This window comes from Haliotis rubra, unplaced genomic scaffold (genome assembly GCF_003918875.1).
Source record: "Haliotis rubra isolate DU_JTF1 unplaced genomic scaffold, ASM391887v1 Scf410, whole genome shotgun sequence".
Lineage (NCBI taxonomy): Eukaryota > Metazoa > Mollusca > Gastropoda > Lepetellida > Haliotidae > Haliotis > Haliotis rubra.
The window spans coordinates 853,132-997,310 of record NW_025767092.1 but is presented as its reverse complement, the minus strand read 5'-3'; the positions used below and the strand labels follow the sequence as shown (position 1 = coordinate 997,310).

The 144,179-nt window shown below is 40.9% G+C and overlaps 4 protein-coding genes and 2 long non-coding RNA genes across 6 annotated transcripts; 5 read left to right on the top strand and 1 right to left on the bottom strand.

Annotated features, from left to right (window-relative positions):
- Nucleotides 1-38,216: 38,216 nt before the first annotated feature.
- LOC124288066 (actin-5-like) lies at nt 38,217-42,408 on the top strand. The gene is made up of 7 exons (XM_046724635.1): nt 38,217-38,375; nt 38,907-39,146; nt 39,589-39,727; nt 39,863-39,970; nt 40,525-40,716; nt 40,913-41,032; nt 41,206-42,408. Exons 1-7 carry the CDS (start codon nt 38,244-38,246, stop codon nt 41,409-41,411), a joined length of 1,137 nt encoding a protein of 378 aa, XP_046580591.1. The 5' UTR covers nt 38,217-38,243; the 3' UTR covers nt 41,412-42,408.
- Nucleotides 42,409-46,208: 3,800 nt separating this feature from the next.
- LOC124288052 (actin-1-like) lies at nt 46,209-79,258 on the top strand. The gene is made up of 12 exons (XM_046724622.1): nt 46,209-46,291; nt 48,158-48,314; nt 50,032-50,268; nt 50,365-50,503; nt 50,925-51,035; nt 52,052-52,243; nt 53,526-53,588; nt 67,308-67,421; nt 68,060-68,170; nt 75,440-75,631; nt 76,600-76,719; nt 77,583-79,258. The coding sequence occupies exons 2-12, from the start codon at nt 48,192-48,194 to the stop codon at nt 77,786-77,788; spliced, it is 1,608 nt and encodes a 535-aa protein (XP_046580578.1). The 5' UTR covers nt 46,209-46,291; nt 48,158-48,191; the 3' UTR covers nt 77,789-79,258.
- Nucleotides 79,259-84,619: 5,361 nt separating this feature from the next.
- Nucleotides 84,620-89,173, top strand: LOC124288069. Its single transcript, XR_006901366.1, has 3 exons — nt 84,620-84,718; nt 86,128-86,409; nt 89,091-89,173. It is a non-coding gene; the product is annotated as an uncharacterized LOC124288069 (long non-coding RNA).
- On the bottom strand, nt 84,657-87,587 carry LOC124288070. The gene is made up of 3 exons (XR_006901367.1): nt 87,494-87,587; nt 85,593-85,603; nt 84,657-84,669 (listed from the first exon to the last, which is right to left on the bottom strand). It is a non-coding gene; the product is annotated as an uncharacterized LOC124288070 (long non-coding RNA).
- Nucleotides 89,174-94,549: 5,376 nt separating the features above from the next.
- LOC124288062 (actinia tenebrosa protease inhibitors-like) lies at nt 94,550-110,817 on the top strand. Its single transcript, XM_046724631.1, has 14 exons — nt 94,550-94,622; nt 95,227-95,372; nt 96,543-96,664; nt 97,074-97,149; nt 97,842-98,026; nt 102,575-102,704; nt 104,218-104,312; nt 104,923-104,995; nt 105,644-105,796; nt 107,554-107,611; nt 108,273-108,400; nt 109,530-109,642; nt 109,791-109,863; nt 110,552-110,817. Exons 2-14 carry the CDS (start codon nt 95,234-95,236, stop codon nt 110,734-110,736), a joined length of 1,530 nt encoding a protein of 509 aa, XP_046580587.1. The 5' UTR covers nt 94,550-94,622; nt 95,227-95,233; the 3' UTR covers nt 110,737-110,817.
- A 5,311-nt stretch (nt 110,818-116,128) lies between these two features.
- LOC124288071 (eppin-like) lies at nt 116,129-121,824 on the top strand. Its single transcript, XM_046724637.1, has 5 exons — nt 116,129-116,221; nt 117,967-118,100; nt 118,696-118,814; nt 119,386-119,458; nt 119,717-121,824. The coding sequence occupies exons 2-5, from the start codon at nt 118,010-118,012 to the stop codon at nt 119,887-119,889; spliced, it is 456 nt and encodes a 151-aa protein (XP_046580593.1). The 5' UTR covers nt 116,129-116,221; nt 117,967-118,009; the 3' UTR covers nt 119,890-121,824.
- The last annotated feature ends 22,355 nt before the right edge of the window (nt 121,825-144,179 follow it).

Sequence of the window (144,179 nt, the reverse complement as noted above, 5' to 3'; positions counted from 1 at the left end):
AGTTGCCTATGGAATATCTTCTTGGCAGTCTACCTGCTTCTGAGGGATTTCATGGTCCTCTTCTGTGTCCATTACATCGTCTTATTAGCTGATTGTCTTCTTGGCAGTCGGCAAGCCTCCAGAAGAGTACTTGGTCCAGATCTGCCTGAGGAATATCTTCGTGGCAGCCATTCAGAATGAGAGGGATCTCAAGGACCACTTCTGCCTCCAGGACATCTTCTTGAAAGTAAAATGCATTCTGTTGAGGAGAAGTGTTCTTGGCAGTCGGCAAGCCTCCAGAAGAGTACTTGGTCCAGATCTACCTGAGGAATATCTTCTTGGCAGTCTACCTGCCTCTGAGGGACTTCAAGGTCCACTTCTGCCCCCAGGACGTCTTCTTGAAAGTAAAATGCATTCTGTTGAGGATAAGTCTTCTTGGCAGTCGGCAAGCCTCCAGAAGAGTACTTGGTCCAGATCTGCCTGAGGAATATCTTCTTGGCAGTCTACCTGCCTCTGAGGGATTTCACGGTCCTCTTCTGTGTCCATTACATCGTCTTATTAGCTGATTGTCTCCTAAGCAGTCGGGAGCCTCCAGAAGAGTACTTGGTCCAGATCTGAATGAGGAATATCTTCATGGCAGCCGTTCAGAATGAGAGGGTTTCCAAGGTCCACTTCTGCCCCCAGGACGTCTTCTTAGTAGTAAAATGCCCCTCTGTTTACGAGAAGTCTTCTTGGCAGTCGGCAAGCCTCCAGAAGAGTACTTGGTCCAGATCGGCCTGAGGAATATCTTCATCGCAGCCGTTCAGAAAGAAAAGGATTTCTAGGTCCACTTCTGCCCCATGACGTCTTCTTGAAAGTAAAATGCATTATGTTGAGGAGAAGTGTTCTTGGCAGTCGGCAAGCCTCCAGAAGAGTACTTGGTCCAGATCTGCCTGAGGAATATCTTCATGGCAGCCGTTCAGAAACAAAAGGATTTCTACGTCCACTTCTGCCCCATGACGTCTTCTTGAGTAGTAAAATGCCATTCTGTTTACGAGAAGTCTTCTTGGCAGTCGGCAAGCCTCCAGAAGAAGTACTTCCAGATCTGCCTGAGGAATATCTTCATGGCAGCCGTTCAGAATGAGAGGGATTTCAAGGTCCACTTCTGCCCCATGACGTCTTCTTGAAAGTAAAATGCATTCTGTTGAGGAGAAGTCTTCTTGGCAGTCGGCAAGCCTCCAGAAGAGTACTTGGTCCAGATCTACCTGAGGAATATCTTCTTGGCAGTCTACCTGCCTCTGAGGGACTTCAAGGTCCACTTCTGCCCCCAGGACGTCTTCTTGAAAGTAAAATGCATTCTGTTGAGTCGAGAAGTCTTCTTGGCAGTCTTGCAAGCCTCAGAAGAGTACTTGGTCCAGATCTGCCTGAGGAATATCTTCTTGGCAGTCTACCTGCTTCTGAGGGATTTCATGGTCCTCTTCTGTGTCCATTACATCGTCTTATTAGTTGACGAGAAGTCTTCTTGGCAGTCGGCAAGCCTCCAGAAGAGTACTTGGTCCAGATCTGCCTGAGGAATATCTTCATGGCAGTCTACCTGCCTCTGAGGGATTTCACGGTCCTCTTCTGTGTCCATTACATCGTCTTATTAGCTGATTGTCTTCTTGGCAGTCGGCAAGCCTCCAGAAGAGTACTTGGTCCACATCTGAATGAGGAATATCTTCATGGCAGCCGTTCAGAATGAGAGGGTTTCCAAGGTCCACTTCTGCCCCCAGGACGTCTTCTTAGTAGTAAAATGCCCCTCTGTTTACGAGAAGTCTTCTTGGCAGTCGGCAAGCCTCCAGAAGAGTACTTGGTCCAGATCGGCCTGAGGAATATCTTCATCGCAGCCGTTCAGAAAGAAAAGGATTTCTAGGTCCACTTCTGCCCCATGACGTCTTCTTGAAAGTAAAATGCATTATGTTGAGGAGAAGTCTTCTTGGCAGTCGGCAAGCCTCCAGAAGAGTACTTGGTCCAGATCTGCCTGAGGAATATCTTCATGGCAGCCGTTCAGAAACAAAAGGATTTCTACGTCCACTTCTGCCCCATGACGTCTTTTTGAATGTAAAATGTATTCTTTTTATGAGAAGTCTTCTTGGCAGTCGGCAAGCCTCCAGAAGAGTACTTGGTCCAGATCTGCCTTAGGAATATCTTCTTGGCAGCCATTCAGAATGAGAGGGATCTCAAGGTCCACTTCTGCCTCCAGGACATCTTCTTGAAAGTAAAATGCATTCTGTTGACGAGAAGTGTTCTTGGCAGTCGGCAAGCCTCCAGAAGAGTACTTGGTCCAGATCTGCCTGAGGAATATCTTCTTGGCAGTCTACCTGCCTCTGAGGGACTTCAAGGTCCACTTCTGCCCCAGGACGTCTTCTTGAAAGTAAAATGCATTCTGTTGAGGAGAAGTCTTCTTGGCAGTTCCAGAAGAGACTTGGAATGTCTTCTTGGCAGTCAGTCGGCAAGCCTCCAGAAGAGTACTTGGTCCAGATCTGCCTGAGGAATATCTTCGTGGCAGCCATTCAGAATGAGAGGGATCTCAAGGTCCACTTCTGCCTCCAGGACATCTTCTTGAAAGTAAAATGCATTCTGTTGAGGAGAAGTGTTCTTGGCAGTCGGCAAGCCTCCAGAAGAGTACTTGGTCCAGATCTACCTGAGGAATATCTTCTTGGCAGTCTACCTGCCTCTGAGGGACTTCAAGGTCCACTTCTGCCCCCAGGACGTCTTCTTGAAAGTAAAATGCATTCTGTTGACGAGAAGTCTTCTTGGCAGTCGGCAAGCCTCCAGAAGAGTACTTGGTCCAGATCTGCCTGAGGAATATCTTCTTGGCAGTCTACCTGCCTCTGAGGGATTTCAGAGTACTTTGGTCCTCTTCTGTGTCCATTACATCGTCTTATTAGCTGATTGTCTTCTTGGCAGTCGGCAAGCCTCCAGAAGAGTACTTGGTCCACATCTGCCTGAGGAATATCTTCATGGCAGCCGTTCAGAATGAGAGGGTTTCCAAGGTCCACTTCTGCCCCCAGGACGTCTTCTTAGTAGTAAAATGCCCCTCTGTTTACGAGAAGTCTTCTTGGCAGTCGGCAAGCCTCCAGAAGAGTACTTGGTCCAGATCGGCCTGAGGAATATCTTCATGGCAGCCGTTCAGCCTCGTTCAGCCTCTGAAAGGATTTCTAGGTCCACTTCTGCCCCATGACGTCTTCTTGAAAGTAAAATGCATTATGTTGAGGAGAAGTGTTCTTGGCAGTCGGCAAGCCTCCAGAAGAGTACTTGGTCCAGATCTGCCTGAGGAATATCTTCATGGCAGCCGTTCAGAAACAAAAGGATTTCTACGTCCACTTCTGCCCCATGACGTCTTTTTGAATGTAAAATGTATTCTTTTTATGAGAAGTCTTCTTGGCAGTCGGCAAGCCTCCAGAAGAGTACTTGGTCCAGATCTACCTGAGGAATATCTTCTTGGCAGTCTACCTGCCTCTGAGGGACTTCAAGGTCCACTTCTGCCCCCAGGACGTCTTCTTGAAAGTAAAATGCATTCTGTTGAGGCGAGAAGTCTTCTTGGCAGTCGGCAAGCCTCCAGAAGAGTACTTGGTCCAGATCTGCCTATGGAATATCTTCTTGGCAGTCTACCTGCCTCTGAGGGATTTCACGGTCCTCTTCTGTGTCCATTACATCGTCTTATTAGCTGATTGTCTTCTTGGCAGTCGGCAAGCCTCCAGAAGAGTACTTGGTCCAGATCTGCGTGAGGAATATCTTCATGGCAGCCGTTCAGAATGAGAGGGTTTCAAGGTCCACTTCTGCCCCAGGACGTCTTCTTAGTAGTAAAATGCCCTCTGTTTACGAGAAGTCTTCTTGGCAGTCGGCAAGCCTCCAGAAGAGTACTTGGTCCAGATCTGCCTGAGGAATATCTTCATGGCAGCCGTTCAGCCTCTGAAAGGATTTCAAGGTCCACTTCTGCCCCAGGACGTCTTCTTGAAAGTAAAATGCATTCTGTTGAGGAGAAGTCTTCTTGGCAGTCGGCAAGCCTCCAGAAGAGTACTTGGTCCAGATCTGCCTGAGGAATATCTTCATGGCAGCCGTTCAGAATGAAAGGATTTCAAGGTCCACTTCTGCCCCAGGACGTCTTCTTGAAAGTAAAATGCATTCTGTTTACGAGAAGTCTTCTTGGCAGTCGGCAAGCCTCCAGAAGAGTACTTGGTCCAGATCTGCCTGAGGAATATCTTCTTGGCAGTCCGTTCAGCCTCTGAGGGACTTCAAGGTCCACTTCTGCCCCCAGGACGTCTTCTTGAAAGTAAAATGCATTCTGTTGACGAGAAGTCTTCTTGGCAGTCGGCAAGCCTCCAGAAGAGTACTTGGTCCAGATCTGCCTGAGGAATATCTTCTTGGCAGTCTACCTGCCTCTGAGGGACTTCAAGGTCCACTTCTGCCCCCAGGACGTCTTCTTGAAAGTAAAATGTAAAATCATTCTGTTGACGAGAAGTCTTCTTGGCAGTCGGCAAGCCTCCAGAAGAGTACTTGGTCCAGATCTGCCTGAGGAATATCTTCATGGCAGCCGTTCAGAATGAGGGTTTCAAGGTCCACTTCTGCCCCAGGACGTCTTCTTAGTAGTAAAATGCCCTCTGTTTTGAGAAGTCTTCTTGGCAGTCGGCAAGCCTCCAGAAGAGTACTTGGTCCAGATCTGCCTGAGGAATATCTTCTTGGCAGTCTACCTGCCTCTGAGGGACTTCAAGGTCCACTTCTGCCCCAGGACGTCTTTTTGAAAGTAAAATGCATTCTGTTGAGGAGAAGTCTTCTTGGCAGTCGGCAAGCCTCCAGAAGAGTACTTGGTCCAGATCTGCCTGAGGAATATCTTCTTGGCAGTCTACCTGCCTCTGAGAGACTTCAAGCTCCACTTCTGCCCCAGGACGTCTTCTTGAAAGTAAAATGCATTCTGTTTAAGAGAAGTCTTCTTGGCAGTCGGCAAGCCTCCAGAAGAGTACTTGGTCCAGATTTGCCTATGGAATATCTTCTTGGCAGTCGCCCTGCTTCTGAGGGATTTCATGGTCCTCCTCTGTGTCCATTACATCGTCTTATTAGTTGATTGTCTTCTTGGCAGTCAGCAAGCCTCCAGAAGAGTACTTGGTCCAGATCTGCGTTAGGAATATCTTCATGGCAGCCGTTCAGAATGAGAGGGATCTCAAGGTCCACTTCTGCCTCCAGGACATCTTCTTGAAAGCAAAATGCAATCTGTTGACGAGAAGTCTTCTTGGCAGTCGGCAAGCCTCCAGAAGAGTACTTGGTCCAGATCTGCCTGAGGAATATCTTCATGGCAGCCGTTCTGCCTCTGAAGGACTTCAAGGTCCACTTCTGCCCCAGGACGTCTTCTTGAAAGTAAAATGCATTCTTTTACGAGAAGTCTTCTTGGCAGTCGGCAAGCCTCCAGAAGAGTACTTGGTCCAGATCTGCCTGAGGAATATCTTCTTGGCAGCCATTGCCTCTGAGGGATTTCAAGGTCCACTTCTGCCCCCAGGACGTCTTCTTGAAAGTAAAATGCATTCTGTTGACGAGAAGTGTTCTTGGCAGTCGGCAAGCCTCCAGAAGAGTACTTGGTCCAGATCTACCTGAGGAATATCTTCTTGGCAGTCTACCTGCCTCTGAGGGACTTCAAGGTCCACTTCTGCCCCAGGACGTCTTCTTGAAAGTAAAATGCATTCTGTTGAGGAGAAGTCTTCTTGGCAGTCGGCAAGCCTCCAGAAGAGTACTTGGTCCAGATCTGCCTGAGGAATATCTTCATGGCAGTCTACCTGCTTCTGAGGGATTTCATGGTCCTCTTCTGTGTCCATTACATCGTCTTATTAGCTGATTGTCTTCTAGGCAGTCGGGCAAGCCTCCAGAAGAGTACTTGGTCCAGATCTGCCTGAGGAATATCTTCATGGCAGCCGTTCAGAATGAGAGGGTTTCAAGGTCCACTTCTGCCCCAGGACGTCTTCTTAGTAGTAAAATGCATTATGTTGACGAGAAGTCTTCTTGGCAGTCGGCAAGCCTCCAGAAGAGTACTTGGTCCAGATCTGCCTGAGGAATATCTTCATGGCAGCCGTTCAGAAACAAAAGGATTTCTACGTCCACTTCTGCCCCATGACGTCTTTTTGAATGTAAAATGTATTCTTTTTATGAGAAGTCTTCTTGGCAGTCGGCAAGCCTCCAGAAGAGTACTTGGTCCAGATCTGCCTTAGGAATATCTTCTTGGCAGCCATTCAGAATGAGAGGGATCTCAAGGTCCACTTCTGCCTCCAGGACATCTTCTTGAAAGTAAAATGCATTCTGTTGAGGAGAAGTGTTCTTGGCAGTCGGCAAGCCTCCAGAAGAGTACTTGGTCCAGATCTACCTGAGGAATATCTTCTTGGCAGTCTACCTGCCTCTGAGGGACTTCAAGGTCCACTTCTGCCCCCAGGACGTCTTCTTGAAAGTAAAATGCATTCTGTTGACGAGAAGTCTTCTTGGCAGTCGGCAAGCCTCCAGAAGAGTACTTGGTCCTGAGTTGCCTATGGAATATCTTCTTGGCAGTCTACCTGCTTCTGAGGGATTTCATGGTCCTCTTCTGTGTCCATTACATCGTCTTATTAGCTGATTGTCTTCTTGGCAGTCGGCAAGCCTCCAGAAGAGTACTTGGTCCAGATCTGCCTGAGGAATATCTTCGTGGCAGCCATTCAGAATGAGAGGGATCTCAAGGTCCACTTCTGCCTCCAGGACATCTTCTTGAAAGTAAAATGCATTCTGTTGAGGAGAAGTGTTCTTGGCAGTCGGCAAGCCTCCAGAAGAGTACTTGGTCCAGATCTACCTGAGGAATATCTTCTTGGCAGTCTACCTGCCTCTGAGGGACTTCAAGGTCCACTTCTGCCCCCAGGACGTCTTCTTGAAAGTAAAATGCATTCTGTTGAGGAGAAGTCTTCTTGGCAGTCGGCAAGCCTCCAGAAGAGTACTTGGTCCAGATCTGCCTGAGGAATATCTTCTTGGCAGTCTACCTGCCTCTGAGGGATTTCACGGTCCTCTTCTGTGTCCATTACATCGTCTTATTAGCTGATTGTCTCCTAGGCAGTCGGGAAGCCTCCAGAAGAGTACTTGGTCCACATCTGAATGAGGAATATCTTCATGGCAGCCGTTCAGAATGAGAGGGTTTCCAAGGTCCACTTCTGCCCCCAGGACGTCTTCTTAGTAGTAAAATGCCCCTCTGTTTACGAGAAGTCTTCTTGGCAGTCGGCAAGCCTCCAGAAGAGTACTTGGTCCAGATCTGCCTGAGGAATATCTTCATGGCAGCCGTTCAGCCTCTGAAAGGGATTTCTAGGTCCACTTCTGCCCCATGACGTCTTCTTGAAAGTAAAATGCATTCTGTTGAGGAGAAGTCTTCTTGGCAGTCGGCAAGCCTCCAGAAGAGTACTTGGTCCAGATCTGCCTGAGGAATATCTTCATGGCAGCCGTTCAGAAAGAAAAGGATTTCTAGGTCCACTTCTGCCCCATGACGTCTTCTTGAAAGTAAAATGCATTATGTTGAGGAGAAGTCTTCTTGGCAGTCGGCAAGCCTCCAGAAGAGTACTTGGTCCAGATCTGCCTGAGGAATATCTTCTTGGCAGTCTACCTGCCTCTGAGGGACTTCAAGGTCCACTTCTGCCCCCAGGACGTCTTCTTGAAAGTAAAATGCATTCTGTTTAGGAGAAGTCTTCTTGGCAGTCGGCAAGCCTCCAGAAGAGTACTTGGTCCAGATCTGCCTGAGGAATATCTTCATGGCAGCCGTTCAGAATGAGAGGGTTTCCAAGGTCCACTTCTGCCCCCAGGACGTCTTCTTAGTAGTAAAATGCCCCTCTGTTTACGAGAAGTCTTCTTGGCAGTCGGCAAGCCTCCAGAAGAGTACTTGGTCCAGATCTGCCTGAGGAATATCTTCATGGCAGCCGTTCAGAATGAGAGAGGATTTCAAGGTCCACTTCTGCCCCAGGACGTCTTCTTGAAAGTAAAATGCATTCTGTTGAGGAGAAGTCTTCTTGGCAGTCGGCAAGCCTCCAGAAGAGTACTTGGTCCAGATCTGCCTGAGGAATATCTTCTTGGCAGTCTACCTGCCTCTGAGGGACTTCAAGGTCCACTTCTGCCCCAGGACGTCTTCTTGAAAGTAAAATGCATTCTGTTGAGGAGAAGTGTTCTTGGCAGTCGGCAAGCCTCCAGAAGAGTACTTGGTCCAGATCTGCCTATGGAATATCTTCTTGGCAGTCTACCTGCTTCTGAGGGATTTCATGGTCCTCTTCTGTGTCCATTACATCGTCTTATTAGCTGATTGTCTTCTTGGCAGTCGGCAAGCCTCCAGAAGAGTACTTGGTCCAGATCTGCCTGAGGAATATCTTCATGGCAGCCGTTCAGAATGAGAGGGATTTCAAGGTCCACTTCTGCCCCAGGACATCTTCTTGAAAGTAAAATGCATTCTGTTGAGGAGAAGTCTTCTTGGCAGTCGGCAAGCCTCCAGAAGAGTACTTGGTCCAGATCTGCCTGAGGAATATCTTCTTGGCAGTCTACCTGCCTCTGAGGGACTTCAAGGTCCACTTCTGCCTCCAGGATGTCTTCTTGAAAGTAAAATGCATTCTGCTTAGGAGAAGTCTTCTTGGCAGTCGGCAAGCCTCCAGAAGAGTACTTGGTCCAGATCTGCCTGAGGAATATCTTCATGGCAGCCGTTCAGAATGAGAGGGTTTCCAAGGTCCACTTCTGCCCCCAGGACGTCTTCTTAGTAGTAAAATGCCCCTCTGTTTACGAGAAGTCTTCTTGGCAGTCGGCAAGCCTCCAGAAGAGTACTTGGTCCAGATCTGCCTGAGGAATATCTTCTTGGCAGTCTACCTGCCTCTGAGGGACTTCAAGGTCCACTTCTGCCCCAGGACGTCTTCTTGAAAGTAAAATGCATTCTGTTGAGGAGAAGTCTTCTTGGCAGTCGGCAAGCCTCCAGAAGAGTACTTGGTCCAGATCTGCCTGAGGAATATCTTCTTGGCAGTCTACCTGCCTCTGAGGGACTTCAAGGTCCACTTCTGCCCCCAGGACGTCTTCTTGAAAGTAAAATGCATTCTGTTTACGAGAAGTGTTCTTGGCAGTCGGCAAGCCTCCAGAAGAGTACTTGGTCCAGAGTTGCCTATGGAATATCTTCTTGGCAGTCTACCTGCTTCTGAGGGATTTCATGGTCCTCTTCTGCCCCCAGGTCTTCATTACATCGTCTTATTAGCTGATTGTCTTCTTGGCAGTCGGCAAGCCTCCAGAAGAGTACTTGGTCCAGATCTGCCTGAGGAATATCTTCATGGCAGCCGTTCAGAATGAGAGGGTTCTCAAGGTCCACTTCTGCCTCCAGGACATCTTCTTGAAAGTAAAATGCATTCTGTTGAGGAGAAGTCTTCTTGGCAGTCGGCAAGCCTCCAGAAGAGTACTTGGTCCAGATCTGCCCTGAGGAATATCTTCTTGGCAGTCTACCTCAGAATGAGAGGGACTTCAAGGTCCACTTCTGCCCCCAGGACGTCTTCTTGAAAGTAAAATGCATTCTGTTGAGGAGAAGTGTTCTTGGCAGTCGGCAAGCCTCCAGAAGAGTACTTGGTCCAGATCTGCCTGAGGAATATCTTCTTGGCAGTCTACCTGCCTCTGAGGGATTTCAAGGTCCTCTTCTGTGTCCATTACATCGTCTTATTAGCTGATTGTCTTCTTGGCAGTCGGCAAGCCTCCAGAAGAGTACTTGGTCCAGATCTGCCTGAGGAATATCTTCATGGCAGCCGTTCAGAATGAGAGGGATTTCAAGGTCCACTTCTGCCCCAGGACGTCTTCTTGAAAGTAAAATGCATTCTGTTGACGAGAAGTCTTCTTGGCAGTCGGCAAGCCTCCAGAAGAGTACTTGGTCCAGATCTGCCTGAGGAATATCTTCATGGCAGCCGTTCAGAAAGAAAAGGATTTCTAGGTCCACTTCTGCCCCATGACGTCTTTTTGAATGTAAAATGTATTCTGTTTACGAGAAGTCTTCTTGGCAGTCGGCAAGCCTCCAGAAGAGTACTTGGTCCAGATCTGCCTGAGGAATATCTTCTTGGCAGTCTACCTGCCTCTGAGGGACTTCAAGGTCCACTTCTGCCCCAGGACGTCTTCTTGAAAGTAAAATGCATTCTGTTTACGAGAAGTGTTCTTGGCAGTCGGCAAGCCTCCAGAAGAGTACTTGGTCCAGATTTGCCTATGGAATATCTTCTTGGCAGTCGCCCTGCTTCTGAGGGATTTCATGGTCCTCCTCTGTGTCCATTACATCGTCTTATTAGCTGATTGTCTTCTTGGCAGTCGGCAAGCCTCCAGAAGAGTACTTGGTCCAGATCTGCCTGAGGAATATCTTCTTGGCAGCCGTTCAGAATGAAAAGGATTTCTAGGTCCACTTCTGCCCCATGACGTCTTTTTGAATGTAAAATGTATTCTTTTTACGAGAAGTCTTGTTGGCAGTCGGCAAGCCTCCAGAAGAGTACTTGGTCCAGATCTGCCTGAGGAATATCTTCTTGGCAGTCTACCTTCACTCTGAGGGACTTCAAGGTCCACTTCTGCCTCCAGGACATCTTCTTGAAAGTAAAATGCATTCTGTTGACGAGAAGTCTTCTTGGCAGTCGGCAAGCCTCCAGAAGAGTACTTGGTCCAGATCTGCCTGAGGAATATCTTCATGGCAGCCGTTCAGAATGAGAGGGTTTCCAAGGTCCACTTCTGCCCCCAGGACGTCTTCTTAGTAGTAAAATGCCCCTCTGTTTACGAGAAGTCTTCTTGGCAGTCGGCAAGCCTCCAGAAGAGTACTTGGTCCAGATCTGCCTGAGGAATATCTTCTTGGCAGTCTATCTGCCTCTGAGGGACTTCAAGGTCCACTTCTGCCCCAGGACGTCTTCTTGAAAGTAAAATGCATTCTGTTGAGGAGAAGTGTTCTTGGCAGTCGGCAAGCCTCCAGAAGAGTACTTGGTCCAGATCTGCCTGAGGAATATCTTCTTGGCAGTCTACCTGCCTCTGAGGGACTTCAAGGTCCACTTCTGCCCCCGGGACGTCTTCTTGAAAGTAAAATGCCCCTCTGTTTACGAGAAGTGTTCTTGGCAGTCGGCAAGCCTCCAGAAGAGTACTTGGTCCTGAGTTGCCTATGGAATATCTTCTTGGCAGTCTACCTGCTTCTGAGGGATTTCATGGTCCTCTTCTGTGTCCATTACATCGTCTTATTAGCTGATTGTCTTCTTGGCAGTCGGCAAGCCTCCAGAAGAGTACTTGGTCCAGATCTGCCTTAGGAATATCTTCATGGCAGCCGTTCAGAATGAGAGGGATCTCAAGGTCCACTTCTGCCTCCAGGACATCTTCTTGAAAGTAAAATGCATTCTGTTGAGGAGAAGTGTTCTTGGCAGTCGGCAAGCCTCCAGAAGAGTACTTGGTCCAGATCTGCCTTAGGAATATCTTCGTGGCAGCCGTTCAGAATGAGAGGGATCTCAAGGTCCACTTCTGCCTCCAGGACATCTTCTTGAAAGTAAAATGCATTCTGTTGAGGAGAAGTGTTCTTGGCAGTCGGCAAGCCTCCAGAAGAGTACTTGGTCCAGATCTACCTGAGGAATATCTTCTTGGCAGTCTACCTGCCTCTGAGGGACTTCAAGGTCCACTTCTGCCCCAGGACGTCTTCTTGAAAGTAAAATGCATTCTGTTGAGGAGAAGTCTTCTTGGCAGTCGGCAAGCCTCCAGAAGAGTACTTGGTCCAGATCTGCCTGAGGAATATCTTCTTGGCAGTCTACCTGCCTCTGAGGGATTTCACGGTCCTCTTCTGTGTCCATTACATCGTCTTATTAGCTGATTGTCTTCTTGGCAGTCGGCAAGCCTCCAGAAGAGTACTTGGTCCAGATCTGCCTGAGGAATATCTTCTCGGCAGTCGCCCTGCTTCTGAGGGATTTCATGGTCCTCTTCTTATTGTAAGCAATGATGTTGTCGGTGATATTTTTTAAATTATTGTTTGTAAATCTTGCCTCCATGGTCCTCTGTCCTCTGTTTGGCAGTCCTCCGATGTCTTGGGGGCTTGAAGGTCCACTTCTGCCCCAGACCCGATGGCGTCCTTGGTGCTGAAAGTAAAAGTAAATAATAGTTGAGATTGTTGATGCTTACTACACATATAAAGTATGAGATAGGTATATGTTGGAACGGGAAAAACATATAGCCTAATAGACAAGTTATAACTGAACACATTACAAGATCGTGAACGAGCAAGTTTTTGTTTTCTTCTTTAAAAGATTGTCTGCAAATGCTTGCCTCCATCGTCCTCTGTCATCATTTTGGCAGTAATCTGGTGTCTTGGGGACTTCAAGGTCCACTTCTGCCCCAAACCGATGGCGTCCTTGGTCCTGAAAGTAAAAGTACATAATAGTTGAGATTGTTGGTGCTTACTACACGTTATGAATGCAGAAAACATGTGATGATTCATATAAAAATGTTGTAAACTCAAGTTGGAACTGAAATATTGCAATAGTTTTTACCAGCATGCGGTCGCAGTCGGCTAGTACACTGCCCCGAAAGTGGCCAGAAGGGATTTGTTCTGTCTTGGAACTACCTACTGAAGGAATAAATGGTGGGTAAGCACTAAGTTATGCCATCTTTGACAGCATCCTGCAGGGCATGCGTGAGGGGTCCCTATCTATCCTAACCCCTAAAATCTACCAGTCAAGTGCAGTCAGCATTTGGCCTACTGGGGAATGCTGAGAAAGACTGGGAGCCACCGAGTGTAGCAGCCCTAAGTAGCTGGTATGTTGCTGCAACATCCTGACGGGACAGCCAGGCCCTATCACCGAACCTCCCCTACAGTGCAATCGGCAGGACCTAAGGGGAAGCCGAGAGACTGGGGCCACCATTAGACAAAAACTCATCCCATCGGTCTCCCAGAAAAGCAGTGTACTAAAGTCCGAGTAGAAGGCGGATGGAGGGACGCAACTCCAAAATCCAGAATGTACCAGGGTTCCTGCATGTGAAAGAAATGAGTCATGGATAAGCATCATAACTGACAGTTCTCACTTATGTTGATTTCTTAAAATAGAATGAGTAAGAATAGCCTTACGTAGTTTCAGCGATATTCCAGGAGTAGCAGTGTCAAGACGATGTATAACAGAAATGGGCTTCACACAAAGTACCTATCTGATGAATGAACCCAGGCCCTTGGCATGACGAGCCAACACTTTAACCAACAGCACAAGGCTAAACCACCGGCCGAGTTTTTTCCAGCAAAAAAGTAACCATAATAGTTATCTCTTTTTCGTTTAAAAGATTGTTCATAAAATTTGCCTCCATGGTCCTCTGTCGTATTCTTGGCAGTCGTCTGGTGTCTTGGGGACTTCAAGGTCCACTTCTCCCCAGACCGATGGCGTCCTTGGTCCTGAGAGTAAAAGTAAATGATATTTCAAATTATGGATACTTTCGTTAAAGGTTATGAATAATACGGGTATATGCTTGGTCGTGAAAAACAAGTAAACTAAAAGACAAGTTATAACTGTACACAAGACATTATCATGAACGAGCACGGTTTCATTTTTTCATTATTTCATTAAAAGATTCAGTGTTAAACTTGCCTCAATCGTCCTCTGTCGTCATTTTGGCAGTCGTCCGGTGCTTTGGGGACTTCCAGGTCCACTTCTGCCCTAGACCGATGGCGTCCTTGGTCCTGAAAGTAAAAGAAGATAATAGTTGAGATTGTTGGTGCTTACCACACATGTTATGAATGAGACAGGTATATGCTGGAACGTGAAAAACATGTAACCTAAAAGACAAGTTATAACTGTATAAAAGACATTATCGTGAACTAGCATGTTTTCGTGTTTTTCTTTAAAAGATCGCTTGTAAATGCTTGCCTCCATCGTCCTCTGTCGTCATTTTGGCAGTCGTCCGCCGCTTGCAGACTTCAAGGTCCACTTCTGCCCCAGACCGATGGCGTCCTTGGTCCTGAAAGTAAAATAAATAATATTTAATATTATTGATACTTTCCTTATAAGTTATGAATGAGACAGTTATATGTTTGGTCGTGAAAAGAATGTAACCTTAAGTACAAGTTATAACTGTAAACAAGGCATTATCGTGAACGAGCATTTTTTCGATTTTTTTTCAGATGATTGTTTTTAAATCTTGCCTCCATGGTCCTCTGCCATCATTTTGGCAGTTGTCTGGTGTCTTGGGCCCTTTTAGGACCACTTCCGCCCCAGACCGATGGCGTCCTTGGTCCTGAAAGTAAAAGGAAATAATAGTTGAGATTGTTGGTGCTTACGACACATGTTATGAATTGAATGAGACAGGTATATGAGAACATGTATGTATCCTAAAGACAAGTTATAACTGTACACAAGGCATTATTGTAAACGAGCATGTTGTCGGTGATATTTTTAAATCATTGTTTGTAAATCTTGCCTCCATGGTCCTCTGCAATCATTTTGGCAGTCGTCCGGTGTCTTGGGACTTCAAGGTCCACTTCTGCCCCAGACCGATGGCGTCCTTGGTCCTGAAAGTAAAAGGAAATAATAGTTGAAATTGTTGGTGGCTTTCTCGACACAGGTTTTGAATTAAATGAGACAGGTATATGCTAGAATATGAAAAATATGTAACCTAAAAGACAAGTTCTAACTGTATACAAGGCATTAACATGAACGAGCATGTTTTCGTTTTTTTCTATAAATTATTGTTTGTAAATCTTGCCTCCATGGTCCTCTGTCGTCTTTTTGGCAGTCGTCCGGTGTCTTGGGGACTTCCAGGTCCACTTCTGCCCCAGACCGATGGCGTCCTTGGTCCTGAAAGTAAAAGGAAATAATAGTTGAGATTGTTGGTGCTTACGACACATGTTATGAATTGAATGAGACAGGTATATGCTAGAACATGAAAAATATGTATCCTAAAAGACAAATTATAACTGTACACAAGGCATTATAGTAAACGAGCATGTTTTCGATTTTTCTTGAGAAGATTGTTTGCAAATCTTGCCTCTATGGTCCTCTGTCGTCTGTTTTGCAGTCGCCCAGTTTCTTGGGGACTTCAAGGTCCACTTCTGCCCCAGACCGATGGCGTCATCGGTCCTGAAAGTAAAAGGAAATAATAGTTGAGATTGTTGGTGCTTACGACACATGTTATGAATTGAATGAGACAGGTATATGCTGGAATATGAAAAATATGTAACCTAAAAGACAAGTTATAACTGTACACAAGGCATTATTGTAAACGAGGTTGTTGTCGGTGATATTTTTTAAATTATTGTTTGTAAATCTTGCCTCCATGGTCCTCTGTCGTCTTTTTGGCAGTCGTCCGGTGTCTTGGGGACTTCCAGGTCCACTTCTGACCCGGACCGATGGCGTCCTTGGTCCTAGAGTAAAAGGAAATAATAGTTGATATTGTTGGTGGTCTCGACACACGTTTTGAATTAAATGAGACAGGTATATGCTGGAATATGAAAAACATGTAACCTTAAAAGACAAGTTCTAACTGTATACAAGGCATTAACGTGAACGAGCATGTTTTCCTTTTTTCCTATTCATTATTGTTTGTAAATGTTTGCCTCCATGGTCCTCTGTCGTCATTTTGGCAGTCGTCCGATGTCTTGGGGACTTCAAGGTCCACTTCTGCCCCTGACCAATGGCGTCCTTGGTCCTAGAAAGTAAAAGGAAATAATAGTTGATATTGTTGGTGGTCTCGACAACGTTTTGAATTAAATGAGACAGGTATATGCTGGAATATGAAAAACATGTAACCTAAAAAGACAAGTTCTAACTGTATACAAGGCATTAACGTGAACGAGCATGTTTTCGTTTTTTTAGTTATTGTTTGTAAATCTTGCCTCCATGGTCCTCTGTCGTCATTTTGGCAGTCGTCCGTCGCTTGCAGACTTCAAGGTCCACTTCTGCCCCAGACCGATGGCGTCCTTGGTCCTGAAAGTAAAATAAATAATATTTAATATTATTGATACTTTCCTTAAACGTTATGAATGAGACAGTTATATGTTTGGTCGTGAAAAGAATGTAACCTTAAGTACAAGTTATAACTGTAAACAAGGCATTATCGTGAACGAGCATGTTTTCGTTTTTTTCTATAAACTATTGTTTGTAAATCTTGCCTCCTCGGTCCTCTGTCATCATTTTGGTAGTCGTCCGGTGTCTTGGGGACTTCCAGGTCCACTTCCGCCCCAGACCGATGGCGTCCTTGGTCCTGAGAGTAAAAGTAAATAATTATTCAAATTATTGATAATTTTGTTAAAGGTTATGAATGGGTCGTGATTCACCATGTAGCCTAATAGACAAGTTATAACTGTACACAAGGTAATATCGAGAACGAGCATGTTTTCGATTTTTTTTCAGATGATTGTTTGTAAATCTTGCCTCCATGGTCCTCTGCCATCTTTTTGGCAGTCGTCCGGTGTCTTGGGGACTTCAAGGACCACTTCCGCCCCAGACAGATGGCGTCCTTGGTCCTGAAAGTAAAAGGAAATAATAGTTAAGATTGTTGGTTCTTACGACACATGTTATGAATTAAATGAGACAGGTATATGCTAGAACATGAAAAATATGTATCCTAAAAGACAAATTATAACTGTACACAAAGCATTATAGTAAACGAGCATGTTTTCGATTTTTCTTGAGAAGATTGTTTGCAAATCTTGCCTCTATGGTCCTCTGTCGTCTGTTTTGCAGTCGCCCAGTTTCTTGGGGACTTCAAGGTCCACTTCTGCCCCAGACCGATGGCGTCATCGGTCCTGAAAGTAAAAGTAAATAATAGTTGAGATTGTTGGTGCTTACGACACATGTTATGAATTGAATGAGACAGGTATATGCTGGAATATGAAAAATATGTAACCTAAAAGACAAGTTCTAACTGTATACAAGGCATAAACGTGAACGAGCATGTTTTCTTTTTTTCCTATTCATTATTGTTTGTAAATGCTTGCCTCCATGGTCCTCTGTCGACTTTTTGGCAGTCGTCCGGTGTCTTGGGGACTTCCAGGTCCACTTCTGCCCCAGATCGATGGGGTCCTGGGTCCTGAAAGTAAAAGTAGATAATAGTTGAGATTGTTGGTGGTTGCTACACATGTTATGAATGAGACAGGTATATGCTGGAGAGTGAAAAACATGTAACCTAAAAGACAAGTTATAATTGTACACAAGACATTGTCGTGAACGAGCATGTTTTCGTGTTTTTCTTTAAAAGGTCGTCCATAAATGCTTGCCTCCATGGTCCTCTGTCGACTTTTTGGAAGTCGTCCGGTTTCTTGGGGACTTCCAGGTCCACTTCTGCCCCAGATCGATGGGGTCCTGGGTCCTGAAAGTTACAGTCAATAATAGTTGAGATTGTTGGTGCTTACTACACATGTTATGAATGAGACAGGTATATGCTGGAGAGTGAAAAACATGTAACCTAAAAGACAAGTTATAACTGTATAGAAGGCATTACCGTGAACGAGCATGTTTTCGTTTTGTTCTATAAATAATTGTTTGCAAATGCTTGCCTCTATGGTCCTCTGTCGTCTTTTTGGCAGTCGTCCGGTGTCTTGGGGACTTCCAGGTCCACTTCTGCCCCAGACAGATGGCGTCCTTGGTCCTGAAAGTAAAAGGAAATAATAGTTGAGATTGTTGGTGGTCTCGACAGACGTTTTGAATTAAATGAGACATGTATATGCTGGAATATGAAAAACATGTAACCTAAAAGACAAATTATAACTGTACACAAGGCATTATCGTAAACGAGCATGTTTTCGTGATTTTTCTTGAGAAGATTGTTTGCAAATCTTGCCTCCATGGTCCTCTGTCGTCTTTTTGGCAGTCGTCCGGTGTCTTGGGGACTTCAAGGTCCACTTCTGCCCCAGATCGATTGGGTCCTGTGTCCTGAAAGTTAAAGTAAATAATAGTTGAGATTGTTGGTGGTTTCTACACATGTTATGAATGAGATAGGTATATATGCTGGAGAGTGAAAAACATGTAACCTAAAACACAGGTTATAACTGTACACAATACATTATCGTGAACAATGTTTTCTGTGTCAGAAATTCGAATGATGTTGATTCCAGTGGTTCATATGCCTCACTTGTGAGGTGTTGGAGCACTACATTTAGATCCCATGCTGGAGCGCGAAATCTCTGTTTCTGATCCTCCAATCGGAATGCACGTAGTAAGGCCAGTAACTCTGGTGTTTTTGTTAGCTTGACACCCGTTCTGATAGTTATCACGGAGCTTAAAGCTGAGAGATATGTTGATAATGTTGAGCCTTTTAGACGTTTAGTCTGTAAGTAACATAGGTAGTCAGCCACTTGTGGATGTGTAGCGTATCTAGCTGTAAATCGCTTTTTTGCAGCGTATGTTTCCAAGCTGTGCAACTTGTCGTCATACAAGTTGCGCGTGGAGTTGCGTAAAGCAAGCGTGACTGCTCTCGCCACTCTGGCTGAAAAACCTCTCTTGTTTAGACACGCCTTAATACAGTCCATACGTGAAGTTGGAATGCTTCTGGCCTTCCGTGCGCTTGTTTGGTGTGAGGATGTACTAGTCGATTCGAGAGCTTTGGAAGTAGTAGTATTGGTTGTCCAATTTCTTGAATAAGAGTTGGAAACCACTTTCTCGCTGGCCAACAGGGCGCGACCAAAATCATTTGGAGGCTCCGAGTTTGCTTGATTTTCTGTAACACCTGTTGGATTAACGCTGGCGGCGGAAACGCGTACGTGTTAAGGCCTTCCCACGATATGCTTAGTGCGTCCGTTGCCCATGCTAGTGGGTCTGGGACTGGTGATACGAATGTTGTTAGCTGATTGTTACAGCGAGTGGCAAATAGGTCTATTAGCGGAGCTCCTATTTTCTTGATAATTTATGCAATTATCTCTGTATGGAGCATCCATTCTGTCGACGATGGTAGGTGTGGCCGAGAGAGCGTCTGCTATAACATTCTTGGCTCCTGGAATGTGACATGCTCTGACATGTATGTTGAGATTGTCGATTAGATCGAACAATTGAAACGTAGAGTCAATAGGTTCAGAGACCTGGTTGAGCCTTGTTTGTTCACATATAACGCCAGTGTTGAGTTGTCTGTGTGAATCATCAGATGCGCATTCTTTTAGAATGTTGCTCCAATGTAGTATGGCGTTTACTACTGCCTGCATTTCTAGCAAGTTTATGTGCAGTTTGCTCTCTTGTTGATTCCATAACCCTGATGTCGTCCGGTTGCGCGAGGTGTACTCCCCAACCTTGGAGCGACGCGTCTACATAGAGATGGGTTTTGCATTCCGGCTCTATTAAATAGATGCCTTCGCAAACATTCGACCTTTAGGTTCACCATAGTAGATGAGGTCTGACGTACTTCGGTAGACTGAATGGTTAAGGGTCCTCGAGATGAGCTGATCACGTAGGTCCCGCCTAACTGGACTATAATTGAGTCCTTCCTCTCTCGCTGACAGGTTGTTGTCACTTGTAGCCCACTTCTTGACCTGTGAACTACGGCCGACCTCTGCGCAGGGCGTTGTCTCTCATGGTCTAATCAAAATAAAGCATTTTGATTCCTTTGGCTTGCTGCGCTGTGACGTCACCCGTGTAACAGGAAAAGATGCTTGTAGAATCAAGTGCCGCCGTTCTTATCTGATCACCTCTCGGTTTTGTCCGTAGCCTTCCGGAGTTACACGAGTGACCACATGTATCGACGGTTGAATGGTAAACGCGCGAATATTTTGGCGCGAAATATTTCGCCGCATAATACCGATGTAGGTAGGCTGTTTTCCTGGCTGCTGTGACTGTTACTTCAGTTCTGCAGATAATGCTGAACCTTTATACAGATGATCATGAAATCTCGTTGTAGTGCTGCTCAATACATCTATCTCAATGAAGCGTCGTAATTGTAGAATTAATGCTGAACTTTGTTGGAAATTCTACTCAGGGAATCGTTGACGAGTATGTAGTTACCTAGCCTTAGCAAGGCTGCTGTTGAACCACGCCAGTAGAATATTTGCAGATCTATACGGAAGTGAAGATCTCTATAAGGCCATGAGTCTTCTAAAGTAGATATATCAATCTATGTGAATCCTTCCTGGATTCAGTGTGAAGATTCGTGCTGGTTATGAATTCGGACAAGAGTATCTCTCTTGAACTTTATGACATGCCCTTTAGTCTGTGTGCCGACGAAGATCTTCTCTTCTAGGGTGATGCTAGGTCCAGTCGTTAAAAACTTGGAGATCTGTGTAGCGATCTGCATGGTGGTCGGCATGGTGTGACTGTATGGCGCCTTGCGTGTAGGTAATCATCTCGTAGTCGGGGATTGCCTACCTGGCAATATATTCCGAAATGGGGATTCCCATGATGATCTGTGAGGCGTCTTTGATGACCTTGATGCAGGTAGTCGGTCTGAAGATTCTTACTAGGCTCATCATCTGTTGACGGTCTCTGAGGATAGCGCCGTCCTTCGCGCAAGTTGTAGACGACATGTAGCGTTCTGTTAAGAAGCTAAGTACTGCGACGTCTCTGCGTTGTAGATGGCCTGTGCGAATGTCTTCGCGCAGGCTCGGTGACGACATGTAGCGTTCTGTTAAGACGCTAAGTACTGCGACGTCTCTGCATTGTAGATGGCCTGTGCGAATGCTTTCGCGCAGGCTCGGTGACGACATGTAGCGTTCTGTTAAGAAGCTAAGTACTGCGACGTCTCTGCATTGAGAATCTATGTACTGCATCGTCTCTGTGTTGTAGATGGCCTGCACGAATGTCTTCGCGCAGGCTTGTTGACGGCATGTAGCATTCAGTTGAGAGACTGAGTACTGCGATGTCTCTGCTTCATTGGGGATCTGCGTGGAGACCTGCGTGACGACCTGCGTGGAGACCTGAGGGAAGGCCTGCGTGGAGACCTGCGTGGAGACCTGTGTGGAGATCGGCGTGGAGATCGGCGTGGCGAGTGGCCCGGCGAACTGCGTCTGTAGGGTGACCTGCGCGGAGATGAGAGACTGTGGGTTCGCGAATGTCTCGGCGCATCCCTCGACGATCGTCGTGATGCAGAAGATGTCTTGGATACTGTATCTAAAGTCCTTCGAGAATGCCTTCGCCAACGCTGATTTTCTGATTCCCGCATCTGGGGAATGGCGACTTGTCCTTCGCGAATGCTAGTCGTCCGATTCTGTATCCAGGGATGGGCGATTCCTCCTTCGCGAACGCCTTCGCAAATGCTGATCATCCGAATCCGTAGCAGGTGATGACCGAGTCGTCCTTCGTGAATGCCTTCGCGAATGCTGATCTTCCGAGTCCGCCGCAAGGGATGGTTGAGTCGACCTTCGCGCAGGCTGGACCTGCAGTGTAGATCTGCTGCCAGATGTCACGATGATGGAGGGTCCCTCAGAGACGACGTCTGCATTGGAGCCTTCGCGAAAGCTCGGGACCTCTTTGTCCAGGCCGTAACGCTTGGTGAACGCTGGTAGCTTCGCGAAGCTCTCGGTGAATCCCTTGATGACCTTTTAGATGAAGATGACTTGGAGCCTGTAGCTGGATCCCTTCGCGACGACCTTCACGAAGCTTCATCTTCACCGGAGTCCGGTCCTGGAGGAGTGACGACTTAACCTTCGTGAAGGCCTTCGTGAAGGTTGAGCATCTGAGTCAGAGTCCTGGGATGAGAGGATCTTGCTTCGCGAACCTCCTCTCAAATGTTGTTCATCAAGGTCCGAGGTAGGTGATCTAGTCGTCCTTCATAAAGCCTTTCGTGAATGCTGAACATCAGGGTCCTTCCTGGAGGTGGGCTGGGACGCCCTTCGTGAAGGTGGCTTATCGACGCTGGCTTCATAGTAGCAGCTTCGCTGATCGGGGGTCCCTCTGAAGTGATGTCTATTTTGAGGTCTTCGCATAGGCTCAGGGGTGGATGCCTCTGTAGACTGATTCTCCATGAACTTCATTATCTGATGCATCAGGTCGTCTGGGACGGTCTGCGCTAAAGTAGTTGCTGCCTTCTCTACGTTGGTAGCGACGGGACCCTCAGGAAGATTCTCTGACATCAGTGTAGGTGCCTCAGACTAGGTGCTGATCTGCGCTGATGTTATAGTTGCCGACACTGGCTGCTTCTTCCGACGTAAATCATGTATGATGATCGGTTGATCATCATACAGGCCCAATTCTGCAACGGGAACAATCTCGGCTGAGAAAGATCTGCTGGACTTCGTTGATTTCCCCTTGGACGTGGATGTAGCCCTGGGGGTGCGGAGTCTGCGTTGAGATGACGTGGAAGCCCTCCTAGTCTTTGGCTGTGTCGACGGGATGTCCGGGGATGCAGGTCGCTTCTTGGAGATAGCGGACTGCGTCCCACGCCTCTCCTCCGAGGGTAACTCTAGCGGAACACCAGATGGGAGGGGGTCGTCCGACAGCAGTTGACAGGCTAGGGGCTCCGGAGTATTAGCCATGGCTAATATCTGTTTACGTGACCTATCTGCTGCGCGTCTCAAGACGCAAAATAAATATTTATCAAAGGCAGAATTGGATAAATTAGTACAATAATTGCAGCGTGAAACAATAAAACATGGCGTAGTACAACTAGGGCATATTAAATGCGGATCAGCAGCAGAAAAACGTAACTTGCAAATAGTGCAGATTTTCATCAACACAATCTACTGAACAAGCACGGCGTCCCGTGAATAAACAGTAGAAACACGAATAAATATCAATGCATAATGTTGAAATGATACTAGCTACACCTCTATAGAAGACTATAAGAGGTAAATAACTAAGAATAAACAAAGGATATAAATTGTAGGGAGACACAGGCGCTCTCACATCCTGCTCACTGGGGTCGAAGAAGGAGAGAGTGGCACATGTGGGAAGAGGTGGCGCCCCCGTTCCCGCGCAAATGGCTGGGAGGGAGGCAACTCTTGGTGAGTACTAATTAGTGATTTTACATTGAAGGGAGCTTCAATTGGGAGATACAAGTGTTCCACTGTGTTCGCAAGAAGAAGACAAGCAAAAATAGCATGAGTCAGGATAAGGAAAAATAATAAATATTACTTTAAATTATTGATACTTTCCTTAAAGGATATGAATGAGACAGGTATATGTTGGTCGTGAAAAACATGTAACCTAAAATTCAAGTTAAAACTGTACACAATTCATCATCGTGAACGAGCATGTTTTAGTTTTTTTCTTTAAATTATTGTTTGTAAATCTTGCCTCCATGGTCCTCTGTCGTCTTTTTGGCAGTCGTCCGGTGTCTTGGGGACTTCCAGGTCCACTTCTGCCCCTGACAGATGGCATCATTGGTCCTGAAAGTAAAAGTAAATAATAGTTGAGATTGTTGGTGCTTACTACACATGTTATGAATTGAATGAGACATGTTATGAATAAAAGAGACAGGTATATGCTGGAACTTGAAAAACATGTAACCTAAAAGACAAGTTAAAACTGTATAGAAGGCAATACCGTGAACGAGCATGTTTTCGTTTTTTTCTACAAATTATTGTTTGCAAATCTTGCCTCTATGGTCCTCTGTCGTCTGTTTGGCAGTCCTCCGATGTCTTGGGGGCTTGAAGGTCCACTTCTGCCCCAGACCCGATGGCGTCCTTGGTGCTGAAAGTAAAAGTAAATAATAGTTGAGATTGTTGATGCTTACTACACATGTTAAGTATGAGATAGGTATATGTTGGAACGGGAAAAACATATAGCCTAATAGACAAGTTATAACTGAACACATTACAAGATCGTGAACGAGCAAGTTTTTGTTTTCTTCTTTAAAAGATTGTCTGCAAATGCTTGCCTCCATGGTCCTCTGTCGTCATTTTGGCAGTAATCTGGTGTCTTGGGGACTTCAAGGTCCACTTCTGCCCCAAACCGATGGCGTCCTTGGTCCTGAAAGTAAAAGTAAATAATAATTCAAATTATTGATAATTTCGGTAAAGGTTATAAATGGGTCGTGAAAAACATGTACCCTAATTGACAAGTTTTTACTGTACACAAGGAAAATATCGTGAACGAGCATGTTTTCGTTTTTTTCTATAAATTATTGTTTGTAAATCTTGCCTCCATGGTCCTCTGTGGTCATTTTGGAAGTCGTCCGGTGTCTTGGGGACTTCTAGGTCCACTTCTGACCCAGACCGGTGGCATCCTGCGTCCTGAAAGTAAAAGTAAGAATTGTTGAGATTGTAGGTGCTTACTACACATGTTAAGAATGAGAGGTATATGTTGGAACGGGGAAAGCATGTAACCTAAAAGACAAGTTATAACTGTACACATTACAAGATCGTGAATGAGCAAGTTTTCGTTTCCTTCTTTAAAAGATTGTTTGTAAATGCTTGCCTCCATGGTCTTCGTCATTTTGGCAGTCGTCCAGTGTCTTGGGACTTCCAGGTCCACTTCTGCCCCAGACTGATGGCGTCCATGGTCCTGAAAGTAAAAGTACATAATAGTTGAGATTGTTGGTGCTTACTACACATGTTATGAATGCGGAAAACATGTGATGATTCATATAAAAATGTTGTAACCTCAAGTTGGAACTGAAATATTGCAATAGTTTTTACCAGCATGTGGTCACAGTCGGCTAGTACACTGCCCCGAAAGTGGCCAGAAGGGATTTGTTCTGTCTTGGAACTACCTACTGAAGGAATAAATGGTGGGTAAGCACTAAGTTATGCCATCTTTGACAGCATCCTGCAGGGCATGCATGAGGGGTCCCTATCTATCCTACCCCCTAAAAACTACCAGTCAAGTGCAGTCAGCGTTTGGCCTACTGGGGAATGCTGAGAAAGACTGGGAGCCACCGAGTGTAGCAGCCCTAAGTAGCTGGTATGTTGCTGCAACATCCTGACGGGACAGCCAGGCCCTATCACCGAACCTCCCCTACAGTGCAATCGGCAGGGACCTAAGGGGAAGCCGAGAGACTGGGGCCACCATTAGACAAAAACTCATCCCATCGGTCTCCCGGAAAAGCAGTGTACTAAAGTCCGAGTAGAAGGCGGATGGAGGGACGCAACTCCAAAATCCAGAATGTACCAGGGTTCCTGCATGTGAAAGAAATGAGTCATGGATAAGCATCATAACTGACAGTTCTCACTTATGTTGATTTCTTAAAATAGAATGAGTAAGAATAGCCTTACGTAGTTTCAGCGATATTCCAGGAGTAGCAGTGTCAAGACGATGTATAACAGAAATGGGCTTCACACAAAGTACCTATCTGATGAATGAACCCAGGCCCTTGGCATGACGAGCCAACACTTTAACCAAAAGCACAAGGCTAAACCACCGGCCGAGTTTTTTCCAGCAAAAAAGTAACCATAATAGTTATCTCTTTTTCGTTTAAAAGATTGTTCATAAAATTTGCCTCCATGGTCCTCTGTCGTATTCTTGGCAGTCGTCTGGTGTCTTGGGGACTTCAAGGTCCACTTCTGCCCAGACCGATGGCGTCCTTGGTCCTGAGAGTAAAAGTAAATGATATTTCAAATTATGGATACTTTCGTTAAAGGTTATGAATAACACGGGTATATGCTTGGTCGTGAAAAACAAGTAAACTAAAAGACAAGTTATAACTGTACACAAGACATTATCGTGAACGAGCACGGTTTCATTTTTTCATTATTTCATTAAAAGATTCAGTGTTAAACTTGCCTCAATCGTCCTCTGTCGTCATTTTGGCAGTCGTCCGGTGCTTTGGGGACTTCCAGGTCCACTTCTGCCCCAGACCGATGGCGTCCTTGGTCCTGAAAGTAAAAGTAGATAATAGTTGAGATTGTTGGTGCTTACTACACGTTATGAATGAGACAGGTATATGCTGGAACGTGAAAAACATGTAACCTAAAAGACAAGTTATAACTGTATAGAAGACATTATCGTGAACTAGCATGTTTTCGTGTTTTTCTTTAAAAGATCACTTGTAAATGCTTGCCTCCATGGTCCTCTGTCGTCATTTTGGCAGTCGTCCGATGTCTTGGGGACTTCAAGGTCCACTTCTGCCCCACACTGATGTTGTCCTTTGTCCTGAAAGTAAAATAAATAATATTTAATATTATTGATACTTTCCTTAAACGTTATGAATGAGACAGTTATATGTTTGGTCGTGAAAAGAATGTAACCTTAAGTACAAGTTATAACTGTAAACAAGGGATTATCGTGAACGAGCATGTTTTCGTTTTTTTCTATAAACTATTGTTTGTAAATCTTGCCTCCTCGGTCCTCTGTGGTCATTTTCGTAGTCGTCCGGTGTCTTGGGGACTTCCAGGACCACTTCCGCCCCAGACAGATGGCGTCCTTGGTCCTGAAAGTAAAAGGAAATAATAGTTAAGATTGTTGGTTCTTACGACACATGTTATGAATTAAATGAGACAGGTATATGCTAGAACATGAAAAATATGTATCCTAAAAGACAAATTATAACTGTACACAAAGCATTATAGTAAACGAGCATGTTTTCGATTTTTCTTGAGAAGATTGTTTGCAAATCTTGCCTCTATGGTCCTCTGTCGTCTGTTTTGCAGTCGCCCAGTTTCTTGGGGACTTCAAGGTCCACTTTGCCCCAGACCGATGGCGTCATCGGTCCTGAAAGTAAAAGGAAATAATAGTTGACAGGTATTGTTGGTGAAAAACATGTAACCTAAAAGACACATACAAGGTTAAACGTGAATTGAATGAGACAGGCCTCCATGGTCCTCTGTATATGCTGGAATATGGTCCAAAACATGTAACCTAAAAAGACAAGTTATAACTGTGAATGAGAAGGTATTATTGTAAACGAGGTTGTTTGTCGTGGTGATTTTTTTAAATTATTGTTTGTAAATGCTTGCCTCCATGGTCCTCTGTCGTCTTTTGGCAGTCGTCCGGTGTCTTGGGACTTCCAGGTCCACTTCTGCCCCTGGACCGATGGCAAGTCCTTGGTCCTAGAAAGTAAAAGGAAATAATAGTTGATATTGTTGGTGGTTCTCTGACTACACATGTTTTGAATTAAATGAGACAGGTATATGCTGGAACATGAAAAATATGTAACCTAAAAGACAAGTTATAACTGTATACAAGGCATTACCGTGAACGAGCATGTTTTCTTTTTTTCTATTCATTATTGTTTGTAAATGCTTGCCTCTATGGTCCTCTGTCGTCTTTTTGGCAGTCGTCCGGTGTCTTGGGGACTTTCAGGTCCACTTCTGCCCCAGACCAATGGCGTCGTTGGTCCTGAAAGTAAAAGGAAATAATAGTTGAGATTGTTGGTGGTCTCGACACATGTTGAATGAATGAGACAGGTATATGCTGGAATATGAAAATAATACACAAGGCATTACCTAAAAAGTCGGTGATATTTTTTAAAGTTATAACTGTACTTCCAGGTACGGAAGGCATTATCGTGAACGAGCATGTTTTCGTTGGTTTTCTATGAATGAGACAGGTATTGTTTGTAAAATCTTGCCTCCGTGAACGGTCCTATCTGTCGTCTTTTTGGCAGTCGTCCGGTGTCTTGGGGACTTCCAGGTCCACTTCTGCCCCAGACCGATGGCGTCTTTGGTCCTGAAAGTAAAAGTAAATAATAGTTGAGATTGTTGGTGGTCTCGACACACGTTTTGAATTATATGAGACATGTATATGCTGGAATATGAAAAACATGTAACCTAAAAGACAAGTTATAACTGTACACAAGGCATTATTGTAAACGAGGTTGTTGTCGGTGATATTTTTTAAATTATTGTTTGCAAATCTTGCCTCCATGGTCCTCTGTCATCTTTTTGGCAGTCGTCCGGTGTCTTGGGGACTTCCAGGTCCACTTCTGACCCAGACCGATGGCGTCCTTGGTCCTGAAAGTTAAAGTCAATAATAGTTGAGATTGTTGGTGCTTACTACACATGTTATGAATGAGACAGGTATCTGCTGGAACATAAAAAACTTGTAACCTAAAAGACAAGTTATAACTGTATAGAAGGCATTACCGTGAACGAGCATGTTTTCGTTTTGTTCTATAAATAATTGTTTGCAAATGCTTGCCTCTATGGTCCTCTGTCGTCTTTTTGGCAGTCGTCCGGTGTCTTTGGGACTTCCAGGTCCACTTCTGCCCCAGACCAATGGCGTCCTTGGTCCTGAAAGTAAAAGGAAATAATAGTTGAGATTGTTGGTGGTCTCGACACACGTTTTGAATTAAATGAGACATGTATATGCTGGAATATGAAAAACATGTAACCTAAAAGACAAATTATAACTGTACACAAGGCATTATCGTAAACGAGCATGTTTTCGATTTTTCTTTAGAAGATTGTTTGCAAATCTTGCCTCCATGGTCCTCTGTCGTCTTTTTGGCAGTCGTCCGGTGTCTTGGGGACTTCCAGGTCCACTTCTGACCCAGACCGATGGCGTCCTTGGTCCTGAAAGTTAAAGTAAATAATAGTTGAAATTAAAAGACAAGTTGTATACAAGGCATTACCGTGAACGACATGTTGTCGTTTTGAATTGCAAATGAGACAGGTATATGTCTGGAATATGAAAAACATGTAACCTAAAAGACAAGTTATAACTGTACACAAGGCATTATTGTAAACGAGGTTGTTGTCGGTGATATTTTTTAAATTATTGTTTGCAAATCTTGCCTCCATGGTCCTCTGTCATCTTTTTGGCAGTCGTCCGGTGTCTTGGGGACTTCCAGGTCCACTTCTGACCCGGACCGATGGCGTCCTTGGTCCTAGAGTAAAAGGAAATAATAGTTGATATTGTTGGTGGTCTCGACACACGTTTTGAATTAAATGAGACAGGTATATGCTGGAACATGAAAAACAAGTAACCTAAAAGACAAGTTAAAACTGTATACAAGGCATTACCGTGAACGAGCATGTTTTCGTTTTTTTCTATTAAATTATTGTTTGTAAATGCTTGCCTCTATGGTCCTCTGTCGTCTTTTTGGCAGTCGTCCGGTGTCTTGGGGACTTCCAGGTCCACTTCTGCCCCAGACCGATGGCGTCGTGGGTCCTGAAAGTAAAAGTAAATAATAGCTGAGATTGTGGGTGCTTACGACACATGTTATGAATGAGAAAGGTGTATGCTGGAACATAAAAAATATGTATCCTAAAAGACAAATTATAACTGTACACAAGGCATTATCGTAAACGAGCATGTTTTCGATTTTTCTTGAGAAGATTGTTTGCAAATCTTGCCTCCATGGTCCCCTGTCGTCTGTTTGGCAGTCGTCTGGTGTCTTGGGGACTTCAGGGTCCACTTCTGCCCCGGACCGATGGCGTCATGGGTCCTGAAAGTAAAAGTAAATAATAGTTGAGATTGTTGGTGGTTTCTACACATGTTATGAATGACATAGGTATATGTTGGAATGTGAAAAACATGTAACCTAAAAGACAAGTTATAACTGTACACAATACATTATCGTGAACGAGGAAGTTTTCTTTTTCTTTTTTAAAAGATTGTTTGTAAATGCATGCCTCCTCGGTCCTCTGTCGTCTTTTTGACAGTCGTCCGGTGACTTGGGGACATCAGGGTCCACTTCCGCAGCAGACTAATGGTATCCTTGGTCCTGAGAGTAAAAGTAAATAATTATTCAAATTATTGATAATTTCGTTAAAGATTGTGATTGGGTCTTGAAAACCATGTAGCTTAAAAGACAAGAGATAACTGTACACAAGGCATTATCGTAAACGAGCATTTTTTCGATTTTTCTTCAGAAGATTGTTTGCAAATCTTGCCTCTGTGGTCCTCTGTCGTCTTTTGGCAGTCGTACGGTGTCTTGGGGACTTCAAGGCCCACGTCTGCCCCAGGCTGACGGTGTCCTGGGCCCTGAAAGTAAAGGTACATAATAGTTCACATCATTGATACTTACTACACAGATTATGAATGCGAAAAGTATGTGATGAGTCTTTTAAAACGGTGTAACCTCAAGTTCGAACTGAAATATTGGAATAGTTTTTACCAGCATGTGGTCGCAGTCGGCTAGTACACTGCCCCGAAAGTGGCCAGAAGGGATTTGTTCTGTCTCGGAACTACCTACTGAAGGAATAAATGGTGGGTAAGCACTAAGTTATGCCATCTTTGACAGCATCCTGCAGGGCATGCATGAGGGGTCCCTATCTATCCTACCCCCTAAAATCTACCAGTCAAGTGCAGTCAGCATTTGGCCTACTGGGGAATGCTGAGAAAGACTGGGAGCCACCGAGTGTAGCAGCCCTAAGTAGCTGGTATGTTGCTGCAACATCCTGACGGGACAGCCAGGCCCTATCACCGAACCTCCCCTACAGTGCAGTCGGCGGGGACCTAAGGGGGAGCCGAGAGACTGTGGGGCCACCATTAGACAAAAACTCATCCCATCGGTCTCTCGGAAATGCAGTGTACTGAAGTCCGAGTAGAAGGCGGATGGGGGGACGCAACTCCAAAATCCAGAATGTGCCAGGGTTCCTGCATCTGAATGAAATGAGTCATGGATAAGCATCATGATTCACGTTTCTCACTATGTCGAGCTATTTAAACACTATAGGTAAGAATGATTTTCCGCCGGTTTTAGCGATATTCCAGCAGCATCGTGACGGGGGTATATCAGAAATGGGCTTCACACACAGTACCCATGTGAGGAATGAAACCAGGCCCTTGGCATGACGAGCCAACACTTTAACCACCAGACTACACCACTGCCTAGTTTATATGCAGGAAAGTAGTGCCCCCATATACTGGGAGAGAATATTGCTGAGTCAGGAATTAAACAACATAAAAGCACTCTGGACCTGTGTCAGGTTTTTATATTTCGCCGTATATTGTATATAAACCTTCACATCTTCGTACACGGTTTGAGTGGGACAAACATTTAGCACAGTACAAAAGTACCGTAGTCACAAAACAATATTTGTACAATGTGTACCCACATAAGCCAAATATTATTTGGTTACGTATATATTGCGTAGTATTCCATCAGGCGAAGGCGCAGTTCTGTTTGATGGAAAGGGGATGATGATTTACACTTTGCAATACGTGATAGTAAAATTGAGGACATAAAAATGTTAAACGTTACGTAAAATGTACCGGGAATAAGCATACACATTATCTTCCAGGTCTGGTAAGAGTTCCGCCCGTAACCCCGCTTGAAATGTCATAATGTACATTGTAATTATAGTGAAAATAAAAATTTAAGGGTTAGGGTTACAAATAAACGCCCCTTTTTGTAAAACAATGACCCAAACCGCTGTATTCAGATAATGGTTATAGCTGTATTCAGATAATGGTTGCTGTAAATAATTGATGAATTGGTGCATTCTGCCAGTCAATTCACATACAGAATTCGACAGAATAAATTTAGATTTCAAGTAATTTCAGTAGGAATATAAGAACCCTATTACAAAATATGCAATGAACACATAGTGTAATAATAGTTTTAACTCGTGACCCCACACACCCAGCCATCTGTCCACGGCTGTATACTGTTGCACTTTACACAAGACATCATCGTGAACAAGCATATTTTCGATGTGTTCTTCAGAAGATTGTTTGTAAAGCTTGCCTGCATGGTCCTCTGTCGTCTTCCTGTCTCTTGAGGACTTGTGAGTCCGGAGGTCTTCGTGGCGTTCCCTCGCCTCGGAATCCTTAACGTAGTCCTTTGTCCCACCTAGTCAGCCTCACCTCAAGGTGACCATGGCTTCCTGGGTCCTAAAAGTGAAGGTAAAGCATATTTCACCTCATTGATACTTAATACACAGATTATGAATGCGAAAAACATATGCCGGATCAAACTTAACACATTTACACAATCCCCTCGTTACCCCGTTTCGAAAATGTTTGCTCCCTAATATTCAACCTTGTTGAGAAAGGAAGTTTATGGTTTGAATAGGACTTGCTGCACAGATCCCAAGCGAGGTTCATTCGCTCGCTTACGATAAAACGTGCTGCTGGAAAAGACAATGAGGAAACCAGACAACTTACATAACATACCCCCAGCCCCGAACCCGAAACAAAAGAACAAAAAACAAACCGAACACCTCAGTGACAGGCGTTTAGACGAAGAAAGTTTCACGAGTTAAAATGAGCCGAGTAAGAGGTGATAATAGTTTCCTTTAGAATAATTGAATTAAACAATATTTTATTTCCATTAATGTTTACATTTTTCATAATACACGACATAACAAAATTGAAATAGGATTAGCAAACAGGCCATATGGCTTATGTCAATGCTTTTCCCCAAATAGTTCGTTATATCTTGAGGGGCGGTGGGGTAGTCTAGTGGTTAAAGCGTTGGCTCGTCACGCCGAAGACCTGGGTTCGAATCCCCACATGGGAACAGTGAGTGAAGCCCATTTCTGGTGTCCCCCGCCGTGATATTGCTGGAATATTGCTAAAAGCGGCGTAAAACCAAACTCAGTCAGTCAGTCAGTCGTTATATCTTGACATAATTCTATGGAGCAGACATTAGGACATAATTACTTATGGTTCATGAATTTTTGTGAAGCGAATATAATTTTTGTTTTATTATTATTATTATTATAATAATCTGTTTACATAGCCTCGAGTTCCAGCTAGGCTGCTCACAGGCGCTTTGATTTTCCCTCGATCATAGGATGTCAGTCTCAACTGCACTTCGTATTATCAATCTCAGCTCTCCCTGGGATCACACAACTCTTGCTGCTCGGTGGCTCCATATTACAGACAGCTGATTAGATACAGGTGTCATGATTTCTAAAATTTAGAATTACACGTTAGACCAATAATGACACAGACGTATTGCTGATTCAATAAAAATGCCAAAAACAAAGACAATTTAGTTCAGCATTCATCCGTGGGTGGGACATTGTATTTTTGTGTGTCCCTCGCCGCTCGTCGTACAATGTAAGTATTCAGACAACTGAGTGAGTTGTATTTGACGCCGCTATTGACAGTTTGTCAGTTGTTCAAGCCATCTCACTGACTGGTGTATTGATGTTTGAGACTGGCATATTAGGTCAAATACAACAATTTGCTCCAATACCTCTATTTCAGATTTGCAAAAATGCTAATAACAAATAACGTTCAAGACTGGGTTTAAATAGTAGGAACGAAGCTGCAATACAATATTTTGACAATAACCAACAGCCAACATTTAAGGAAACAGTGCAACAGACGAATGCAAATAATGTAACTGCATGCTAAGTGCAATAACACGCATCAATACATCGTGGTTTGGTTACGACCACGTCACTTCTTTCGTGCATACCCGTGAAGATCGCTGACTTGGTTGACACATGTAATCGTATCCCAATAGCGTATACCGATGCTCATGCTGTTGATCACTGGATTGTCTGGTTCAATTATTTACAGACTCCCGCCATACAGTTGGTGTTTGCTGAGTTGTGGTTAAACAAAAGGTGAGTGAGTGAGTTTAGTTTTACGCTGCACTCAGCAATATTCCAGCTATATAGTGGCGGTCTTTAAATAATCGATCGAGTCAGGACCAGACAATTCAGTGATCAACAGCATGAGCATCGATCTGCGCAAATGGGGAACCGATGACATGTGTCAACCAAGCCAGCGAGCCTGACCACCCGATCCCGTCAGTCGCCTCTTACGACAAGCATGAGTTACTGAAGGCCAATTCTAACCCGGACCTTCACGGGTAAACAATAGTAGTATAAGCATCTAGCGTCTTAAAAGTAAAGAAGACAAAAAGCCTATGAATAAATAAATAGAGAAGAATGCGAGTTCACTTCACGAGACCCATTCACACCACAACATGCGATAACACCACCACTACTACCTGAGACACCACCACAACCACCATATGGGACACCACCACCACTACACCAGAGGTCTTCTACACCAATACACGGCACAACCACCACCCACCCCGACACATACACGCACACACACGCACGCACACACACACACACTTCCCAACTACCACTTTATACACGACCAAAATAGTCCGGGATAACCAAATCGCACGGGCATGGCCGAAAGGGGTGTGGTTGTACAAAGCATGGTCTGTGAACCAGAGTGCCGTTGTACAAAGCGATCTTAACGCTAAGGTGATCGTAACTCCAATACCTTAACATAACCTTCCGACTGTCGTAACGCTAAGGGTTGTATAACGGCATCCGGCTCGAAGACTTCAATAATGCTTATGTTGTTTCAAAGGCATTACATAGGATTATCAAATGTTTATAGATCAAAATACTTTAAAAGAATAAAAACCATGTCAGATAGCAACTAAAGTGTTAGTCTTTCTATTGTTTCTAATGACATTGTCATAATCATTTAAAATAATCATCGCGTATATTTGTGTCACCATCCTCGGTTACCGAACTTTAAGCCTACACAATACATTCGCTATTTTCGCAAAGGGTTTAAGTGGGTAAACCTATAAAGGGATGCGAATCAACGTTGCTGTTTGTTTCCGTCTACATTGGTGTTTTTCTTAGGCTATGTTGTGAGTGAAGAGGTAAAAGGTTTCACTTTAACGGACCAGTTATCTTTACATGAACACAAATCAATTCAAGATACATCTGTGATGTTTAATTTGTTTTTGACAGCCCGGGCCACGTCGAACCCAACACTTGTGATACGGAGACTATGTAGATAAAATATAGGAAAGAGGGGCTCACATTAAGCATCATGTTTGTCTTCAGATTTTACGCCTTGAGATGCTATAAAATTGTATGGTAATATATATTCTGGGGATTTCAATAACATCAAGGATACATCTTGAGTTTAAGTTGCTTTTGACAGCCTGGCCAAGTCGGACCAAACAGAGCCTATACACTCTTTACTGATGATATACTCGTGGAAACAAATAAGGGGACACATGAAAGCAAACGTGTCCCTATATTCTTTTCCAGGTTTCTTCGCGTGCTTTGTATTCGAGTATCGAATCCGGGTATTCGGCGTGACGAGCGAAAGCTTTAATCACTCGGCTATCCCACCGCCCCTTGCCATGAGTGAGTGAGTATGGTTTTACGCCGCTTTTAGCAATATTCCAGCAATATCACGGCGGGGGACACCAGAAATGGGCTTCACACATTGTACCCATGTGGGCAATCGAACCCTGGTCTTCAGCGTGACGAGCGAACGCTTTAACCACTAGGCTAAACAACCCACACACACACACACACACACACACACACCTGTCATGAACACAGTGAATACACACACACACACCCACACCCACACACACACACATCGCTTGCAGGAGTACAGGCATACCAGATAATGTGGTTCAACCTAATGACGCAAGGTGCTTCACGGATAATGTGAACCCTATCCTTAGGGAGATCACATACAATGTGAATGGAACACGTGACACCCGATGTATCACAATGTGACGTCACTGAGGAAGTCACAGAAAATGTGAATACAGTGATTGTGACTTGGACACATACATGAATACAGTCAGTAAACCAGGCCCTATCACCGATAGCGAGAATACAGTCACTACCAGATATTTACCAGTTAAGTTCCGGGTTAGAATTTGTCCTCAGCAACCCATGATTGTCTTAAGAGGTGACTAATGACACATGTCATCGTACCCCAATTACGGAGATCGATGCTCATGCTGTTGATCACTGGATTGTCTTGTCAAGATTCTATTATTTACCGATCGTCGCCATAGAGCTGGACTATCGCTGAGTGCGGCGTTAAACAACAACAAACAAACAAAGGGACGTCAACTATGCAAATACCTTTAAGTAACAGAATAAGTGTATTTGATGAAGATGTTGAATTCAAATCTGTATGTCAGTTACATTCCACCATGCCTATGATAGTTCGAATCAAGTAGCTATATAGAACATGTATAATATCACAGCAATAATATCATCAAGTGCTGTTCTAAGCAAATGTAGATTAGGTGCACAAGCTTACGTATTTGCCATGCAAAGAAATATCGGATTATTTTGTTCCTTGGCTACAGATGTTTACCCATGCATGGTATGTGTGTTTACAAAATAAATTAATTTGTTTTCGATTTAATTTACGGGAGAAGACTTAATCTCGTTATGGAATACACATGATTTGTTTGAGAATATCAGAGACAATTTACCCACACGCGCGCGCAATATTACCATTTTAATTGATCTGCTTTTCGTGCTAACCTGCTAAATAGAACGCTAACAAGACCACTCATCCCATTCTGTGATATGTTTGGAACACGATAACAATAATAACACGAATATCACATGGATTTTACGTAGCATAATTTTTTTCATCTTTCAGGCACTTAAACATTAATGAAAAAATCGGCTTTCTAAAACTCTTCCAAAATCTTTTACTGTCTGAAAATGAGAGTATGCACATCGTAGATGCATCAAATATTGAAATCTCGCTAAATGCGTACTGTATTTGTGAATAGGTCAAGCATCGATATGTAATCTGTTGTTGTGGCTCACAACAGACTGCTGAGGTTATCCATATTTGGAAATGCTGTCAAATGTAATGTTTTCGTCCATACATGGTAGTTTTGCGATGCTGTATTGATTGCCGACATACGGCTTGCTTACTTCCATATCAAGCAGTGGCTGTCACGCTCCTTATACAGTCAACAACAATATGAGGGGCCATATATCAACTAAAGTAGACTTTATTTACCGTTATACTCAAAGTTGTATTTTCAAAACCTTGCAGCTTCTTAATATTTCTGAAACTATTTATTTTAGAACAAAACAACCTGTGTAATCAATAACGTACATTATCGACAAAGAAAGGCGATACTTGGAAATGCCTTACATTATCGAAAACAAAATCCCATTTGAGGGAGTAGCTGCATTGATCGATTGCCAAGTACCAAGGGAAGTAACTCTGACATTGTTTCACAACCACACTGTGTCAGTTGCTATTTATATGGGTTTGTGTCACAGCCTTCCACCATTACAGTCAGCGCAGAGTATAATATTGAACTTAAGTATTAATGCATCCACTCTACAAAATCTGATTTTTAAAGTTCTATCAATCAGGGCACTCCACTAGGAATGTCTTTAATGCGATTAAACGATCACTTACACATCCAATCAATTGTCCCTTCATACAATATTATATTTGAACATATACATGTATATCGTGTCTGGGATACGTGTTTCCAAATACGATAAAAGAAAACGGGCGTTGTTTTATACCAGTTATGTGATGCAACATACTCATTTACAACAATATCAATTTATAAGAAACATGCAAACAGATTTTACATTTAAATGAAGTGTTCGTCATGTTTTTTGCCAATATCGAAGTGAATCTAATGTATTTCCCATTCATATCACTAACAAAATATTTATAATGATGTCTAAATGAATTCCAATTTATACAAGGTGATGCTCATTTATTGATTCCTGGAAATATTGACAAATTATAACAAAGAAATAATAATATACAGACGATTTTCTGAATATTCCATGTCTACATGTAAACCCTGTAAAGATCTTTCATCGGTTTGAGTGATATAACGTTGTTGTTGTGACCAATATAGATCAGGGTTATGTTTACCTACATATATAGTATCTCACTGTCTACACACTGTCGGCGATATGCGACGCCCTGCTACCTGGGACAGATCATATATATTTTTAGCTCAGGGTTCACCTGTTTTCTTGGAAGCTGGGCGACTTCTATATTTATCGGGGATATCCTTCCATACAAGGAGAAAAATATGAATAATCGATATGAGAATTCCAGGAAACAGGTCAGTACCCGGGTATAAATACCCAGCAGTTTATAGTGGAGGAATCAAAGACATTAAGAACTGGAAACAGTCAAGTTACTACAGGTAGGTGAAATTTAACGTTATTTCTTATACACTGAAATTAGGATTAATGGACTAGGAATATTTGTAGCAAAATAATGCATTTACAGTGTTTAACGGTGATTTGACTTACTGGTTTAATGGTCGAGTGTTGTTTTACGCGGCATCACAACGTTTACAAGCTTTATCACTCGGCGGCGATTTTCTCAAGTCCAGAAAAGAACAATTATGCTCACCGCAGTTTTACTACTCATTCCTATTTTGAGATGTTGATTGAACATTTATCAATTAATTAAATATAATTTGAAATTATTTTGCGCTGCCATAAATATCAGAATATTGGTTTAAAGTGATATATGACAATTATGCATCATAAATATAACACGATATATACTGGTGTCATTTCGTAAATTGGTATTGCATTTACTCTCAGTTTCTAGTGTTAGTAGCGCAGATCGATGCTCATGCTATTGATCACTGGATTGTCTGGTCCAGACTCGATTATTTACAGACCGCCGCCATATAGCTGGAATATTGCTGAGTGCGGCGTAAAACTAACTCACTCACCCACTCACTCTAGCGTTAGTAACTCGATCACTATATTTCAGAAGTTCCACCAAGACAAACAGTACAACCATCTATACATCATGTCTGAGTACGATACAGATATTGCTGCTGTTGTCATTGACAACGGATCTGGGATGTGTAAAGCCGGCTTTGCTGGGGATGACGCCCCACGTGCTGTGTTTCCAGCTGTCATTGGTAGACCCAAGTACGACGTGAGTACACGATGTCTAAATTTAAAGATTGTAGTTTTACCGTATGTTTGTTTGTTTTAATAGAATATAGTTTGACACAATAGTATATGTGAACATTTCCCGATGTAGCATGTATTTTGATAGGCCGTACACATGGCAATAATTATTTGTAATAGATTTAGTATGCTATACTTTCAAAACTAGATATTTAAGCCATATGTTTAAGTTAAAGCCAAACAAAACAACGCCTTACCAACTTACGATGGAACTATGCGCAATACCTAAGATATATCTCAGTGTCATGTTATATAACGTTTATACAGTGAAACCAGTTAAATTAGGTAATACAATTCCCAGATAATCCTCTGGATATTCAGCCAACTGATTATTTTATCCCAGGTAAGGAATGTTGTCCTTTTCAATACATATTAAGTATGCTTTCAATTGCATTCGGCACTGAAAACGTGCTTGTGAAATTACTGTCTGGGGATTGATTGTCATGTGCGCATACTAACAATATGCCTCGAAATTCCACTGCAATCACTCCTACAGGTCTACATGGCCGGGATGGGAACCAAGGACTGCTACATCGGGGACGAGGCACAGAGTAAGAGAGGTATCCTCAGTCTGAAATATCCCGTTGAGAACGGCATCGTCAACAACTGGGACGACATGGAACGTGTGTGGCATCACACCTACTACAACGAGCTGAGAGTAGCACCCGAGGAGCACCCAGTACTTCTGACGGAGGCACCACTCAACCCCAAGTCTAACAGAGAGAAGATGGTGCAGGTAGGGGTCACGTTGTTACAATGACCAGACTATGGGGAGGTCTCACTATTAAACATATAATGTCATCAACCGCAGGTTAACTTTATTGAGATTTCAGGGTATACTTCTAACTTCTAAGTCAAATACTCTAAGATTAATAGAGACTATTCATGATGTTCACGTCGTTACAAAACAGCAGTTACCGCACATCGGCTGCATGAAGTGGTGTTCATGATGTCACCCACAAGTTTGTCAGGTCCAGATAATTCACATATCTCCTTGATGCAGCTTGAAAATTCAATTACAATTGGGGATTGTGAAAATGGTTGTTGGTAAGACAATGAGACCGTTTTCATGACGTAACCTGTTTTCTTAAGGATGCAATAATCGTACACTTTTATGTAACATTTGACATATAACATATCTCAATCGTGTCACTGATAGTATTGTTTCCTTATTACAGATCATGTTTGAGACATTCAACACTCCCGCCTTCTATGTGAGCATCCAGGCGGTGTTGTCGCTGTACGCCTCGGGGAGAACCACTGGCGTCGTCCTCGACTCGGGAGATGGCGTCTCGCACGTCGTGCCCATATATGAAGGTGAGACAAATCCGGGTATTTCAAAATAGACTTCAAAGTGTTATTTCATATTCTCAAGGTTTGAAGTTCCACACAACACGTTCTTCTGTCAGTGACACGATACTTATTGTATAACCTAATTTGTGATTATCTCAGGCTACGCCCTGCCCCACGCTGTCCGGAGAATGGACCTGGCTGGCCGTCACCTGACCTCCTACCTCAGCCGGATTCTTCACGAGAGAGGATACAACTTTACTACATCATGTGAGTGACCATTTATATCTTGTAATGGTCCGCACGTGTCTGCCATCACCTTTTAACCATTTAAACGTATATTTGCCACAGATTGTTCTTGACCTCACCACCACTAAGGTAGAAACGTCACCTTTTGTGTATTGCACTTCTCACATCCACAGGACACGGATTGTCTTCTCAAACGATTTTATTCATCACCGTACACAACGCACGCCGCTCGAGAGAGACGCGGTCACAGGAGCAAGAGTGAACTGAGGGACGTAACTCTATACGTCTCCACAGATGGATAAAGGGACGTAACTCTGTACGTCTTAACTAACAGAATACAATATAGTGCTTTGGCCGCCTTTTAAGCATTACCTGTGAAGGCCGCATAACAACTAAATTTTCTTGGTCAGCCTTGATAAGAGATTTATTTTGGGCATATATTGATTCATCAGTAAGGCCATAAGATCCATATCATCACAGATATTCTATTTTGTTAGTTGTCAATAAATATTATATGATTACAGTCATTTTTTCGTGTATCGTGTTTGTGACAACTTGAAATGTTGTGTTTGCAGCTGAGAAGGAGATAGTGCGAGACATCAAGGAGAAACTCTGCTATGTTCCCCTGGACTTCGAGTCAGAGATGGCGTCAGCTGCACAGTCCAGCGCCATTGAGAAAGGATACGAGCTGCCGGACGGGTCTGTGATAACTATCGGCAATGAGAGGTTCCGAGCTCCGGAGTGTCTGTTCCAGCCGAGCTTCACGGGTAAGTGTTACAGGATGATGGATAATCCAGTTCTAACGGAACTTGTGTTTTTTAAACATTTATCGTCATCAGCACAGACGATGATCGATATTGTTCAGTGATAAACATGTATACTTGACGCTGGTCCTTGATACATATAATAAACAGTAGTATATAATCACAACACCTTCTCTCATACATATGTTCTCCCCTCCAGGTATGGAGAGTACAGGCATCCACGAGATGGTCAACAGCTCGGTGATGAACTGTGACATTGACATCAGGAAGGATCTGTACAGCAACGTGGTTCTGTCAGGAGGATCAACAATGTATCCAGGTGAGCTCTTGCTGTAGCTGCCAAGGCAATGGCCGTGTCTGGGATTAGACATGGTTATTCATGGACAAAATGCACTGTAATCGATTCTGTAGCATTTCACCCCTTTGCATTGTAAATTGTTCTCATTCATGATTGTCACATTTTGTGCAAATAATAACGCTGTTATTTTACAGGTCTGGCAGACCGTATGGTGAAGGAACTGAGTGCCATCGTACCGTCTACAATCAAGGTCAAGGTTATTTCTCCACCTGAGCGGAAGTACTCGGTGTGGATCGGCGGCTCCATCTTGGCCTCGCTTTCAACCTTTCAACAAATGTGGATCTCCAAGCAGGAGTATGATGAATCTGGACCAAGCATTGTTCACAGGAAGTGTTTCTGAGTGTCATGTTGTGACAGGCAGTTGGCATTGACGAAACGTGCTACAAATCTTTGACTGGTGGGGACCAGGGTGGAACAGGCCTTCAAGACGCCCCAAAAGTGCTGAGTTGTGCTGGGAATGAAACTCATGAATTAAGAAATCTCGATTCGCCCGAACTGTGTTTCTTGGATTGTCAGCACCATACCCATACTTGTGGGTTTCACCATCATAGTTGTAAACGTCTTGAAGAATGGAAATGATGCGTTCCTAAATATCTGCAACTGCAACCACAATGACTGGACTGTGATACCGATATAATAGATGATTTGTTTGTTCCGCTGGTTGAGACTACAATGCAATATGAATGTAGATCCTTAATGTGTCACCTTTAGGGTGCCATTTCCAATATAAGCTGATGTTACTGAACATTGTGTATATATACATATTATGTGTATATGTTGACGTACCTGATTCTATCTTAATATAAACTGACCGTAAAATATTCTTCGGTAAAATATTTTCTTAAAAACGGCATTAATATTGAACAAGTGTTTTGATTCTGCCTTGTCACAAACATTGTACAAGTGTTTCCAAAACACTACAGATATCGTACCCAGTTACAACATTGGTTGCAAAATATTTATGTTTTGGGGGTTGAATAGTCCCAAAACACCAAGTGTGTACTTTCTTATGTACATCGGTATATAATTATATTTTTATTACGCCTTGTGTAGAGGATATCACTTCAATCCATGTGTACATATCACAAATCGCTGACTTGGTTAACACATGTCATCGTATCCCAATTGCGCCGATAGATGATCATGCTGTTGATCACTGGATTGTCTGGTCCAGACTCGTTAATTTACAGACCGTCGCCATATAGCTGGAATATTGCTGAGTGCGGCGTAAAATTAAACTCGCATAATTATCACAAATAATCTCATCTGTACATTTGACACATAAACCTATAATGTATACACGCTATGTGACGTAAATAAATGTTCGTCTATGTTCATTGTACATTTCTTTGTTCTTGTCTGAAAAAAACTAATGCACCTCTTTTACAATTTAATAGACCAGTCACCTACAGTCGAATTCCCCATCTCACTTGGGCTCCTTTTCAATCTAGACGGAGCCACTTGTTTCTCTGGGAATGATATATGTTCAGGGACTTAGCAGGGACTGAAGGCAAATACGCATGAGGAAACTGGAATACTATTCAGAGTATCAGTTCACACACAATCCCAGTCTATTATCACTCGACCGCCCGGGATTAACAAACGGTGTCAAATAGACGTCGATGGCTGCACGGTTGCTCATTTCTGACTACACATTTCACTGGTAGGGAACTTGGTTACAGTGAGAATGGAGTCTTTGTGAGTTTAGCGACAGAAACTTTATGATTTGTGAAAGAGTCTTTGTGAAGGCGAGGGTAAGGTGCAATAAATGTCCTGTAGAAGTCCAAAATCAACTTTATAAGGGAATTAATTTCGCGTTTACCTCATTGCTATGTTCCTTCAGGAACGAATATAATTATATTACTCTGAAAACCTTTGATAATCATGTAAAGTCATAAATTGTTCAGATTTTCATACTTCTTTTATAGTGAATTGATACACTTTTGTTTAAAAAAATGATTGAATACATTATTGTAACATGCAAAGTCAGCATTCTGATTGGGCTTATCGCCCATTATAATGAAACATGTGTTGTTTTATCAGCGAGAAGAAGACATATCTAAAAGACTGAATTGCTCTAAGTGACAGAAAATTTGTAATTATGAAATTGCTGGGACAGAAAATTCATTCATGGTCACAGATAATTCACAATCTCAAAACTGGAATTGACGGGACATAATTTGTAAAATCTTGTTCATGAATCGGAATTGTACGTTTCTATTAATGTATTTGTTGTGTCTAAAGATCATCTGAATGATGATGTATAATTCGAGGTGATTTACACTCAATATAAAATTTTCATACTTCGTCTCTCAACTGATCCATGTCAGGATAATAATGACTAGAACATCGCAAAGTGGTATAATGTGATGATGCTTTTAATCGTATGAAGTTTGCGTGAATTATTTATAATACAATCCTGCAGAATTGGTTCACTTTGGTTGAAAATCTCCTGGCATAAATATTGCTGTAAGGCGGACCTGTCATATCTTCCTATTTGGCATAGTTTTCTCTATGCTTAAATTTACTTCAATATTCCGGAAATATATAGTTCAGTAAAAACCAATCTAATAATTCCACTTATAGGTTAAAATAGCCATGAATCGCCACTTGAGCAGGGGTGTAAAACTACAATCTGTTCCTCAAGCCTGTAGTGTTTTATTCACATATTGTGCTACATGAGACAACACTTTATATTTTGAAGTCTATTTGCGATTGACAAATAGTCATTATATACAACAATGTGTAGATCACAATCATCATCAAATTCATCATGAACATTGACTAAATTGTCTTCTTCTGAAAATAATTATTTTTGTACAGACTGTGTGAGTTACATATTGTGAATGGGGTTTTGTACTATCAATTTGTATGTGTTCCATTTCGAGATGTAATAATAACAATAATAATGTGTCTATTTATATAGCGCCAAACTCCACACTAGGTATGCTCATAGCGCTAACAATCAAGGCACAGCACATTATTACCCCGGATAACCCAAGCTGCCTGTTAGGCGCTAGAAGGTTATAGTCATATGACTTTTTTCCACCGGGTACCCATTTTCCTGTTGGGTGAACAGAGACAATTTTGAACAAACTCACTTGCCTAAGGTGAGACCACATGTGTCACATGTGCTTCGTTGTGGGGCAGGACTCAAGTCCTAGAAACTCTCAGGAGTCAAGCTGCCAAACACGGTCACCCATCAATGACTCTCCCGAGCTCGACGCTGCTTAACTTCACCGATTTGTGACCTGAGCTTTGAGCACAGGACCACGCGCCATAAAGTAATGCTGTTAAGACTTACAATCACTTGCAGGCACTCATTCAAATGTATAGACTGGAGAACTGTACATGATGCACACAAAATTTCCCAAGAAATAATAAAGAAATCATCTTATTTCATGACTTGTTCATTTTGGGCGATTTGAAATTACATGATCCACACCATTTATTGGCTAATGATTTGTTTATATACAACAGAACAACTTACTGCCTTATCGTGAATGAACACAAAATAATAGGAATTTTCCGTTACCATCATCTTTCAATCTCAAATTATCCGTTACCACTGTTAAAGACTCTGTGACATTTCTATAATATTATTTTAGTGAAACTGATGTTGAAATATTGATGTATATGACACAATTTCATCTGGAAAATTTGACATAATTCGTTGTGAATATTTAGTTCTTCTAGGGCTGTGAATTTTGATGTTTTACTCATATTTATCATCAAATATGACTTTCACTGCAAATTATGATAAAAATTATATCTATGCTATAAAGTATTAAGTTGCCAGATGATATTGTGATTTGATTAGGAAACTTATAGTCTTTGATACCACAAAGTAAAGCTATAATTACCATTTTATTTTATTATAATGCATATCATTGCAAAGACTCTGTCACAAATCATAAAGTTTCTGTCGCAAAAATCACAAAGACTCCACTCTCACTGTAACCAAGTTCCCTACCAGTGCATTTGTATTTTCTTATGTTTTTCAAAACAACATTTCATTTTTAGGTAGTTATAATTGTATCCTAGACGGTCATTTTCAATCACACTTGTAAAAGCTGCCATATATATCTCATGTGACCATCCGATTCACCATTAGGGCCCTGTACATAGGCCGTACATTGAAAACTGTCGAATACAGCTAATGAACATAACCCATTTAGAAATACAGTAGAATACTTTTATAACGAACACGGATATAACGAACTGACGGCTATAGCAAACTGTTTTAAAAGTCCCGAATAAACCTTATAATATCATATAAAAAAGTGAATAGCGAACTACGGATATAGCGCACTAATTTCAGTGGTCCTTTGGAGTTCGTTATAAAGGTATTTTACTGTATTCGTTTTGCCTATAGAATAATTTTATCAGTACATAAACATTTACCCTACCGATATCCGACAAATTATCAGAAAAGACTTATTTAATTCTATGTATCGTATTAAATTAGTACTTGAGGTATCATAATTTGTACACAACACGGAAATTCCAGATAGTACCAAAGGATATCACACTGCCATAGGCGGATCCAGAGGGGTGGTGCAGGGGTGCGCACCCCTCCCTTTTGTCCTGAAAGTTTATTAAATGAACATTGGAACTCTCGTGAAAACGACGTGTGCACCCCACCTTTCTCAAAGAGCTGTATGCACCACACTCTTATTTCAGTGTTGACACAGTGACACGTACTGCTCCTGTTAGTATATGCTTATGTGCAGTCGGGATTCCATTCTGTTAACTATGCCCATATTTGGAAACGTGGTGGAATAGACGTGTGAATTTGTATATCGCCAAACGTGTACTCATGACTGTATATGGCAATATCACAGTGACACTTTACAAGTAAGTTATAGCTGACTGAGAGTATCGATTTGAACTATCCGCCTTAATTACCGCTTTTTGTCTCGTGTTGTATGTATGGTATGAATCCAACATTAATTTTATGTATTTGTGTATATTAATGTATATGTTGTCATGGTTACATAATATGTATTGATTTATCTGGTCAATTCCGAATAACTTCCAATTTCCAAATGTTATTCTCCCTGCTTCGATTGAATGAATCATTCGAGCAACGAGGTGGAGTGTAATCTAAGGGAGGTAACTCTAATTTCTTCACGCCCTTCCATGTAAACAGAATTTCCGGGTTGGGCAACACACTTGATCTTCTGCACTTCGACAAACGGCCACAGAGCCCCATGTACCGTAAGAGTTATTATATAGTACATCCATAACAATCTAATCATAAACACCAGTAGCGTACTTGTCTTGTGAACACAGGAACCCGTTATCGCCATGTAGGTAACACATGGACTATGTGTGTAGATCTATGGTCTATGTTTCCGCTATATAGCGATAACGTATTCCTGTGCTTGTAAACCCTTTGCTCGGGTGAGGCTTTGGCCGATCGTTATGACGAGCGAGCATTTTTGTAAATCTATTAGTCGCGCAGCGGCTCATCTCATCACGTTCTAATATTACCCATTCACGGTAACGCAGTACTTTCTTGCTTACAGTCACCCAGGGTCGTCTGTAAAACAGTTGTCACAGCCTTTCATGTCGAGCAGTAATCGATGGAGCGTCACCTCGTGTTATAAATAGCTACATATTTGTGGATATATCGCTTAATATTGGAGGTAAGGAAAACGTTGTATTTCTTGTCAGCTGACTTAAGAACGTAACACAGTGTCAGGCTGTTTGCAAGCCATTTTTTTCGTGTAAGCCCGATAGGTTGCAAATCTTTATATTTAGATAGTATTGAGGGCTTGTCCAACCGTTTTAGTAAAAATCATGTGTAAGCCCGGGCTTTTTCTTATAATGATAGCTACGCCCCTGAATGTGACGCTTACCGTATAATGCAGTGCTCTGGTTATGTAATGCGCATACTATATATAGTGAAAGATATCGATGGATCCAGGTGGTTTATTTAATGGGGAATCTCGATATAGTCACGCTGTCTATAGTGCCCGTATCTGTATACGGGATAGCTGTCATTTTGGTGTGCATGTTTTTCTGGATTAAAAAATGTGGACTGTGTATGTGGAATGTGAAGTGTGTGTGTGAAATGTGAAGTGTGTATGTGAAGAGTGAAGAGTGTATGTGAAATATGAATTGTACGTGAAATATGAAGTGTGTATGTGAAATGTGGACTGTGTATGTGAAATGTGAAGTGTGTATGTGAAGAGTGTATCGTGTATGTGAAATGTGGACTGTGTATGTGAAATGTGAAGTGTGTATGTGAAGAGTGTATGTGAAATGTGGACTGTGTATGTGAAGTGTGTATGTGAAGAGTGTATGTGAAATGTGTGTGTGAAATGTGAAGTGTGTATGTGAAGAGTGAAGAGTGTATGTGAAATATAAATTGTACGTGAAATATGAAGTGTGTATGTGAAATGTGAAGTGCCTATTTGAAATGTGAAGTGTCTATATCATCTCATCTTTTCAAACTTTCATTTCCACAGACATTGTCTACAGTCTTTTCTCTTTAAAGCGCCATTGAGCAATACCATTTTGGAAATAGGCGCTCTATAAATCAATTATTATTATGTGAAGAGTGCATTAAAGTTTGTATGTGAAATGCTAAGTGTGTATGTGTAGTGTGTATGTGAAATGCTAAGTGTTTATAGTGTGTATGTGAAAAGTGGAGTTAGCACGTGAAAAAACACCATGTTAATTAAGTTCAAAATTGTTTCTATATTTGAATATTGTTACATTTTGTATTCCTAAAAAATCTTTTTTCGACACAATGGGGTCAATTTTCTGCTTGTCCTGCGCTCTTTAAAACGTATAATCCGGATTGCCTCCTTGTGAAAACTCATTAACATTGTCTTCACTAATCCTTTGTTAATTCCTAGATGTACAAAAGGACACGCCCTCGACACATTGGCTCGACTACGGTTATTTAGAAGAAAGGTCTCTTCCGGTCCATAAACCAAACAACGACCATCAATGTTTCGACAGCCTGCTAATATCAAGCTTGAATATTTTAACAGTGCATCCATGCGATCATTCTGTCCCTCCGTCCACGAGAACAGCTGGACCATATATAGTACTTAAATTGCTATGTTACAGACCGTTCTACGACGACAGTCAGTTCATCTGCACCATGTCAGAAGATACCGAGGCTATCGTCATTGACAACGGATCCGGGATGTGTAAGGCCGGCTTTGCTGGGGATGACGCCCCACGTTGTGTTATTCCATCTCTGATTGGTAAACCAAAGTACGATGTGAGTAACTTATACACTCTGTGATATGGTGCGTTGTCCATGATAATAAGGGATTTAGCAGGCAGAGCAGGGACCAATCTATTCTCCACCCACCCCAGAAATATCTTGGCGTGTACCATTTGAGTGCTGTGGTCCCTTTTGTCCTTGGGCTTGACGCGAAAGAGAGGTCACAAATAGGGAGAAAAGACAGCCATCATGGAGAATGATTTAAACAATAGCTAACGAGTAACGGGAATGACTGATTATCTGTTCTCGAGTTATATTAATTACGTAATTCTCGAGCCTTGGCGAGCGAATTACATGATTTATATAACGAGTGAAAGACATTCTGCCATTCACCACCACAAGGTGGCTTTTGTTTTTATAACCCATATCAGTTTTAGATCTAAACAGCGTTGAAATGAAAACAACATTCACTATAAGAAACCCTCGGTGTGGGGAATGTCCATATCCCGACGCGTTGATTGGATGTTTTATTTTCTGAAACAGCCAATCAACGTTCATCAGAAGGTGTAACCTCCCAAGATACAGGATAAATACCACCCTGTGTCCTCCTTCCCATATATGGGTAATAAAAAAGTCTTTCACCTTTTCCATTGATAACTTTGTCTCAGACTTCTTACAGACCCCACTAACAGCTATCTGTACCCACTAACAGCTATTTTGTGTGCGGGGGACATCATCTCATCTCAGAAAACAGGTTTATTCTTCACCTTTCTGCTTGACAGTTCGAAGATGATGATTTCGGAGATGAACGGTGTTAGATCATAACACAGACTATTTTCACGACTTATCTTTTTGTATCTGCATCCAAATGTGTGAAAAAGCATGTATTTTGTCACAGTTGTATCATGTTGAGTTTCTTGGTATTACTTCAAGAGTCTTAATGACATGTACCTATTGTCTAAATGCAGTCAAACAATTTCACGTCTACCTTGATGTTTCTGAAAACTGTCTTTTTTTCAGCAACCCTACATGATTTTGATATGTTTCTCACCTGCTTGTCCCGATTCCCGTAGAAGGACAGTATTTTTCAGCTTGTTAGGAAACATATCATGAGCGTTTGGAGGACTGGTCGGCTCGGAGTCAGTATATTGTGTCGGAGTAGGGTATTCATGCATAACTGCGTCAACTAAAAAACAGCTTAAGCTTGGGCTAGTACAAACAGCCACACATGCACGTTGTCATATGAGCGAAATATTCTTAAGTATGACGTTAAACCCCATTTCACCTCACCTACTTATAAGCAGTGTGTGAAATAGTTTCCAAATTTTGCTAGCCACTTGGGCTAGCTATGCCTGAAAGTTAATAGCCCACAAAATAATTCACTAGCCCGAAATTTGAATGTAGACACGGTTTCATCATTGAGCTGCTAATATGAGTTTCATCTTATGGCCTGATAACATTTTTATCAGGCCATAATCTTGCATGATTTAAAAGTGTATTAACTTAACAAGTCGGAGAGAGTGATATATTTACAAAATGCCTCTATGAAATGTCACAAGCCAGTCGGGCCAGAGACTGTAGGTATTTACTGGCCCGATTGCATTTTTACCAGCCACGGGATAGTGGGTCAGTGGTTATTTCGCACACTGCTTTTAAGCAGTCGTAAACTAGCTGGAAAATTATCCATGCTCGTCAGAACATAACTAAGGCATTCTAGTGTACACAATTTACCGTACAACCAAGCCATTACAGATGCTGATGTGTCTTGCAGACATGCATGGTTGGGGGGTTTCCAAAGGAGTACGTTGGAGATGAAGCACAGATGAAGCGGGGTGTGCTCAGTATGAAATATCCCATACACAACGGCATCGTCACCAACTGGGACGCCATGGAAGATATCTGGCATCACGTCTACTACAACGACCTCAGAGTAGACACTACGGAACAGCCGGTACTCATGACGGAGGCGCCCCTGAACCCCAAACGTAACAGAGAGAAAATGATGGAGGTGAGACCCTCGCGCAAGGGAGGGAGGGGACCCGACATAGATGGCAACCATAATACAGCTGTGATATCGCTGAAATTTATTCCCTCCTTATTGCAGATTCAGTTCGAGAAATTCGAAGTCCCAGGCTTCTACGTCAGTATACAGGCGGTGTTGTCGCTATACGCCTCGGGTCGTGGCGGTGGGATTTTGCTGGATTGTGGAGATGGTGTCACGCACGCCGTGCCCATATATGAAGGTACTGAACACTCGAGACGAACACTATAGTTCCTTGGCCTGTTCGTAGGAGCGGTAGGTGAGCCTTGTGGTAAAAGTGTTCGCTGGTCACACGGAAGACCCGAGCTCAATTCCCCACATGGGTACAATGTGAGGAGCCCAGTTCTGGTGTCCCATGACGTGATATTGCTGAAAGCGGCGTAAAACTTCACCCAATCAATCACTTGGCATATGTGTGTTCCCTATTGAAACTGCACTTTGAGTGCAATATCTGATGTATAACCTGATGTGGCTTTCTTAAATTCAAATACATCTTCGTGTTTCGAATAGTATTACACTCAAAGTTGGGACATGCTTGGACATACATTATTATCTTTAAAAGGTATTAATCAATTTTATTTATTTTCTTGTGTCTTGAGTACTGATTACTCTCTCATTCCCAGGTTACGCTCTGCCACACGCTATCCGGAGATTGAATCTTGCAGGCCACAACATAACGTCCTACCTCAGCAGGATTCTACAGGAGAGAGGATACGACTTGACTAATACATCAGGTGTGTTGTCACGCTTCCACAACATATGACTATATGCCTGTGTTCTGTTGTCTGTCGTTCTGCAGCGCAAAACCATACTCATTCTCTATGTACGACTGAGGGTGTTTCAAGCGCCTCCGTTAGGAGTATCCCATATTACTGCTGGCTGCATACAATCAAGTCCGGACAACGTAAGCCAACCACTGTTAATGAACAGCGTCCTCGTTGTCGAGGCGGAGTTATTTAGCCTGACCGCCCAGTCCATATAATAGCATCATACAGGGATCACCAGTTTGAAAACACATTGACAAAATCTAATAAATTTACCAAATTCAGTTTTCTAACGACGAATATGTGTTGTTTTGTTTTGTAAACTTTAGCCGCCATTATTACGTAAGCGTGAGGTAATGGCGATCCCTGGCTACCAGGCTCCTCACGAGGAACATGTGTACCAACTGTACATAGCTAATGTGTGACCATCTGTCAATCAGGGCCCCGTTTCACAAAGCTATCGCAGCGCTGCGACTGTCGCAAGTCCATGTTACGATACACCTGAACCTAGATTTTCGAAGCTCTCCTATTGTTAAGATGGTCGTAAGTGCCATACAATAACATTAAGTTATGACTATAACGACAATCTAGGCCCAGTATAGGAGGTATGACGGTCGTAGCGTCAGGATAGCTTTGTGAAACAGGGCCTAGATTTTCGAAGCTCTCTTAGCGCTAAGATAGTCGTAAGTGCCATGCATTAACTTAAGACTATCTTAGCGCTAAGAGACCTTCGAAAATCTAGGCCCAGGGCCCTAGTCTGCGTATCAGTCTATGTTCCTATTTACACCTCTCTGTACTTATATCTGCAGATTTTTCCAAGAATATGGTTTTGAAACATACCCTGAAAGTGTTCACAATATCCGTGAATTTGCTTTTATCATTTATTGACGCGATGATTATATATGTTATAGAACAGCGACAGCTGTCTGACCTTGAAAATACTGCCACAACACGAATTCTACTCACTGAATGTGTTGCTTTTTCAGCCGAGTTCGAGATAGTGCGAGACATCAAGGAGAAACTCTGCTATGTTCCACTGGACTTCAAGGCGGAGATGAAAGCAGCTGACGAGTCTTCCGCACTTGAAAAAGATTACGAGCTTCCAGACGGGAATGTGGTAACAATCGGAAACGAGAGGTTCCGTGCTCCAGAGTGTCTGTTCAATCCAAGAATGCTGGGTAAACCACAGGCCCTCGTGTTTTGCGAAGATTAAAGATTAAACTAAATATATTTTTTTTAGATGACACCCGACACGAAATGCTACTCAGTGTAATTATACATCATAATGTATTGTACTGTGAAGCATTTCGAGTCGGGGATTATCGCAAATGTTTTATGTTTTTTTATACATCTGTTCTCCTCGCAAAGACACGAGGGTCTGTGGGGTAAACGTCATGAATACATTTGCCCCTGTCAAGTGTTGAAGTGATATTCGTACCATGTCATACAAATGATAATATGTGGTAGACATAAATATATATTAATCATGATGAAACTAAAACAATTGACTGTTTTGAAAGCGAATTTAGCTGAAAATGTAAACATTTACAAATAGACTAGAGTAATATGTAATGCTACTAATAGTAATATGTCTTTTATACATCCGTGCAAATCCGGGTTAGAACCTGTGTTCCGCAACCCATGCTTGTCGTGAGAGACCCGTGAAGTTCCGGGGTAGAATTGATCTTCAGCAACCCATGCTTGCCACAAAAGGCGACTATGCTTGTCGTAAGAGGCGACTAACGGGATCGGGTGGTCAGGCTCGCTGACTTGGTTGACACATGTCATTGGTTCCCAATTGCTCAGATGATCGATGCTCATGCTGTTGATCACTGGATTGTCTGGTCCAGACTCGATTATTTACAGACCGCCGCCATATAGCTGGAATATTGCTGAGTGCGGCGTAAAACTAAACTCACTCACTCACTTGTCGTGAGAGGTGACTGACGGGATCAGGTGGTCAGGCTAGCTGACACATGTCATCGTATCACAATGCCCATGCTTTTGATCACGGGATTGTCTTGTCCAGACTCGATTATTTACAGACCGCTGTCATATAGCTGGAATATTGCTGAGTGCAGTTCAGTATTACCTGTGAAGATCCGGGTTAGAATTGATCTTCAGTAACCCATGCTTGTCGTAAGAGGCAACCAACTGGATCGGGTGGTCAGGCTCGCTGAATGGGTTGACACATGTCATGGTATCCCAATTGCGTAGATCGATGTTCATGCCATTGATCCCTGGATTGTCTGGACCAGACTCGAGTATGTACAGCCCGAGTATGTACAGCCCGCCGCCATATAGCTGGAATATTGCTGAGTGCGGCGTAAAACTAAACTTACTCACTCACTCAGTATTAGCAGCCCCATCACGTTTAACATCACAACCTATTGATGGAAATTCCCAAAGCATGTCTGATTTGTGTTGAGTATGAATTCCCCCAATGATGCTTCCTTCCAGGCCTGGAGAGTCGAGGTATCCACAGGATGATTATCAAGACCTTAAAGAAATGCGATATTGACATCAGGAAGCACATGTGCACCAACTTCATCCTGTCTGGAGGCTCGACCATGTTCCCTGGTTAGTAATGGTCATAACTGAGCTGTCCCGCCGAAGACCCGGGTTCGAATCCCCACATGGGCACAATGTGTGAAGCCCATTTCTGGTGTCCCCCGCCGTGATGTTGCTGGAATATTGCTAAAAGCGGCGTAAAACCAAACTCAGTCAGTCAGTCAGTCATAACTGAGCTATATGTATTCGGACCGTGACGATCCGGGTTAGAACTGATTTTCAGCAACCCATGCTTGTCGTAAGAGAAGACTAGCGGGATCGGGTGGTTAGACAATAATTTATATGTGTATCTGAAAATCTACAATCTTTTTCGATGAAATAACATAAACAATTATGTTATTTCACTCGCATGAAGTAACATGATTTTCATCAACAACGATTTTGTCTGCGGAATTGATACTATGGCTTCCTGGCTATGTTATCAAAAGTCAGTGAGAAAATAAAGTAAAAATAGAATAGTGAGCTGTTCTATCAAAGGTCACTGATGATCAAGCGTCTTTTGCCAGGATTATGCAATGAAAATTATTTGGCCAGGAGAGCCCAATATCCTCAGTTATATTTTATATATTGTTAACGCCCAAGCCTTAGACCTATCCTACAGTATTTATATAGTGAATGGATTTGGCTGCGAAAAGAAACCGTCTTTAAAATTGAACTTACAGAAACCAGGGGCGATCGTCATCAAGGTTTTGTTCTTTACATTCCAGGTATAACTGAGCGGCTGACGAAGGAACTGGCTAAACTTGTGCCGAAAACTACGATCGTGAAAGTGGTTGCTCTACCTGAACGGAAGTACTCAGTTTGGATTGGCGGCTCAATCTTAGCCTCGCTTTCAACTTTTCAGCAAATGTGGGTCACAAAGCAAGAGTACGACGAATTTGGACCTAAGGTAGTTCACAGGAGGTGTTTGTGAGGACCACATGACGTATTTATATGGTCCACAGAAAGTGTTTGCAATATCTACGGGTATTAGTTATGATAGGTCCAAGTGTCCAAGGAATTTGTGTTTGCGGTCCGCATACGTGTTCGTGAGGTCAGCACTGAGTGGTTTTAAGGTCCACAGGAGGTCTGTAAAGCACAGGCCCTCGTGTCTCTGCGACGACTAAGGGTTAAAAAAATATTGTTTTTGAGATGACCCCCAATTTGAACTGCTTCAAAGTACAATGCATAATGACGTATTGTATTGTGAAGCATTTCGAGTTGGCGGGTCATCTCAATTTTTTATGTATTTTTTAAAAATCTTGAATCCTCGCAAAGACACGAGGGCCTGTGCTGTAAAGTGCCTGTGAGGTGAACATGAAATTCTGTTTGATCCTCTGAAAGCATTCGGTCCACAGGAAGTACATGTGTTTGTGAGCATCGGACAAGTTTGTGACCTGCACATGAAGAGCTCATTGTTAGGGCTTCTTCAGTCTACTCACTGACTCATTGAGTCAACACTAACAATAGGAGACCCATTGATGGTGAACTGGAGACTTGAACAAAGAAAATAGTGAATGTATCTAATACCATATCACTGTAGTGGAGACCATCATTATTCGAATCTCTTTAGTCAATATGTACCGTATATATGATATTGACCAGTGAACCTTTTATCTCCATGGAGGAAGAAGAAGACTATGCATACAAGTACTTGACATGTTATAAATTATTTTGTGAACCTGTGTCCTGTGGTGTGTATATACTGTCTGTTCTCCTGTGAATTATATTATTTGTTGTATATGCTTTTAGTTTGAGGTAAACGAGTCTTTTTGAAGGATTGATTTTTTCAATTTGTAATAATAAGAGTTGCAATTAGGGCCGCATATATATAGCCGCAAATTTAACGTTATATCGGCTCCGCTTACGCGTCGCCGATATAACTAAATTTGCGGCTATATAACCACCGGTATACGTCCCCAATTCGTCAAACACAGTACAGTTATCCCCATTCTAATTCAACTCGTTTTACGCTGTTTTTTCGTGAAAGAAATTCATTATTTAAACCAGGTCAAAGTTCCTCTAGGTCAAAGGTTAATCATATCACTCCTTCAACTTACACCATCGCCAGAGAAAGTAGTTCCCTTTTCAAACTACACACGTTTATTATGTGCACACAGACTAAATTTGACAATGATGAATAGATCATAGTATTATAGATAAAATGGACGGTATTATGATGAAACCGCCCTCTAGTTACAGAAATGAGCGCCCCGCTGATTCCTCAACTACGGGCCATTATCAGTTCTGTTGTCAAATGACGTCATAGCAGGTGACGTCACGCTCCATAATGACGTCATAAACCTTGTTTCATGATCTAACAGTGTTGGGTCAACAGCCCGTTGCGAGTAAGTTGTTTGAACTTAAAATTAAATTTATGATACTGTTTTGTCTTTTTTAACACAAATTCCACCCATTTTAGCTGGATAGGGGAGTTAATTGACCAATGGCTTCTGCAAATGACAATGTCCTGCGAAACAGCGTTACCCCAATAGTGTAGGGATACATTCAAAGGTTTCGGTGAATCGGTTTTCAAATTGCGACCGTATGCTGATTATACGGTCGGAAATTTATAGCATTGACCAATCAGAACTCGTGTTACATACTAAGTTGAATTAGAATAATAGTTATACACAATTCTTCATGAAATAACAACGTTTTTGTTTATTACTGCGATGCATGAATTAGATACGAAATGTCCGATGTAATGAAGAGTGGAAAAATCTTTGAAAGGCAATTACAAGTGATTCACATGAATGGGTGGTGTGTGGAATTTATGGATATCAATTTCTGTATTGTGAGGAACGCGACCCTTTGGCGTAGTGAGACCTTTTGCAGTAGTGAATTCAACTGTTAAATGAGCAAGAATATACTCCGAAACGCTGTGTCTCCCTCAATAGAGAAGTTGATATCCTTACATTTTCTACTCTTTAATGAAGGGTGGGACAGGGTTGAAAATTGAAGCTGAAAATTACATATCAGGCGGGTCGTGGGTGACTGACGTCCGAAAGAAAAAACGAAGTCTATACTGGTTGACTGACACCTTCACGAACAGAAGAGCTGTTCTCCACGGATATGTCACATTGGCAATTTCACATCTTTAGTGAGATGAATTCGAGACATAGTTTCTGTGTAATGCTGAGAAATATCATACTTTGATATATACAGTGTCATTTTTATGACAAGACAAGCACTTTGAAGTACACATGAATGAGAAATATGCAAACATATCTGAGTGAGTGAGTGCGGTTTTACGCCACTTTTAGCAATATTCCAGCAGTATCACTTCGGAGGACACCAGAAATGGGTTTCACACATTGTACCCATGTGGGGAATCGAACCCGGTTCTTCAGCGTGACGAGCGGGTTCTTTAAAGATTAGACCACCCCACCGCCCCACAAACATATCTGAGTTTGACCTATATTATGATCTACGGTAATACACGATTTTGTTGCAGCAGAATTATTCGGGATAAGTGTGCATTTATACGTCCCTCGTTAGGTTCTATAAGACTGGCATTTGAGAGACAGGAACAGGAGTAATACACATCTGTCGTGTCGATTATGAAAGATAATCGTAAGTGTCTTTTGAATCGAGAGCTAGGTTATCCAAGAATATATCCGGTGCTGTAAATTTGATTTTCAAGCGAAAGCGCAGCAGTCCTAGTCAGAAAGTGTTGATCCGATTTGAAACACCTCTGGCACTCTTCTAGTCTCTCATACAGACCCCAGGGGCGGTGGGGTAGCCTAGTGGTTAAAGCGTTGGCTCGTCACGCCGAAGACCCGGGTTCGAATCCCCACATGGGTACAATGTGTGAAGCCCATTTCTGGTGTCCCCGCCGTGATGTTGCTGGAATATTGCTAAAAGCGGCGTAAAACCAAACTCAGTCAGTCAGTCATACAGACCCTGAATCAAATATATCCAATAAAGTCCACGCAAGTCTGGAAAATGTGGCAAGTCTATAGATTTCTACAGCTTTCTGAAAATGAAGAAAGTCTCTGGGCTCCTTTTCATTATATTTCATTTTTATATACTATGAACTTTTTTCTGTTATATAAAATATATGTTCATTTCAGAGACTAAAGTACTGTCGGAAATAGAAAAAAACCCTGTTTTTAGGCTGTTACTCTATATCCCTAAAATTTACACAACTGCAAATAGCAAATGTCGAAATAACCCACTTCGGCCTAACTTGGCATTCAGTGGGATGCGTAACAGAATATCCAGAAAAGCATGTTTACTCGTAAAATCGGGCAAAACTTAGAAAAAATACGAATAGCTGCTGAAAACAATAGATCAGACTATAGATGGCAATTAGGTCGCTCAGCCAGGTATGACGACGGACCGTCGACTCACCTGGCATGAAATGCACGTGCTGCCTACAGGCACAAGGGGTCATCTCAAAGATATTTTGTGCTTTTTCATGTGTGTTGACTATGCCTCATCTATTGATTATCATCTTACGAAACGCATCGTATTGGATGTATAAGGTGGCATGACCACCCGATCGCGAAGATCGACAGGACTGGATATTATTTGGAAATTGTTATGACATGCCGCGTACTTCCCCAGTATAATTGCCCTAAAGGATTATCTTATCTTAGCTGATATCTCTATCCCCAGCCCGACCCCCAACGATCGTCTGCGACACCCGTCCAGGTTTTGCTTTTGAGACGAACCCTCCTATCTGTTTGTTTTCAAAGTGACAGTGAGACTCCATGGTAGCTACCATTGGCGGATCCAGAGGGTGCGTGGGGGCTGGGGGGTTCGCTCCCCCCCCCTGAAAAAGACTTAGGACCACATTGAAGATTTTGAAGAATTTTTGCGTTGGCGGAGCCAATGGGGGGGTTCGAACCCCCTGAACCCACCCTTTTAAAATTCCTGGATCCGCCCATGGCTACATCCTTAATAGTTTCAGCATGAAAGTTATTATTTTTTACGCCAGCTATCGTTTATAATGAAGCTACGTCTGAAATCAAATTGGGCATTTAAAAAGAGTCCTTTGTAATACAATATCGTCGCACACTAATTTGCATAAAGCCATGGTCTGTTCCAAATAAATCGCTTTGGACTTCGAAGAAAACGCATTGCTCATTTCTGCACTAATCTCTCCTCAGTAAAGTCCTTTTTCTACGTTTCGTATGTCCCTACCACTGAGACTTCTAGTTAGGCCGAACTTAGTTTAACAGATATTTCACACTTGCACATATCAACTACATACATTGTAGAGATAAATGAGAAAATACATTTTTTTCTATTTCCGACAGTACTTTAGTTGTTAGTCTGGAGCTCTAGAAACACGTGTCGTAGTCGCTTAAAAAGATTAAGTGGTACTATTGCCGCAGTAATACTACGTGAGTAAGAGCAAATAATCCGACGGCTTGGTAGGTCAATCTTACACCCTGATGCCCTCTGACTTGTGTCTGTACGCGCACTTCCCGCTGCATCCCGGCTGTCAGTACACGTTGTCAGTACAAAACAATTTTAAAGGCTGAAAATTGAATGTTTTCTTGGTATATTCATATTCTGATTTTGATTAATTTTAACCTTGATATGAAATATACACTATAAAAAATAAGCTTAAAAATGTAAAGCAGCTGCAGATGAACAACTACCTGGCTAACTACCTGCTTATGTCGGCAACTCCCATGGACAATCTGCTCAGCTGGTATTTTTTTTACGAGACTGACATCTCTCTGACAAGTGTACACGACAAATAGTGTAACAGTGTATGCCTCAAATTCATTGTAGAATATATACACAATCTCATGCTGAAGTGGTTTCATTTAATCTGAGAATATTGACCTCATTCCATTGATCAAGCTGTTCTTTGTTCAATATTAAAACCTTCTTTGATGAATTTATTATTTACAATATAAGGATATTTATTTCGACCATGTCCTAATCAGTACAGTACCTGTGGCCGTTGATCGGTATTTTATCAACAAAATCTAAATTAGGGTTTCTTTATTTTTCTATTTTCACGGATAATAAGTAGTTGGTTGCAACAACATGGCACAATTTCCTTTAAATATTCAAAGGCTTTTAACACAAATTGTTTATTACAAAACTAAACGGGTTATAACGAACTATCTAAATCAAATACAAAGGGCAAAGAATCCAATCCCAGACACCGCTGACACTTGTGTACGACATTATGACATATAAAGCACATACATACAATATAATAATTGTATTATGTTTGACAGTACAGTTGAAGCCATAGTTCGGATTCCATCCAGATATCTCATCAACTGCGTCCATATTTGGCAACGGGGTAAAGTACACGTGTTAATTTCATCATCTGATAACGACAGCCTTTTTGTCTCGCACACAGATCTGTCTATATATGGTCACGGAGCTGAGTACACATCTAGTTGTACCTATGTATCTTACAAGGACGAATCTATTATATCCGCCGGACCACTTCGTTGGGGTTTTACTTGTGTTTTTTATGTATATAGTGTACCAAATATTAAGTGTCTGTCACAAAAAAATGCTTTTCTTAAATGAGCTGATTTGTCCAAACATTTGGGAATAATTTGAAATTCCGAATGTGATTCTTTGCAACACGGGATTTGTGGAGAGATTGAACGTAGTAAGGGAGGTAACTCTCATTTCTTGTCGTCCTCGCTATTAATAGTTCTTTATATGTACCGAGTCGCGCAGAGCTGCTCCAATGCACTTGATCAACACTCTGACGACGGGTCTGACTTTCGTTATAGATCTACAGACCAAGGAATAATAGTAAGGATTATCACCAATATCCCTTCATAATAATCCAGTTAAGGAGAATTTGCTCACGCAAACATAACTTATCGGTACATGTAAGCTCCATTACAATATGCTTGGGGCCTTTCTTTATTCGACCGAGCGCTTAGCGGATTGCTTCTCACCCAGCGAAACGAGATGATACAGAGCAAGGGAGGTAACTCTCATTTCTTGATGTACTGAAATAAACAGATGTTATTTCCGGGTTGTGTTTCACCACAACTGTACAATCACTCGATCAACACTTGTCTTTGGTGGTACAGAACTGCAGTCCAGTTTACTGTAAGGAATTCCTATTTAATGTAATCATAACAATCCAATCATGAGGAGGTTTTGATTAATTGTCTGTCGTGTGTACACACTAGGCGCATCACTAGGGCTTATCCTTATGGTGAGGGGGCATTTCTTTGCATCAGCAGCTAATTTTGTCACTTACTTATTCATACTGTTTTGGCTTACAGTCAATCGGAGTCATCTGCATAGAGCCAGCACTTCCTTACATGGCGAAGACTCGGAGTTATCAACTGGCCGCCTCGACATGATATAAATACTTTAATATAGTCCCAGCTACTTATCTGGGTGTAGTGATACCGGATACAGTTGGTCGCAAAGTACTGGAGGTAGGGAAAACCTTGTGTTTTTTTGTGTTCTGTATTTTATAGTAAACATGAACCATTCTGACTAATGTGAAAAGTAAACATTAAATGTGTTTGATAGTGTGTGCATATCATTGCGTATGTACAGAACATGTATGGGAAAGATATGTAAGGACCAAATGAACACCCAAAAGTATCTACTAGAGAATCAAAACAAAGTTACATAATCTATAGTGTCCAGGCCCATATTTTCATTTGGGCGATGGGACAACTTAGTGATTAAACCGTCTGCTCGTCCAAGAACCGGGTTAGATTCCTCACACGTGTACAATATATGCAGCTCATTTCTTGAGTCTCTGCTCTCGTGTTGATGGATATTGCCAGAAGCTGCGTAGAACCATACTCACTCAAAATAACTGTAAACAGGTTCATGGGTAAGAATATTTGTCTGTCCTGTAATGAAAGCAGTGTTTGGACATAGTACGTGCTGGCTGTGAGTTGCTCACTCTGTTTGTGTGCTACAATGACTATAATAAAGGAGCTGTCTCCCTTGAATCAGCCTCAGTGATGTTTTGTCGTGTTTGAGCTCCTCAGCACAGGGGTTCGAATCACTGTTTCTACAATAATTTTTAAAATAAAAATCTAGACTTTTGCAATCGTGTATTGTTTTTATATGCTATGGTTAACCTATATTTCAAATTTGAACGAGATCGGCGAAGAAATGAATTTTTAAGAAAATTCTACCGCTACACTCGAGCTCATTATGCAAGTGACAAGGAAAAGTGACAGGGGCTAAAGAAGCAGATTGTGATAAGCGTGTTCGTTATATAAACTTAGTTTATTGTACCAGAAGTTGATATATTGAAATGCAGGGTTTCTAGTGATTAGACGCTGACATTTGACAGACTGCGTGTCATTCTACCCTAAATCTGTGGATCATTGATGATATAATGTTAAAAAACATCAACTCACTCACTGACCCGTGAAGATCATGGTTAGAATTGTTTTTCAGCAACCCATGCTTCGTAAGAGGTGACTAACGGGATCGGGTGGTCAGATTCGCTGACTAAGTTACACATGTCATCGTATCCCAATTGCACAGATCGATGCTCATGCTGTTAATCACTGGATTGTTTGGTCCAGACTCGATTATTTACTGACCCCGCCACATAGCTGTAACACTCAAGACAGAATATCTCTACTCATTTAAACGCTTATAGAGCGGTGGGGTAGCCTAATGGTTAAAGCGTTGGCTCGTCACGCCGAAGACCCGGGTTCGAATCCCCACATGGGTACAATGTGTGAAACCCATTTCTGGTGTCCCCCGCCGTGATGTTGCTTGAATATTGCTAAAAGCGGCGTAAAACCAAACTCAGTCAGTCAGTCAGTAAACGCTTATAAGGTAAACACACACGTACCATACTTAACTTGCTATGGTGGTATAAACATTTTAAGTGCACCAAGATAACGCTTGAGTGTTACTTAATGCCGCCTTGAACAATATTCCATCTCTCACTCTTCCAAACCGAAGATCTGCTCTCATAGAAACACACATGACATTCTAGCCTATGTAAAGTATGCATGTTGCTACGTTGCAGACATCTCGGCCACGACGTTCCGTTCATCAACACCATGTCCAACGACGATGAAATCCCGGCTGTCGTCATTGACAACGGATCCGGGATGTGTAAAGCCGGCTTTGCTGGCGATGACGCTCCACGCCGTGTTATTTCGTCAGTGGCCGGTAAACCAAAGTACCAAGTGAGTAACACGTGGCTTTATTACCCTTATGATAAATTTGTCGAATTCTGATTGGTCAACAGTCAAAAGATACGAAACCATGTAGGCGGATTTGCCAGGGTGTACGAACCGAACACCCTGTCTAATCTGTCACGTGACACTGTACACGGGTTGTACAGATGACCTCAGATGGAATGTGGCTGCCAATAAGCTGATGACTTCGAAATTTTAGAGTTATGTATACAGTATACAGTTATGAGTATAAACAGAGTAATAAATTTGTTGCCATTATTTCTTATTTGTTTGTCAATAAATATGTAAACCATTAAAATGTTTCTGTATTTAACTTGTTTTGTGCGGGAGGACAAGTGGACGCGGCTGACAGAGGCAATGATCGAGATACAGGAGCGCCGCACACAAAACGTGTTCTACTGCCGCTGCCATGCCTCCCGTGGTTTCTCTATAGGGGTTAAAACACTTCTCAGAGTCAGGACACAATAGACTTGAAATCGTCTTCATTCGAGGTTGTAGGCAGTGTGTTTTTAGGCCCAGTGTACGGTGGAGTCTTCAACATAAACATCGAATCTCGACACGTGGGAATTGCAAGCCGAGCAGGCGTCGCTGGCGTCCTCCGCCAAGCGGCGCCGTATTATTTACAGTGACTCGTCCTCCGATGAAAAACATTGACCACAACTATTTAAGACATACGGTTCCCTGTTATTCACATTCGGCTTCTGCTGTTGTGTGTGCCGGTCCTAATGCTTCCTTTTATCTGGTTGTTTGTGAACAGTTCTTAACGTAACGACTAGCCCGACAGTGATGGCCGACTGACGTTCCGGCGAGATTTAGGTCACGTTAAACACGTTTACACTTTACAAGTGTTTTGATGAATTACATTATTGCATTTGAAACTAAATTCCGGAACTTGATGCTGTCATAATTTGTTATTTTCTTGACTATTTAACGTAACTACATTGCCTCTACGCAGCGTACATTTTCCTGGAGTGAAGCAGTTGAAATTCAAATCACCAATATGATGTATTAATCCGCATTGTGCGGTTCTGTATAGGAAAGCAAAATATTGCTTTATTTTCACGATATTTTAATTTTTTAGAACGTGGGTAATAAATAGGATACAAAACTCGTTCCCCTTTCATATCAAGGAACAAGTTTTGTATCCTATAATTATCATCCAAAACTGTCTTCCAGCTGGAGATATTGCTTGTGTGAGATCAAACGCCTTCTCCCAGGAGATAACGTTTTGACAGTAGATTTTGTACAATGCCCTGACGGCATCAATTGCATAATTCACAATGCCATGACGTCAACAGATTAATGGCTACACAATGCTATGACATGATGCACTGCACGTCTACTGTCAGTAAAAACTAATGAAGCGTGATTTTTGAAGAATCTCTCCCTCGTGTCTACTGATATCAAATATATCAACACTCATTGATGAAAGTAAAAACATCCTCGGCAAACCTCGGATATTTTAAACTTTATCTTGATATCAGTGGACACTTGGATGAGATTCTCTATGTATTAATGTTTGGTGTAACAGTAATGTACGTGATCCTGAGTATAAATATGAGATTGTAGGAACTGGACATTACCACACAAAGAACTTTTTTCTAACCAGACCTCCTGGGTGCAATAGCCCGGGCCTCAGTGATGTGTCAGTTGATTAAATTATAGCTGGAATATTGCTGACGGCTTAGAAATACAACATTAACTTACGTATTCTTGTGTACAAATCTCGACCGAGAGTGTAGAAACCTTAGTACTTACTGGTTGGGCCTCTGCAGATCCGAATTAGAATTGATCTTCAGCAAATCATGCTTGTTGGAAGAGGTGACTAACAGGATCGAGTGGTCAGGCTCGCTGACTTTGCTGATGCATGTGATTGATGCCGATGATATCAATCCCGTGGCTGTCCGGTCCAGGATCGATTATAAGCTTGAATATTGAGGGCGGCGTTAAACACACTAAGAAACAAGCAAACAAGTTGTTTGGCTGGTTAAAAAGATAAAATTGATGATTTCTCTTGTGACCAAGAAACAGATTTGATTTGAAAGAGATTGCAATATCATCCACTCGAAATATGTTACAGAAGTGCATGCTTGAGCTTGGACCGAGGAAGGACCTTTACGTGGGGGACGAAGCACAGACCATGAGAGGTGTGCTCAGCATGGAATATCCCATACACAATGGCATCGTCACCAACTGGGACGACATGGAACGAATCTGGTATAATGTCTACTTCAACGAACTCCGAGCACATCCTATGGATCAACCAGTGCTCATGACGGACGCGCCCCTGAACCCGAAACGTAACAGAGAGAGAAAATGACAGAGGTACAGTACAATACGATACAAAGTTTGTTTCTCTATAAAGGCTCAACTACAAAACTCAACAAGATAATATTGATAGTGACAAAATGGTAAGATACATCTTTTAGACATTTCTTAACTCAAAAGCTTCTTTTAGGTAAGACCATCTTCTTACTGGACAACGTGCACTTACGATTGTCCTTTTTAAACTTGTAATTTCTATGTATGTGTTTTCCTTTCGTACGTATTTTTATATGTGCGATAATGTTATTATTTATGCTTTTAGAGAGGGCATATATACAGATGGGTAATCCATCAGAATTATGACACTGCCATTCAAACAATATACGAGAATCATTATCAGAGCGAATCAGTTATTGGAATGCACAATCACTTTAGAGTCTAGCACTTAGATGCTAGCGGCCAATACCAGTCTAAGTAAACTTAGGCTCAGTATTATTCGTTACACTGCTATACTGAGTCTTACAAAACCTTGTGGAAGGTCGCGTCAGGTAACCTTGGAGCGACCTATGACCGTCCAATCAAACGCAAGACGGCCGAACGGATTTAACCAATCAGACAACGGCTACTATTTAGGGTTTGGCGGGACTTACAAAATGGATTTTCTCTTCCCCGGTCGCCAACACTAATCTCATAACAAATGAAAACCCGCATAAAACACAGATATATGACCTGCAGAATATACGCTTTTGGGTTTCTGTTGATATGGCTATAATTAGCTAATATTTCCGCAAGCTGACATCCTTGAATACTGACAAAACGCTATTCTCAGCGACTGTTTACTCACTGTTGTGGCGTGCTCCGCTCGGAAGCGATCGTACGGAAAATATCATTCGGAATCGTTCGGGTACAAAACCTTTTCGAGGTAAAAGTTCAAAAGGTATGTGAATGTCAACTTTATCGATTTGGTAAGCTGTGTTCTGATTGGTCCATTGAAAAGGTCAGCTGATGCGACCTTACACAAGGTTTTGTTAGACTCAGTATAGAAGTGTAACGAATAATACTGGGCCTAAGTTTACTTAGACTGCGGCCAATACTGAAGCAGCGCTGCGTTTATAAGCAACCCAAACTGTCTATTGTCTCAGGGCATCGACAATAAATGTTTAAAACCTTCCAGTCAGTATTTGTGCTGGTTGTTACTTCGATCCACGTTACAATGGACCCAGAATTGAGTCTTGCTTGATCATGATGTTCCGTCTGTTCCGAGGCTCTCGTGGTTCTTCTGTGCTGGCATTGAATAAACATAAAAAATACATATGTCCAATTATATACAGTACTTGTTACGCCTACAGTTCTGTTCTAATAGATTTTATCAACTGAAAAAACCCCGGATTTAACATGTTGCGTTGTCGAAGCGCTATTTGTGCGGCCGAGTTCTAAGGGACGCAAATGCGCGCAGAATTGTATCTCCTGGACGCCAGCGCCAACCTTGACTTCCGCCTGCTCTTGAATGTTGTCACTCATGACAAAATCCACGAATCTAGGTTACGAATCAGGGTGCCGTTGTTTTGTAGGGCTAAGATTGCTTTGTTCAACGGCACCCAGATCCGTCATCATTACTACCCCGCTTCTGTGATGGATGTATCAGTGCGTCCGGGTAATGAACACTTGGAAATACCTTTTCTTAATCCATGTATCTTGTCTACGTGAAATAGTATTGTTGGAAGAATAGGTTCCTGTTCTTGAATAACACTTGGGAACAAGGCAGCACAAGGGCACATATGTTACGGATTGGAAGGTATCCGCTTTTAGCAGATAGAAAACCTTTCGATAGAATGATTAAGTTTTTTGAGCCAGAGTCATTTAAATTCATGTTTATTACGAACACCTTTACCCATGAAGATCCTGGCTAGAATTGCTCTTCAGTAACGAATGCTAGTCGTAAGAGGCGACTAACGGGGTTAGGTGGTCAGGCACGTTGACTTGGTTGATACATGTCATCGTGTATCGATTGCGTAGATCGATGCTCATGATCTGTATCACTGGATTGTCTGGACCAGTCTCGATTATTTACAGAGTGCGGCGTTAAACAACCAACCAACCAACCACCACCTCCTTTCGACCTTTAAATAGTTATGCTGGCAGTGTAAATATAGGCTTTTGTCCTCGGGTAAGGTCTTATAAAAGACCTGACACATCTGTCACAGAGAATCGTGATATGGGGAATATATCACATCCCTGAAATATATTCGCTCTTTCTTGCAGATTCTGTTCGAGAAATTCGAAGTTCCAGCGTTCTATGTCAGTATTCAGGCAGTGTTGTCGCTGTATGCCTCGGGCCGTGGTAGTGGTATAGTGCTTGACAGTGGAGATGGTGTCACGCATGTCGTGCCCATATACGAAGGTACTGAACACTCTAGAAGACATTCGAGTTTCTTGGATCAGCTGATAAGTTGGAACATGAGTATGATTATGTAATGGGTTTCCTATGACTTGTTAATACATCATGTTTTGTCACAAATATTTGACGTGACCATGGTAAGCATGTAAATCTCTTCTTTTTGTAAAACATCACAAACTTTGAATTCAGGGTGGTGATATTCATATGTATGGTTGTGGCTGAAAGGTTCAAACGTATCCCATGAAGAAGGCAAGGTAACATGAATTGGCTACTGGTAGCTTCGGTTTTCTGGAATTCCATTAATGGCCAAAATAATACTAATCGGCTTGGACAACTGCATGAGGATTTCATCCGTCCATCCATGCATCCATCCATCCATCCATTCCAAATTTTCTGACACAAGCGGGTGGACTTATGAATATGTAATGCTGAAAGATAATCAGTATCATATTCCTCAACGTTCGGCTCAGCCACCTCTCATTATTTTACTTTGTGTTTTAGGAATGCATTTGAAGTAATCTATTTAAGTTATAATTCCTAAGTTGGGATATGCTTCGACATACATTATAATCTTTAAAAAGTATTAATCAAGTTTATATAGTTTCTTGTGTCTTGAGTACTGATTACACTCTGATTCCCAGGATACGCCCTGCGACACGCTATCCGGAGAATGAACCTTGCAGGCCACAACATAACGTCCTACCTCAGGAGGATTCTACAGGAGAGAGGATACGACTTGACTAATACATCAGGTGACTTGTTACTCCCTACACAGTATGTGCGTCTGAGTGGGTGTTGTTTTAAACCAAAACATGAGTCTCACTAAACAATTTAGACAATGCCCTAATTTTCAGCCGATCCGAATTTTCATAAGCTCTTATGTGATCTATACAACTGGTATCTTGAACTATTGTCTAGACAGGAATGCCATTCTTGATAATACATGCTAACAGATTGTTCTCGAAATTGCTGAAGAAATAGATTAATATTACCAACTGTTTGATTTAGCCACACAAATCCAAAGCCATGAGAAAATAAAAGAGTTCTAATATGAGACGCCCATGTTGTCTTACCCCTATCATCTAAATGTACAAGCATGCTATCAGCTAGTTTGGGGATTCTTTGTTCTTTAACCAATATTTTAAACATCTGATTTGTGAATTTATATATATCGGATATCTACCGCATTCGCCATAAACCATACAAGTTGGTGCTGCTTGTGCTACATTTAAAAATCTTTTACATGCTAAAAGGTGTAGTTTCTCTGACATTCATGACGTTGAAATCCCCAAATTTCAGACCCATAAAGCATGATCGGTTGAATTTGTGCATCAAACAATTTAAAATATATTTTCGGGGTTAAAATTCCAAAATTCTGGGAAACTGACATAAGATTAATAAGAGCCTTCTTAGCACGTGATTTCAGGTCTATAACACTCTTTTTAAAGTTCATGGTATGGGAAAACAATAGTCCGAGATAGGTATACTGATTAACAATAGATACATTTTTGCCATTCAAAATCCATTTTTCTTTAGAGGCGACAGGCCCACCTCTTCTGAGGATAACTATGTTTGTTTTTTTCAAAATTAACAAATAATTTCCATTCATTTGTATAACGTTCCAAAATATTCAGTTGGTTTTGTAGACCGACGATAGTATCTGACACTTAAATTACATCATCGGCAAAAAGGAGGATAAAAATATCTGGAAACATTTGCACACCATGTTTACCTGAATTAGAAATATCATAATACAGTTCGCTTATAAAGAAGGAAAACAATATAGGGCTTAAAATACCCCTTTCCGAACACCCATGGGACAGTCGAAAAAATCGGTGACATTATCACCACAACGAACACATGATTTAATATTCAAGTACATAGATTTTAAAATAGAATACATTTACCCTTGTAAATAAAATCATCGGCTCGAGCCGTAGATGCATCCAGGGTATAGTTGAGATTTATCGGAACGTATGCCCTGGAGATTATCGAGGATGACTGTCTGCAAGATATCATATCACTACGGCCAGTAAATAGTCAAGTCACAATCAATGTCAACCATAGTGACCGAGGGACTAGTTACGACCATGGTGGTCACCTGGTCAACTAGACCACTCGAACCATCGGGTGGCCTCCAACAAAAAGCAAATTTACAACTCTCAAACTTAAAATGATGCTTCAATCAACCAGTTGTTTAAGAATTACTTAAAATTATGTAGTTATCGGAAAGTTCTTTCACTTGATAGTTACCCACTTTGCTGCCAATTAATCAACCTTCACGTGGCCAGTTTATTTAACGATGTTTTCGACCAATGATTTGGGGGAAGTACTCAATTGTGAGTAGTCAGTATCAGGGTTCAAATCACAATAACGACGTTTTATTGAAGATGGCCATTCCGAGGTTCGGACAAAAATGATGCTATTTCAGGCATTTTGAAATTAACACTTATTTGTAGCATGCACATTTGTGCTGTCTGCAATCTGGTGTATTGACTTCAACGCAAACTGCTTGTCAGTGTCGTATTTATTCAGTCCTTAGATTGAAATTACACTGATCGCTTATATATAGTAAAAAAGCTGTAAACAAAACAAAGGCCTGAATTACAATGGAGTTCCATAAATCCTATGTCCTATTTCAAAGTAACTGTACCTTATAACATGAAGCAGATAGGATAGTGTTCCCATTTGTGAGTTTTGACTTTACAAAGTTCTTTAGAGATAAAACTGCTCTCACCAAATTTTTCCATTGAGAAAATTTCTCAAATCTATAGGATCCTAGACAGTTAGTATTGGCTTTTGGTTTGTCTTGAACAGGTGTCTTTTCCTCTTGTGTTTTGTCTATGACCACATCAGGTGTTTGCTGATCGTCTTCTGATTGGTCCTGGATTGGTCCAAGGAGCCCACGGACTGTCTTTCATGAGGTTGGCAGCTACAGGCCTGGTAGCTTGATCGGCTGGGTTTTTTGTGAAGAGATGTAGTGCCACTGTCCTGGTGAGGAGTATTTTTCTCACATAGGCTACACGGTTTGTGGCGTATATTGAAAACCTCTTCGTGTTGTTGGAGATGTATCCCAGAACTATCTTGCTATCCGTGTATGGTACACAATATCAGTCAAAGGTATACCAAGGTGTCTCTCGACACTCCAAGCGATGTCCACACTAAAGAACTGCTCCACATAGTTCGAGGCCGAGGGATGGTGTGGACCATTCTGGGAGCTAACTTAGCTTTGCCCATGATGAATCCCCAATCTGGGTTTTCTGTTTCATCGTTCTTAGCCTTCACATAGGCTGCTGCAGCTACCGCCTTTCGGGCGTCGGTAAACACATGAAATTCTTTGCTTGTGGAGAGTTCAAAGAGGCGGGAACCAACATCCTAGGAATGTGGAGAGTTTTGAGAGATTTGAGGGAATTCTTCCAAGTTTTTCCATCTGTCGTAATGTTCTGGAGGGAGGGTTTCATCCCACCCTACACCACTGGAGATAAGATCCCTGAGGATCATTCTTCCTTCAATCACCACTGGAGCTAAGAACCCTATCGGATCGAAAATGCTATTCACTGCTGACAGTACTCCTCGTCCTGGTGAATGGTTTCTCTGCTGCTGAGATGCTGAAGTTAAACATGTAGGCTTCAATGTGCCCATGAGATTCCTAGTGTTCTCTGCATAGGTAACTGATCTGTCGTTAAGTCAAAGTCTTTCAGATTCTTTGCTAGGTCTTCTGCTGGAAATGCGCGCGCATAACATTGCTGCTGTTAGACACTATTTTGTGTAAACATATGTTGCCATTTGTAGCAAAGGGAGTCCTTTGTCCTTTTCAAGAGGTCTATTGCTGTTTCCTTATCTGTAAATGATCGCGACAAGCGTCATCTACATAAAAGTCTCTCTCAACAAAGTCAGCGACATCTTTTCCAAACATTGCATCACCGGACGCAGCTGCTTTCCTTAGGCCAAATGTTGCAGCCGCTGGAAGCGGTCTGTTGCGAAGGCGTGGACTTTCATTAGGTGTTCTATCTGTTTCCAGTTCTGGGTTGTTGTCCACGAAACCAGAAGAATCGCGCAGGAAGTTCCTATGGTTCTCTTGTACTTGAAGCAATGAAACATTTGCTGGATGTCAGCCATGACAGCGACAGGTTCACGCCTGAAGCGGAGTAAAATCCTAGAAGCTCATTGGTAAGGTCTGGTCCTTGCAGTAGGACTGAGTTCAAGGACAGCCCTGGTAAGTCGCTGAAGAATCAAAGACAGCCCGGATCTCGCGGCGGCTGCGGGGGGGTGGTATACACCAAAGATAGGGAGATACCAACATTCTTCCTGTTCATCCAATCACGAGAGCTATTTGGCGTGGCCACTGTTTAGTATCTTTGACATGAAATCTATGAAATGTTTCCTCTTTTCCTCATCCCTAAGCAGACTTGACCTTAGGGTTTTAGCACGCGAGGAAGCGGCAAACCGGTTATTTGGTAACCTTGGTCTTGATTCTTTGAAGGGTAGGGGGCTACCCAAGTTCCCTTTAATTCCTTTTCATTTCATTTCCCATCAGATCGATGAATTCCCTATCCTCTGAAGATTTCCCTTGTTTATCATCATCCTTGGTAGTTAAGAAGATATCACTTCCTATTTAGGTGATAGCGTCGGTATGGTCATCGGTGCAAGTGTTTTTTTTACATGGAGGTTGTTGGGGCATGGCTGACAGACCGATGGTCTCCCATTAGCCAGCGTATAAAGTTTGTTCACATTTACAGTCTGTGGAGGTGAATCTTCGAGGCAAGATTCGCCAACTATCACCCATCAGCCGGTAGCTTCTGTGCATAGGGGGATTTTGTAGGTCCAGTTAATTGCGACAATACATGGTGCACCTCTGGCAGATCTCGTCCAATTAATAGGTGGATAGATGCCTCTTCATCGGCGGGAATGAATGCAGCTATTTCCTTCAGGTGGCTGTGGTGTTGCGCTACTCGAGTCGGTATTTCTTGCTTGTTGTTGGGGATAGCATCACATTCGATCCAGAGTAGGTAGATCAAAGGTCTTTTCTTCATTCAATGATTCTACAATAAATCCAGATGCTCTTCGTCCTGTAGTTTGTTGAACACCACCGCATGATGAGATTGTGTATGGATAATCATTGCTCATAGCGTCAAACAGATCGAAGAAGAATGTGCTACATAGCGGCGCATTGCTTTGGTCGTCTGTTATGCATATATATCTTTGTAGCTCTATGCTTCTGTCCCTTTGGGTACACAAGTACGAGAATGTTTTTAGAGCATGATTTCCCTTCAAACAGGTTTCCACATACTTGAGTACATTTAGCAGACACTGGTTTCTTTTGAGAAGACAAATCGCTGTTGTGTTTGTTCTCCCCGCCGTTCGTTCCTGGGGATAAACCTCTGCATAATGGATAGCGGTACAATGTCTTGTACTATGACATTTGGCACACTGAATGTGTTCATTGCATTCTTTGGCAAGATGTTGGTTTGATGAACAGCACTTAAAACAAATTCCTTTAGATTTCAGAAAGTCAATCTTGTCCTCATAGGGCTTCGTTTGGAAGGCATTACACTCGTTGAGCGAGTGACGTGTTTCATGGAGTGGGCACAAAACATGTGGAGTAGACCCTCCTGTTAAGCCTGGGTTAGGTGAACCTTGATCTCTGCTGTTAGGGGGTTGAACATCAGTTCTGGCTGCCTGTACACTTGTTGAGGGCGTGGAAAAGATGGGTGATTAACATGAGACCTGTTGTTGACATGTTGCGAGTCCTGCTGAAGTTGAAACTTGGGTCGTTCCTTAACCTGCTTAAATCCGAGAGGAACTTTGAGAATACAGAAAAAGGCGGAAAGGAAACGTGATGCCTTTCTTTGTATCCAAATGCGTGGTTCAACCATTTTTCTTGTAGAGGAAAGGGAAGTTTGTCGACAATCTGACTGACTCCGAGAGAGGAGTTGAAGTAAGCGAAAAGATGACTGTAGGTAGGGTCTGACATCATGGCTTCAATCTCACAAACTAGATCAGACAGTTCAAATAATTGAGACGCGTTTAGACGCGTCTTGATGGCTGCCTCAATCCTCTCTGGTGATGCATATCTTTCTTCCAGCCTTATCCAAGCCAGTTGTAGACCGGCAGCTGGGTCATGCAGGTTGGCTTTCCTGATGTTGAGGGTTTGTTTCCTGGATTCTGTGCCAAGCCATTTCAAAAGTAGGTCGAATTCTTCATTTGGTGAGCACTTAAGTTCACTTATCACACTCTTGAAACCAGATTTCCAAATAGGGTAGTCTTCAGGCTTGTTGTTAAAGTTCGTGAGTCTAGAGGACAAGATCGCTTACCCGAAGTAGGTAGCATGAAGTCAGAGTTGCAATCTGGTGTGTATGGTGGTGCCTCGGGTTAAGCAAAGGTGTTAGGTTTCATTTGAGCTGTCTGTTGCACTTGTTCCTGATTGACTATTTCAACGGGTGATCTCCTGTTTGACTATTGTCTGATATGTATCTCGTGACTTTTTGGACAGGATTAGATCGTATGGAAGGAGAAGTGGGTGGTGGTGATCGCTGTTCTGATTGTCTGTCGACAGATTCTAAAACCTGTACTTCTGCTTCGCTACTGCAATTTTCTTTTTGTGATTCCAGGATTTTGAGCTCATTATCCATTTGAGCTTTCTTTATGAAGAGTTCAGAGTCAAGTTGAGCCCTTTTTACAGATAATTCAGAGTCCATTTGAGCCTTTTTAAGCGAAAGCTCAGCCTCCTTCTGAGCGAATTGTAGCTCAACACGAGCCGATTGTGCTTCAGCTCTTTTCAACTCTATCACTGAACTAATGTTCGATCTACTGGACACTCTTGAACGATTTGATTTAGACCGATTTGAGGATTCACTGTGAACTGACGGAGGTCTTTCCTGGGTTGTGTTGTCCTGTGATGCAGCCTTGCCTGAAGATGACTTCTTGTTCTGTGTTTGAACCGATGATGATGCTTGGTTCGGGGTTTTGACTGATGATGCCACTTCATCCTGTGACTCTCCCGATGTAGGAAGGTTGTCTGGAGACAATTCTGATGATGATGACATGGTTGGGTCTTATCTTATGAGAAGAATTTAAGATCTTTTTACTGTGCTGTCTGCGCTCTGGTGTATTGACTTCAACGCAAACTGCTTGTCAGTGTCGTATTTATTCAGTCCTTAGATTGAAATTACACTGATCAGCTTATATATAGTAAAAAGCTGTAAACAAAACAAAGGCCTGAATTACAATGGAGTTCCATAAATCCTATGTCCTATTTCAAAGTAACTGTACCTTATAACATGAAGCAGATAGGATAATATACAAAATAAGACTACAGTAATTGATACAGGTTGAAAGGTGAAATATATCCTAATTACAAACCTTTTACAATAGCATAAGTTGACGAAGTTCAAAGGGTTCCTTACATCAAATTTATCTCCATTGTAGCCTAGGTAAAACATACACACAAATTAACTACATGTATCTTTCCTGACAGATACACTTTACAGAGTGAAAATAAACAAATTCAAATTAAATGTACGGAAATTAATGCAATCGAGCCTATATGTAGATAAAGCGTGTGACTAAAACCTGTGCTATTTTACCGATGGATGAAATCACTTTAATTTACACTAAATTTGCCCTAACAGGTACATAAATGTAGAATAACAATACTCTAGACGTAAGAAATGAAGAGTACTTACATCTTAGTTGTCCTATATGTTCCGATGCAATCGGATGACCTATTATTTCCTAATTTTCCATTTTACTGCCCATAAAGCATGGCCGGAGCCTCTTGCTTGCCAAGCGCGATAACTCTAAACCCCTGACGTTAAATAAGACCGTTATAAAAAAAAAATACGCCTTTGACGGACGTAATCAAAGGGAGATAATTTCATCAACCTAATATGACAAATCCTGTTCAGAAGGAGTAATCTACTACTGTTACTGATGTAACGTAACCAGCATTGAAGTTCGTTTCATGAGGTTGCAACGTGAAATTGGAACTCATTAAATGTAGATTATGAACGTGTTTGCAGCCGAGTTCGAGATAGTGCGAGACATCAAGGAGAAACTCTGCTATGTTCCACTGGACTTCAAGGCGGAGATGAAGACAGCTGACGAGTCTTCCGCACTTGAAAAAGATTATGAGCTTCCAGACGGGAAAGTAATAACTATCGGAGACGAGAGGTTCCGTGCTCCAGAGTGTCTGTTCAAGCCAAGAATGCTGGGTAAACGTCATGATTACATTTGCCCCTGTTATCTGTTGAAGTAATATTGGTGTCATGTCATACAGATCATAAATACAAATGTATAAAGTATAAGTCATGTGTCGTCACACACAGTGTATCTCTGGTAGATAATTTATTGTGTGTTGTCTCACGCGACAGTCACCAATATCCCAGCTGCATGATATTCTCTTCCCACAGAGGTTACTGTGGGAAGAGAATATCACAGAGGTTACTTGTCATATCTTCCTACAAACCTCAGTTCTAATACGGCCATATTTCCCGGTTCTCGTAAAAACCCCGAGCGGCAAAAAATCGCAACACGAATTATCGCCCTTCTTTCTATTGAGTCAGAATGATCACTTTTGAAACAACGTCGCTGATTGCACAGCTAAATAGGAAGTAGGAAGATATGACAGGTAACCTTTGTGAGAAGAGAATGGCTGCATGACGGCGGTCTGTAAATAATCGAACCCAGACAGAGATGACTGAAACCATGAAATTCTATATACGCGAATGGGGTAAGATGACACGTGTCAACCAAGTCATGGAACCAGACCACCAGATCCCGCTAGGTTGGGACCAATTCTACCCTTCAGCTTCACGAGTGAGTTAAGTTTTACGCTGCTTTTAGCAATATTCCAGCAATATCTCGGCAGGGCTTCACACATTGTACCCATGTGAGGAATTGAACATGTGTTTTCGGCGTGACGAGCGAACACTTTTACCACTAGGCTACCCTATCGTCATCAGCTTCAGGAGAACAGGTGGAATCCCAAAAGAGAATGAACTAAAGTACACGTAGCGCAAAATAAAATCCCCCATTAAAATTATGCTTAAAATTACAATTTAACAGCTTCACTTTCATGCACTAATCTATATATGTGGACGAATGTTTAACAGTAACTGATAATGATCACTAACCCCATTTAATGTCCCTTTTGTACATTTTGAGTGTTTTCCGTTGCTAGGCATGGAATGTCGAGGGATTCATGAGATGATCTTTAAAACCTTAAAGAAATGCGACATTGACGTGAGGAAAGATTTTTTCGCCAACTTCATCCTGTCTGGAGGTTCGACCATGTTCCCTGGTGAGTACTTACTGAAAACTGCATTACCAGTTTTAGCTAAAAAAGTAAATTAGCTTATAAAGAGCAGGGTGCCTTTGTACATAGAGGATATTATATGAGTGCCCATGTCAAACTATGTTCACGACACGAGTGTCTAAATGTTGGTATTTCCCTAGCGAGAGCGAGGGATATGCCGATATTTAGGCACGAGTGAACCCCGAAAAACCTAATATTTTCGCCCTCGTGGGAATAAAAAGCGATCTTAGCGTATACCTTATATCTTAGCGTAGACTTAAGATAGTCTAAGAATGTTTTGTACAACAAGACCCAGGTTTGTATATGAGGGATATAACGAACATTTCTTTGTGGGTCACGTAGACTGTTATACTGGAAATGCGTAATGGTCATAGTGAACTAGAATTAGTGATAACTTCGTTATAACCATAGTTGACTACATCTATCAAAGTGGGAAACCCGTTATCTCGAACTCCAGTAACTGGATATTTCGTTTGCAGAGATGCGCTTTGCTATCACAGAGTTGATGCCCCCAGTATCTCCTAATGCACATATCCTTGTTTTTGATCTGTGATCTGTGTCAATGTTCTATTCTAACTATCATTACTGACTGTGTATCAAAGGTTATGAAAGCGTTATACATTCATTCGAAAACGTTATGAAGACTTAAATTGATAATTATGTTTATCATAAAGAAATACATTTTCATTGTGAGCATGAGCAATTGCCATAACTAGTAGTACGGATTTAGGTTGACAGTTTGAGCATGAAGACCCTAACAGACATGGCAATAACATGTCAGGTGTGGTTAAGAACTTCGGAACTATTTCATCATTGCTTTTAACATTGTTTTCTATTGTGCATTCCAGGTATAGCTGAGCGACTGACGAAGGAGCTTAAAAAACTGATCCCCAAAACTATGAAAGTGAAGGTGATTGCTCCACCTGAGCGAAAATACAGTGTATGGATCGGTGGCTCCATCTTAGCCTCGCTTTCAACTTTCCAAAAAATGTATATCACAAAGCAAGAGTACGATGAATTTGGACCTACTATAGTTCACAGGAAGTGTTTGTGAGGCCAACAGGGTGCTTTTAGGGTCCTCAGGAAGTGAATACAGGGTCCACAGTATGTGTACATGTGTGACACCAACAGGAATGGTGTTAGATCCATATGTAGTGTGTAAACGGTTGGTTGTTGGTTTGTTGTTTAACGCTGCACTCGACAATGTTCCAGCTATATGGCGGCGGTCTGTAAATAAAGGAGTCTGGACCAGACAATCCAGTGATCAAAAGCATGGGCAAGATACGATGACGCCATGTTAGCCGGACCACTGGACAGGATGGGACAATCCAGTGATCAAGGTCATCGATTTACCCAAATGGGATACGATGACATATGTCAACCAGGTCAGCCAGACCACATGATCCCGTTAGTCGCCTCTTACATCAAGCATGGGTTGCTGAAGACCAATTCTAACCCGGATCTTCACGGATAAGTTTGTACGGCCTTCAGTCAGTGTTTGTACCGTAGTCTGTGAGTGGAATCCACAAACAGTGCTTTTGAGGTCAACGTGGAGCATATGCAAGGTCAACAGGTAGTTATATGATCCACAGGAAGTGTTTGTAAAGGCCGAAGCCAATGAAGGTTCTATTTTTTAGGTAAAGTCACATATTAAGCGAAAGGTCATTCCAATCTGCGATACTGGCAAGAGTATTGGGTTTAAAGTAATCAGGTGTCATCACGTATATCTGTCGGCACGAGTAGGTACAAGCTGTGAATTCGAGGCACAAACTTGAAAGTCACCCTGACCAGCATCATGCTCGAAGTGACGTAGGACCATATTAAAACACTCTTTGTGTTGTTGCTCAACATATTAAAGTGATACCGTTTTGTCATGATCTAGGCACCTGGACTTCGTTGTAAGAGGAAATGATGAGTGAATCTATGTCAGTTGCTTATCACAATGGCAGACACAGTCTTGATTTGGATATATTTTATTCTGTATAATTATACTGTTTACCTCGATGTATTGTTTTGTATGCTCGAATGGTTCTGTCGTGTGGTGGATACAAGCGGTAGGTCTGGTGTTTGATACTTTGGCAACGTCATACCGAACGGTACTTCTTGTTACTCTGCCTGCCGATCAGGATTTAGAGGATCGAGCAAGGAATGGTCGGCTGGGATTGTACTGTGCCTGAATGGAGATCCAGTGTTCAAAAGAGGGGCCATTGTATCTCAGTGGGCTACGACGGTAAAACAGCCTCACACACACACCTTGCAGGGAAATATACATGAAATAGTATTGAACATAATGTTAAAACCCCGTACCCGTATCTCATCTTCTTGCATATTCATATGTTCTTAATTGAGGTTTTTGTTATATGTGAATACCTATTTGAAGAATCTATTTTATTCAATAATATATTTAATATTTTAAATATAATGTTTGTCTTGCGTTTTATCTTCATAATTGTGATTAATGAATTTGTTTGGGTAATCCACAACATGCATGATGAATCGAACTGCCAAATACAGGTTTTTGTTAATAACGGTTTTTGTTATTTGTGAATCACATTGACTCTCAGTGTCTATCGTGAATTTAAGGTAACGGTAACTTACGCACATATTAAAGCAAACTTAGATTCTCTCATCAGTCCATTATCCAGTGTGGTCAACAGCTCATTGGGAGGATGCCGCAGTTCCTAAAGTTTTCAAACAGGTAGCCGTCACTCCCCTCATTAAAAAGGCCTATGTAAATCTGGCTGGATGACTTAAAACAACTACCGGCCAGTATCTAATCTTTCATTTTAAAATGTTTGGTGAAAATTGTTTCACGAAGGCTTGAAGGACACCTCTCCAATAACGACCTGCTTGAAGCCTTCCAGAGTGCTCATAAATCCAAACATGGCACAGAGACTGCGCTTGTTCGTGTCCATAGCGACGTCATCAGGGCAATGGAACCTGCTGGTCCTTCTTGATTTATCATCAGGCTTCGACAGCATACGATACTGCTTTCTCGCTTGGAGGAAACACTCGGTGTTACAAGAAAGGCTGTTTCTCTCTGCATATGTTTTTGTATTTTTTCAAAATGCATTGTTAACTATGAACAAGCCTGTTTTATTTTATAGTAACGTTGATGATTGTGAGAACACATTCTTTGTTACTTTGAATAAGGCCATCTGTAAGTTTATTACATCAAGTTTCGTCTCCAATCTCATCCAGCAAGAGTCCGGAAAGGCGATATGTCTCGAAATATATTAAGCTGAAATATTTTGGTTTTACAAATTGAATTGCTTACTTTTTACTAATGATAAATCTACATAACTTGGTAATACAAATTAATTCTTGATGTTGATAGGGTTGTCGGTTGGCTTCGAAAACATATAAAAATAAAAATTATTTGAAGAAAGATCAATCTGCCCGGTTATTAATGAATGTGCACGGGAAAGCGTATTATTTGTTATCACATCAGGGCATACATCCCAAAAACGTTTTATTTGTTTACGTCGGATACGAGAAAGAAAGAGATAAACAGACTAAGACAGTGGGGCTTACTGCTTGTCCCGTGTTCATGCCAGCGCCAAAATCCTCTATCGGGAACAGCTCATCTAGCTCTACACTCCTCTTGTGATGACACAGCTGTAATGACAAACGTATATTATGAAGTAAACTCCCTGGATTATCAACGGAACCAAGAACATATCACTTTAATTTTTCTGGGGATAATCTCTTCGGCAATGCACACCCATATCATTCCCCAATACATCTTCATCTGTCAACAGATTTGACAAGATAATATCAGTGTGTGACACATTTATACTGTGGACCTGAAACGAATAATTATGTTTATATATTTGATCGATTTTCTGCTAACACAAACGTTTTTCACACTTTTAGATAGACTGGTCCGTTTATGAACAGCTATTTGGGGAACTGTCGCCTTAACATGCATTGAGTAGTGCAGTTTACAGTTACATATGTTTTATAACATACAATTAGTCACCTTCACGTTCACCTACGAAATATGTCGTTCATTAAAAGAACCAAATGTTTTAAGTGTAAAGGTACTCTTGCTTTAATGACAAAATATGGTCACTGTTGAATTTGTTTCACCTGATCACCTGAAGAAAAGTAATTTAAAAGTCAAAATCGAATACAGTGGCAGGACTTGAAACTGTTCCCTTGTGTTCAAACACCTTTTAACTTTATCATACAAAACTGTGTTCCACAGGAGATCTTGCTTGTGTGAGATCAAACGATATCTCCTGGGAGATATCGTTTTGACAGTAGATTTTGTACAATGCCCTGACAATGAATGCTATGACGTCATGAACTTGATGACGTCACTATGACATCGCTGAACTGCAAGTCTAATGGTAGTACAGTCTTCAGAGATGTATAATTTTCATTGAAAACTAATGCAGAATGATTTTTGATGATGAATAGAATCTCACCTCATGTCTTCTGATCTCAAACATATCAACACTCATTGATAAACGTAAAATATCCTCGGCAAGCATCGGATATTTGTAACTTCATCAACTCGTGGTGATATGTTTGATATCAGAAGACAGTGGGTGAGATTCTCTATGTACGTATTATATCTTCGGTACAGAGGATGATTGTTCAAAGGTTGAACATTACTTAAACCATCGTTCTTCAAATGTCTGATTATACAGTGCCATATATTTACAGGATGACTTCCACAAATTGTGTTATCATACTGCACTTTCAGTGATATTCTTTATATATTAATGGTGCATAAAGGAACCGAAAACGGATCCTGTGTGTTTGTGTGTATGTTTGTGTCGGTGTAACGTTATTATCAATGTTTCATATGTCGCAGGGTTTTATAACACGACCTCTGGGCTGGTGTTCAATCGCTTTATTCTGCCATTTGGGGTTGGTCAAACACGACCGTGCCATAAATGTATCTGTAATTAGGGAAATTACATGAAGGGCTGCCACTGCCAGCATGGTGTGTCCATATATCAATACAACAAGTAAAACTATTGTGACATTTTACATAAAATATTATCTATCTGAAAGTTAATGGTTACTAAACCATTAAATGTAATTATTTAAATACAGGTTACACCTGACTTAATTATGAGAAATTGTTATAATATGAACAATGCAAACAAACTTGCGTACCTGTAATTAGGGAAATTACATGAAGGGCTGCCACTGCCAGCATGGTGTGAGCCGGGCACATGGCACATGCAGCTTTTATATCACCTGAGTGCACAGACTGCAGGAGCAGTATGTGCCAGAGCCCAGGATGTACCTGCCGGCAGCCAGCTCATCTGTATGGCAAGCTGTTAGGGACAAAAATTGTAAAATGTGCCAGTGCTGCGGTGCTGTGCTGTACATTATGTGAACAATTGAACCTGTGACACATATAACAATGTTTCTGGTGACCCCGGTCGTGATATTGCTGGAATATTGCTAAAAGCAGCGCAAAGCCCAACTCACTCACTCACTCCTATAACTGTGATATTTGTGTTTCATAGGCCATATGGCCGGATGCTATTCATAAATCCCTGAATAATTAAATGTCTTTTGTTGTAATTCAGCATGTGGCACAGTAATAAACTATTTAAAATTTCTTCTTCTTCTTTATGGACTTTGAATTAGCTATGTGACACGCATCTGTCTTGACAGATGCCCAGCTACACGGCTGCGTCTCCCATTTGACAAAGACAATATGCAGACGTGTGCAGTTGGAACAACTCATTTGAATTTATGCAAAGTAATGAACGCAACGGAACGTCAATAACATAAATCAAACATACTGTTAGTTAATAGGCTAACTTAATCACTTTCAGACAGGCTACAGATAAAACAAAGAAGCTTGCAAGTTCATAGAAAGCGGATGGTTTCGCAATTCCGCCTAAGTGCTAACATTAAACCAGGGATTTGACAATAAGCGACTGATAGAAGGACAATTATTTGTATAGAAGAGTGTCCTAGGTCAATATGATGGACAAAGGTTGTTACATATGGGTGCAGTTCTAAATGCCAATAAATATATTTCTTGTTATGGCAATAAATGTATTGTTATATACTATTATATATGCTTGTATTTGATTAATCTCAGGTTATTTTGGCTTGTACACATTCTAATCGGTTCAGAGGTTCAATACAGATTTCTGGAGAGACTTATCTATAGAGAGTTGGAATTATCAACAATGAATCTTGTAGTCAACAGAGTATTTGCGTGTTGTAATTCTGTTAGTGAGAACGTCTGTCTTTTGAGAATGTGACGAAACTCACATAATTGAAATGATCTAAAATTTATTGACCAATCTTATTTTTGTTTGGTTCTACGAACCTTAATCCACTAGTTATTACAAATATATTTTAATTAGAAAATGACATAATCATGTATGTTGAATCAAGTGAAAATGTATGTACTTTCAAAACTACTCTATTGATATGAAAAGATGTCGCAATCACCTTTAACAAGACAATGATTTCCGTTAATCACTAAAGTGTTTGATTTTGAATGGTGCTGAAAGTTGAAACTTGAAATCTGAGACATTCTGTTTGAATGTTAAGGATTGTATTGTCTCATTCTGTGGCGATCCGAAATATGACTTCCAGATTGAATACTGTATCACTACTCTTAGAACAATTGAGGGGCGGTGGGGTAGCCTAGTGGTTAAAGCGTTCGCTCGCTGGACACAAGCTAAGCTTACATGCTGTGACGTACATGCTGTCCACAAGTGGACATGCCGTGACGTAAAGTGGACACAAGCAAGGTGTACATGCTGTGACGAAAAAGTGGACACACGCTAGGCTTACATGGTGTGACGTAAAGTGGACACAAGCTAGGCTTACATGCTGTGACCTAAAGTGGTCGAACCCGGTCCTTCGACGAGCGACGAGCGAACGCTTTAACCACTAGGCTACCCCCACCGCCCCTCTCATGGAAGAAGTATCAATTGTTCATAGAGTAGTGATACAATATTCAATCTGGAAGTCATATTTCGGATCACCACAGAATGAGACAATACAATTCTTAAAATTCATGTGGACACAAGCTAGGTTTACATGATGTGACGTAAAGTGATGTAACAGCATGTAAACCTATGTGGCGTCACAGCATGTAATGTGGCTTTGTATCCACTTTTACATTACAGCATGTAAACATATCTTGTGTCCACATGTAATGTGGCTTTGTATCCACTTTACATCACAGCATGTGAGCCTAGCTAGTGTCCACTTTACGTCAGTGCATGTAAGCCTAGCCTGTGTCCACTTTATGTCACAGCATTTAAGCTTAGCTTGTGTCCACTTTACGTGCAAGCAATATGGTATGTGTCCTCTTAACGTCACAGCAGCACTTTGTCACAGCATGCAATATGACTTGTGTCTACTTTACGTCACAGCATGTAAGCCTAACTTGTGTCCACTTTACATCACTGCATGTTAGCCTAGCTTGTTTCCACTTTACGTCACAGCATGCAATGTGGCATGTGTCCACTTTACGTCACAGCATGTAAGCCTTACTTGTGTCCAATTTACGTCACAGCATGTAAGCTTTACTTGTGTCCACTTTACGTTACTGCTAGCAATGTGGCTTGCGTCCATTGATTGTATCACTGATTGTAACGTTGTGCCTACATTTTCGTGCTGAACTTAGTGAAGGCAATATCTTGAGATATACCCACCAGTTTACAATATTTGAAACAAGCACGGCGTTCTATGACCACGGTCATGTTCTATGACAAATATCTTAACATTTAAATATAAAGAATATTAATTGCCCCAGGATGTCAGTTATACTTTCGGGCTTTTAAAATAAAATATAGAAACGTCGAGCTTCCTAGAAGTTGACGGATGACCAAGTTGACATAATGTTTAGAAAACAACTTCTTCCTTTTGCTATGCATCATACCGGTATTCAGTCACGTGGACACAGGCCTTATAAAGGGGGGTCATTTCCACACCCTGGTATCTCGCACTTCTCCAGCCCGCTGATCTGATCTATCGTGAAACTGTAGTATACAGTTCAGTCAATAGTAAATATCTGTGAACCATTACTGAATCTTAGTAAACTATTAGTAATACTTTTAACCATGAGTAAACGTCGATTTTCAGAAGCTATCCATGACATACCTATAGTTATCAGGGCGCTGTTTCACAAAGCTATCGTAGCGCTACGACTGTCGTACTTTCTATACTGTAACATAGGCTTCTGACAGTCGTGCGCTACGATAGCTTTGTGAAACGGGGCCCAGGACGAAGCGCCTGTTACCCCCGCTGACGCTGAGTAGAGAATAGCTTTAAGTCGAACTTGGGGAAACTGTCGTATCAATTAAGATATGTTTAAAATCCGTAAGACTCACAAATCTCTCAGAAAGAAAGATTTAGGTCAATAATTCTGTCTAAATACCAATATTATTTAGCAGATGGTATTTTGAAGAAGAATTAGCCTCATTTATCCTCTCTTCATAAGTTCTATAAGTATAATAATAACCATTTTATGCTAACTTTTACATTATTTCTTTTTATTTATCTATTTTTTCCATTTTAGCATAATATTTGTATCTTATGTCTCGTGCGTGTGATGTTTATTATGGATTATGTATTATTGATATCTTTATATGAACTGGATGAAGGTGTTTGAATGCTTGAAAACAAATATGTTACTTACAGCGTAAAAGTGTATATTATTATATTTTATTTTACTGTAGCCTTCCTATGTTTTAATATTCTCTCATAACTGTTTATTGTGGACAGTGCATTTTACCAAGGCAAAATTGCATGTCATCGTATCGCAATTACGTAGATCGATTTTCATGATGTCAATCACTGGATTGTCTGGTCCATATTGGAATATTTAAATACCGCAGTCATATAAACAAACACACACACACAAACACTCTTTCATGCGATGTTCAGAGCAAGAATAAATAGGTTGAAATACCATGATTCGTGACTAAAGATATCTGTGTATTTGTTAGGGCCGGGTTTTGAACTGATGTGTGAGAGACGCTGATACTGGTACGCCCTGTGTAGTGGTATAACTGTTAATGTTATAACTGACTAACTGAGTTTGGTTTTACGCCGCTTTTAGCAATATTCCAGCAACATCACGGCGGGGGACACAAGAAATGGGCTTCACACATTGTGTCCATGTAGGGATTCGAACCCGGGTCTTAGGCGTGACGAGCCAACGCTTTAACCATTAGGCTACCCCACCGCCCTGTTAATGTTATAAATTTGCATGACGTCACTAATACTGTCTTTAACCGACGTAATACTACGTGATTAAATGTAAACACTGTCAGTGATAAGCTGATCATCGTGTTTGTCCCGTGAGTGTAATAAGAACCATGTCAGTGAGTGATAGTGGTGGTTTAACTGCGGATTTTGTCACTATACATATTATTACTTACTTTACAGCTATTGAACAGCAGACATGAAGTTCGTCGTAATACTCATTGTCTTGGCCTGTGTGTGTTCCGTCGTCCTAAGCAAACCTGGCAAAACAGGATGCAACAACAACAACAACAACAACAACAACAACAACGACGATTGTGACGAAGGGATCAATGATGACATATCTGAAAAAGGCAACGGCATCGGCTTCGGCAATTTCAATAGCAAGAGCAACGGCAACGGCAACGGCAACGGCAACGGCGACTACTGACGTCCAGAAAATGTTCTACCAGAGATCTGACAGATGTAAGGTGCATGGCATTTTATCATTGTTTATTATCCTATTTTGTATGTATCGTCAGGACGGTGTCCTCCCAGACTGTCGAAAATTGAAATCTTAAAAATTCGATGTTTCGGGTATTACGTAAGGAGGTAATTAGGCGTTAACACTATGGCGTTCGACGCTCCAGGCATTAAGGAAAACAAAATACGTTATACAGTACATTCTTTATTGTGGCCACTTTGTTATACGGGCATGCTCGGCCATATGTCTCCTCCTTTTTGTCGAATTTTTAAGAGGAATTATTGTTTTCATTAACCCATATTGCTCCATCGTCGGCAAACTGGGATTTGTTTATGTTTTACTGAGGTTGTTGAATATATCATCAGATTTGATGGTCTATGGAGACCTTAAAGTATGTCTGTTAGAAAGGCTGATGCAAAATTTAGAAGTGCCCCTTTTAAACCTTTTTTGTTTTGCGAAAGCCTGATTGAGTTGTATTATATACATTTTGTGTTTCAAGATATTGTGTGAGGCGCTTGTTAACCATACCCTCCATAGTTTTGCATGTTAGATGTTAGAGATATTGGCCTTGTTTGTGTATGGGTATGATAAGGGAATGTTTCCAGGCTTTTGGTATTTGACCGTTTATCCAAGCTGTATTATAAAGTTTTAGTTGTTGGTTTATTAATGGTTTGGAGGCGTTTTAACATGATATAGCTGATATAGACATCGTTTATGATGGTAGGTGGGATATAAGATAATAATTAATAAGTTTATAATAAGGGATATACAACCGTACCCAAAAAATGTAAATGCTGGGGCGTTAACCTAGGTGGAATTTGAAATAAAAAAGTTTAAAACAGATAAACGAAATAACATAGTAAAAGCCGAGTTTATGAAGGGAATAGTGAAATAAAAAAGGGTAATGATTGTTAATAGGTAAGAGATAGGATTAAATGGTGGTGGTGGTGGTGGTAGGGGGTAAGTTATAAACACGTATAGCATAGTGGGGCATAGAATGTAGACGCAGTTAAGCTGCATTGTTATCGTTTATGTTACTTACCTAGCTTATATAGTTACATATGTATCCGTGAGAAGAAATGTGACAAATCTGATACAAATCTAGTTAACTTTTCTAATTTCAACAACAACAGTTGTGTACTTCCGCCTGTATCTGTACCATTGAGAAGGAAATGTGACAAATCTAGTTAACTCCAACTCTTTACTTATTTCAACAACAATAGCATTCATGTCTTCTCCCTCGTTAATTACAGTATAGCGGATTAGCGCAGTCTTTCTGCTATTCGCAGGGTCATGTTCTCCAAGGCAGTCGACAGTCCGGGTGTTATTGGAGCAGTGTTGAACATTGCCACGCTCCACTGCTTTTCGACAGTCCGGGTGTGTACTCGATAAAACATTCGACAGTCCGGGTGTATCGTCAGTTCACATGCTAGTGTTTAAATAGTCAACAGTGGCCAACCTTTCCAAAAACGTGCTGCATTTATTTGTACAAATTACATGTCAGAAATTCCTTATAAACAAACATGGTTGCATTCCACTCACGCACGTTTCTTTGAGTGGCATTTAGAAGTTGGGGAGTACAATATAGAACAAACTTTATGGATAACAACTTCTTTTTATTCGTGAGTGCGACGTTTCGATACAGATTCTTGTACCGTTGTCAAGCATGACATGACAACGGTACAAGAATCTCACGACGGAAGAAACGTGTGTATCGAAACGTCGCACTCACGAATAAAAAGAAGTTGGTATCCATACAGTTTGTTCTATATTGACACTTATATTGGCTACGTAAAGTTCTTGTCATGTCGGTTCTTATGACTTAGTTGAACCGTCTGGGGAAATATTAGTTACAATTCATATATTATTTGGACATATGATGGTACGTACCATTATGCCGTGAGTATCCTTTATCAATTAACTCAAATCCTATAACATATATATAAGAGATCTCTGTTCGCAACATAACGAAACGGACCTTCTTTATTCTGTCGGTGGAGGAGAAGGTGCTCAAGATTTTGTGTGGGGACGAGGTACTGTGTCAACTAAATCTGCAAATACAGATAATACTTAAATTAAACTCATGTGTTGAAATGTCTGAAAAAGACCAACAACGTGGGAACATAGTATTTTCATAATTATGATTTCAAGCATTTACCAACTCTCGTCGTAATAATACGTGAGTATCCGTCGGCTTGGTTGGTCAATCTTACACCCTGATGCCCTCTGGCTAGTGTCTGTACGCGCACTTCCCGGCCTCTCCCCCCCCCCTCTCTCTCTCACTCTCTCTCTCATACATACATACATACATACATACATACATACATACATACATACATACACACATACATATATATATATATTTACAGATATATAAGTCTAAATCTAGTTTAGAACAGTTGACTTTAAAGTGAGTCTAAACTTTTGATAGGTAGTATATATATATATAGGTTTGAGAGTTTGATTCATTTATGTATTTGGGAAGTGGGGGTGGCTTTGGATCGATAGAATAATATCATGCCACGACAGGAATATCAGCAATATCACAGTTAAGACTTTCATTGTGATAGGACGCCATATTAATAAAACACATCCACAGGGCTGATCAGATCTCATGACGGACTGATGATGGTGTACAAGAGGATATCTTTACCTACATTTATATTTATGCTTCTATTTTCAGATGAAACAGTTCCGCATCTACGGTAATCGTGCCCGTGAAATCATCCCGATAACAGAAATAAACAATTAATTGAGTCCTGTCAATCTTTGTCGTCTTTGTTTTATTTCAAGGAATTCAGAGCTCTAGCATTTGATGGTGTTACGTCTCATGAAGGTACGAGCGAAAATGAAATTGTCAACAGATTTTCGGAGAAATTATGATGATGATATAGACAGTACTTATGTGTTAGATAAGGATATTTGAATGTTCGAGGAGATTGAGGGATCTAATTTCAGAGGAAAATCCCGAAGAACTGAAAATTTAAACGTTTAACGTCCGCGTGCAACGATCTATATGCTTCCTTGACACGATCGTTATGTAAAATTTTATCAGAATCGGTTACCATGATTTTAAGGTAAACAACTCACGAAATCATTGAAGACCGTGAACGACCTGTATGTTTTCAATGAAATGGTATTGAAGAAACAGAATGTCCTCTGTTTCATAATTCTTTTTTCATTTGGCATATACGCAAACTCTGTTTCATAATTCTTTTTTCACTTATATAAAGTGGGAATCTAAATAACTGGCAAATGAATCACTAATCACAATCCGAACATGCGATAAACATCCAACGTTACGTCGGTAATATCTACTTTAGTCTAGTCTTGGGGTTTGGCAAAATACAAAAGCATGCCATGTTATGGACACAAGACGAATCTTTCTCCTGATAAACTGGCCAAGATAACAGAAATCCCATAAGCATTCATTACCGTTTCGCTGAAACGTGCTGGGTAAAATGACATATGCAAATTCTGTATAATTTGGCAATGTACAACTGTACCACACAAACAACGGAAAGACTTCTGCCCGTATTCCCCCTTTAACCCTTACCCTAACCCTAACCCTAATCAGGATAATTTAATATCTGTATGCACAATGTCATTTTAAAACTTATGTTATGGCTTCTAGTCAAATCATATTACCTGAATCGTTAAAACTTGGGATGCAGGCGGAAGTCTTGCCCAAACAACGTTTGATGTCAAGAAATTGATCCATTCAAAATCTAAGTAAGAGAATGCAAGCCTTTTATCCGTATTCTAGCATTGAAATCAGAAATGGCGTATTTTTAAGAACCGTTGAACTATCATGAAATTAGGTGAATAATTAGTGTTGCAGACCACTTACGATTAAAAGGAATATATCACAGATGGATGTTTTACCCCGGATCGAACGACAGCATGATTGTTGACAATATCAGGGCGTGGTACACTTGTATTTGGCTTTACACGTTGTACAAATTAGGGGAATCGAACCCGGGTCTCCGTGTTTAAACATTAGGCTACCTCACAATGGTCAACAAGTATTGAATCAGATGAATTTTTGATAGCGGCAATGGAAACGGAAGGTTTTGGTCATTGGCAATGACAAACATAGTGGCATGGCTTCTGAGCTCATATTTAACGTTGGATGAGCATCTGACCCGTAAAGATCCGGGTTAGAATTGATCTTCAGTAACCCATGCTTGTCGTAAGAGGCGACTGGCGGGATCGGGTGGTAAGGCTTGCTGACCCGGTTGACACATGTCATCGGTTTTCGATTGCGCAGATCGATGCTCATGCTGTTGATCCCTGGATTGTCTGGCACAGATTCGATTATTGACAGACCGCCGCCATAAAGCTGGAATATTGCTGAAAAACTGAACTCACTCACTCACGTATGAGCATCTTTGACATTGACAATCCATCCTTGATAATGTTAACTCGGAAATGGCAAGGTAATTGGGGTGAAACAGGATCACTTAACACAAATGAATGGGACATATGGAAGCCGGCTAAATATATAATATTCAGAGCTGGAAAACGTTTAATAAACAACAATACACTACTTTTACATAAGCCTTGTTATATTAGCCCATGGTCATCCGTCCATTTCACGATGAGGGTGAAAATATATCTTTAAAATATGTCAGTTCTTGGTTCTACATGAACAAAAAACCCAGGAAAATGGTTGTTTGTCTCGTTCTAGCGAGTGCAGGTCTTGGCTGTGCCGCTGAGCATTTCTCATAGGAAGGTAATTCCTTTGTTTCAGCAAAGATATTTTATAACAACGTTATACTTTAATTATTGTAACTACTGGTTACTGATAAGCTAAAGGGGCGGTGGGGTAGCCTAGTGGTTAAAGCGTTGGCTCGTCACGCCGACGACCCGGGTTCGATTCCCCACATGGGCACAATGTGTTAAGCCCATTTCTGGTGTCCCCCGCCGTGATATTGCTGGAATATTGCTAAAAGCGGCGTAAAACTCAACTCAGTCAGTCAGTCAGTGATAAGCTAAACCAAGATATTTGAGTTGGTTATAATTGTTAAACTCATATTTCAGAAGCAATAAATGTAAACTTTCATTTCGGTTGGGCAGCCAAGACTTAGTGGTTAAAACGTGGTTCTCCACGCCCAAGACCCGGGTTCGATTCCCCACATGGGTACAATGTATGAAGACCATTTATGGTGTCCTCCGCCGTGATGTTGCTGGAATAGTGCTAAAAGCGACGTAAAATCATACTCACTCATTCATTCGTCACACTTGGGTATACATCGAGATAGCGGCGGGAAAAACGTCGGAGCGAAAATTGGAACAAAATATGGACAGCCTTAAGCATAGCCACGAGGAAGCCTAGCCTCAGAAGATATTTGCCTTCATTTTCAATATATTGCCCTGTACCTCTGAAGATAGACAAGCACATGTGTCTATTTTCACTACGTTTTGCGATAAATGTTCAATGAAATGATTTGTTTCATTTTGGAAAGAAGTGTATTGGTGAGAAAGTTTTTAGACCGAAGATTTTGAAAATGAAGATTAGGGTGTATCTTTGAAAAGTAATTTCGACGGTGCATATGCTGTTCCTTGCTGCGTAAAATCTCTTGGTTGCTGTAGTTGTGTTTGGAGATTGTGCGTGCGCTTCCCGACAAAAGGCGTACTTTTTTATATGGAACTTTTAAGTGTAAACTTCGAGTTTGTGACTCCAAATGGCCGTTATTCTTACTCGTGTATCTCGGTATCTCGGGCTGTTTGCTTTGGATATATGTCTTTTCAGTCACATGAATTCGTCAATGGTTCCACAAGTTTAGTTTGATATGTGTAACTACATAGTGTTTACAGCAAAGCCTGGGTCCTATATAGGACAGACAGATTATTTATTAAAGTCTCACCCCTGTTATACATATATACAAACTAATTCAACATATATTTATATAAGGGCCATTCCATACGGACTTATGAGAGACTAAAAATCTTAAAAAATTGCATGTACATGTATTATGAGTAACAATAATTAAAAGTTATATAATACGGATTTTCTCCTTTTTAAAATAACATGGCAGGTTTTGGCAGCTATAAAACAGATATTGCTATTGGACAGGATAAAAGCAGTTTTTTTGTATATCAGTAAGATTACTAAAATTCTGACATAGGCTATCACAAGTATTTAAAAGACTAAAACGTTCATCACTATAAACCGGACAATTAATTAAAACATGAACTTCGTCTTCAACACAGTGTTTACAATAAAAACATTTTCTGTCGTTAAGTGGGATATTGTTATATCTACCCAGCTCAATATTAATTGGTGCAGTGCCGTATCTGAACTTAGCATATGCACTTCTGTATGGGAGGGGCATGGGATGAGTTACGTAAAATTCTGGGGTATAAACATCCTGAAAAGTACCATAAAAGCGTAGCTTATTTGTCCCCTGTTTAGATGGACCACAGGTATTCAGTACCGATTCCTTCCACTCCTGTCTATAAATATCAAATAATTTCTGTATAACGCTTTGTACAATAAACCTGGAGTTAAAACTATTAGTGGGGGAAATAAAATGCTCAAGATCAACATTGGCTAACATTTTGTGAATTTTAAAATTAAGGTTTCTTTTTCTTCTAAAAGCCCAGTGGTTACCCCAAAGAAAGATTTTGCTCGTTAGTCGTTATTGATCCAGGTTACAAAGACGTTTATAAAATCTGACAGGAGGTGATCATCAGCTCACTTGCCAAGCCTCTGTCCGAGGATCAAATCCCGAGTTATACAAAACATACTCTATATGTCCCTCAGGGTCGAATCCTGGTCAGATTGCCATGAGTCTGTGTGTGTCTGTATGTGCGACAAATGTCCAACTGTAAAGCTAAGATTTAGATATGTGCTTTAAAAATAACTTAGGGAACATACACACCTTACCTAACTCATAAACTCTATACACCCATACATCGTTAAAGTACCTGCCGATACGACTGCCTTAAAATTACTGTGCAGTATCATGCAATTGCATGTACTCTACAGGGACTCTTCACAGCGGATTCCGTGGTGTTTGACTAAAGGGCCAAAGTACAATCTCATTATGGTTAGTGAGTGAGTGAGTGAGTTAATATTTAACGTCACATCGGCAATATTTCAGCCATATCGTGACGAGAACATTAGATATTGAAATGAAATACATGTATATGTATATTATAAAAAACCTGCCGACGAAGGACAGTAAAACAACTAGAACATCACAGATATGTATGTAAAACTAGTAATTAAATCTAAAACGTTTTAACTATAGGGGAAAAACAATACAGTATAAAAATGGGCTATAAATCGCCAATAACTGAAGGTAGATCATCATACCAGGGACCATGGGGAATCTCATTATGGCTACCAAGATTCACACTAATTATTATAATGTTAATATAAACTGTTATTTAGTTTGATTGTTGTTTATTGCCGCTCTCAGCAGTTCTCCAGCTTTATGACGGAGGTCTATGATAATTTAAATGCGCCGTGTCTAGACAGTTCAGTGACTGACATCATGAGCATCAAGGCAGCGAACCTGACCAGCAACTCCGGATCCTGTTAGTCGACTTATAACTACAAGCATGTGTTGCTATAGCCAAAATCTAAGTTGACTGTTAATGCTATTTACAATAATTGTATATCCTTTATCCACATGGTGTTGGTTAGTATAGCACTGAATGTTAAATGAATTTCGATGTTTTTATGAAATAATAAAACATACGATGCAAGATTCATGTCATAAATTTACCTCATTAATTCTTCAAAAGTGCAAAACACAGAACCCGCGTTTATGTCATGATTCACAGATGCCCTACAAAAAATAAAATAAACGATCTTATTTACCCTTCACGATGCAAACTGGCTGCACATCCACATACTGCGCAATACATGTCCTTCCAACCACTTGTTGATGAGCCAGCAAATCACGACAAGCCCCCGGCAATGCTGATAACAATTCAAATGCATACAATATACATAAAGTGTGAGTACACAATACACGACCAGGTGTAATTATACCACGATTTGTTTATCCTATCTTGTCTGACGTCACAATAGACGTTCTGCATGGCGTCAAGCTAATAAAATATGACATATGGTGGATGATAAATGAGATATAGGCCAGGCATGACGTTACGCATGTGACTATATAATAAGACAATGGGCAGCTATCAGGAAACGTCACCACACAAGAATATAATCGTCCTTAATAACCGCACTTCTTCTGTAAGTATAATTAATTATCATTCTTTTGCGTTTAGGTTAGAATAGGTTAGAAAGGGTCGCAAACTTTATTTATAAACTGTTAAAAGGAAGGGATTGTGATGCAAAAAGTTGTGAATACTAATTTTCTCTACTTATTTAAGGACCAATAATTAATGAGAATGACAGGGGATCAAGGTAAATATTCACATACTGTAAGTGTTGAGGAAATGTTGTTTAAAGGGGGGTATAGGGACAAACAAGTCGGACAAAAAATCTATGAATGAAATTATTGTCAACCACGTGCTGTGGTGAGTTTGGTTCAGCTCAAAGTATACACTGGTCACAACCTAATAACTAAAATATTTGTGAGTATGTCGTGCAAGTACTCGCTGCTGAATTATTCGGTACATGATCACGAGGAGTTTGATTGCTTTATGATGACAAAAATACTTCATACGCAAGGAACTGTATTTAAAACAAGAATGAACTGTATGCGTAATATTAATCCCTGTAATACTTTGTGCATATGGAGAAGACCAGTAAGGCTTCTTACTAACACCACTGAACCACAACTATCCAACAATGGTTTAAGATACTCGTTCTCATAATGTTAAACTGTTTTCAGATTCACTATGATACCACAAGGTATAGTGCCGTTGACCATTCTTGCGTGTGTCGGTGTTGCTGTCGTGGCTGCCGACGGTACATCAATGACGAGAATGCCACTTTCCGTGGACACGCCCACCCCAAGTCCGATCATGAACAGGCAAGGTAATTAATTTAATTGAAGAATTAACACCATCTTTCTATCCCCACAAAGACTGTTTCTCCTATACAATTAAAAATATAGATTATGATAAGATTGTTTGAAGGCAAATTCCATGGATGGTGATAGAACTGATTTTATCGCCTTTTAGGTTATCACGAGTCGCTAATTGTGATTTCAAATACCATATCATTATCTTTAAGAAACCGGGGTTATGCCTGAGCTTGTGAGCTCCGCTGTAGTTGTAATCGTTAAGGAACCAGGGTTATACTGGAGCTTGTGAGCTCAAAAGAAGCTGTAATCGTAAAGGAATCAGGGTTATGCCCGAGGTGTGCGCTCACCAGAAGCTGTAACCGTCAATGAACCAGGGTTATACAAGAGCTTGTGAGCTCACCAGAAGCTGTAATCGTCAATGAACCGGGGTTATGCCCGAGCTTGTGAGCTCACCAGAAGTTGTAATCGTTAAGGAACCGGGGTTATGCCCGAGCTTGTGAGCTCCACTGTAGTTGTAATCGTTAAACAACCAGGTTTACGCCCCAGCTTGTAAGCTCCACGGTAGTTGTAATCGTTGATTAACCAGGGTTATGCCCGAGCTTGTGAGCTCCACGGAAGCTGTAATCGTTAAGGAACCGGGGTTATGCCCGAGCTTGTGAGCTCCACTGTAGTTGTAATCGCTTAGGAACCAGGGTTATACCGGAGCTTGTGAGCTCACAAGAAGCTGTAATCGCTAAGGAACCAGCGATGCCCGAGCTTAACCGGGGTTTACGCCCCAGCTTGTAAGCTCCACGGTAGTTGTAATCGTTAAACAACCAGGTTTACGCCCCAGCTTCTAAGCTCCACGGTAGTTGTAATCGTTGATTAACCAGGGTTATGCCCGAGCTTGTGAGCTCCACGGAAGCTGTAATCTTTAAGGGGCCTGGGTCATGTCCGCGCTTTTGGGTTCAACAGGCTGTTACAGTCGTTTGGACTTTAGATATACCCAACAGAACCGTATTACTGCAATTACAGTTGAAAGCGACGTTAAATCTAAGCAAATTTTAATGTTGCGAAGATTGTTAAATAATTTTCATATGTATGGAAATGAAGTACCAATACCTGATAATATAAAACATCTCACAGAATGACTGTTCAGTCTGTATGATTATAATTACTTCAAAACCATTTGATTTTGGCAGGTCCTCGCCCATTTCGTGGTTTCGGTCGTATTTTCCGACCGCTCCGGTGTTTGATGGCGTGTCGTTTTGGCAACGTCCCATCTGACTGTAAGTGCCAACCTAGACCGGAACACAGCTGTGATGTAAGTAGAATCGGAGCTTCTGGTTTTAGAACAATGGTATTATATTTCTAGTATGATCAAGGTGATATAGTAAAGTAACTTTTAATGTCGTTCTATTTACTTCTATCTACACCATTTTCAAGGCGGGACACGGGTACCAACATGCACTTGTTTTAATGCCATGAAGTATTATGACGAAAGAGGCCGTTAAACGATCTGAAAAGTAGTCAAGTGTCTTCTTTGGAAGGGTTTAAACGGGAAGTCGGTCAGCAAGATATTCATGTTAATGGTCAGTTATAAAGAAACTCACCTGATCTGACTGCTAACGGGGGCAAGTAACAACTGATGTAAAAGATATGATTTATATGAGATTGCGCAACGTAGAAACACTATTCCGTTTCTGTACATTGTAATGTGATTCTTTTTTCAGCAATTGAAATGTGCAGATGGCAAGGTGTGTAAGGTGTTGCTTGGTCGATTTCCGCGCTGTGTTAAAGATAAATCAGGTAAGTCGCGAAGCTTCTTAATGACAGTAGCCTAACGATAGAACTGTTCATTCAATACTCTTCCAAATTACAGTACAGCTACGTACAGTTGACTTGTTATGATTGTAATAGAACACATTTCCTTGTTATGTAAATGAGATGCTATTTTCAGATTAATTGAACACATAAAACAGTGCTAACCCTCTATTTCTACAAGAAGTTTCTGTAGACACGATTCAAGAACTTGGTCTCACCCAGAAAAGCGAGATTTCACTGTATCTAATGACAAGGATATGTAACTTTAAAAAATAATTTTAAAAACCATCATAAATTAGCTGGAATATTGCGGAGCGCGTTTGTTTCAACAAACAAACATTTCGACCACCTGGGATCATTTTTAAGATGCGAAAAATGTTACAAGCGGTTCCTGATAATGTGACCCGTGAAGATCCGGGTTAGAATTGATCTTCAGCAACCCATACTTGTCGTGAATAGCGAATAACGGGATCGGGCGGTCATGCTCGCTGACTTGGTTGACACATGTCATCGTATCCCAATTGTGTAGTTCAATGCTCATGCTGTTGACCACTGGATTGTCGATATATTGCTGAAAGCGGCGTAAAATCATGCGCATTCAATCACTCGTTACAAATAAAAGGAATTGCAATAAGACGTATTGAAATGACCGTTTGTATGTTTATATGTGACTGTAGTCTGTGAGCTGCCCAAGGACGTAGGGACATGCTCAGAGATTGTTCATCGCTTCTACTACAACAAAACCACCAACAGGTGCGAGGAGTTTCATTATGGCGGCTGCGGAGGAAACGGCAACAACTTCAAGACCAAGAGGGCGTGCATGAGAACCTGCCGGAAGAGAGGCTTCTTCTTTCCCAGGCCTTAACACTGTAACTGAAGTAAATCCATTACTTGAATTCCAGTGACATTTTGAGCATAGCCATATAATCCTGTTCATTATACATTGTAAACAAATCATGAATCGTTTCCAAGGCCTGAATACTAATTGAAGTATTGCCTTGAGTAATTTCCACCAGTTGTTTTTCAATAAAACCTATTTATTTTAAAGTGTTCGTTTGTTTTGTGTGATTTACGCGCTGTGATTCTACAATGTGTTGGAAGCATACATTTGACGTGACCATGATCGTGTGTTTTGAGCGCTAACACCATTACGAATGTTAATCGTTTCGACCCTTTTGGACCAAAGGGTAGAAGTGTCTTATTATCTTAACATCTTGCCCAATATGCGTCAGGTTGGGCATAGTTTAGGTCTTATTTACTATAAGAAACGTCCTTTCGATATCCGGTTTAAAATTGGTCTTCAGCTAATAGTAGTAAGAGGGTTCGAGTGGTCTGGTTGGACTGACTGACTGACTGAGTTTGGTTTTACGCTGCTTTTAGCAATGTTCCAGCAACATCACGGCGGGGGACACCAGAAATGGGCTTCACACATTGTACCCATGTGGGGATTCGGGTCTGGTTGGATGACTTGGTTGATATCCCAGAGTTTCCCAGTTATGTAAATCAATGATCATGCTGTTGATTGCTGGGTTGTCTGGTCCAAACTCTATTATTTACAGACCGCCGTCACATACCTGGAATATTGCTGAGTGTGGCGTGGAGCAATACACAAAGATGTAAATCTAATCTTTACTTCCCCATGGAGAGTCATGGTATACCGCGAAATAATTCGCTGTTCAGAGTTGCATCCCTTCGCTTGATTGAAGGCTTCTTGCTGAAACCAAACCAGATCTTCTGTCTTGAATGTTTGAATTCCTGAACCGTTCAATATTGTTGGGTATGGCGTCAAACAAAAAAACAAAGATGTAAATCTAAAATTGTCATAAAGGTATATTTCTGAATATTTGATGTCATGAAAGTTCAAGTTTCTCTCCTTTGAAAGCAAAACACGTTTGGTACTTGTAATAAAGACACCCATGTTCATTTGGTGCATATGCATAAAATACCTAACAATGTCATGGATATAAGAACAGGATATGCACAGGCGCATGGCATGCATTAAATATCGACTTTGTATTTCATTATTCTGTAAGCCGGATACCAAGCTTGTGTGTTTGTATTTTTGATGAATTTCAATCGTCCAGAATATCATATTGAATAAGCGTCTAAATGGAACGCTGACACGCTGTATTCAATAAAAGATAGTCGAACTGGACTACATATTGAAAACGTTGCAATTCAGACATTTCAGACAATATGTGACAAATGTCTGCTCAATTACATTTATAGTTTTGAAATTCGGCACTGACAGATATCATAATAGTGGCCATAATACTATATTCTTACATGTGCTAAAAAGTGCATAACAAAAGTATGTTATTAAGAGCTTCATTGTTAATCAAACAACACCACCCGTGAATGTCCGGGTTAGAATATTGATCTTCAGTAACCTGTGCTTGTCGTAAGAGGCGACTAACGGGATTGGGTGGTCAGGCTCGCTGACTTGGTTGACACATGTCATCGGTTCCCAATTGCGCAGATCGATGCTGTTGATCACTGGATCGTCTGGCACAGACTCGATTATTTACAGACCGCCGCCATATAGCTGGAATATTGCTGAGTGCGGCGTAAAACTAAACTCACTTACTCATTCACTCACTCACTCAAACAACACCCTACCCTTACAGCTGGTAAATATATACAGCAAGGGTTGTGGGATCTTTTGTCTCTTATGATTCTTCTTGTGAAGGAGTCAACACTCGGAATATCTTGTTTCCTCAAATCAACACCAAACGAATATGAAAGGACTAACGTAGCAGAAATATTTGTGGCTTCTACTCTTTAGCGAGCGTTGATCCAGATTTTCCTAAGTCAATATTTGTGTTCAGTCAACAGTGTGTCGTTTATACGTGCATTCTGGAGTTTGTCTCTGACATGCTTCCCTAAAGGCGTGTGTTGCATGTTCCCATGTTCCACACCCTCAGGAAACACAACATCTGCAGCCTTTTTTAAACATGTCACAAGTTGACATTGCTATTGGCCAATTTATGATGCGAAGGTCATGTGTATTTTAGGTTACCACAGAAGCAGTGACTGCATTCTAAATCGGAGGCTCAATATGTTGTCAATGCAGATGCCATGTGCAGTGAGATAGCTATCTAATCGAGAGAAAGAGAAAGCTTTTGAAGGTTACACCTGTGGAGGCTTAAAATTGTTTTGATAAGGTTTGTACGTGCCTGGTCAAATCCAATTGACAAACACCATTATATGTTCAACAATACACTAACAAAATATATGTCACGCGATATAGTGATGATGAAATATGAAAAAAATGACACATACACGCACGCACGCACGCACGCACGCACACACACATACACCAGGTCGCCATCTTGAAGTTGGTACGATTCCGGGACGCGGTATTAACAACACAAAGCTGGCGTATTGGAGCAAAATATTGGGTTGAAATGGGTTTTAACATAACATTTAGTTTCATAACAGTTTTGTTACAGTTACAGGCACGGTAACAACAAGTACCATCTTTTAAAATTTGATAGCATGCTGCCCCAAGATATCAAACCGTCCGTTTCCTTCCTCCCCCTCTGGGGAGACCTGGACCACCGAAGACGTCAGCGGTAAGAAAGGTATAACATCGATCCACTGGAGGTAATGTACACACAGTGGATGTTGTTGTTGTGACGTTGTCTAGTTTGGATTAACGTCGCTATGAACAAAGTACAAGTTCCATAACGTCTGGTCAGCTAAATGTGGGAGGACAGAATGAAGTGATGCAAGTGTTAGACGATTCCCACTTTGGTAAAACGCGCAAGAGCGGGCATGGTGTTGACAAACATAGAAAGAGGGAACCAGCAAACGATCCTCTGATTATGTGCCAAAGGGAGACAACTCTCTACAGGCCCCCCCTCCCCAAACCCACCTTCCCCCACGTCACCAGATGGCCGCCCCATCAGTAACCCCCCCCTGTAAATGCATTTGATTCCTATAAAGAAAATATTAACAATCACCTTACCTTCTCGTATATTGTGTCACTTTGGCCAGATTCAAACAATTTTAATTTCTTTGCTGCTGGTATGTCCAATCACAAAGGTAAAGTGTATTCTAATATCATGACAGTTAAGAGGTAAAGCTTCAACTCCCGTGATCGTTTTTAATTGTTAATGCGCCCTGCATTTGAAACAATACACTCATTAACAGCTGTGTACAACGATTTGCTTCAGAGTTGTTTCACCTTTTGTTAGAGGAATGGACATAATACAGCTCGTGAATTGAAATCCCATGACCGTCGCACAAAATGTTCACACCTTCAGGTATGTAAATTAGCTTTATGTGGTGTTAAGGTGTGAAAGATAGAATAGGGCATGCCTGCTCTTTACACTTTGTCTCGTCACTTAATAACTATTCACATAATTTTCATCACTATTGCCTTGATGGGTTTTACGTTTTGGGGTATATATCCAAGTTCCAAGCCCACCACCATCCCCTGAATATAAAATAGTCTGTTCATGATCTTCTTGCATTTTAGGTTAAGCTCGAAGGGTTAAGATGTAGTTTATGGTTAAAGCTATGTAAGTTTATGGTCGGTAGCACTGACATGAGATTTAGTCTTTCAGTATGGAATCCTGGAAGGGACATTGTCGCGTTGTCGCATTGTCGCGTTGTCGCCCTTTCAAATACAAGCAAAATAAGGCAAAATAAACCAAAACGCGACACGCGACATCGCGACAACGCGACATTTCGCTCATTTGTCGCATTGTCGCGATGTCGCGTGTCGCCCTTTGGAGGAATAGACAAATATTATTCAAAACGCGACGCGACATCGCGACAATGCGACAAATGAGCGAAATGTCGCGTTGTCGCGTGTCGCGTTTTGTTTTATTTTGCCTCATTTTATTTGTTTTTGAGAGGGCGACAATGCGACAACGCGACAATGTCCCTTCTCGGATTCCATATTTCAGTGATAAATGCCCATGGTTAAAGCATCTTTGTATGACTCATGCCGGATTTGTATCTTGACACTAATGTAATACGGGATTTGCCATGTGACTGTAAGAGTTTTATGGAAGTACTTATACAATTTAGTTACGAGATTGTTTACAGAATCAGATAAGAAGCAGGGAACAAGTGAGTCCTACCATCTCTCTTTCCACATCCAGTGAGCTATATTCTTCACGTTTCCAGGTATGTGCATCTGGAAATGTCTACATTAGTTAATCCCTATATTTCAAATGATAATACTATGCAATAATTATTATAATGACACATACCTTAGTAATATTTACCAAGAAGTCGTATTCCCTAAGTAGCCATGCGTTCGTCATACCAAAGACTACCAATGTGCACTCAGGGCAAACTGGACAGTTACCTCTTTCTGTAGATGGATGCACCGATGTCTCTCGTGCTCTTCATCACTTATACACATTGAAGTTGCAAATATTACTTCTTCCTTCAGATGAGGATGAATACGTTGATGCTTGTCGTGGTCCTGATCGTGACTTGTGCTGTAATGCCTGGCCACAATATGACAGACACTACAGAAACCTCGTCCCAGAGAAGAGCAGCTTCCATGGCTACAGGTGAAGGTAACGTGGCCAACAAAGTTTAACAGGATAGTGTCATTGTCGCAAGTAAAACATGTTATTTGTTGGTTTGTTGTAAAGCCGCACTCAGCAATATGTCAGCTATGTGGCTGCGGTCTGTAAATAATCGAGTCTGGACCAGACAATAGGGTGACAAACAACATGAACATCGATCTACGCAATTGGGGTACGATGACATGTGTCACCCAAGTCAGCGAGCCTGACCACCAGATCACGTTAGTCGCCTCTTATTACAAGCATGGGTTGCTGAAGACCAGTTCTAACCCGGATCTTCACGGGTATAGTAAAATATAAGACGAAGAGTATTTAATAGCGACACAACAATTAAGTTTCCATAATGATAAGAGATATATGTTGTAATTAGAATCCTTTGTAATATGAGTCATTACAAAAAGTGATGATACCAGATTTTCGTGAAAAATCCTTCACAACTGTCAACTCCCAACTTGGCAATGTAACGTGTCACCTGAGCTAAATGTTTCCTGTATTAGACAAGACTACCAACGTGATATGATGCAAATCTTTGGAATGTGGTGGAAAACTATTCTCATCACCTTGAAGTGAGGAGGTACCAGAGCGAATCACAGGCAGTCTGCAATACAATTGGGTTGTAATCTCCTCAGACCAGAATATAGATGGAATGCATCTGGTCCACTGACCGTGTTCATAGTTCATAATCTACGAGCTTTGAATATAGATATCCAACATAGAAAGGCGACTATGTTTGCACTATTATTAAAAATAAGGGAAAATTGTTTTTTGGGAGGAAGCTACGGGAACTTGCACCAATCACTATAGCGATTTAAGTGTACAAAACGCCTCTGTCACTCTATGGTCAGCACTCGGTTCTGACATGTGACGAAGGGTATTCTAAAGCGAAAACGTCTAGTACGTCAACGTTAAAATAAACACTGTCAGTGAACACGGTGCTGCTCTCACTGAGGAGTGGAACAACACGAGGCAACATGACATTGGGTGACGCGTAAGAAGAATTCGGCCATGACTGACCAACAGAGGTTGTCGTACCCGGTATTAGTGACGTTAGCTGAATAATTGGAGAACTATTATTCTACCATCTTCTGAGTCAACACATCACCGCACAAAACATTACGACCGACCCGTGAAGATCCGTGGCGACTTCCGGGATCGGGTGGTCATCCTTGCTGACGTGGTTGACACGAGTCATCGTATCCCAACTGCGTAGATCGATGCTCATGATTGATGCTGATCACTGGATTGTCTGGTCCAGACTCGAAATTACAGACCGCCACCATACAGCTGGAATGGTGCTTAGTGCGGCGTTCAACAACAAACCAATCTTTTACGATCTAGTGAGTTGCCACATCATCACACCAAGCATTAGGACCAATTAGTTCGCTAATTTCCCATTTGTCAACTATATGGATCAGAATGATACGTCTTGATAATTGCCACTATCTATTTTGTCACAGTATATTGTTATCACAAATATACACGTGTTTGATGCTGTTCCCAGGGTCTTACGTCCTGGGCTACATGAAAACAATCCGTTGTTTCTTTATCTGTCGGCGAGCTATGACGGACCCCCGATGTGACTGTTCCAGATGTAAGGTAAGAATCACCTCATCGATCGTATTTCATGAAAATATGTATTTCCAAAGAGATAAGCGAATGTTATGAAGTGGTTCTTACATGACTATTACATGTACGACAATAATCGCCACGACAATGATTAAGTCCAAATCACGTTGGGTGACAACTGGTGACAAGACAGACTGATATGTTAGATGGGATGTTGGTAATACAACCGATAACTATGTTTGGGTGAATGACTGTGTCATCAACATGGGGCCAAAAGCTCGAAGTGATTAAAATCGTAAGTGCTTACCACTTTAGTGAAACCAATGAACACAGTAGTGGTTCTACCAGTCAAGAACCGTAATCAGGGAACGTCAAGGATTCGAACCCACGATCAATTGACCTGAGGGTGCAACTTTATTCAACGATATTTATTTAATCAATATCCACAATATGAAATGCATTGGAGCTATCGGGTAATTTCAAAGTAACACTTGTATGCTTACGTGTGTCTCTAACTGCTCCTTCGAGCTTTTTGTCCCGCTGTATGTCAACATTTTGTAAAGAATATGGCACGGACAATTAAGAATGCTCACGTGGGTGTATCCATAGACAATGAACTGATTCACTTGCATGATTTCAGACTAAAGTTTGCCAAGCAGGCCAGCGGTGTAAAATGATTGATGGAAACCCAATCTGCGTTGCCGATCGCGAAGGTAAGGGGATTATTAAAATTTCGTGCTTTTCTTCTTATCACAACTACTTCCTTTATGACGTGTGATACCGTCAACGTACGGCAACACGTACAAGAACACTAATATGCACAAACCGAAAACACGGATACAATGGTGTATCAGATGTGCAGTACATTATTAAAGTCTGATCCTACCAGCGTATATTTAGCAGCTTGAAACATTTATCATGTTAATGACTCTGAACAACACTAAAACATATTCACGATTAAAACTGTATTGGGGCCGGTAGGGTAATCTAGTGCACGTGGTTAAAGCGTTCGCTCGTCACGCCGAAGGCCAGGGTTCGATTCCCCACATAGGCATGATGTGTGAAGCCCAGTTCTGGTGTCCCCCGTCGTGATATTGCTGGAATATTGCTAAAAGCGTCGTAAAACGCAACCCACTCACTAAGACTGTTTTGTTACGTGAGTGAGTGCGTGAGTGAGTATGAGTTTATGCCGCTTTTAGCAATATTCCAGCAATATCACGGCGGGGGACACCGGAAAAGGCCTTCACATATTGTACCCATGTGGGGAATCGAACCCGGGTCTTCGGCGTGACGAGGGAATGCTTTTACCAATGGGTTGTTATGTGAAATATGGTAACGTAACGCATGTCCGGTTTACGCAGTGTGTCAGCAGACCAGATCACTTGGACCATGCAGAGCTCTCATGCCGCGTTACTTCTACAACAAAGACACCCGAAGCTGCCAGAAGTTCTACTATGGTGGTTGTCAAGGAAACGGAAACAACTTCAAAACCCGTGGGGACTGTGTTGCCACGTGTATGAGGAGAGGCGTTATGTAAAGTCAACACTTCCTATAGTATTGGAATAGAGTCATCACACTTTGACTATTAATAAAACATGTTGTGACGATGATGTTTCATTAGATAGATGACAAAAGTTCACTTTCATATTGATAATGATAAATGATTTCATGCGAAATGCAATAAATAAAATGCTATCTGCACTTATGTGTACAGTTTTTAACAAGCGAATAGTTTGTTGATTGTCTGGAAGTGTTAGAGAATTGGAATGTGAAAAACGTATGATTAGTTCGCCAGGGTTCGATCTGAGAAATCAATTTCTCGTTTCATCCATATTCACTCAATCACAGTTTCGCTGTAGACGAACCATCATGTACATGTGTACACTACAGACAGTGATTTTTTCCCTCATCATAAGGGATACCAAGCTTCATGACTCGTGAAGACACGGTTTAGAATTGGTCTTCAGCAACCCATGATTGTCGTAAGAGGCGACTAACGGGATAGGGTGGTCAGGCTCGCTGATTTGGTTAACACATGTCATCGTATCCCACTTGCGTAGATTGACGCTCATGCTGTTGATCACTGGATTGTCTGGTCCAGACCACGGTCATATAGCTGAAATATTGCTGAGTGCGGCGTTACACAACTACCAAACCAAACCAAACCAAGCTACATTATTGTAACTATCAACAATGTCATGTGCCAAGAATTTCGAATCCGATTTAAAACATGACCGCCAATCTATTGAGACCATTTGTACTCCAGTTCGGGTTTGGTATATGTAGTTGTACCGAATTGCGTTCTTATGATCTCTGTTTAAACGTCGTAACTTTGTTTTCAAGTAATAGGGTAATGAAAACCGTGCGCATATTTACAGACGGTGCAATACACTTGTTATGGTCAATTCAAAGTTCGACGTAGATGGTATGTTTAACCCAAATTGATACCCTTTGTGAAGACTATGCGTTGATATGGATCTTCAAGACATCCACACTGTGGAAATATTGTTTTTCAAAGTGTTTCAAAGTTTTTCACTGTAATATATCATTCGCAGGATCATTTGGCGTACTTGCTCTCATGCCTATGGGATGAGTATGAGGTCACAGTGCATTAATGGGTTTCTTCAACGCCTTAAGCGCAGCGGTGTGTGAGTGTGTACCCGATAGCATTTGATATGCTGTATCATTGGCCTCCATTCTCCTTTCGCAAACACCTGGTGTCAATAATTATTTTAAATGATTATTCATATAAGTGTCACCAATGCTTTGCATTTTACACCCAATGGAACTGTCAGGGCAGATGATCCAGACGCTTGTTTTTTATATAATTCGACATAAAGCTGTAATGTTGTTCATTAATGTTGTAATAGGATTTGGATTGAGTAAGTATGGTTTTACCACGGTTTTAGTGGAAAAAACTTTCCCCTTTACACCAAACGGATTTGTTTATTGAGGATAGTCAAGCCTGGGTATTTTTTCTTCCACTGACGGTCTCTACATATATTTCAGGCACGTATTATAAATGCGACAATCCAGTAGTTTCGCCGTGTATAAGTTTTATGTTTTTCATGTGTTTTATTTGAAGACTTTGATACGCCTGTGATCTTGCCCACGAAAACACGCAAGCAAAACAAACCGCGCCCGTCCTTAATATATTTGTTGATGTTTAAATCATAGCCAGAAGCAAAGGAAAGTATAAATTCAGTAAGTAAACAACATGCAAATATTAATGCTGATTCATTCTGTAAACCCGGATTTCAGGCCCTATAAGATGGAGGTGAAACTAACCTATTGACAAACACTACCTTGCTTGTGTTGGATCAGGTCGTGTAAGTATTGCGTATACTCGTATACTTTTACGTTTTCATAATTCATTTATTTTGCCATATTCAGTAACATTACAGTTATGGTAGCCTACTTGGCCTGTAAATAATGTCCCAGAGAAGCTAGTATTTGATAGCATAAGGCAAACCCACACACTGAGGACACAGCAACCTACAGTGACAGTGGTGACCGAGTCGTCATTTGTCATCCCAGTCTGATTGGCGTTTCCGCAGCTTCTCTTTTCACGAACTCTGTTTAGAAATGTCTAATAGCAGTGATATTTTCTGAATAAAAAATACATCTGTTTAACCGTTATATGCGGAGATGTTAAATGAACGAATGCTTGATTGTTGTTTGAGGAATGTCTCAAGATATTGTTTTGTCACGCGTTTTGGAACACCATCTAATAATATTACGTAATTTCAGGTAAACAACTCACAATTTGCTTACTTTTGCTTGTTTTTGTGATGGGTTCCTGAATCATACAATCAACTCTAATTTTTGCAGAGAATTCATATGATTGTGGTAACCGTTTTTGTTGCTTAATTTAATGATAGTTTTTAAAGACAAAAAAAAATCCAAACCCGAATGTTAACATGGGTATGAAACTTTGTATATTGATCGGACATGGACTCAAGTTAACCAAATGTAATTTGCCCCCTTCAGGACGACTGGCGCCATGAATAGTCATCCGTTTGTATTCGTGATCGCTCTGACATGCGCAGTAGTGTGCGTGATGGGTGATGATACTGAGGAAACAAGCACCAGCAAGCCAGCCACAACAACCAAACCAGGTACAGACTGCAGCAAATATTCTAGTTCTATTTCTTTGATTCCATTTGAGTTTCATAGCGAATATCATTCACTATAGTCGAGGCTTGGGTACGGTAGAGTATTCACGCGTAATATTTTGTCAGTGTGTATCATCAAACGTTCTCATCGAGTACGGTTGACATTACCTGAGAGATACAACATACATTACTATGATGTTGATCTTGTGAAGATCCGAGTTAGAATTAGAATTCAGTAACCCATGCTTGTCGTTAGAATTTGTCTTCAGTAACCCATGCTTGTCGTAAGAAGCTACCAGCGGGATCGGGTGGTCAGACTCGCTGACTTTGTTGACACATGTCATCGTATCCCAAATGCGTAGAACGATGCTCATGCTCTTGATCACTGGATTGTCTCGTCCAGACCAGAGTATTTACATACCGCTGCCATAAAGCTGGAATATGAGTGCGGCGTTAAACAACAATCAATCAATTAGTATGATGATGAACGTCATATCCTTGGGACTTTGACCATCAGAGTAAACGTCTTTGACATGGCTATGAGATAGCTGCTAAAAATACCTTTACATTTGCAACGATGGCAACATGAAAGCAAGTAAATTATCAAGCATGTGGTTGTTCGTGAGGATATGAGAACCCAAATAAATAGCTCACTTTTAAAAAACAGCTGCCGAATGCTCTCTGTTGACTTCAACAAATCATCTGATTGAGAACTATTTCTTTGCTCTGTGTGCGTTTCAGAGGTCAACTCTGCGCTGAATGTGAGTGAGTGAGTGAGTTAGAATTTAACGTCACCTCGGCAATATGTCATATGCGCTAAATGTAACATTCACAAACGATATTGAAGACTTCATAGCAAGTTGATAAAAGTAGTAGGGAGAAAGCCATTCATTTTCCTGGGGAGTCCAAAACGTACAGGAACAAGTTATTGCATTGTCTATAGCACAACAATTTCTTAAAATCGATTTCCACGTAGTGCTTAAAAAAGAATTTTGGTAGCCTGGTGGTTAAACCTTTCGCTTCTATTCCCTACATATTCTCGATATATAGGTATTTGTATCTGCCCTTTCGTTTATATTAATTGTTTCATATAACAGTTTGACAATGAGTACATGTTTCATACAAATTCCAGCTCCATCAGATTACAAGAGAGACACCCGTCCTCAGCCTAGCAACTGCTACTATCTTTGTCAGACTAGGAAAGGGAACCTGTATTGCAGATGTCCACAGAAGGTTACATGCAAGGTACTCTATACACATTTTACATTGGCAACGTCATATTTTGGCGTCATCAAATTGTTGCTATTAAATATACGTTTGGTTAATGCAGATTGACATTGTCTCTGGTCGTTCAAATAAACATTGTGTACCTAAATACCCCCTTTTCATTTAGACAAAGAGGTGTTCTGATGGCTACGTATGCAATGAGCTGTACGGATATCCCCGCTGTGTGCCGGATACGTCAGGTGCGTAAACGGGTCGCTCTCTTCATGTTTGTGCCAGGAGATTCATGGGTTGTTCCTGGTGAAAGATGCCGTGGATGTTTGTCCCCTTAAGCATCCGCTGTTCCCCGATAATATTTCTGTATTTGTAAGCGTCATAACCGGGTTCCTTGGCGACACGTCTGTAACTGGCTACATTGACATTCCCATGCATTATGTGCTTCCCATGACATGCCATATTACACTGAAGCATTTAGTTAATGACGCCATTATGTTAACTTCTCTTCAAGTTATTCAACATACAACGTTACACGTTACAGCTTTAGTGATCACAAAAGCACTGACCAGCTACTACATGATCTCAACCTTGAAACGTTTTGCAGGACCTAAAGGAATAAATACTGAAATGAAATTATATGTATCTTAGGTTTTTCAATGCTTATTTGCCATATGATTATATACCCCTAAAAATAAAGAAAACTTTTAAAAAACTTGGACACACTATGCATACTCCAATAAGTGGCATATCGCATTATCTATGTTCGTGTCATTACAGTGTGCGGGGCGGTGGGGTAGCCTAGTGGTTAAAGCGTTCTCGGATTCGACCCGGATTCGATGTATGAAGCCCATTTCTGGTATCCCACCGTCGTGATATTGCTGGAATATTGCTAAAAACGGCGTGAAACTAAACTCACTCATTCACTCGTTACAGTGTGCAGGCTCCCGAAGGTAGTCGGCTACTGCAAGGCCTACATGCCCCGGTACTACTACAATTCCTATTCCCGGAGTTGCGATAGATTCATCTATGGGGGATGCGGTGGAAACAAAAACAACTTCCAGACAGTCGACGAGTGTAACCGGCGCTGCAGATACCACTACGGCGAGATTGTATATTGAAGGACTGGAGTCAATCCGTGGCATGGCATACATGTGATTGTAGCTGCAGCTTTTAGAAAAGGAAATAAATACTTTATGACACATTTTTCGTTTTCTTGACACGATATAATTTTTGTTTTGTCAGTCTTGTCGTTGTTCTTGCATTCTTCTTGTGGCATTTTGTTGGAAGTCAGACTGTTCAATGCATTACTTTTCTTTAAGTGGCATTTTAGAAGTCAGTTGGAAGTCTTTATGGACAGAACAAGTCCTTTCGATGGATGATGAAACTTGAAAACTTTCATATGAAAACGAGAGTACGACTGTATCGTCTTGCTCTGGAATAAAGAAGTTGTCATTCTTGAACACGATATAAGAACCTGTATCGGAACGTCTTGCTCTGGAATAAAAGAAGTTGTCATAAACTTTCATACTTGAACACGATACAAGAACCTGTATCGAAACGTCTTGCTCTGGAATAAAAGAAGTTGTCATAAACTTTCATACTTGAACACGATACAAGAACCTGTATCGAAACGTCTTGCTCTGGAATAAAAGAAGTTGTCATAAACTTTCATACTTGAAAACGATACAAGAACCTGTATCGAAACGTCGTGCTCTGGAATAAAAGAAGTTGTCATCCATATATACTTGTTCTATCTGTTCAATGAATGTTTATAGTCTCTGAGTTGAACGGAAGGCTACATGCATCTGCCGTCACGGTAATCATTCATCTGATCATCGACTGAATTTGCATGTCACTGCTCGGGATATGGATAAACGTTTCGGAAAAGTGTGACAATACCATAGGATCTCCGTTTGGCTACAAATACCTTACTATAATAAACAAATATTTAACATAACAATCTCCCTATTCTTCGCGGATGGACACGCCTGTCCACCGCGTCGGTCCGTAGCTCGTTATAAACTCATATCAAGCGATGTGTGGGCGAAGGTATTTCTGCAGGTAAAACTACAGATGTTCTCTCGGGCAGTGCATTTGAAATATATTTTATGCTACTCAGTAGCTGGCCGTTAATCTCTTGCTCCAATCTTACCGAAAGCATGGTTTGTATTTTCAAGACAGATCCATTGTAAGAAACTCATTTTCTGGTGTTTTCTGGTGTTTCTCTGATATTGTTGAAATAAGGCTAAGAGCGGCGTATAATATCATACTCAGGCACTCACTCTGGGGAATGATGTCTACCATGTTTCGAGATGTGGCTCAATAATTCATATTCCAGTACCTGGTGCCAGTAATGGAGAAGCCTTGTCTCGAACAGCTATAAACAACTGTGCAGCAGACTGACTTTTAGTCCAAGAAATGGTTATTTAAAACCCCCAACCTTTTAAACATGATGTCTATCTACTACAAAATTCAAAAAGAGCGAGGGCAGCTGCAGGTGAAGAACACATGCTCAATCATTCTGAACATCTTTTTAAACATAATGTTCTGGGAGACAGACAAACTGTGCAGCTGAATTATTGAGAACATTAACTGTCCGATCGCAACACATACAAGACGTGCCCCAGGCACTGACACCTTCAGCCGTGTTCAACATAATCCGCATGCCCCCAGGTAAAGATCTCTCCTCATACACATGTCAAATTATTAACGTCAGGGCCTGGGGCGCTTTCATAGCCTCTGAAAGGGTAATCGTCCAATCAAAATGTATCACTTTGTCTAAGTGACTGACAAAAGACTTCGGTGACAGTACTCTGTCACACTATGACGCATGTTGTACCTTGATTTCTTGGCTGGATTGAATGCTAAAGTGTAAAGTACGTCATCGTCTTCTGTTGTTGGCAACGTTCGTTGACATCACTTGTTATTACACAGTAGAACAAGATAAGCCTCTCTGTTGTTGATTCGTTTACGGAGTGCCAAAGTGTATTGTGTGTTTTCATTCCTTAAAAAGATGTACTCCTTTTTGCATGTCTTTTGAAAAACATTGCGAACGGCGTTAATTATGCTGGAAATTTTGTTGTAAGGCTGCAGTCTTGTATGGTCCTATTTCAAGTAAAGTACCAAGGTACTAAGAAAAAAGAAAGAAAGAGAAATGGAACTTAGTAGGTTAAGGTGTAGCAATATGATGTACAGAGTTGTGTCACTTCAGGGCGAAGGGGTTCAAATGGAGTTTTATGGAACTTGTATTATTAGTTGATACTGAAGTTCTCTTCTGGTATTTTGGGACATATCACTGCTTTTCAGTGATCCATTCTTATAAATTTGTCTTTTACGCCTAGAGGAATTTGCTGATAGTCTTCTGGCGTTGACGTTTAATGTATATATTATCTTGACATATTGAACTGACATTTCATGATGCATATTTGCATTTGTACCAATTTCGGCTGTGAAATCATTTCATGGAATCAAACACTCGTTGAATCCTTCACGTTTACATAATAATAATATGGCCATTTGTAGAGCGCAGTATAGTAGTAACTCCACACCTCAAGGGCATGCTCTTTGCGCAACAGTAAATATGTACACTATATACAGGAAGAAGTTTTATAAGATTTAGTTGTGCTTGAACAAGAATGTTTTGAGTCTTGATTTAAAGATGGAGATGGAAGGAGATGACTTGACATGGAGAGGTAGTGAGTTCCAGAGGGAAACATGACATAGCTTGCACCTGTTGGACCATCCGTGTCATTAGTGTATATATTGATCGGTTTAATTTGCACGCAACCGAAGGCACACAAAAAAACAACAACAGCAAACATTCTTGTGGACAGGGCTTTTCTAACATTTTGAGATATTTATAACACTTTTTTGTCAAGGCTGTGTTTTCCCTTAATTCGTAGAGGATGATTTTGTCATATAAGGCAAACCTAATGTTTTTACTATAGCTTACTTCACAAAGGCCATCAACATGATATCTGTTTATGAGGTTTTGTTTGAAGTCGGATTTCTTACTCTGGGGAAAGGTTCAACTTCTTGGCCTCAGTAATTCTGCCTCATTAATGTAGAGCAATACAAATACTGAGGATAGAAAACCGCGACAGTTGCGGTAAGCCGGACAAAAAAACAAAAAGTAAAAAAACCGCGCAAAACATGTCAGGTATGCAGATGTGTATATTTCCTAGACACTTGTTGGTTTGTACTTCAGGAATGTGCACTTTAGTTTTATACAACACGTTGAAAAGTACTTTGATTTCGTGTAGAACAATAATGTGTAAGCTGACCGGCTAACCTTGTACTGGCCTGACCTTTAAGAGGATACACATGTACAAGGATTGCGCAAAATATAATTGCATAATCATTCTAAATGATAAAAGATCATTATTAAATATCGTTGATCCCCTATTATGCAACAACGAACGTCTGTCAAACAACTCACTGTAGCCTTTATTTGTGTGAATTCCTGTCACAGCAGTGTCACACTGATGTCGAAGATGCACACATCCCTCGACACCATCCCTTAAACCCGAAACCATTCATAGGATGGGTTAAGTACAAATTACATGAAGATGCCGTTGTACACGAAGGCCACGTCCCGAATAAACAAATTGTCATGAGATACTGTTACAAATGACAACGCAAAAAGATGAAAATTTTTTTTTTCCACAAGCATGCATCTCTTCCACGACCTTGCATTGATGTAGTATGATGTATCCCAGATGACGTATTCAGACTTGTAGGCTGCATGTCTCCAACAAACGGATGTTATATCATTGCTACATGCATAGGACTAATTCATTAATGTTTGGTCTCATATATACTCACGCAATAGGTATTCGGTATGACATAAGCATAGTTGCATGTGTGCCAGTTCTTCAATGAGGAGATTTACAGGATGTGCTTTCAGACTTACTGGTTTTATAGAGAGTTCAATATCCGAAAGCAAATTTCATTTGGATTTTTTCTTTTGAATTTTTAATGTTAAAATTTCCGGGTTAGCTGAATGTGAAAAAACAACTTTATGATATTTTATGGTATTCTGCAAGACATTATCAAACTTCATATTTAGCACTATACGTTCTGAAATAATTCGTGGTTTGTACAACGTTTACCAGCCATTTAAACTATCAATAACTACATATTTTTTCAGGGACTAATAGTTAGTATACAGAATATGCCGGCGAACAACAAGCGAAGCGTGACACAACCAGGCTGATTTTAAACACACTCACGTCGTCTGTTCGCTTTGTTGTCTGGTAATGTATTCAAGTCACCATGAACCTGACAAGACAAAGCAGATACGTGTACATAAGATTGATGTGTTTACCTATTCTGCTGAAGTAAACATGTCAAGGAACTAACATCCAAATAATACAAATGTATGCTGGCATACTGACTCCGAGTCGACCAGTCCTTGATGTACCCATTAATTCCGAGCGCCAGGCAGGGACCAATGTATGCATGTATGTATGTATGTATGTATGTATGTATGTATGTATGTATGTATGTATGTATGTATGTATGTGTGTGTGTGTGTGTGTGTGTGTGTGTGTGTGTGTGTGTGTGTGTGTGTGTGTGTGTGTGTGTGTCTGTGTGTCTGTCTGTCTGTCTGTCTGTCTGTCTGTGTGTGTGTGTGTGTGTGTCTGTGTGTGTGTGTGTGTGAATGCATGCATAAAATCCAAATAATACAAATGTATGCTGGCATACTGACTCCGAGTCGACCAGTCCTTGTTGTACCCATTAATTCCGAGCGCCAGGCAGGGACCAATGTATGTATGTATGTATGTATGTATGTATGTATGTATGTATGTATGTATGTATGTATGTATGTATGTATGTATGTATGTATGTATGTATGTATGTATGTATGTATGTATGTATGTATGTATGTATGTATGTATGTATGTATGTATGTATGTATGTATGTATGTATGTATGTATGTATGTATGTATGTATGTGTGTCTGTGTTCGTGTGTGTGTGTGTATGTATGTATGTATACGTGTGTGTGTATCTGTGTGTGCATGCATGCATTAAGGTATACATAAAATAAATTCTTACACATATACTTAAGGCCATATGAAACTGTAACACAACAACGTATTCACTAACGATATACTTATCAATTAAACCCTGAAAGAATATGAGCAATAACGTCATACGTTGTCCGTCAACATGTGTCACTGACAAGCTGCATATTCAATATATATACTCTTTGAACTTACGAATTTCCGTATGACATAATCACGCTTAAGGGGATAATAAACGGATAATTATGAATCCAGATTCTTATCTGCCTTTTGCAAATTAATATTTCAGAGAAATGATCAATTGAATGCATCTTAATCGGCATTCCCCACAGTGCTGAAAGGTAGAGTTTAAATAGCTGATCCAGGTTGTATAGCCTATGGAAATAAGAAGCAATGACAGGGAGATTGATGGGCTGTGTGGATCTCGTACATTCCACGAGGAGGACCCGGGACTGCACCTCTACTTCGGCTCACTAGACAGGAAGTTAAACCGTGAGAGGGCGCCGCTATTTTATGACGTCGATGACGTAACAACCACAATCCTACTCCTCTCTCGGACATATACTACCAGCTGGGTGAGTACAGTTGCTTTTATATATAATATGTCGTCGAATATTCTTTAGACTTTTAAAACGTTCATTTCGGAAAGTAATTGACATATTACATTCTCATTCTGATTTACAAACGAAATTCCAACGTTAAGCCGTTGTCATACAGACGTAATGTTCAGTTATCTTGTCAAATCCAATCAAACTGTGGTCTAATGATTTCAACGAACTGTTGGCCACGGCCTATTGATCTGAGTAACTTTGTTTTAGTGTTATGTTTGTCCGAAAATATCAAAAGAAACATCTCGGGACGCAGATGATCTCTAACCTTGACCTTTACGCACGACTGTGCATTAAAACGTTCTCAAACATACAGACACGTGCATATTGAGTATAAAGCCCGTCATTCAAAATACCAAATCTGGTTTCGTCTTCTTTATATTTTTCTCGTAGCAAAGAAGTGATGTCTCACGAATTGACCTTTCTGTACTTTCTAACATGTAGTGCGAACGAAACATCAATAATCTGCAATAAATGACGTTACAATATGGGTGAATACGGAAGTTATACTGTGAAATAGAACTAGTATATTTAACTTCAATGTCCATGTCAGAAAACCTTGCTTCGTTAACGAAATTGAATAGCGTTGACATGAAACCATAATGCTGGGGGTTATAATATAGTGGATGTAGAATTTTGCCGACAGGGACAGAGTTGTTAAGTTATCAATCATCCATTAACCCCTGAACACTTCCGGTTCATAGGCTAATATTTGATACACCCTATAGGACAGTCAAGGTCAAACAATCCTTTCTCTTTGAAGAATATGACTCTTTGTCTGTTGATAGCAAAATTTACAAATACGTTTTTGATATGAGTTTTTTAACAAATTATAATGATACTATTCACTTAGTAACGAGAACATGATTGATTGAATTCGACATATAAGGGACCACTAGTTTAATTTTGTTATAACTGTAGTTCGTTATACGCTTTTTGACTAAATGCAAAGCAGGTGATCCCAAAACAGTTCGTTCTATCCATCCGTTCGTCATAACAGCGTTCGTTATAAACGTAGTTTATTCACGATCGGTTTATTCTCTCTGTATAATTATACATTTGTAGTATATATGACTGTAATTAACCAGATAATTTAAACAGTAGTTACCCCATAACACCTATCGATTGTAGGGGGTGAATAAAAAGTAGTTACCGCTTAACACCTATCAGTTGTAGGGGGTGAATAACAGCAGAGAGGACAATACTTACTGATAGAATGGTGTATTTATCTATTTGAATGTAAATGACGTGGAGTCTGAAAGTAAGAAAATGAAGATATTGGCCATCATTATGTCAGGTAATGCATTTCAAGGACATCTTTGCTAAATGTTGTTCTTTTGTAAAGTCACATACATTTTCATTTGTTTGAACTACATTCGTGCATTTGATTGTTTCTTTAAGAAGAATAATGTTTAAGGTTCCTTAAATCGCCTGGTGAAATGTAATATGAATATGCACGTAATAGTTATTCAATGGTGATGTATTACATACGGGTACCCCTTTTGGGGACCTGACTTTAGATGTGTTTTCAGCCTTGTAATACCTGGATATTAATGTCTTTAATTTTGAAGTCTTTTGTCCAGAGTTTAAATAAAGTTAAGAAGATGCACAGAAGAGTGAATAGTCTTCGTAGGTTTATGACAGCTATCTGTTCAATGTTGTATGACAGAGTTACTAAGAAAGTGTAATCCCAATGATAGATTATGTTACAGAGTACCTCAGTTCCCACTCATTATTGACACGAATGCTTCCAGGATGAAAACACATGCCGGGTTGTATGGATGCCTCATGGCGTGTATCCTGGTGTCAGTGGCGAGTCAAAGGGCCCAGGAACCGTCGGAGCCAGGTATATTCTACCTATACCTATATAAGTAAAGTATATCACTAACTTACAACAGACATTGCTGTATCAATGAAATGTACCTTGATACGAGAAGAATGCGTGAATAGGTATGGTTTTACGTCTATTGTATCACTATACAAGCACTTTCAAGGCGGGGGACACAAATAGGCTTCAAGAAACCTTCATCGTGATGAGAGAAGGCTTTGTTTATAAGGGATCAACTCCACATCATGAGCACAAAATATTCATGTAAAGCCCAATCCGCAATCACAGTCTCTCGTTCAAACTGGAGATCAATAGTTCCATAATTGTTGCTATACAAAGTCAGTTTAAACTGTACTGTCTTTCTGAAGAGCATACTGCTTAATGTACAGTTCTCACACTGTGGAGTGAGTGAGTGAGTGAGTGTTTGTTTTATGCCGCACTCAGCGGATTTATGATGACAGTCTGTAAGAAATCAAGTCAGTCCAGTAGACGATATTCTAAGCAATGGTCCAACCCGAGTTAAGCATAATAGAAATATATTGTGGTTGATTGTAACAGTATCAGTATTTGATCCTCAGGTCTTGTTCAACATTCAGTTAACGTTCCGTTTCAGGTCTCGCACGGTCAGGGCATCCATCTGCACTTTTGTGTAACGAAATGTGTCAACACAAAGCAGTTGTCGACAAGTGCCAGTGTTCGCCCAATGACGTGTTACCTCCAAATCCTTGTGAGGTACTGGAACATTTTAAAGAACACTAATAATTACAAAACTTCATATACATTTATTTCTCTGATTATGTACTTCCCCTTAAAGTTTCGAAAGTATCATTTGATATTAACAGAAAGGGTGATATATAATGGTAATGGTTGGATAAGAAAAAGGAATAATGTATAATTTGTCAATTCATGTTGCGTGTTTATTTTGAGTGTACAATCAACCAAAAAAGACGTTAAGGATATGTAGTAACAACATGAGCGTGTGAGATGATCGATAGTGGGTCATGAATCCACGATTGGTAAAACATTCGTTTATTCCACATGGCATGGCCCCGAGCAATCTCACAATGGCAATTGAAGGTGTGTCGAAAACAAAGAATGAACCCCTACTAACGTCTACGGAGGAAAGGCACGGGGATGTTGTGCTGTGGATGTACTTGCTTCCGAAACCAATTATCTCTGGAAGTCATGTTTTGAAGCTGATCTTTTTCTGACAATATTTCAAAATCCCCTTTGAGAGTATAGAAATCTTTCTATATATATGTAACAAAATGTGAGCACATTGTGATGTTTGTTCTTTCCACAGAACAAAAAGTGTCGATTTGGCACACGATGTACCGTCTTCGGGAAAAGGCCTGTTTGTCTCCCAATGCCCAAGGGTAAGAGTCAAATATAAATATGAATCTTGATTTAACTAAGTATATTCGCTCATACTCATACATTCATTCATTTTAAAGCGCCTGCGAGTCCATACGTTAAAACATGGCTTATCCATTTAATTGTTATAGTATATTTGTGGTATCCAGGTATGTTATCTGTCACATATGAGTGATATCCATGTGAAATTTCGTTTGTTATGCATTAGCCTGCTATATAGTATATGTGCTTGCGATGAAATGATGTGTTCCTTGTTGCAGCGTGCTTGCACCCCCAGATGAGAGGTCTTTGCACGGGCCAAATCATCCGCTACTACTTCAACCACAGATCCGGCCTCTGCGAACCTTTTGTCTACGGAGGCTGCAGCCCTAACGCCAATAACTTCAGGACTCTGCGGCTATGTCAAAAAATGTGCATGATCATTCAAGGCTAAAGGTGAACTACAGAAGGCACCGGCATTTGGGACATCATCATAGCATCATTATCATCTTCATCATTCTCACTACCCTATGTTATTTTAACATTGATGAAGCTCTGGCAACAGAACAAATATATTTAAGGTCATCAAACATTCACCTTTCCTTTATTTTACGTTGCTGCAAATATTAAATCAAACTAGTTAGAGACGTTATGTGCAAATGTATAGCTAATTTATAGGAGCTAATGATGTGGGATAGTGAGGTCCCTTATGAAAAGGCTGATATATTTACCATAGTTAATTAAGATAACTTGATAACTGAGGTTCTTTAAAACGAATGCAAAGCAAAAATCACAGCTGTGGAAATAAATGACACGAAATGAAAATCAAGCCTTTGCTCAACACTCAGAGTGTTTCTCTCTTATCTGAAACAATAACCTTTATCATTGTTGAAATATTTGGTGCCTATGCTAAGCGTGCAAGGCTAAAACGCCTTAAATGATGGCCCAGGGACTCGAAAGATATGCAAAACTTTAAACGTCTATATGTTGCGTGCCAGAAACGGTTTTGGTTCGAATCCCGGATCGGGATTCTTTTTTAGGATGTCAGCACCGTGCCCATGCCAGTTTCGCCGAAGGGATATCGTTTAGGACTTGCATCACCTTCTACCAGCATGACGCTAACACACTTTAAATAACTGAAATATTGTTCAAATCGACTCATTCAAAGGAGGATCTGTTTCCAGTCTTCATCAACAGACGCAAAAAAACAGTTCTAAAATGTCAGATGTTGTAATTATGACCCAGCATAAAGAAGCGCAATATTAGACCAGGATCTGCTGGATATAAATGAGGAATAATAGTTGAGCGCGGTATGTATGTTAGCATCGTGGAATTATTCAGTTACATCATGGGATGTACATATTAGTAAGAAACAGCGAGAAAACTCTTTCCATATTCATTAGAGATATCTTCCCAAATCAGTGTCGACTGTACGATTTTGGCTGCGTCAGAAACATCACTGTTTAATTGTGATGATATGCAAATCCTGCGCAGCTGGTACCACCTGTAAACTTGAGCATCTTAAGCCAAAAAGGTACAAATAAAATTACTGACTGATTGAGTTTGGTTTTACGCCGCTTTTAGCAATATTCCAGCAACATCACGGCGGGGGACACGAGAAATGGGCTTCACACATTGTACCCATGTGGGGATTCGAACCCGGGTCTTCGGCGTGACTAGCCAACGCTTTAACCACTAGGCTACCCCACCGCCCTACAAGTAAAATTAGGGAAGATGATATCATATTATATCATTTTTGTCATTGACGCGTTAAGTTTGGAATGTCCTCGACATGTCTACCATTAAACATTTTGGAAGCTATACTAGGGCCTTGAATTTTGTAAAGTTTGAGCAAAAGTGGTATGACAATAGTTTAAACTTCTGTGAAAAGGGCTTGCGAGAATGTATCTCAAAGTTGTCTGAATAATGCATGGTGCTCCAACATATCTGTTATATGAAATATCTCGGTGAACTTTTAACCTCGTGGGTTCGTTGGAATTTGTTTTAAAGGATGTTTAGAGTGTTTTGTTGACACACCTGATTGTTGGTTCGAGTACGAAATTCGATCTGATTATATTTCTTTATTTGTCAGCAGCATACCAATGCCCCCTAAGACTGTGCGCATGCATAACATCGGGCTTTAGCCTCACACCATCATACGCCGTGATATCCATAACTGAAATGCTGTGTTACCATCACTCATTCACTTGAATTATTCATGGTTTCATTAAACATAGACGTCAGTTTGACATGTCTTCAAGTAACAGTGTATATACATTTCTTAATTTATAAAGTGGGCACTGCAAGGTTAAACTTGTATGCAACAGTGTATCCATGTACTGATGAAATAAATGTGATTTACTATAACAATAAAATATGTTTCAAAATATGCGAACAAATGTTTGTTGTTTCTCAATGCATTGATCCACGCAGAGATACTGTGTATACAGTGTGGAATTATACCGTACACCGTCTTTTCGTAACATTTCTCTTGTTGTAGTGACGCATGAATTTTAATTTCTTTAATTGTTTTTTCATGCAACATTTTGGCACAGATGGTAGTACTTTTTATCAAGCAGATCAACAATTAAGTAAACCACGCTTGTACTGACACGAATGACATATACTGACATAAACTGTAAACAGCATGTGTGACAAAGTGATGATGGTTGTGAAGTCCAGCCTTTGATCATGTGAGTGAGTGAGTGAGTTAATATTTAACGTCACATCGGCAATATTGCAGCCACATCGTGACGAAAACAAGCCATACAATAAAAAGTAGAAACATTTTGAAGATTAAAACCTGTCGACGATGGACAGTAAAAAGACTAGAGAATCACAGTTATAAATATAAAACTAGCGCAAAGTTAAAATATTCCAATTAAAGAAGACAATACAATATAAAATACGGGCTATAGATTGCCAACAACTGAAGGTAGATCACCATACTACGGCCCATGGGGACTTACATTACTTTGATCATGTGCTTGATGAAAGTACCAGCATTTGTGCTAAAATTTGGAAGAACACAACATTTTTTAGTCCAATCTCTCTACATACGTCAAAAACTCGCTTAATTTTGTTCTTGGGCCAGCTAAAATTCTCTGACCTGAATCCATTAGTTTTAAAATCACCTGTTTCTTGACTTGCGAAAAGACAAAACAACAAGAACAAATCACATTCAACTGAAAAAGAGACGTTTCAAGATATAATGGGCGGTTGTGTGATACCCACTCGAAATCGTTCATCATTCAATGACAGGATCGTTATCATTCAAAGTTTCCATCACAAATACATGACAAGTGTGTATGAGTCAAAAGGTTTCAATAGATGCGCTCAAACATTGCGTAGACGATCGTGAAATGTAATGACGTTCGTGTTATTTTAAAAGGAAGGAAGTTGATATCAACTGAAAGTCAATGAACTCTTGCACGCAATCTTTTACCTTATTAGGGTATGTGAAGCGTCTAATGGCTGAGTTCTCTCCCTTACACCATACCTATTGCAATAGCACATCCAGAGTGGATGTGTCCTTTGTTAACGAATGCCTTTGAATGCCCACCAAATAAACAACAAGGAAAGAAAAAAAAACCACTATTACATATATGGAGCTCGCGGGAGCCACCTCGTCCCCGTTGCATCCCGTGTATATGCGTTAATATAATCTTAACATCTGAACAGACAGAAATTAGGAAAAACACCAAACATGTGTTACGTCATTATTCTGTGTTTTTATTGCCATTAAAATAACGTTGCTGCCTTCAAAATCCGGAGAAGATTTATTGACACAGTAATATCAAACCGTGCCCGTGTACTTTGATAGGAAGGAGCAAGTCTTTGATCGTGCAACTCGCGTGGATTAATCACATTGTCCTTGTCCATCACTGTCTAATCTTTCGCTTGCAATTCACGTCACTGGGCAAAAAGTCGTATTTTGTTAATTTCACTTTTCCTTTTTTTTGCTTCTCTCCGAATTTGTAGAGTAATCGTTCACTGCTGTTGCACTGTAAGAGCTGGATGATGATATTCTATTAACGGAATATTAATATTCATGTCAGGATGTCAGCCACCTTTGTCTTTCTCATCAGTCAACTGTCGCGGGAGAGTTTTCTTCGGCATGTTTTTCTTTACGAAATGGTGCATCTGGCTTTAAGTCCATATCATTAACGGACAATCTGTGATTCACAAAAACAATTTTTCAAAATTATCCACGTCAAAATTATCATTGTCACAGACTTTTGTGTGAATCAGAGGAACTCTGTTTTTCTAAAAAATGAAGACTAATTCTGGAAAGGATAACAACACATTTCCGTCTTTCTTCGATAATGACTTCATCAACGTCACGCATCAAGGTACTTTAATGTGGGTTGGGCCAAAATCATTACAATATTACACAAATGATGAGAAACAAAGGATAAGTTTGTTCTACCATGGGAATGAACCTTTGAAATAATGACGTGAAGCCACTTAAAAGCATACCACAAATATTGTCGCGAATACATTTGGAATAAACTGAGTGATTAGGTCATGTTTTACGGCGCTTTGACCAGTGTTTAATTTACCACAATGTGTTAGCTTTATCCAAGAAGAGAGTCCGGATCAATCTGGGATTCGAGCCTAACATCGCATACTGTGCGTCCCAAGGGGCGCAAATCTGTACTGCAATTGGTAGCGCTTTATCACCAGCTGTGACCCTATGAAGAGAAACCATCACCTCGTCAGAGCAGACAAGAATTATATTAAATAGTTCAGTGATCCATGTAAGTGCAGAAAAATATCTTTGAGTCTATTAACACTTACACTCTGGGCTTCATAACCACAGTGACGTATTCCTGGCTCGTCAAAGGGACGTAACTTGGACATCATTTACGCCGTACAGAACATTTCTATTTCTGTTATATATTTCTTCTATTTCTGCATTTTTGTTGAACGACCATAATATTGTTCCCTTTTTCCAAAACACAAGTGTGGTTTTGTGATCGATTTAGCAGCAGATCCTGCCATTTGTTTTCTTCAGCAGGGTAAACTTTCGACATGGTACATATATACTTGTTGTGGCAATTCTGCATTTAGATGATTTTAAAACATATTCATGGTACAATAGAAATATTTCTGGTCCAAGTTGCTTTAACGCACTGGTACATATATGATCCCTTGTTGTGGCAATTCTGCATTTATTTATGATTTTAAAACATTATTATTCAGTGTGTGGGCGCCAACAGAAATATATTTCTGGTCCAAGTTGCTCTTAACGCACACCGCCACCACAGCCCGCACAAAATATGAACAGAATTTAAAGGTATATGGCATATTTTGTTCAACGTTACATTTTTCAAGTGTAATTATACCATGTAATAAATATTATTATTTTGCTATATATTCTGTTGTTGAGGGGTCTTCTGTGATGTAGTGGTGAGAACGTTTGTCTGGAGAGCGGAAGATCGACCGTTCGATCCCCTTGGTGGCATATCATCAGCATACGCTGTTGTTACCCTGTCTGTCCTTAGGCTTTAATGGCCGACTGACTGACTGAGTTTGGTTTTCAGCCGCTTTTAGCAATATTCCAGCTACATCACGGCGGGGGAACACCAGCATGTACCCATGTTCGAACCAGGTCTTCGGCGTGACGAGCCAACGCTTTAACCACTAGGCTACCCCACCGCCCAAGGCTTTAATGGATTGAAGCAAGTGTCTAATGTGTCTGAGAGGGGCACCTACATGTATGTTAAACGGTATGGTATCTCAGTGGACTAGCGCAAAAGAACATCAAAATCCTGGATTAATACACGCAGCCACACTCACACACAGGCATGCGTGCACTTCGCTATATAAATGAAACAATGTTGAACGAGTAGTTAATTTTAACCGCGTCACCTAATGAGTGATCAATATGTACAATCATATGAACAGCCTTCTGAACCACCATTGCCACATCATTATCACTTAACCATTAACCTCACCTGTGATTGTAATAGATGGGCAGAATTACCTGTAAAGGAGAAATATTCAGATAATTCTTGTTGATGTGATAGGTTTGACAATGTCGATGACGTACTTGTGACGTAAGCGTTACGTAAGGGTGAACGTGAGGAGGATGGAGTTACGTTACTTTATGAGTGTTATAACTGTGATAGTCTCATCACTGACGCCATCAGGAGAAGAGATATTATGTAAACCAGCTTTTAAGTGGTAAATCTCTTCTCCGAAAGAAAGTTTCTTCCATAGCGAAAATGCAGTATCATAACTTCAAAGTCTGCGGAAATCGAGTAAACTCTTATTTTCTGACGCAAAGTCGTTATTGTTCATCTGTCCTGCCCATAAACCAAGATTTAAATTGGCCATCGGCTTCATGCCATTTTGACATATGTTCATATTCATTGTCTTATGTATGCCTTTTCCAATGTTTGACCTGTATTGGCATATTTGGGAAAAGCATGCTACTGGCTGGGTACGATATGTTACGAGACGCCATTTTATCTCTATAACTAATAGTAGCTTTTGTGTAATGTTAAGGCGTCGATGAGGCAGTTGGTACTATCTTGAATCGGTCATCTTAGTTTGCTGGAAGCAGCATGAGTGAGTTTTGTACCACAAAGTATACTATTGTCCGTTTGGCTCTGGCTGCCCCTTTCTTTGCACTCCTCCCTCGTAACAAATGGTGAAGTGTGTAAATACGTTAATGATAGTTTGTTAAACAACTTTTTTCATTTTTAGGGCATAATTTCTGCAAAAACTCACAGAGTTGGTATGATGTTTTGATTGTGATCAGCGTTTCATTAAGTATTATATGTTTATTAGTTTTCGAGTTAGATTGCAATTCATCGGTCCGCTTTTGAGGCAAACGGACTATAGAGTTATATTGACATCCATTCTGAAGACTGCACGCCTGGATCGATGTTTACTCCTTCAAGGCATTTGATCAAAATTAATTAAAAAGATAATGAAGGAAATGTGTAAGCTGAAACCTTCAGAGGGGTGGCAAACAATAAAAACAACCAAAACCCAAACATTTGCTAAGGCAACGACATTCACAACGTCAGTACAAATGTAAGTGTAACCACTGTTGACGACGGATTTACATTTATTGAGTGGAAATATGCCCCGTGTTCGTCAGCTGAAATACCCTAATGCTTGATGTAGAACCATCGTCTGTGTTCAATCCCCAATACTCCTAGATACACAGTCTCTGAATGACAAATGAACGTTTCCCGGTGGGTCTCACCCCTTGGCACTGCTGCGAAGGGTGTAAAGATAGGATTGATCTCCAAATACGCCAATATTGAGCACAAATGTGGAGACCAAATTGTCATCATGTGTGGTAGCTTATTGATGAATTGTCCACAGTTAATATTTCCGATATCGCCTGCAATCCCTAGCTTGCCACCGAGAGCTGTTGGAATGCCACTCACAGATTTGATAAACGACTTGAGCCATGTAGAGCTTACTGTCCCTTCAGCTCCACTGGCTCTCGGCGCGGCCCTGCGAGGGCAACATAAGCCTTAGGTGATGCTCTCAGGTCGAAAACCTTGTCTGCAGTTAGACTGGGGTAATGATACCAGAGTTAATTATCGTGATTGTCATTAGATGGGGCCCACTAAATGTGAATACGAAAATAGGCAATTTACGTTAAGGTTTCGTTCATGCTGCAACATTCCAAAATCTTTACAATTATTATTACAGTGGTATTGTCGTCAGAGTAGGTTTAAACTGTTTTGCGAATATGTGATAATGACGAGAATGACGATTCGAAGACTATAGCTAGCGCTGTTCTGTTGAGATGTAATATGATAGATTCACTGAACAAAGTTTATCAGATTGAAAAATTTCATCAAGTTCACTCAAAGAGTAAATTTCACCCTAGATCCCCAACATGCTATGTTGGTTGTTCAAGCAGAAAAATGAAGATTAAATGGTAATTATCAAATGGATAGTGACTGGATGTTATTTCTGGATATTGGATGGTGACTGGGTGGACTGAATGTCGGATGGTGATTGGATGGTTGTACTGGATGTTGAAAGGTCACTGGATGGTCTTACTATACGTCGGGTGATCTTACTCGACTGTCACAACACTGGATGTTGGATGGTTACTGGATGGTCAAATTGTATGGTGAAGGATTTTGGAGGGTTTTACTGGATGCCAATGATGGTCATACTGAATATCAAATGGTGACTGGATGTTCATGGGTAGCGTTGATTGGTGTTTGGATAGTCTCACTTGATGTCGGATGTTCATACCAGATGTCAGTTGGTCTTACTGGATATCGGATGGTCTTACTGATTGTCATATGGTCTTACTGGATGTCGGGTGTTCATACTGGATGCTATGTGGTGACTGAATAGTATGATAATGTTCGGATGGTAAAGTTGTATGTTAATTAGTGACGGGATGGTGTAACTTGATTTCGTATTGTCCTGCTGGATGCTAGATGATGACTGAATAGTCACATTAAAAGCTGGATAATGTCAAATGTTGGATGGCCTTACTAGATGTTGGATGGGGACTCGTTGTCGTATATTTGGTGGTGATTGGAGGGTCCTTCGGGATATTGGATGTGATTGGTCAGTCACACTGTATTATGTTATTTTTCAACCACTGATGAGCTGGGCCCAGATTCAACTATTTACAAGTCAGTGTGATATTTCTTGAACTGAGGTCTTTAAATATTCCAGTCCGATGTGATGTCTTCTTTGAGATTTATGCCAGCATGGGGTTGACACGTGAATAATTGTGCATCGATCTATGACCTGTCACTCTTGATTTGCTTTGAAACAGTAATGAAGGCGCTCAGTAATTGATTACAGTTTAATGAATACAAAATCCCAGCTCTTAAGAACACTTTGCTTGATGAGTGTGGCAATTCCTTATATTTAGTGAACGATGCCGCCGATTTACATTGACAGTCATGCAGACTAAGTAGACACATGGCGCTGTTTGCTCTGGGTTCTGGGGTTCAATCCGTTTAACGTTGCTTTGGCGACCTGAACTGCTCCATATATATGTGGCAGCATTTTGATAATGCGGTGTCGTCCGGTCTAGACATTGCCAATCTCAGTACATATCATGCCAGTATTCTGTCGTTTTCAGCTGACAAATTACAACTGAGGAACATTGGCTATATATACCAGTCATTTCAAGTTAGACGAACGGTGCTGATGGGCAGCGATAAGCTATATCTCTCGCCAGTGAAGCCTGTCATTGATACATTGATATATGGCCCCAGGACCTGTCCACACAATTTCCCTACCTACCTAAGGCACGTTTCAATATCACGTTGATGAGAACTGAACTGTTTAATCGGAAAGTCTATTTTTGTTTCCTGCAGTTATTCAATGATGGAACGCATGGGGAAACAGGTCACATTCTGTCAACCTGCCAATGTGGAGAATGATACCTGGAAATAAGAATAATGGCGTTTTTATTCCAAATATCCAAGGTCCCGCACAAACCTTTACATTGCCTGAGGATGATTTGTCAGAGCCGCCCACGTGTTTAACTTCTCCACTGCAGGGACATAATGGATGTTCTGTTATGTCTCAATTATGTTCTTTGTTGTTTGAAGCCGCTCTCAGCAAATATTCCATCTATATGATTGCGGTCTCTAAATAATCGAGTCTGGATCAGACAATCCAGTGACCAACATCATGAGCATCCATCTACGCAATTTGGATACGATGACATGTGCTAACCAAGTCAGCGAACCTTACCACCCGATCCAGTTAGTTGCCTCTTACGACAACCATGGGTTGCTGAACACCAATTCTAACCCGGATCTTCACGGGTCTACGCCCAATTAAACAATATATCAGTTTTATCAATACCGCAATTGACGCTAATGAGGGATAGGTGTCCCAGTTGTCTAAGGAGTTCTCTCAGACACATGTGATCGTGAGTTCAAATCTATGTTTCTCCCTGATAACATTTCTATTAGTGTACCAGTGTTTTTCAAGTCTTTCTTTCAAACGCCTGAGACCCGCATCACTTTCTTTCCTCTATCGAGATGACAAGCCGTGATATAACTGAAATGCTGTTAGAAGAGGCGCTGAGCCGAGCTCGATATTTTCGCCGCCTGGAATAGTACTGATTACACGTCTCATGAGATGGACGATAAGCAAACTGATGCAGACAGGCCACACCAGTTGCTTTGGTTTGTCTCACAAGCACGTACTGGAGCTCGCAACATAGGATCAGGATTCAGTCTACTTGTAATGCGAACTCAACACCTGAGGTGTCTATGGACGCAACTTCGCACCCCGCCTCTAACACATATTCATTAACATACACGATACTTTATGAAATGTAATCAACGACAAAACATGCAGGTTTATTTGGTTGGAAAACCGAAACACATTTTACCCTAAAGTGTCAAGGTTTGTAATAAAGTGACAAACCCTCTTGTAATCTTAAAGAAGCTCTTGCCCAAATCAGGGTCCTTTGCCAGATTCCAATTATATCACAACTATATGTTTACGAATCACTTTCAAATCACGCATATATAATCTCATTCTTCCAGATCGATATGAGCCGTCACAAACACAAGCAGCGGCAATCCAATAACCCATAAACGGGAACATCGGACTTCGCTCCGGCCGCCAGCGAGATATTTTCTAAGATGTCTACTGAAAATAATCTTAAAGTTCATTTAAAGTTTCTAATGTTTATGCATGCTTCTATTTTGGAACCAGGATGTTTTGTTTGTTTTTATCAATGACAGTGCTATTTTGAGTGAGTATCTCCTGGGGCATCCAAACAAAAACTGGCTACAGAATATTGTTCCCGTGTTGCAAGATACAAGTCGTGTATCAATGGTAGCCTGTGTCATCCCCTGGCGTCCTTTGCAGTAACTCTCTAGGTACACCTGCACCGATGTCTGGAGCTCCGATATGTGCTTTAAATAACTTGACAAATCAAGCATTTTGTGGGTATGAGACACAACTTAATCAAATTAAGTTTACTTGGAGAGAACATGAAAGCACTCAGGCATATTATACTCACTGAGGTGGAGTGGAGGGAATGTCTGAGACAGAATGTATTTTAGTCACCGCGAAAGAAAATTCCTTTCTTTACAGAACATATAACACGTCTCACTTATGAAAATCAATGCAAATCTCTATCATTTATCATTAACATTGTACATGTAGATCATGCTATATACACTTTATGTTGTTCCGATAAGACCGCCTCCGTGGTGTAGTGGTTAGAGCGTCCGCCCGGAGAGCGGAAGGTCGCGGGTTCGATCCCCGACCGCGTCATACCAAAATACGTTAAAATATGGTAATTGTTGGTCCCTGCCTGGCGCTCGACATTAATGGCTACAACAATGACTGGTTGGCTCGGAGTCAGTATAATGTGTCTGAGTAGGGTATTCATGCTTCACTGCGGCATGGTATCTCAGTGAGCTAGCACTATAAAACCAGCTACAGTCTGGTCTAGTACAAGCAGCCGCACACACACATACACACGCATGCACATCGTCATATGAGCGAAATATTCTCAAGCACGACGTTAAACCCAATTTCATCTCACCTTGTTCCAATAATGTTGGTTACATCATGAATACATCATGTTTGTTTGTTTGTTACATCTGCTTATATGCACCTTATTTTACATACATTGCATCATGAACATGTGCAATATATCTAGTGCATGTCGTGCTGCTTATATCGAACAGGCGTAAACACAAAATGCTATCACTGTATACATGTCCGTCCATTTAACATAACAAGCTCTTTACTCGGATCAACGGAGGACTATGAGACGCAACTTCACACAGCGAAATGCAACGTCTGTAGACGGATCAAACCACTCATGGTTATTGCACACTAATTGCATCGTCATATCTAATACATAGATTACTTGATATATACAGGTATATGTGTATTCGTAGGCTTTTGCTCTTGGTTCCCTCGGCACCCTGCCCGATTAACGGAGCGCTAACTCTGGTATTCCCCTAAAACCATCTTGTCAGGCAATGCTGTTGAGGGAAACATTGTTGATGTCAGCGTATACCAGGTTTGCAGTCGAACTTGTGATTGATGTACAAAATGTAACTTGCTCAAGGGTTTCTAAATGAGCTAACCACATTAAACTTTTTTCTCACGTAATCATTTCTTAAACACATCGTGTTTTTTGTACACTTTAATTTTGAATTGGTTTTTGACCTGGAAGCACTTCATCTCTCATCCGCACTTAATTTGATAAAGCTATTGATTAGGACAATTTTCACACAGTGGACCTACAGTAAAAATGTGCTATTTTTCCTCATGAATATGTTCCTACAGGGGATCGAATTTCAACGCCTACGACACTGGCGTGGACGGGGGACCGTTACATGACTCATAGGTTGCATTCGCTGGTTTAAAGGCTGAAATATTTTAGCAAGGGAAAGTACATGAATGACCTAGAATATATGAACATGCATATGTTTCCCGTCGGGCTTATATGCATGTAATGTTCATTTGAACAATTGCGACTTTGGAATAGCCGATATATACTAACTTAATGTCGTGATAGGCGGCAGGAGGAAATCATCGTATACATTCCTGGTTTTATTTGAGCGTTCCAAACAGGACAAAATGTTGGTTAGTGTGTTACCTCAGATGTGGTTGTTTCATGCATAGTTTGGGGTTTTGATTCCGCATTGGTGCGGTTTGCGAAGCCAGGGAATGGAGTGATAGAAAGTTACCCCAAATGCACAGAGCTTTCCTCTGCGATTGTCTTTGTTATTAAAGGCTTGATCCAGCTTAATGTATTGTGAGACATTCACCTCTAAACATTTCAAGATCACGATTTGTACATTAAAGCCATAAAAAATACCTCGGTAACACCATAGTAGCTGAGGGAATTGTGTTACGTGTTACGTTTCGGTGACAGTTATCTTAATATGATGGCTTGGATTTTCGTTCATGCTATAAACCACCGGTTTGTGGCGTAATACAATATTCACGCACTATCGTAATACCTGGCAGAGACACCTAAACAGATTCAAATCCATGTCCCTTAAGAAATCGACAACATGTCCATTAAAGAGAGGTGACATACAAACAGAGCAACTTCCATAATTCGTTCACAACACAAAACACCAGAATGGTATTCGAAATCAAAACCACCACCTTTAAGTAAGTGTTTGGTTTTGGTGCTAATGAACTTTTTTGACGGGGCCCTTGAACAATCGACAATATATAATATATATATTAAAGGTAAGTGACAGACCTACAGACTAGCTTCTGTAAATCGTCCATAGTGAGGTGGGCCTTTAAGCATCAAACCGCCACTAATCAGGAAGTATAAGTGACCGTTCATAATTTATGGCTGTGTGTGTGTGTGTGTGTGCGCGCGCGCGCGTGCGTGCTTTGATTTTAAGGGGGGTTACTAATTTTGTACACATGTACACATGTACTGGGGGGCAGCAATTTGGAAATAAAATATTAAAATGTAATGCTTAAAAAAAATAGGAAGGGGAAGGGAGGTCAATGATTATGCAGGGAGGGTGTCACTTACTTTGTACACAACGTTTATGGGGGTCATTCAGATTTTACATGCTTCTCCTCATCATCAGCCCCCACCCCCACCCAACTATAAATTAAATTATGAACGGCATCACCCTTTACTCCATAATGATTTGGAATCATGATTTATGTCTGTTCTCATAATTTTCGATAAATGAAATGAGTGTGATTTTGGTTTTATAATCCCTTGTGTTGAATCGAGCATCAAGCGACTCGCAACACAACATTTACCTGCCTCTATTCTTGGCGATACAGTTGCAGCCGTTTTGTTGAGGAATTGGCAACGGACCCGTTGTTATATCGCGCAACATAACATCAATCTCTGCTTCTTTGTGTTAACAAAAATACCTGGTGAGTTTCGCATGCAATTTACAATTATTTGATACTGTTTTTAGGACCGTATGTTGCAACTCTGAGATTGAAGTCTTACTATTTTCTCACACTTCAATTCAGCCTGTTCATCCCTTTCATTTTCAAATTACATGATCAATGTTGAGGTTTGAAGGACAGGATAATAATATAAAGCGAATATTGATTTTACATCTTGTGAAAAATTATTCCGTGCATGTTAATGTTGAACCAGAATGACCTCCATCACTGTCTGTGCCACGAGGCGCATTGATATTTTGTTTGATAATTGTACCTGTACATGATTTAGATGGGTGGTACCAATACCACATATCACACCAGTGTGCAGTTCGGCTTGTTTGGTGGAAATTGGTTTGTTTGCTGCATTATGCATCCCTCAGCCAGTGTGCGAAATAGCCACTGGCCCCCAAGCCCGTGACTAGTAAAAATCCAGACGGGCCAGTAAATTTCCAGAGTCACTGGCCCGACTGGCTAATGAATTTGCATGGGGTCATTTTGTAAATATATCACTCTCCCCAACTTGTTAAGTTATAATATACTTTTAAATCATGCAAGATTATGGTCTGATAAAATGTTCATCATATTAGCAATTTAAAGATGAAACCCGTGTCTACATTCGAATTTCGTGTTAGTGAATGATTGTGTGGGCTAGTAACTTTCAAGCATAGCTAGCCCGACTGGCTTGCAAAATGTGGAAACTATTTCGCACACTGCCCTCAGCAATACTGCAGCTATATGACGGCTGCTCGTAAATAGTTAAGTCTGGACAAGACAATCCAGTGACCAACATCATGAGCATCGTTCTACGCTATTGATATACATGTGTTGACATATGCCAACCAAGTCATGATCAGTAAGCCACCCGATACCGTTGGTTGCTGAAGACCAATTCTAACCCGGATTTCACGGGCTGCTTAGCTTGTTAGATAGTTTAGACTGTTAACATACAGATTCAGTGTAGGATAACTTAAGGTACTGGGATGTGTTTGGTAGGAAGCAAATACAAGTTGGAAATTTATGGGTCAAATCTGTAATTTAATCAACAGATGCCAGACTATCACACTAATGTGCAGTTTGACCTCCTCAAAAGTTATTTTAGACCGTTTGGTAGGAACCAAATACAAATTGGAAAACTTTTAAAAATTGTGTAAATTATCAACAGTTGCGTGAAGATAAAATATGGTCAGGTTACAAATAATATCTTTCCTTTGACGACGCCCAATGCCATGCGAGTTTACATGTCGAGTAACATTTCTCCCGTTAATATCAATATTTTATACGGGATGAACAACATAGTGCTCACCAGACAAACCAGTGTTTCATAACATTTAAGGCATTCTAGTGCAAGGACTAAGAAGCATACTTGTCAGAGATTGGGATTGCCGTGTCTATTATTGGTCTTATATGGTAAATGGCAAGCATGAGCATGTGGAAGTGATCAGGGTTTGATAATATTTTTTTTAAAAATATTATGTTCATCATATGTTATCGATCATGCAATAATTCATAATTAATCACAAGTTGTGAACTTGGTGTATTTATTATGAAATAATATTCTGGCTTGATTTAATGTGTTCACTCAGCTCATCCTCAATGTACAGCACATGTTCGTCACCTCTTTTTCTAAAACCCCTTAACGTTTATATTTGCACATTTATTCAACCTAATTGCTGTAACTCAAGACTAAATTCAGAGGCACTCTTATAATGTGCAGTTTAATGTTTTCAATCATTGCTCACGTAATCAACAACTGCATCCGATACCATCGTCTGATTACATGCGGGATATTATTTGGCTAAATTAAAGGACGTGGGACAGATGATTGAGTGCCCTCCATTTTTTAAAAGCAAATCACTTCGCCACCTACTTTTCGTGTCTTTCAGTAACCTACGACCAGTCAGAAAGATGGACAACTAAATCCATGTCTTGCCTTCTCTCCTTAACACGAGTCCCACACACAGCGTATACTGTGGCACCTCTGTGACTCTCGTCTTTTTTCTCATGCGTAGTAGGTGAACCAGGCTATATTGATGTATTCTCTCAGACGTCCCGAGTACTAAGCCCCATGTAAATGCTTCCATCAATAATTCTCAGTTTACCCAAATTAACTCTTTGCCACAACAATTCAGAATCATTTCCATTAGGGTGAACCCCGAAACCATTCCCTTTTCGACTTCTCTGCGGCAGTGTTTAACCGAACAACTTTGCTTGACCTTACACGGACGTAACCACATTATGGATTCCCCGAGGTAATAACCGAAGCTCATCAGAATAACCCTCCTCTATCCGAGAACAGAAGACCCTAAGCCAATGCCCGAGTACAGATTATGTAATACGTGTTTGTATTAAGGTGGTGCTGGGTTCCCAATGAGATGTATTTGCTTTGAACGTTTATGTTATTTCTTCAAGAGATAGAGTTATCCTTGCTTCTTAAATATGCTGCAGTGGAAACACGATACCAACATGTGCATGTTGTTTGACAAATCAGACACTTTTATACAGGGGTTTCATGCCTTCAAGGACACATTACGTTTGTATGGACATCACGAGTGGGAATTTTAATAAGAAGGAGATGAAGTCATAGTGGCACACTCTGGCAGCCAATTTATGGGTTGGCATTGGATCTCTAATAACGTAATGCGAACAAATCCAGACTCAACCCTTTTGTCCCTGTTGTCGCACGGTCTTATTACATTCACCCCATGTGAAAATACGGGGTGTTTGTGTCTTGCATCTTGTATTCTTGAGCTTGAAGGCTTTTAAATCCAGATTCCACGCGAAGGGTTCTGTTTGGTATTATTAGTATAAGGATGAATGAGTGGATATATCACTCTTTATGCTGAATCAGCAAAGTGTTATCTTTCCACGACGAAAAGACTCTACCTCTACGTGCCCCAAGTGAGCATTTCGTCCACTGTTCCAACTGTACCACTGTATGACAGCATGATGTTGGAGGACAGTCCGAAGAGATTGATGCCTCGCATTTTTACCATTTTTGTGAAACTCAGGACACAGGTATAATGCTGACAACCCGGGAACGATAATCGAAGCGCACCTGTGTTCGAACCCACAATGGTAATATTATGGCGTTTTAGCGTACCCAAGGACGGAACTCTGCAAGGCGAATTGCGGACGACGCGCAGCTTTAGACACGCTGCCTTCATCGGTAAACTAAGAAGCTTACAGAATGCATGATGTGTCACCACTGATCAGTGAGTGGAAAATGATGAACAGGAATCTCTTGCTGAAGATCAAGAACCGTTAATGTTATAAAGTTACTTTTTGATGTCACCACGGCAAAATAAGAGTCTTTAGTGGTAAAGCCAAAGATGCATTTGGATCAACAATAAATACTTTATGCCTGGACACGTTTCCCCATTTCTCGTAAGATTACATTCATTGAAGTGACGCACCCGTTACTATTTGATTCTCCTTGTTCATCTAAATATGTTACCCTTACAGACATAAATGTTTTTGATTGATCCCACGACATAACGTGTGATGATTCACAAAGTTAATCAATAAAATCAAAGGAAACAGAGTGTTGCTCGCATTTGACCTCTTACTGTTCAAACATGTAGAAATAATCGCCATTAGCTACAGATAAAAGACAAGCTATACCTTTAAGTAGGTTTGAACAGAAAAAGACTTATTCAGAACGGAAAAGCATTGTTTCGTCATCCGTCATAGGTTAAACATATTTCTTTTATGAAAAAGTTCTGTTTTCAACCATATATAATGTTGCCGAGATAACATAATGTCTAACAAATGTACTCAGAAAGACGACCGCGGAAAAGGTGAACGATCAGTATGGTCATCTAATGAAGACACTTTTATGGGGAAATGCTTCTTTGAAGTTAACCATCTGTAGTTATAAGTAAATCAAACAGTTTGCCACCACAAGCAATATTCGTTCGAAGACACTAGCTTTTTTAAGATACCTGATTTTGAACCTTTTCATGAGTCTCATAATGCGATACTCTTGATCAATGAAGAGATTTCCCAGGCAGAACGACGTTTGAACGATGTCAGCACAAAATGAACTCGCTCTTAAGTACCCCAATTATCGCTGAGGTATAGGGTACATTGCCTGACATGAAGAGAACATTGATGATTGAAAAATTCAAGGTCTTCCTTTGTCATACTTCCTTCTGACTATATGACCACTATCTTGAATTTATAAGTGGAGATCAAAGTGTGAAGCAGGCGAAAATACACTCCATTTTCAGCTTTGAAGAAAACAACCATCCTTCAGATGCAAGAATAATCAAGCCTTACCTGAAAGTTAAATTACTTGATTTTCTTGAAGGAGTGAGTGAGTGAGTTGATATTTAACATCACATCGGCAATATCTCAGCCATATCGTGACGAAAACAATTTATATAATGCAAAAATGAAAACACTGTGAAGAGTTAAACCTGTCGACGATTGACAGTAAAGTTAATAGAGTATCACAGATATGAACATAAAACTAGCATGTAAAACTAAAACAGTGTAATTAAAGAAGACAATACAATATAAAACACGGGCTATAGATTGCCAGCATCTGAAGGTAGATCACCATACTAGGAACCACGGGGACTTATATTTCCTTTGCTACCTGCATGGAGTTTTCTTGAAGGAACCGTTTTCTGATATTGTAACAGCAAATGAAAAAGTGTTCGTATTTGCATATGGATCAACTTTAAGTCAAAATATAGCACTGCAGATATCATAAGGGACTGAAAAGCTTGTGTTACATCACTGTCAAGGTGACTATGCTTTAAAAATGAAATATGAAAAACAAAGTTTGACATCAACAATTTACGTTCCGACTTGTGGATAAGACCAAGATATCGCTCCAATGAAATTGCATCAAAATGCCATTGTAACGTTAAAGCATTGAAAAGCGAAAGGCAATCATATTATTCACACAAATTCACATTTATTAGAAAAAGCCGTGATGTAAAGATCAATATGGTTTCTCCAGAGTGAAATCGATGTACGTAACATAAACCGTTTAAATAAGCTGAACATTATAGCACTGAGATTACATGAAATGGCAAGACGACAAAAAGACCTCAATGATTAAATACAGTAGCACGGCGCCTAATGTTATTCGCACAGAAAGAATATCTTTGACATCACGGTTTGGGGTCACACATCTCTCATAAGGATATTCCTAAGAATGCATGACCACAGGTTCGTACGTGCATTCTGAATTTAAAGTTCACCTTGTTGCAGCGACGTTACGAGCACCTCCAAAGCAAGGAAATGGTCTTGATAGGCTATTCTTTGAGTTTATCAACAGGAAAAATAAAGTTCATAACTCAAAGGTTTTCTCTGTATACACAAACTAATCCTCTAGCATAGCGATATAAGTTACTATGATATTTTCCTATGACGACATGATCTTTATATACAGACAGCGCTCGATGTTGTCGTCAATTTCCGGCTGTTTCCATTTCAATTCTCAGGTTAACTACCTTCGCCAAATAGCTCAAACTGCTTTACAGTTACAAATTGAATTTTCTATAAATTAAAACAAGCCATTCCGTATTTTGAATAAAAAAATTGAAGGTAATAAATTCCTTGCAATATACAGTTTGTGTAATATATGGAATAATGAATTTAAAATGAAATCGGCACATCAGGCACTGACTCGGAATACCTGATCACGAAATCTATTTCCATTTTCAACATCTCTTTATGAGTAGTTCTTCATATTAATGAAATACTTCGGATCATTTACTTTAGTTATTTGCTTGTTGAAAGAGCCAGTGTTCATGTCTTGTCTAATTGAACAACTCACAGTACCAAACCGAGTGGCAGAATTGCGAAATTTTAGATTGATGCCTTGGTTCAAGAACGGAGCTTCTGGCTTCTGCGTGTATCTTCTTCCTGACCAAACCCACACACTATATTTATGGTAATTGCTGTCATATTTAATGGTAATAAAGTACGTGACTATGGCGCTGAACGCCGCTAAAGGAAGCTTATCGGTTGTGTTTATAGAATCTGGTTTTGATTTTGTACTTTCATTTGAGTATGATATACAGGATGTAATGCAATGCTCCAGAAGAAAATATTAAAAATGGCTTTAGCTCACACTAAATATATATATGATTGCTGAATATGTTATAAATTCAGTCGATAGGATTTGCCCTTCTTTATTAGACACTATGTATATACGGTGACAAACGTCAAAGACTACATCAAAGAAAAAGATGATGTAGAGAAAATGCATGTTGTCCCAAGTGAAACAGTTTCATATTCCAAGCTGCCTCAGTTACATCTACCGCCTACGTGGTGTAGTGGTTAGAGCGGCCGCCCGGAGAGCGGAAGGTCGCGGGTTCGATCCCCGACCGCGTCATACCAAAAGACGTTAAAATATGGTACTTGTTGGTCCCTGCCTGGCGCTCGACATTAATGGCTACAACAAGGACTGGTCGGCTCGGAGTCAGTATAATGTGTCTGAGTGGGGTATTCATGCTTCACTGCGGAATGGTATCTCAGTGGGCTAGCACTATAAAACCAGCTTCAGTCTGGGCTAGTACAAGCAGCCGCACATACACATACACACGCATGCCCGTCGTCATATGAGCGAAATATTCTCAAGCACGACGTAAAACCCAATTTCACCTCACCTCAGTTACATCTTGATAGTGCAGCATCTGTAGCTTATAAATGACACACAGACGGTGACTTCTATATTTAGTTTAAATGGATTTCCAGGAAGCACCGGCGCTTGCATAAATGCATTAAAGATAATCAATTGCCTCCTTAAATGGGATTTTCTGCAATTTGCAAAAATATTCCATGGTGCATGCTTCCTATAAATACGTAGTGACGCTGCTATCTAATGCCTGCAATCTATTTTACCCATTAGGGTTCGTGTGTAAACGGACTCTCATAGTTGGTGTCACCTTAACTCCCTCTGAAAACATAAAACAGGGCCGTATAAAAGTGTGTTTCCCTTCAGGGTCTGTAGAGCTGCTAATTCAATCACTACTCAGGGCTTGCCACAACCCTTCTGGATGTTGGCAGGCCACACGATTACAAGTGTAAATCTAGCTGCCACGGGATGATACCATCCGATCGCTCTTTTAACCAATTGCGGAAAGAAGCAATCCGATCAGAGGCTCTTGCAGGCAACGAAAGAACATACTGCAGTCTGATATTCCAAATGTCCAAAGGATTGAGAGAGTTTTCATTAGGGTCTTAATGCTACTTTGTAGCGCATGAAGTTTATTGGACATACATCACGATCGGACAAGCTTTTACAATGTATGAGTGGCTTTGTATTACGAATTCAGCTAGTAATATATATTCCCTCTGCCTACCATAGAACGTCTTACTCAGAAAGTATATGTGATAAATCATCCCTTTTGTCTTAATTAAAACAGGGATTTGACAGGAAGTTACTGCTGGTGTGTGGCGTGTGTTTGGGGAGAGAAGGTTCTACATTCAGTTGGAATTCAAAGGATGTCATTTGAGTGAGGAAGTAAAACATATGTCGGATAATAAAGTAGATAATGTGCCGATGATTTCCGAACTGTCTAGATGGAAAAAAATGTGAGAAAATATGTCCCTCGCACATATTAATTAATGTTTGAATGTTATCCCAACATTGATTGATACTGACTGACACACAACTTAGTTGAATTTTGAGTACAAAAACTGTATTGGATATGTACAAGCAGCACGGGGCTTCTGCAATGCAAGGCAGGTCTCATGACTTTAAGAAATTATTTTGTCAGTTTGAATTAAAGAACGTGTTTATAATAGTTTTATAGTTTTATAGATCTTCTCTTTTGCGTTTGTAACACATATTGTTGTCACTGGCTTTATAACATGGATAACGCTGTAGACTAGTCTAGAATTTGTCTGACAGCTGAAGTCGACCCTTACATTAAAATTCGCAGGACATTTCTATCCTGATGACATTAATATTAATTCACAGCACAACTGTCCATCATAAAGTACATTTGACAGCGTCGGCGATCCGCTTAGATGATTTTTGTCCTGATTCTTACCAAAAAACCCCATGAAATCAAAGACCTCTCCGTCCACTTGGCGTGCCCCATGTCATTATGGCACAGGGTTAATGATCACATCCTAACATTTTCATGACGTTTGATAGCTTGTACTTGTGGTTTCTGCCAACACTACTTGTAAATGAAATGAGAAAAGGGGAATGCCAGCGGAGGGGAATGTTTCATGATTTGGCGTTTCCTTCGTTAGCTTTGGTAGCCACTCACAGTTCCATCGAGATTTGTTTCTGTTCTGATCTTGTTTCCGACGGAGAAAAGGCTTTTCTCACTCACTAAAGAAAATATTGGTTTAGGATTTACAAAGGTCTCCACAGGAGGCATGTGCTCTTTGGGGGCAATTAACATGTTCAATTCAATTCTTTATTCTTAAGAGTATATATTGTACAAATATATACAAATACAAATTCACGATGACAGATAAACAAAGGAAAACAACATATTAACATTTTTTTTCTGACAAGAGATGATAGATGTAAAATATATTTTAATAAATTTACTGTGTGTCGGGTCTGGCTAAATAGTATTTTGTGATGACAGGATTGATGTGCGGATTTAAGTTTCTTTTATTAAAAATGATAGAATTAAATCCCTAAAATCAAGCATGTATTTATCGATGCCTCATCTTCCAATAACTAACAATAGTGTTTATGAAGCATAACATTATTTAGATATTAATGCAAGCATCTATAACACACATTGTGGATGATATATATTATTTATCCTGTGTAGAAAGTCTGAGACACATTCGGGTATATCTAAGATTATTTAGATATTGTATAGCCGATATCAACAATGACATGCCCACAAATCACAGGCTGTTGATGCGAACATCCCTGACAATACACGTCATATAAGTGTGACAACCTGCCAGATCATGAACTTTGTGAAGGTGCCAGTTGAATCAAAGATATTCCATCGTCGATCAGGTAACAGCATGCCTACGCGATTAAATGACAGAAACCAACAGTGTCAGGCTTCAACAAACACCCCATGCTATCCTACCATCATGTATTGGGCGTCATTCACGCCTCTTCTAATAACTGACCGCCTACGTGGTGTAGTGGTTAGAGCGTCCGCCCGGAGAGCGGAAGGTCGCGGGTTCGATCCCCGACCGCGTCATACCAAAAGACGTTAAAATATGGTACTTGTTGGTCCCTGCCTGGCGCTCGGCATTAATGGGTACAACAAGGACTGGTCGGCTCGGAGTCAGTATAATGTGTCTGAGTGGGGTATTCATGCTTCACTGCGGCATGGTATCTCAGTGGGCTAGCACTATAAAACCAGCTTCAGTCTGGGCTAGTACAAGCAGCCGCACATACACATACACACGCATGCCCGTCGTCATATGAGCGAAATATTCTCAAGCACGACGTTAATCCCAATTTCACCTCACCTCCTAATGAAGACAGTGACTACAAGACCTGATGGAGTATCTACATATGTGCTCCAACAAATTGTATGTATGTATATGCCTCCCATTGAGTGCTGCAGTGCTTTATTTGGGTTACATGTGTCAACGCGTGGTGTACGCGTCAACTGGGAAATTAGCTCATAATTAGATGAAGTGTGCGTTGATGAAGACGAAGGCATAGTTGAGTTCAAACTTTTTTAGTACATGACAAACAAATACACAAGACATGAGCGAGGTGAGCGGAGTACCTGCTCAACCCCAGGGCGTTTCCTACGAGCGGCATTATCCTGCTCGTGGTCGTCCCAGCAGACGAACTCGTACTCCTTCACTGTCTAGATGTGAGCATACTAAGTATATATACAGTTTTTGACAACAGTGGACAGGCGACGACTCATCAATGGACAGACAGAAAAACAATAGCACTTCCTTGACCAGTTAATGTGATGGCAGACACGGCCAAGGGGGATTATCAATGAAGGTTATAAATGTCTTATACAATAATTAATGGGCTGACAAATCAATTTACAATGCGGTAGTGATAAGGATGTACAGTAGTGATTAAAAATACAGCTTAGCGTCATATATATATTACAATAAAGTCTCACATGTCTTGAGTACATAGTTTTGGACTTTTTAAATATTTGGACGATGGCTGTCCTGAATTAATCCCTATAACACATGTAACATATAATTCTCCATTGCTACCTAATGTTTATATCATGACATACTTTCAGGATTGTAACAGTATATATTCACCCATCACTATAGACATGAATTGCAAGTGATAAGCATTATTTCATAGGATCGTTTCAAACAAAATTTGTAAAATGATATTTAACCTATATATACATGTTTCAAGAAAAATATACCCAAAAGTCTTCCAAACACAACCCAAGTATTCTGTAGGAATTCTGCCATATTCAGTTTGATTTAAAAACTTGCACATTGTTGCTGAAAATACATTAGTTTGCCTCGATCTCATTGATCAGTTTGAACAGATGTATGTGAAAGACATTAAGTCCATAGTCAATAGCGATAATCCTATCTATTGTTTGTCATTCTATTCATGCCATCTTGTGTCAATAATGGTCGTCCCGAAACAAATGAAGCTGAATGGTCGGCATTGCGTAGTACCGTGAGAACGTCAGAGTTCTTATTGGCCGGCTTTTCTGGATTACTGGACCGAATATGATCGGCATCCAACATATATTATTGGCTTAGTAAGAAGGATAAAGATTTAGACAGGTCATGTTTCGTGTAATAACGAAAAGCCCCCTTCCATTAAGAATCACGGAATATTTTATTCATCCTCTACCTCGATGACTCTGCCATTAACTCTGTCCAAAACTGCACCGAAAAGGTATATATGACTTCGGTAGTGAGCATCTGTTTTTTTTCTGAAGTTCTCATTGAGCAGGCTGG

Excerpts from the sequence above, each read along its gene's own strand:
- LOC124288066 (XM_046724635.1), top strand. The coding sequence starts at position 38,244 with ATGTCTGAGTACGATACAGATATTGCTGCTGTTGTCATTGACAACGGA. Across the intron at positions 39,147-39,588 it reads ACAGAGAGAAGATGGTGCAG|ATCATGTTTGAGACATTCAA; the intron begins GTAGGGGTCACG and ends TCCTTATTACAG. Across the intron at positions 40,717-40,912 it reads GTTCCAGCCGAGCTTCACGG|GTATGGAGAGTACAGGCATC; the intron begins GTAAGTGTTACA and ends TCTCCCCTCCAG.
- LOC124288052 (XM_046724622.1), top strand. The coding sequence starts at position 48,192 with ATGTCAGAAGATACCGAGGCTATCGTCATTGACAACGGATCCGGGATG. Across the intron at positions 50,269-50,364 it reads ACAGAGAGAAAATGATGGAG|ATTCAGTTCGAGAAATTCGA; the intron begins GTGAGACCCTCG and ends TCCTTATTGCAG. Across the intron at positions 50,504-50,924 it reads CGCCGTGCCCATATATGAAG|GTTACGCTCTGCCACACGCT; the intron begins GTACTGAACACT and ends TCTCATTCCCAG.
- LOC124288071 (XM_046724637.1), top strand. The coding sequence starts at position 118,010 with ATGAAAACACATGCCGGGTTGTATGGATGCCTCATGGCGTGTATCCTG. Across the intron at positions 118,101-118,695 it reads CCAGGAACCGTCGGAGCCAG|GTCTCGCACGGTCAGGGCAT; the intron begins GTATATTCTACC and ends GTTCCGTTTCAG. Across the intron at positions 119,459-119,716 it reads TTGTCTCCCAATGCCCAAGG|CGTGCTTGCACCCCCAGATG; the intron begins GTAAGAGTCAAA and ends TCCTTGTTGCAG.
- LOC124288062 (XM_046724631.1), top strand. The coding sequence starts at position 95,234 with ATGATACCACAAGGTATAGTGCCGTTGACCATTCTTGCGTGTGTCGGT. Across the intron at positions 104,313-104,922 it reads GTGACTGTTCCAGATGTAAG|ACTAAAGTTTGCCAAGCAGG; the intron begins GTAAGAATCACC and ends GCATGATTTCAG. Across the intron at positions 109,643-109,790 it reads CACAGAAGGTTACATGCAAG|ACAAAGAGGTGTTCTGATGG; the intron begins GTACTCTATACA and ends CTTTTCATTTAG.